At 45.1% G+C, this 144,179-nt stretch overlaps 1 protein-coding gene across 2 annotated transcripts; it reads right to left on the reverse strand.

The window, feature by feature from the left end:
- Positions 1 to 31,461: 31,461 nt before the first annotated feature.
- On the reverse strand, positions 31,462 to 96,604 carry ZFAND6 (zinc finger AN1-type containing 6). 2 transcript variants are annotated; one of them, XM_082256043.1, is made up of 7 exons: positions 96,307 to 96,604; positions 61,427 to 61,601; positions 51,042 to 51,138; positions 50,797 to 50,879; positions 41,987 to 42,124; positions 41,770 to 41,883; positions 31,462 to 32,224 (listed from the first exon to the last, which is right to left on the reverse strand). In XM_082256043.1, exons 2-7 carry the CDS (start codon positions 61,578 to 61,580, stop codon positions 32,076 to 32,078), a joined length of 735 nt encoding a protein of 244 aa, XP_082112169.1. In that variant the 5' UTR covers positions 61,581 to 61,601; positions 96,307 to 96,604; the 3' UTR covers positions 31,462 to 32,075. The 2 variants fall into 2 exon arrangements, with proteins under 2 accessions (XP_082112169.1, XP_082112170.1); XM_082256044.1 differs by lacking the exon at positions 41,987 to 42,124 and having other exon boundaries at positions 96,307 to 96,594.
- Between the last annotated feature and the right edge of the window lie 47,575 nt (positions 96,605 to 144,179).

Consider the following 144,179-nt stretch of genomic DNA (forward strand, 5'->3'; position numbering starts at 1 on the left):
TTTTCACGTAAGGCCATTACAGCTTTGTACCATCACATGGAAGGCAATGTGGCATCGTTGGGCAAGGCAGTCAGCCACAAAGTCCACTTCACTGCTGACACGTGGTCCAGCAAGCATGGTCAGGGACACTATATTTAGTTCACAGCACAATGGGTAACTCTGCTTGCAATTCAGAAGGATGCAGGGCAGGGCTCAGTGCTGCAGCTTGTTGTGTCTCCACAGGGCTGGCGCCAGTATAAGGCAGCTGCCTAAAGTGCCAGGAGGGGGGGGGGCACCAAAGCCAGGGGTTCCCCAACAGTTACTTATGCTGGCACTGGTGGCCTGCCCTGCTCGCACGGCTCCTTTACCCAGCCCAGCTCAGTAAACTGACAGGAGGCAGCGCAGAAACTGATCATGAAAAAAAACAATCCCTCCCACCTTGGTGGCAGCTGAGAGGGTCACGAACGCCTCTATTTCAGGAGCACGCAGAGCGTGTGAGAAGAGGGGGAGCCTAGTGAGAAAGCCAGGAGCCAAGTGAGACCAGGTGGAGGAGCATAAGCAGTGGTGGTAAAGCACAGTCAGAGATGAAGATTTCTCTTTCCCATCTTTGTGGAAGGTGAGGCCAGCAGCAGGCTGTATATATTATTGTACTAGTCCTGCCCTTGTGCCGTGTAGGCAGTCTCGGACCACGCGGTGTGCCATATATGCAGTCTCGGACCACCCCGCCCCATGTGCCATGTATGCAGTCTCAGACCACACCATGTGCATGTATGCAGTCTCAGACCACACCGTGTGCCATGTATGCAGCCTTTGACCACACCGTGTGCCATGTATGCAGCCCTCTGACCACACCGTGTGCCATGTATGCAATCTCTGATTGTCCCGTGTGCCATGTATGCAATCTCTGACCGTCCTGTGTGCCATGTATGCAATCTCTGACCATCCCGTGTGTCATGTATGCAGTCTCTGACCATCCCGTGTGCCATGTATGTAGTCTCTGAATGTCCTGTGTGCCATGCATGCAATCTCTGATCACCCCGTGTGCCATGTATGCAATCTCTGACCACCCCGTGTGCCATGTATGGAATCTCTGATAGTCCCTTGTGCCATGTATGCAATCTCTGATCGTCCCTTGTGCCATGTATGCAATCTCTGACCGTCCCTTGTGCCATGTATGCAATCTCTGACCGTCCCTTGTGCCATGTATGCAATCTCTGACCGTCCTGTGTGCCATGTATGCAATCTCTCACCGTTTTGGTGTTTATCTTTTTTTTTCTGTAAGTTAAACACACAATCTAAGCACTAGAACCACTATAGCTTAATGGAGCACAAATAAAGTGTATGCAATATGGGGGGATGTGGAGCGGGTAGAAGGATGGGGGTGGTGCACCAAAATGCACCTTCGCCTATGTAGTCCAAAATCCTTGCACTGGCCCTGTGTCTCCATACAGCTAGTGGTGATGATGTGAGATTTGTCAGCTTTACCTCCTCTTGCTCCTCCTCAATGCCCTCCTCTGCTGAATTGTCCTATGAACAACTAGTACCCCCTAAGCGTTCAAGGGGCTATTCAATGAGTCAGGCTAAAAGGTGCCATGCAGTGCTTGAGTTGGTGTGTCTAAGGGACAAGAACCACACCAGAGCTGAGATTTTTGCAGCTCTGCAGGGGCAAGGCCAGAGGTGGTTCACGCCACACCAGCTGGAGCCAAGAATGGTGGTGTGCGATAATGGCACAAATCTCCTGTCCGCCCATAGACAGGGAAAGTTGACACGTGCCATGACTGGCACATGTCCTCAATTTGGTGGTGCAGCATTTCCTAAATAGGTACCCAGGGTTGGAAGATCTGCTAAAGCAGGCCAGAAGAGTTTGTGGCCATTTCAGGCGGTCATACACAGCCAGTGCTCAGTTGGCTAAAATTCAGTGGGAATTGTACCTGCCCATAAAATGCCTGATTTGTGACATGCCTATGAGGTGGAACTCTACTTTGGCAAAGCTGCAGCGGCTGCACATGCAACAGAGGGCCGTCATTGAGTACCGCTGTGTGTATGGCACAACAGCCTCAGGCCTTCTTGGCTTTTTTTTTCCCATCCCCAATGTCTACAAGGATGGTGAGCCGGGACAATGCATGCATCAGTGAGACAATCCCTGTTGTGTTCCTGCTGGATCAGACTCTGCGTGGCATTATGGACAGGGAATTGTGGCAGAGCAGCGGGAGGAAGAGGAGGACTTTCTTTCCTCTCAAGGCCCACTTTATACAGACACCATTCATCCTATGCCACAGAACGCAGAAGAAGAGAGGGAGGAGGATTCTGGCAGTTTTGGAGGCATTGAAGCAGAGGAAGACATATGTCAAACCTCAACAGATGTTTTTCCATCCCCAGAACCCTTGGGAGTAGTACATGGCTGGGAGGAGGCAGTTCCAGATACTATAATCCTCAGTGACCCCGAGTAGTCTGCTTCTCATGCCTCCACAAACTTGCGGTGCATGGGCTCCCTCATGCTTCAAAGCCTGAGAAAGGACCCAAGAGTCCAGCCCAGCCTAAGGCACACCTGTGCAATAATCATGCTGTCTAATCAGCTTCTTGATATGCCACACCTGTGAGGTGGATGGATTATCTCAGCAAAGGAGAAGTGCTCACTAACACAGATTAAGTCCCGGTTCACATTAGTGCGAGGCGGGAACACTGCGAATCTACTGCGTGTTCCCGCATCTCATCCGCAGCACAGGCAGTTCACACTGCCATATGCGATATGCTGGGGGTGTCAATTCAAAGTTAATGACACCCCCAGATCAGATCGCATATCGCAGTGCGATCTGACAGTTCGCACAGCAATCGGATCGCACTGGTGTGAACCACCATGAGATCGGATTCTGCTGCGGACCAAAAAAAGGGTCCTGTGCGCGTTCACTACGATTGCTGTGCGAATTCAGCCATACAAACTGTATGGCTGAACTCGCACCGCACAGACATCGCATGTGATTTTAGGAGCAGTACGCTCCGAATCATATGCGATGTCTGTGAACGAATCAGTGTGAACCGGCACTTAGGCAGATTTGGGAACAATAATTGAGAGAAATCTGCCTTTTGTGTACATAAAAAAAAGTTTTAGATCTTTGGGTTCAGCTCATGAAAAATGGGGGCAAAAACAAAAGTGTTGCGTTTATAATTTTGTTCAATGTATGAAAAAATAGAATTTTTGTAAGATCTTACCGTAAAATTCTTTTCTCTGCGTCCTCTGACAGTCGCCGCCCCCCACCCCACTTTTTTTGGGGTTCTTGGACTATCTACTGCTTGCTACCAAACTGAAGTGGGAATGCTGCTAGCAGGGGGGTATTGGACCAGAGGGACAGCCCCCTATAGGTGTGTCTATGCAAAACCTTTTGTGAATGTTTATAACTAAATCTTATGCCTAGCCTGCTCCTGCGGATAGGACCAATACCCATAAGTGAAGACTGTATGAGTGGGCAGCGACTGTCAGAGGACGTAAGAGAAAAATAAAAAACCCCAGTGGTGAATAAATACCACCAAAAGGAAGCTCTATTTGTGTGAAAAAAATGTCATACTGGTAGTGTTGCATGATCGCGCATTCAAAAGTGTGACATCGCTGAAAGCTAAAAATTGGCCAGGGCAGGAAGGGGGTGACAGTGCCCAATGGGCAAGTGGTTAAAGGGAGAAGAGAGAGTGGGACTCAGACTTCAGAGTCAGAAATTATTTACAAAATGTTGGTTTGCTTGCAGTCTTTCCAGAGCGGAGCAAAGTTCTTCTTGTATCATCATACTGCTTTAGTTAAATTGCAGTGCTGAAACTGCTTCAACACTTGTTCAAAGGGGGGGGGGGGGACCAGCCAAAGACACAGACCAAAGTTATGAAAGATAATTCATTCTTTGATCACTAAAAGGCAAAAGGAGGCGATAATCACCAAAAATATAGACAAACTTTAAAGGATTTTAGAGATCAATAGCAGGGTCAATTATCAATCATACATGACATGGGGGGTTGTATACATGGATATTCCAAGCAGCATTCAATTACCTGTGAAGGAGCAGAGAAGACAAGATGAGAAAGTGATATAAATGGTGTTGAAAATGCTTCAACACTTAGAAATAAAAACATTCTGTCTGCGGTAGAGATGGCACCAGGGTGCATTACGTGAAGTTCTTGTAAGGTTTGGGGAACACGGGAGTGAGGTTAGGAGAGGGCATCCCATGCCAGTAGTACATTTCTGGATTGGCAAATATAACAGTTCACATTTACACATTACAGTAATTGAAGTACAACGTTCTCCAAGGTGGAGTGATCCATCTAGGTTTGATACTTCAAAGAAAATATTGGAGTTAAAAACTCAAAATACATTAATAAGATCTTCACGGTTTTATTTTACCTTATTTGGTTCCTTTTCTTTCTTGAGGCTTCTCACTGTTGCATCTACCTTTGGGATTTTTAAAATTACTGCATACACACCTAACAGCCATAACATTACCACAACCCACCTAATAATGAGTAGGTCCCACTTTGGCCACCAAAACAGCCCTGACCCATTGAGGCATGGACTTCAATAGACAAAGCATCACACTGTCCCTGCCCGCTTGTCTTCTTCCCATAATGCATTCTGGTGCCATCTCTTCCCCAGGTAAGCAACACACATGCACCAGGCCATCCACATGAAAAAAAAACAAGTAATTCATCAGACCAGGCCACCTTCTTCCATTGCCCTTTGGTCCAGTTCTGGTGCTCACATGTCCAATGTAGGAACTTTTGGCTGTGGACACGGGTCAGCATGGGCACCCTGACCGTTTTACAGCTATGTAACCCTAAATGCAACCTACTGAGATGCAATGTGTGTTCTGACACCTTTCTATCAGAACCAGGATTAACTCTGTCAGCAATCTAAACTCCTGTAGTTATACTATTGGATTAGACTACCCAGGCCAGCCTTCCCTCCCCACCTCCATCAATGAGCTTTCCCTCCCCACCTCCATCAATGAGCCTTCCCTCCCCACCTCCATCAATGAGCCTTCCCTCCCCACCCCCATCAATGAGCCTTCCCTCCCCACCCCATCAATGAGCCTTTCCTCCTCACCCCCATCAATGAGCCTTCCCTCCCCACCTCCATCAATGAGTCTTCCCTCCCCATCAATGAGCTTTCCCTCCTCACCCCCATCAATGAGCCTTCCCTCCCCACCTCCATCAATGAGCCTTCCCTCCCCACCTCCACCAATGAGCCTTCCCTCCTCACCCCCACCAATGATCCTTCCCTCCTCACCCCCACCAATGAGCCTTCCCTCCTCACCCCCACCAATGAGCCTTCCCTCCTCACCCCCACCAATGAGCCTTCCCTCCTCACCCCCATCAATGAGCCTTCTCTCCTCACCCCCACCAATGAGCCTTCCCTCCTCACCCCCACCAATGAGCCTTCCCTCCTCACCCCCACCAATGAGCCTTCCCTCCTCACCCCCATCAATGAGCCTTCCCTCCCCACCCCCATCATTTCTTCCCTCCTCACCTCCATCAATGAGCCTTCCCTCCCCACCTCCATCAATGAGCCTTCCCTCCCCACCCCCATCATTTCTTCCCTCCTCACCTCCATCAATGAGCCTTCCCTCCCCACCTCCATCAATGAGCCTTCCCTCCTCACCCCCACCAATGAGCCTTCCCTCCTCACCCCCACCAATGAGCCTTCCCTCCTCACCCCCACCAATGAGCCTTCCCTCCTCACCCCCATCAATGAGCCTTCCCTCCCCACCCCCATCATTTCTTCCCTCCTCACCTCCATCAATGAGCCTTCCCTCCCCACCTCCATGGTTTTCCTTCCTTGAACAACTTTTGATCGGTCCTGACCATTGAAGACCGGGAACATCCCACAAGAGCTGCAGTTTAGGAGTTGCTCTGACCAAGTCTTTGGCCCTTGCCAAAGTCGCTCAAATCCTTACGCTTGCCCCTTTTTTTCTGCTTTCAACAAATCAACTTGAGGAACAACATGTTCACTTGCTATCTTTCAGATCCCATTGTAACCAGATAATCAATATTATTCACTTTACCTGTCTGTGGTCAGGATGTCGCAAATGATTGGTATATATTTGCTGTATACCTTTGTAAATACAGTATTTCTCTTTTCTGTACATGGTTTTGCCTAGCACATACTTGCTTTTGTTCCATAAGCTTGCATTTCAATTGTATTTGTTTCATTTGCGTTGTCGATTTCTGAACAGAGAATTATGCAAGACATCCTGTTCAAATTGCTCCCTCATCATCTGCCTCAAATGTAGCAGCTCAGCATTTTAAAAGAGTTATCTGGTCACAGCATACACTTTCATTGTATAACAGCCTTGTAATATCATTACAAACAACATTTATTACTGACAATCCAATATACGCTTACTTGAAAAAAAAAATCCCTTTCATGTTGTGAGTTCTGCCTTTCTGCTGTCCACCTCTATCATTTTCTGGTTTCCTGCATGCTTTCCAGCTTCTCCAGATGTAAAAACTACATATCCCATGGTACCTTGTTGTCTGCAAGCAGTAATTTCGTTACTGACTCCGCCTCTTGAAAATCCTTCTCTCAGCACCTCTGTAGTTTAAAAGGCGGGTTCTGTGAAATGTGTGACCCAGCAGCGCCTACTCACAGGGCATAATGGCTACAGGTCACAGAATTCAAGGAAGTAAATGTGTGGGTTCTTCACAAAGTAAGTTTACAAATGTCAAGATTCTTCCGATAAGGCTAGAAATAATTGGAATACAATGAGGAAATAATCAAATTTTTGAAAGAACTTACCGTAAAATTATTTTCTCTGAGTCCTCTGGCAACCGCCGCCCATCCATATTAGCCTTCACTAGTGGGTAATGGCACCCTCTTCAGGAGCAAGCTAGGCAGATTAACAGGTTAATAAAAAACTTTTATACCTAGGCACACCTCTAGGGGGCCATCCCTCAGCCATTATCCTGAACCAGATCTCACTGTTCCTCAGTTTGTAGCAAGCAGTACTGGAAGGCAAAAATCCCCAGATACAAATAATGCAGAGGGGCGGGGGCAGCGACTGTCAGAGGACTCAGAAAAAATAATTTTACGGTAAGTTCTTACAAAAATTCTATTTTCTCTTACGTCCTCTGACAGTCGCCGCCCATCCATATTAGCCTTCACTAGTGGGATGTCCCAAAGCACTGCAGGTGTGAGGGGTGGGAAGACGCAACCAAAACAGAAGGTAACAACAGGGCTACAAACAACCTGAGCCCACAGGGCAACAAGCCCAAAACGGAAACAAACCCAGAACAAAAACACCCCAATGAAGAGACAGAAAAAAAACCTGTCTCCTCAAACAACCGCCGCACTCCAAAGATGCCAAGACATAAATTCTGTAGAACTTTGTGAAAGTGTGCACAGAAGACCAGGTCGCCGCCTTGCACACCTGAGCCAAAGAAGCCTGATGGCGAAAAGCCCAAGAAAAAACATAAAAAAAACCGAGACGCTAGGTCCGGCCAGGAAGAGCTAGCCTACTCCTGACGCTAGGCAGCATAAAACTGAGGAACAGTGAGATCTGGTTCAGGATAATGGCTGAGGGATGGCCCCATAGAGGTGTGCCTAGGTATAAAAGTTTTTTATTAACCTGTTAATCTGCCTAGCTTGCTCCTGAAGAGGGTGCCATAACCCTCTCGTGAAGGCTAATATGGATGGGCGGCGACTGTCAGAGGATGTAAGAGAAATATTATTTTACATTTTGACAATCGATAAACTTTAAACCCCTAACTCCAGATTTCCTTTAACGAGTTCATTTGGACCAAGCTAGTCCAAACAAACTATTTCCTTTACGAATACATGCGGCCGTTGTCCGCCTATATAACCACCTCCAGACCTGGCCTTTTCTGGCACTTTTTTTTTAACCACTTGCCGACTGTTCACAGTATATTTACTGCGGCAGTCAGCCCCTCACAGGCAGAGCGACGTAGGTCTACGTCGCTAGCCTGTGAGGCTCTGGGGAGCGAGCGCACGCCGCCGGAGGCGAGGACCCGCGCGGTCACGGACCCCCCCGCGCGTGTGACCGGCGGACCCGATGTCCACCGGTCACTCGGCGATCGTCGGGGGAGAGGGAGAAAGTCAGGCGGCTTATATAAACAAGCCGCCTGTCATTCTCCCCGGTGTAGAAACACTGATCACACGGTTCTACTATGTAGGACCGTTGATCAGTGTTCCTACACTTCAAGCCACAGCCAATCACAGTAAGAATAACGCCCCTAGGGACACACACAGCCCCTCCCTCTCAAATAAAGTTAACCCCTTCACTACCAGTGTATTTTTACAGTAACAGTGCATATGTATAGCACTGATTACTGTAGAAATGTCACTGGTAACCCCAAAAGTGTCAAAAATGTCAGTCAAGGGTCCGATCTGTCTGCCACAATGTCGCAGTACCGCAAAAAAAAAAAACGCAGATCGCCGCCATTACGCGTTAAAAAAAAAAAACAAAAAAAATGACAAAAATCTTTCCCTTTGTTAGTAAACGCGATAACTTTTGCGCAAACCAATCAAAATACGCTTTTTGGGATTTTTTTTACCAAACATATGTAGCATAAAACAAATTGGCCGAAAATGTAAAAAAATTTTGATTTTTACATTTTTTTTTGGGGAATTTCATATAAAAAAAAATGTGAAAAATATTGTTATTTTTGCAAAATTGACGCTCTTTTTTTGTTTATAGCGCATGATCAAAAAAATCGCACAGGTGATCAAATACCACCAAAAGACAGCTCTGTTTGTGGGAAAAAAAGGACGTCAAATTTGTTAAGGTACAGCGTCGCACGACCGCGCAATTGTCCGTTAAAGTCACGCAGTGCCGAATCGCAAAATACCCCCTGGTCTTTTAGCAGCAAAATCCTCCGGTGGTAAAGTGGTTAACATTATTATTATACAGGATTTATATAGCGGCAACAGTTTGCGCAGCCCTTTACAGCATGAGAGTAGACAGTACAGAACAATTCAATACAGGAGGGATCAGCGGGCCCTGCTCGTTAGAGCTTACAATCTAAAAAAAAAAGGTAACAATTAGTATTTTTTGCTAGAAAATTACTTAGAACCATTAAACATTATATTTTTTTTCAAAGCTCTAGAGAATAAATTGGTGGGTTTTGAAATTCTTCACACGATATTTTCGCAGCCGTTTTTCAAACACAATTTTTTGGGGGAAAAAATACACTTTTTTTGAATTTTAATGCAAAAATGTACAATACATATCATTTTTTATATTGTACAAAAATTTGGGTTGTTACGCTGTCTGTATAGATACCAAACATGTCATGCTTTAAAATTGCGCACGCCTGTGCAATGGCGACAGACGACGTACATTTTACTATCCATAGAGGACACTTTAAAAGCCTCTACAGGTTATCACTTTAGATTTATAGAGGAGGTCTGGTGCTAGAAATACTGCCCATGATCGAACGTTTGTAGCCATACCTCACATGTGTAAGATAACTGCTGTTTGCGCATGTGCAGGTCCGACACACCCGAGCACGGGGGGGCCAGGGGTACAGGGGCACTTTACTTTTTTTTTCCCCCGTAAATTCCCGTAATCAAATAGGCCATCATCCATAATTGTATATTGAAAAGATTGGACTTTAAGGGCCATTAAAGGAAGGGTGCTGACTGGTACTCTGGTGGAGGAATCTGGGGGTCTAAAAGACCCCAAACCCCTCCTCTGCACTTAAAAGCATTCAAAACGCCAAGTCTGGCTGTTTTGAATGCTCGCATTTTTTTGAATTTGCCGCCGAGTACCCCGAGGTGATGTCATGACATCACTTCTGGGTTTTTTTACATGGAGACCCGATCAGAGCCGAATGCGGCTTTGATCGGCTCTTCTCTTTGGCGGCCGTGCATGTAGGATGCCCAGGTCTCCTGGTGGGACGGGAGACCAGGGCGAGCCGCGTAAGGCGGCAGGAGGAGGGAGACATCCCCTCCTACTCCTTGTAATGAAAGCCGAGTGGCTTCTCAGCCGCATCGGTTGTCATTACAAGACAGCCGACCATCGGCTATGGACGCCGGTACCGGGGTGATGCCTCTAGCTGCAGGCATCACTCCGCTATAGCACTTTCTGAAATATCGGTAATATCAGTAACCGCAGGGGCCGATTCCGATATTTTGGGGAAAGTGCATATTGGCCCTCGATATATCGGCTTTGCCGATAATCGGTCGATCACTAATTAAAAATATAAATTTATTGAAACCACAAAGGTAAAATCCAGATATCCAAGATAAGACAATACATAGTGAAACATATATTTGTAGTGCGAATTAAAATAAATAAAAAGGTCCAAAATATGCAAATGAGGTCTTGAAAGCCAACACGTTTCGCCACGAGCTTCTTCAGGGCTAAATGGACCCTACATTGCGTATCTGATCGGCTGCACAAGCAAGGGAAATTCCTCTCTGGGGGAAGACGCTGAGACAATATATTGGAGCGATTCTCTATATAGATATATACACAAAACCTTCCTCGTATTGGCTATAGGTATAGGTTTATATCAGAGCCAAAGATTCCCTGAAAAACAAACGCCAGTAGTATACAGTGTATATATATATATATATATATATATATAGGTCTACCCATCAAATGGTAAATTCTTCCGTTTCCAGAGCCCAAAGGAAACACAGCCAGGCAAGCATCCTGTATCTGCTGTGATGGGGGAAGCCCAGCCCCCGATATCCCATAAAGAAACGCGTTGGCTTTCAAGACTCCATTTGCACATTTTGGACCTTTTATTTCTTTTAATTCGCACTACATATATATGTTTCACTGTGTATTGTCTTATCTTTGATATCTGGATTTTACCTTTGTGACTTCAATACATTTATATTTTTTATTCATACGATTGTCAGCACCCCTCCTTTAATGGCCCTTAAAGTCCAATCTTACACTTTTCTCTTTTCAATTTAATTTTTTTTTTTTTTTTTTATTTACAGTTACTTTAAAAAAAAAAAAAAAAAGTATCACTTTTATTGCTGTTACAAGGAATGTAAATATCTCCGGTTTCCTCCCACACTCAAAAGACATGCTGGTAGGTTGCTTGGCTCCTGTCTAAAATTGGCCCTAGTATATGTACGAATGTGAGTTAGGGACATTCAATTGTAAGTTCATTGAGGGCAGGGACTGATGTGAATGTACAATATATAAACTGCTCAAAAAAAAAAAAATTAAAACACTTTTTAATCAGAGTATAGCATCAAGTCAATTAAACTCCTGGGATATTGATCTGGTCAGTTAAGTAGCAGAGGGGGTTTTTAATCAGTTTCAGCCACTTTGGTGTTAATAAACCTAACAACAGGGACACTAGCTGGGCAACAATGAGATAACCTCCAAAATAGAATAGTTTTACAGGTGGAGCCACTGTTATTTTTTCCCCTTCTCATCTTTTGACTGTTTTTCACTTGGCTAGGGTCAGTGTCGCTACTGGTAGCATTAGGCGATAACTGGACCCTATAGAGGTTGCACAGGCAGTCCAACTCCTCCAGGATGGCATCAATATGTCCCATTGCCAGAAGGTTTGCTGTGTCTCACAGCACAGTCTCAAGAGCATGGAGGAGATTCCAGGAGACAGGCAGTTAACTCTAGGAGAGCTGGACAAGGACGTAGAAGGCCCTTAACCCATCAGCAGGACCGGTATCTGCTCTTTTGTGCAAGGAGGAACAGGATGAGCACGGCCAGAGCGCTAGAGAATGACCTCCAGCAGGACACTGGTGTGAATGTCTCTGACCAAACAATCAGAAACTGACTTCATAAGGGTGGCCTGAGGGCCCGACGTCCTCTAGTGGGACCTGTGCTCACTGCCCGGCACCGTGGAGCTCGATTATTTGCTATTGAACACCAGAATTGGCAAGTCCACCACTGGTACCCTGTGCTTTGTCACATGTGCTCAGGGTGAACCTGCTCTCATCTGTGAAGACGTGAAAGGGTCTGGAGAAGCCGTGGAGAACGTTATGCTGCCTATAACATTGTTCAGCATGACCGGTTTGGTGGTGGGTCAGTGATGGTCTGGGGAGGCATATCCATGGAGGGATGCACAGACCTCTACAGGCTAGATAATGGGACCCTGACTGACATTAGGTGTTTAGATGAAATCTTTGGGCCCAATGTCAGACCCTACACGCTGGTGCAGTGGGTCGTGGGTTCCTCATGATGAACGACAATGCCCAGCCTCATGCGGTGAGAGTATGCAGTCAGTTCCTGGAGGATGAAAGAAGTGATACCAATGAATGGCCCCATTGCTCGCCTAACCTAAATCCAATAGAACACCTCTGGGACATTAGGTTTCAGTCCATCTGACCCCACCAGGTTGCACCTCAGTCTGTTCAGGAGCTCAGTGATGCCCTGGTCCAGATCTGGGAGGAAATACCCCAGGACACCATCCGTCGTCTCATTAGGAGTATGCCCCGACGTTGTCAGGCATGCATACAAGCACGTGGGGGCCATACAAACTACTGAAGGCAATTTTGAGTTGCTGCAAAGAAATTTCAGCAAAATGGACTCGCCTGCTGCATCATTTTTTCACTTTACCAGTATAGATCCTAACACATTAATTACCCAGTCCATGCCAGTATAGATCCTAACACATTACCCAGTCCATGCCAGTATAGATCCTAACACATTACCCAATCCATGCCAGTATAGATCCTAACACATTACCCAGTCCATACCAGTATAGATCCTAACACATTACCCAGTCCATACCAGTATAGATCCTAACACATTACCCAGTCCTTACCAGTATAGATATCCAGCATGAGATTTTTTTTCCCCATTGAGATCTGATGTGTTTTCAAAGTTTTCCTTTCGTATTTTTGAGCAGTGTATATAATATGTAAAGCGCTGTGTAAACTGTCAGTGCTATACAAGTATCTGTAATAATAGCAAATTTATAATAACACACATTACAGCTGTTAATTTGATACAAAAAAAACTGCACACCAAGATCCTAGATTTTATCTGCAGAAGGGTTTGTGCAAAAATGGGGCGCGGCTGATGTGGGTACGTTTCACAGAGAACTCCAGCATGCTTCTTCGACCTTGACATACCTCAATCAGCCATAACATTATGACCATCCGCCTAATATTAAGTAGGTCCTCCTTTTGCTGCCAGAACAGCCCTGATCCCCCCCCCCCAACCGCCTTAAAGCATGAACCCCACTAGACCTCTGAAGGTAAGCTGTGGTATCTGACACCAAGCCATTTGTAGCAGATCCTTAAAGTCCTGTAAATTGCAGTTTTGCTCAGAGCAGCCCGGATCCTCCTCTTCTCGGTTCCCTCTTTGCTGTTCCTAGCCCCTCCCTCCAGTTGAGTGCCCCCACAGCAAGCAGCTTGCTATGGGGGCACCCGAGCCGTAGCTCAGTGTGTCCATTCAGACACGGAGCTGCCATTCGGCCCCGCCCCCTCTCCTGATTAGCTGACAGCCGCAGGAGCCAATGGCGCCATGGCTGAGCCCCTGGCGGCCCATGGACAGAGGACCTCTGGTAAGTTATTAAGGGGTGCTGGGGAGGCTGCAACACCCAGAAGGTTTTTTTATCCGAATGCAAAGAATGCATTAAAAAAAAAAAAAACTTCTGACTTTAAAACTCCTTTAAGCTTGCCCATTTTGTCTGCTTTCAACACATCAACCCCAGGGACAACATGTTCACTTGCTGCCTCATATATACCACCCACTTTGCAGATGCCATCGTAATCAGATAATTAATGTTGTTCACTTTACCTGCCAGTGGTCGTAATGTTATGGCAGATCTGTGCTTGTACAGTAAATTGCACTGTACACACCCCCCCCCCCCGCCCCCAATCTGTGAAGTTTTTAGTTCATCCAGGGCATAGTGAGGCTTTATAACATCTTTAGCATTACAGGACAACCCAAGTTGAATAGGACTGGCTCCTGCCCCTTATGCTGACCAATGCATTTCTCCTGATAGGACATCAGATGACACTGCATGGGGCCAAGGTAAGCACAACATCCAGGCAGAAAGCAAGCTTTTAATTTTTATTTAAATCAAATGGACATCAACATAAAACCTTCCAGTGAGAGACCAGTATGTGGTCAGTGCTCAGACGTTTGATTATTTCTACTATAAAAATGGAACAAAAACTATTGTTTAAATTTTGAATATTTTCGGCCAAAAGACAGCGAACACCCTAATATAATTTTCTTAGGATCCACTGAGGCACACATCATTCAGAGACAGATGGGTTATACTGCCACCTGCGGGGGAATTAGGGCACTGGCAAACAAATAGTGACCAACCTGAGATAACCCCTCCCACTCCCAGCATGCCTCCAGTTTTGCATTTCCAAGAGTGAGACCATAAACAGGGAAGGATGGGGACATATGTGTTCCTCAATGAACTCAAGAAAAGGGATTTTAGGGTGAGTACAAAAAAATTCAATTTTCTTTCTTGTTCATTGAGGGACAAAAGGATTCAGAGACAAATAGGACATACAGAAAGCAGTTCAAATGGGGGTGGGCAGAACAAGAAACACTGGGAACTGTCTGCACTTCTAATGGCACTTTTCCACTGCAAGTACCGGCTCGGCTCCACTCGGCCCTGCTTGGCTCGGTTTGGTTTTCCACTGCATGGTACGGTGTTGAATGGTTCGGTACGGTTTGCTTTTCCACTAAAGTAGTAAGTGGGTGGGAGAACAACGATTCTCTGACCAATCAGTGGCTAGTAGTGACAAACATTCTAGGCTGCATGCAAAGGATTGTGGAATATAGTATAGGTACGGCCCTCTTGGAACCACAACCGAGGTGGTACTGTTTAATCGAGCTGTACCGTTTGGTTCCATGTAGTGGAAAAGTGCGGCCGTACCGTATCGTAAAGTACCGTACCAACACCGTACCATGCAGTGGAAAAGCGCAAAAGCGAGCCGAACCGTTTGGTTCCATGCAGTGGAAAAGCGCCTTAAAAGTTTGGCATCAGATGAGGCCTGAACAATGTGAATGGCCAATGGATGGTAATGTCCACCTGGAGTCCAGGGTCACAGGGCACGTTTCGAGGTACCTACCTCAATCCATCGGCCATTGACATCGGTAACGAGGAAGCCGCAGCACTACACATGCTTACTGGGCTGTCTGAGCCATTTCTCCATCAACAGCCAATGGCACAGAGATCTGGACTTTGTACCTATAGCAGCTCATCATCCATCCAGCTTCACCCTTTTAGGACTGTGCCTCCACCACAGGCTTACATTCTCCCATGGACTCCCATACATACATGTGTGGTTAATATACTTTGTGAGTATTGATTTTTAACTTTTCTTTGTAAATAAACCTTCTTAGAACTTACTACACAAGAGTGGTCACGCTGGCTGTCTCCCTTCCCCTCTCTTTGTTTTACAGATGGAGTCCCATCTGCATTTTGGCAGCAGCATATCATGTACCTGGGTGTTCTTGAATCGGGAGGTTCCCTGTTTCATAGCTTGCAGCCTTATCTGTTGTGCCACAAAGAAGCTCTGGAGTTTTTGAAGTGATTTTCCAGCCTGATGCTTTACTTTTGGACTCACTAGCTCCACCTGCTGCGATCAATGTACAATTTAACCAGCTGTGAATAATGTACAATTTGTCCAGCATTTAAATAGCAGCACTTCCTGTTCCTTAATGCCCGTTTGTTTGGAATATCTTCCTGGGTGTGCTGGTTGCTCTTTTACTGACTATCGTGTATGAACTTTTGCCTGTATTCTTGACCCCTCTTCAGCCTGCCGAATCTGTACTTCACCGCCAGCTTGTGTATGATTTCTGCCTGCCTGACCATTCTTTGGATTACGTTTGGATACTGCTTTGCCCGATCTGTTGCTGGCCTGATCTCGGACTACGTTTTCGCCTGAATCCTCAGCACTCAAGCTCCAATTCGGACTTTACCTAACAGGTACCTAACACAGCAACCTTAAGGTCATCATTTCCTTTTGTCTAGCTACAAGGGCTACCCGCTCATAAAGCCCCCCCAGTTTTGGTTTGTATTAGTAAGTGGTTGTAAACCCACTCATAACTTATCCATAGGTAATCCTTACCTATAGGTACTGTAAAGATCTCCTAAGCTTGCACCTGTAGCACCCTCTTAGATAGGTGCTAGGTAGGTGGTGTATATTTGTTCTGCCTGCTTCAGCAGAGTGACAGGTAAAACCTAGTAGCTCTTTCAGCTTATCAGGGAGCAGGATTTCTAGTCGGGCCTGTTACATGTGTCCAGGGTGTGATTCATCTGGGCTGAGGGAGTGTCACCACTATATCCAATAGGGAGGCCTGTTGGACAGTGGAGGAAACCCAGCCAGTGACACACAGGCTTTTGTGGCTGTCCCAGTGGGTTGGCACAGACAGTGGTGCATCCTGGGATAGGCTATAAAAACCAAGGGCACATGTGGCAGGGGGTCTTTAAGCTGAAAGCCAAGTTCCAGAAGGAGAGTACGGCTGTTTCTCCTTCTGCAGCTGGGAAAGGTGGTCACAGGCAGTCGGCCTGGTGACCCTGAAGGCGTTGTTGAACGCAGAGATCCAGTGGATGCTGACAAGTGGAGTTTGGAGGCAACGGGGACTAGTGTCCGTGAGTACAGAGGAACTTGCCCAGGGGTCTGCCAGGAAGGGGACCACTCCAGAAGCTAGAGTCAGCGGACAGGCGTTAGCACACCGGTGTTGAGAGGAAAGGGGGTGCTAGTTACAGAACCCTGAAGAGAATAACTAAAACAGGAACCTTTAAAACTATCTTCACTTCAGTCGCAAGGTGAAGTAGCGGCCTTGCCGCACACTACAGCTAGTTGTCCTCAAGATTGTGCATAGTTCATAGTTGGAGGATCCTACTCATCCCTTTTCCCATCCCAGTTCTCAAAAAAAAACACAATAACCAACATTCCCTGGATTGATTATTGACTGAGCCAAGGACTTTCAATGCTGTTTGTCTGCTATCAGTTGCTAAGGGTTTTTTTTTTTTTTATTGTATATTTCTTTATTAATTTTTCAGGTAAAAAGAGAAAAAAAATTACAACACTCCAATCACTGGAGAATTTATCTGTACATGTTATCCACATATTACCCTTTTTCCCCTTTGTCCCTCCTCCCTCCCTTATCCCCCCCCCCTTTCTCTTCTTGTCAATTAACTCCCATGAGATCTTTATATTCCCTTGTATCCTTAAAGTCTTGCCAATCCTCCCAAATTTTCTCTCCATCTCCCTGTTCATCCTCTTCCCAGCTTCTTAGTTGTTCTAGCTTTCTAATTTTCTCTACTTTAAGCAACCACTCTTTACTGGTTGGGGGTTCTTCTTTTTGCCATTTTAGGGGGATTAGGCTTTTAGCTGAGTTTAATAAATGGGGGAGAAGTGTTTTCTTATATTGTTTCACTGACATATGGGTTCCATGAAATAAGCATTTCCAAGGATCCAAAGTAATATCCATTTTGGTAATTTTTATTATCAAATCTGTAACATCTCTCCAAAATAATTTAATTTTAGGACACTCCCACCAAATATGGGCTATAGTCCCTATCATCTGACATCCCCTCCAACAAAGCCTTGAACTCTCTTCCTGGATTCTACCTACTTTATCGGGAGTATTGTACCACCTTGCGAGCAATTTGTAGTTCATCTCCTCAGTGTTGGTATCTATCGCTGATCTATGTACTAGTTGAAGGCTCTTCTCCCACTGAGTGTTATTACTGCAAGGGCCAAAGTCTCTTTCCCATTTTTCTTTTAGTGAGGGTCCTCTCTCTTTTGTTATTGTTGATAATATTTTATACACATTTGAGATATTGTTAGGTATCCTATCTAAAAGACACATTTGCTCAAAGGGTCGTAGGTCATTCATATCTCTCAATGGCTGTGGTAATGTCAGTGTAAAATGCTTCAACTGAAAGTATCTCCACTCATTAATCTTCCAATCTCCCTTCCTTTGTTTTAAATCTGCTAAGGTTATAATTTTTCCCTGCTCTATTATGTCCCCTAATCGTGCTTCTCCCTCTAGAATCCAATTTCCTAATTCCTTCCCTTCCCCTGGTGCAAAAAATTTTGTGCCCTGTAAAGGTATCATTGGTGAATTGTGCTTCCATTTTTCTTTTTTATGTATATTATCCCAAACTTTGATAGCGTGTCGTGTGATTTTGTGCGTATTGATATCTAAATTTCTGACCCTCGAGGGTATCCTTATAACTTTTGCTAGATGTGTGCCACTCATTGTATTTTCTATTGTTACCCAATTTCTGTCACTTTTTTTTTTTGTCCATTCTATCACCCTTGTAAGTATTGATGCATAATAATAATTTTTAACATTTGGTAGTGCTAAGCCCCCTTGTCCCTTTCCTTTACTTAGTGTATCAAACCTTACCCTTGGCTTTTTGTGTTTCCATATAAAACGGGAAATTAGAGTTTTGAGTGTTTTAAAGAATCCCTGGGGTATTGGTATTGGGATCATCTGGAATTTGTATAGGATTTTAGGCATTATTATCATTTTTATCGCGTTAATTCTTCCTATCCAGGAGAAGATTCTTGGAGATAGTCTATTTAACTCTGTTCTTATTTCATTTAGAAGTTGAATGAAATTCACTTTATAGAGTTTTTCTGGGGTTGGGGTTAGTTTAATCCCTAGATATTTGATCTCATCTTTTCTCCAGTTAAACTGAAATTCATTTTTCAATCTCCCCTCTTCTTGTTTGGGGATATTAATATTTAGTATTTCTGATTTTTTTTGGTTGATTTTTAAATTAGATAGCTCTCCATATTGTTTCATTGTTTTTATTAGATTAGGCAGGGATATCCTAGGATTACTTATATAGAGCAGGATATCATCTGCGAAGGCTGATACTTTATACTCCTCTTGTCCCATCCTTATTCCTTGCCCAGGGGTCTGCCAGGAAGGGGACCACTCCAGAAGCTAGAGTCAGCGGACAGGCGTTAGCACACCAGTGTTGAGAGGAAAGGGGGTGCTAGTTACAGAACCCTGAAGAGAATAACTAAAACAGGAACCTTTAAAACTATCTTCACTTCAGTGGCAAGGTGAAGTAGCGGCCTTGCCGCACACTACAGCTAGTTGTCCTCAAGATTGTGCATAGTTCATAGTTGGAGGATCCTACTCATCCCTTTTCCCATCCCAGTTCTCAAAAAAAACACAATAACCAACACTCCCTGGATTGATTATTGACTGAGCCAAGGACTTTCAATGCTGTTTGTCTGCTATCAGTTGCTAAGGGTAATGCAGAAAAGATAATTCTCAGCAGTCCTCTAGGGAGCAGTGCTACACACCGTTTAGGAGATATTTCCTTTTCCTGCAGCCGATGACATCACCAGCACATGCGCTCTGAAGAAACGGCTGCGTGCATGCGTGGGAGTGACGTCATGCGGCTCCGAGCCAGTAGTATAGCTGGAATCCCCAGACCAGGAAGGAAGACAGGTGAAGATGGATGTGGCCTCCAGCGGGGACGACAAGGGCTTCGTTTGGAGGGAAGTGTCACATAATGTGCTAATATACAATGCATACTAGCACATTATGCGTTTACTTTGCAGGGAAGAAAAAAACTAAAAAAAAAAAAAAAAAAGGAAGCGTTTACTTCCTCTTTGTCTTTATTCATAGATTATTTTTTAACTGCATCATTCACATTTCCCATGAGTGGTTGAGTGCCGATAGCTTAGCGCCATTACTGGCATTGGGGAATAATAATTTTTCCTTTTTAGGTTGATGTCGAACAGCTCAAGATGCCCTCAGATATAGTAGAGTGCACTTTTACAGGGTGAAACCCAATCCCTAAAGTGGAACTTTAGTCAAAAAATAAAGTCCTGCTAGAGCACGTCAGGCTGGCCCCTGTTGCAAGTATAGCAATGCAAAACATCAGAAATAAATGGGCTAAAAAAAGGAATTGTAGAACATGGTTGCGGTTGTATTGATCCACTGAACCACCAAAGCATCTGCTGCATCAGCCAGCGATCTTGTCTCTGGAAACAAATCAATGTGGTTTGTTCACAGACGGGGCAAAACACATCAGTGGGGCGTAACCAGGAGGAGCTGGGATGAAGCTATTATCTATCCTCCTCTGTATGGAAGCTGTGTCCTGGTGTGCGGCGCTTCTATCCCTTGTCTTCTGACCCATTCTGTTAGCTTGGATGAACTCATCTGAACTCCGCCACCCAGTTAGTGTTTTGGACTACAGGGGAAGGTTTTACAGTGCTTTGAGCGGTGCTCCAAGTTCCTTATGGATAGGTCCAAGTGCAGTTTGTGGTTATACCTTGATGCCAGGTGGTCCACATCTGGGCTCATATGTGACACAGGTCCCAAGACACCTTCAGTTGTGGAGCCCAGTTCCTGGTTGGAGAAGTCTGCCTGCCAGTTATTCTAGCCCATGGAGTAAACAGCAGACAAGGCAGGAAAGTAAAAAGTTATGCCAAAAAAATAATACTTTTTATACCTCTCTGGCAATAGCAAGACTTCTGGTTCCTTCCCGAGGGTTCATGTAAAGCACTGCTGTGGAACTGCCCAACTGAACTCTGATCAGATGACCCTGCTGCCAAACCAGCTGCTACGGCCAGTGCTTACATTCCCAAAAATGACAACGGTCCAGTTCACTTACAGATCATTCACATTGCTGTGAATGAAGCCCCGGACAAAGGGGGCACTCGTGGACCCCCAAAATTTGTTGGCTTTATTTTTGATTGTCTCCCTGCCTTTTATTGAAATAAAGTTATATCTGGACCTCTTAGCAGAGTTGCGGTCCTTCATTTTCCATTTTTGTTATATTAAATTACAAGTTAAGCAGACCATGGAAATCATCTGGGGTGTAGAAGCTGCCTGCCTAGGAACCTAATCAATTACATTAACATCAATACTTTAAGAGAATACCATTAAGGATAATCCTATGGGTCCAGCACTATTCTTCCACTTTCCTCAACAGATGACCCTGCAGTCAGGATGTCCGGTACAACCAAATCGCCCAGCACTATAGAATATAGATTGGTAGACGAGATTACTCTGGTGATCTGCATTGGCAAGGTGTCCAGGATTGCACCCCAGCCTGGCAGGCTCACATCCGTTGGGGAGCTCCTGGCAAGAGATTAGAAAGGAAGGATTTCCCCAACTTCACAGCTGATTGCTAAAGCCAAGTACACACGCAACGAATTTCCACCGACCGGTCGTCCATCTGGTGTTTTGTTGGTTGGAATGTGCCAAGACTGCACACGAATTTTCCAGCACGACAAAATTCTACTTCAGAAGTGATGTCATGTGTTGGTTTGCTTTATTTGTGTTCTTTCTTCTCTGAGCATGCCCAGTCTTGCTCATAAGATTTTTCCCTGTCGAAATCTGTACTGACTGCACGAAAATCGGACGTGTTTTGACTGAGGACAAAAATTTTATAGCCTGCACACCAGATTTTTTTCGGCCGAAAAGTCGGAGTCGGTTGTCAGAAGCATCATACTAACAAGCCGAAAATCGGCAGATTGGTCGTTGGACGAAAAAAAAAAAAAAAGGAGTTGGTCAACTCCTGGACTGAAGAGTCCAAATCTGGGAGAGGAGAGTTTGAAGCTTATCTTAGAGAAAATAAGAAGATAGGTCTAGGATCAGACCCATATACGCCAAAAGATGACTGAAGGTTCAGGATCCAGCATAACCATTTCAAGGTCTGAACTGTTCACTCTGGCATTGTCTATTAGGACTTTTCCAACTGTTCCCTCAACAGGAGGCTGCCCAGATACCTCACAATGAGGATACCATGGGTGCATAACAAGGCAAGCACAGAGGCTAGAACCTTGTTAAACACAGTATCCATAAGACAGGTCAGATGGCAGGGCCACAAACTCAAAGTGGCAGGGACCCATAGGAAAGCAAAAATATTGCTAATGTGCTTAATATATAAGGACATGCAAGTACACATCCTAGATTTCTACAGGAGGCCAAAAAGGCTCCCTGTTGGATGGAGGCTAGGACAGACCTTGTGTATATCATGCAGCATTTTGCTTCCGGAGGATATTTATGGCTTTGAAATCCAAGATGAGGCAAATGCTGCTTTTTGGTTTGGAAACTGTGAAAAAGTCTAAATTAATCTCTTAATCCAGAAAACATACAAGAACTCAAAGAAGGTCTGCAAATATGTGCAGAGACACGGGAAGGTTGGAAGACATGAAGCAGAGAAGTGAACTCTAATTTGCAGCCCCTAGAAACACCTTCTGTGCACAGGCATCAGAGATGCTGTCTGTCCAGATAGTTGCAAAGACTAAAGCCCCGTACACATGATCAGATTATCGAACGATCTGTCGTCCGTTTTTTTGTGGCATGCTAGTCTGATGTGGAAAGTGAAGAGGTTATTTTCATACGAATTTTCCCGTATGTCAGAATTCTACTTCAGAAGTGATGTCATGTGTGGATTGATTTGTATGTGTTCTTTCGTCTCCGACATGCCTAGTCTTGCTAAGATTTTTTTCCGTCGAAAACTATACTAATGAGTCGAAAATCAGACGTTGTGTTGACGGACGACAAAAATTTTATAGCCTGCACATCAGGATTTTGTCGGCCGAAAAGTCGGAGTCGGCTGTCGAAAGCATCATACTAACAATCCGAAAATCGGCAGATCGTTCGTCGGACGAAATTTCCCTTCAGATTTTCTTATCGTGTGTACGGGCCTTAACAGACGCTCCCACTTCATGCCAGAGAAGGACTTGTCTCAAGGTTTGGATATTTAAAGGCCTAAGGTTTAGACGTTGAACTGGGATCCAGCTTGGTTCTGGCTTTAGAGGTTGAAGCTTGAGTGTAAAAAAATAAACTTTTTGTGCCATTAGAGAAGGGACAAGTCATCCCAGTTTGAGACCTAGGCTTCTTCTGCTGGAGTAGATGAATATTCCTGCCCCAATGACCTCCATAATGAGTGTGTCCAAGGCAGCTGTGTCAGATATTGTCCCTCAAAGGGCATGTGCAGCAAGCATTTTAAACAAAGAGGTCTCCACCGGATCACTGATAGGAAAAGAGGGGGAAAAAAAAGACAGTACAGGATACATCTACTAACCCATCTAGACAGTAGTTCGGGGTTCCTGGCATGAGGTCTAGGCTCTCCACAAACAGGGAATCTGTGTAGAGGGAAGCTTGATCCCTCCTCATGAGTGTAGTCAATTCCCCAAATGTTTGATAGACTAACATCATGGCCATGACAGATTGCAATGCAGTGCCTATAAGAGAAAACAGGGTTTTGGAAAAAAAATTCATAACAATGAACACCATCCCAAATCTCCAAATCCATAAAGATGGTCACATCCTCCACAGCAGTGGTTCTCAAGCTTAATGAGACAAAGGCCCAATAAAGTCTTCAAACACCTTTTATGCCCCAACATGGCCATTATCGATGGGTAGATTGCAATTGACCTGTTGCCAACCGCTGTTCTAAACCTTCTTTACTCCATTCATAACAAATAGAAATTTAGTCTTAACTATAGGTACACCTAAATCCATCACTTAATATAAGAAGCTATAGGGCTGATCCCATAAAACTGAAAAGAAAACAGCAAACGATCACAGTGGTAACAAATTCTTGTTTCTCAAAAATAAAAAATAAAAATCGGGAAATCTGATTGGTTACTGTTCACTGCAGCCCCAGTTCTCTAAATTAAAAAGGAGAAATTAAAGTATGTCATGTCCCTAGAGCAGATATTATTGCACAGCATTTCTTCATATGAATGCACAAACCAATCAGAAGAGATACAAACTTGCAACATGCAATTTCAAAATGGCGGTCAATGAACTAAGAGCCAGGACTGGGAGCATCATTGAAGTAATCGATCATAAGTGACCAAGAGGAGGATGTGACCGTAAGTGCAAATTCCAAAACTGGCCACTCCCCCAGAGACACACACACACACACCAGTAGATCTCACACTTCCCTACCTACCTACCAAGTTCGTTGCAGTTTACCTAAACCTTATTGGCTGCAGGAGGCTCCTGTATAGTTTTTGCTCAGTTCTGCGCTGATCAACAAGCTCCCTTACACCTCGAGCTCAAAGCAGGACTCCTACCTGCAAATGGGACTCCACTGCAGTGTCTCAGGCTTAAACAAACATCAGCAACATTTACGTAGGTCAAGATTCTTCATGACATTCACACGTTGTCCTGCACTCCTGTTGGGCCTCGGAACTAGGGCAAATCCACAAGGCTCCCTCCATCCAGTTCTGCTTGCTGCGCTGTACAAGTAGGGAAGATGCAACCTGGTATCACTTTTCTAGTATGGTCAGGCTCCCAGAGCTGGCCAAAAGGACCCCCGCAACTCCATTCCCACTCCAGGAGCCGATAGAGTGCAGGACAACACACTTCTGTCAAACCACATCCCTCATCAGCTCCAGTGGTTAAAGCCTTCCTCAATCTTTTTAACAGAGGAACCCTTGAGATAACATTCTGGTCTCAGGGAACCCCTGCTAATTATTACTATATCTACAACTCATGAGACATTTGTGTGATGGTCAGTGGGAAGAATGCCCCTTTCATTGGTGGTCAGTGGGAAGAATGTTCCTTACATTGGTGATCAGTGGGAAGAATGCCCCTTACATTGGAAGAACGCTCCTTACATTGGTGATCAGTGGGAAGAACGCCCCTTACATTGGTGGTCAGTGGGAAGAATGCCCCTTACATTGGTGGTCAGTGGGAAGAATTACCCCGACAGATAGCTAAAAAGATCAATGGTGTCAGTGGCAACTTATCTGAGAGGCAGAAATTGCTCATTGATCAAGAAACCCCTAACAATTTCTGGAGGAACCCTGCCTGAGAAACCCTGAGCTAAAGTCTAGCAGTCAGAGCAGACAGGAAACCAGGGCCTAGGAGGAAGGCTCCAGTTGGTGTTTGAGAACCACCGCTCTACAGGAGACATCAGTTTTTTTAAATAGGACATTGCCAGATCAACAATGGGGATGGGCCACCTTAAACAGATACTGGACTGAAAAATATTTGGGAGAGATGAACAGTTTCAGGAGTTGCCCAGTCTCTGTACAGGACACTAGTACACCAGAGAAGTTTTAGGAGTCTTAGAGCCTCTAAGGCCCTGGTGCCCAACCTGCGACCCTTTAGTACAGGGGTCTTTAAACTATGGCCCTCCAGTTGTTCAGGAACTACAATTCCCATCATGCCTAGTCATGTCTGTGAATGTCAGAGTTTTACAATGCTTCATGGGATGTGTAGTTCCGCAACAGCTGGAGGGCCGTAGTTTGAGGATTCCTGCTTTAGTATATGATGTTCGGCCCTTGGACCTCAGCAGTTGGTAGTGGGAACATTGATTATGGTGAAAGCATTGATCTCTACCGCCTCATGTAACACCTTCCCAGTTTAGTATTGTCTTCTGCGGCATCTCCCCTAGCCAACTATGGGGTTCCTTTACTAAAACCGGTGCAGCTCTGCCTAGAAACCAATCAGCTTCCAAGTTTTATTGCCAAAGCTTAAACAAGCTAAAGTTAGAAGGCGATTGGCTACCATGTACAGCTGCACCAGATTTTGCACTCTTAAGTTTAGTAAATTAACCTCAATGTATCCTGTCTACACTCTGTCCCTCGCTGAAAGGCTGAGCCGACTTCTGTGACCCGTTTTCAGCAGAGAGCTATAATTTCACCTACAAAATTCTCCTGGGGGAAGGAAGGAGCCAAACCCTGCAAAACTAACTGCAGTCCTGTGATCTATAGGAGAAGTATAGCCAAACAAGCTTTCTCCCTACTTCTTCTTTAAGAGTCATGGCAGCTGCCAAAGACTACTCAAGAGACATCATCTGGTAACAGACTCTTCAGAGTCTCTGCTGCAGAAGGCTCAGAGGCTGCCAGCAGGTCAGAGAATGACTATTGATAAAGAATATGCAGGGAAAGGTGTTGGAGGTATACTTATGACCTCCATGACAATAATGAAAAAAGGAGGGCCCAAAAGCCTTGTGCATGACCTCAAAATTGATATAAAAAACATACAAAAAGGCATACTCAAAATCCACGTGGCTATATACCCAGAACCCAGTAGCTGCATCAATCACAGGTACAGGCAGTCCCGGGGGTTACAAATAAGATAGGGTCTTGTAGGTTTGTTAAGTTGAATTTGTAAGTCGGAACAGGTACATTTTTTAAGCATAGCACCAGCCAAACAAATAATTTTTTAAGTTTTTTGAATAGCATAGGGAAGGGCTAACACTTGTTTTGCTGTCTGTGCCCCTTTTCAGAAGATTTCACCTCACTTTTCATCCCTGTGACAACTGAATGTTGACAATTTTGGCTTGTTGTCGAAACAAGGATTGGTGACAAAGCTCCAGTGGAGACACCTTTTTCCCCATGAGAACTCTTCCAGGAGTGAATTTCCCTTCCTAGGGGGAGTTTTCCCTTTCCTTTCCTGTTGTCTCCCTCCCTTTGTAAGTCGGATGTTTGTAACCCGGGGACCGCCGGTACTGGAGTTCTAGTTACTCGTTAAGGCTCATAGCCACATGGCTTTTGCATTTTTTGCATGTTTATATGAAATTATTTTTGAGGTGATGCTTTTGCACCCTCTTTTTTTCATAATATTTACACTGGAAGACTTCCTCAATAGGAAAGGAGCTGCACAGCCTGGGACATCACTAGATAGTGGAGTGAAGGGATCGCCAAACTTTCTAAAGAAAGGGACAGTTTATTGTCGTTCAGATTTTAGGGGGGCCGGACTGGGCCCAGTGGAAGTGAAAAATGCTAGATTTTTGGCATTAAGAGTTAAAATAATTGGCGTCAGGGGCAGTGGTGTATTTTTGTTTTGTGCCACCCTAGGCAAGACTAATGCTGGCCATACACACACAGAATTTCGGCCGTTTGCAGACTGAATGATTACTCGTCGGTCGAAAGCGAATTGGCCACTAACTGACAGAATAAACTCTTTTACATAATTGTTTTCATGATCATAATGATCGTTTGATAACATGCGCAATACGAGTCAGAATATTATTTTTGTTTCAATTTTACCATACGCATAAAAACATTCATAGAAACGATAAAGGTTTTTGCTATGGATCCATCAACATTAGCCGGGCACACGCTCGAAATCGTCAGTAAACTTATGTTCACGAATGGCCCGATTTTCGAACGATCTTTCCTAAAACGACCATTTTCGGCCGAAGTGCTGTGCGTGTATGGCTAGCATAAAATTGTTCCACCCCAGCCACTTTAAAAATTTAGCACGCGCGTGCAATGGCGACAACCGACATACATTTTACATTCCATAGGAGACATTTTAAAGGCCTTTACAGGTTACTACTTCAGATTTACACAGGAGGTCTGGTGTTAGAATTACTACCCATGATCTGAAGGTAACGGTAAAAGGCACGTGTTGGATGATCACCATTTACGTGCGTGCTGGAGCAACATGCAAGCTCGCCTTTGCACGTAAGCCCATTTTTTATTTTAAATTATTCATTTAATTTTATTTTTTTATATTTTTACAGTTGCTTTAGTTTTTTTGATCACTTTTATTGCCGACAGAAGGAATGTAACGATTCTTGTGACAGGTACTCTTTATGGAGAGATCTGGGGTCTATAAGATCCCAGACTCCTCCTCTGCACTTGAAAGCATCCAAAAACACCAACATCTGTGTTTTTGAATGCTTTAGATTTTTAAAAACTGGCACTGGCTCATTGCTTCCTGTTTACTGTTGCAAACAGCCGATCATAGCTGATCCCAGCCCCTAACCTGATCACTCTGTGTCTCCCAGTGGGACAGAGGAGCCTGAGAGAGCCGCGGAAACCCCTCTCACTGCTTGTAATAGCAATCGAGTGGCTTGTGAGCGACTATTTGACGACTATTACAAGACAGTTGGCCACCAGCTCTAAAAAAAATTATACCGGGGTGATGCCCACAGCTAGGCTACAGGCACCACCCCCCCCAAGGCAATCACCTTGTTTACCTCAGGGTAGATATGCCCCTGGTCAGGGGGAGAAAGAGTTGGTGCCAGCGGGAAGAATAATACTCCATTTTTGTTGTCAGTGGAAGGAATTATGCTCCATTGCTGGTGTCCGGGGAAGGAATAGTGCTTCATTGCTGGTGTCCGGGGAAGGAGTTATGCCTAAAGGGCCAGATAAAGGGAAGCAAAGGGCCACAGTTTGGAGACCACTGCTCTATACCCACGCTCTTCCCCCCTGAAAGCAGCTTTTCCTTACATCACTCAAGCACTGATGTGTGTTCTGCATATACTTCTTTATGGCCTAGGCCAGTGATGGGGAACCTTGGCTCCCCAGATGTTTTGGAACTACATTTCCCATGATGCTCAACTACACTGCAGAGTACAGGAGCATCATGGGAAATATAGTCCCAAAACAGCTGGGGTGCCAAGGTTCCCCATCACTGGCCTATGTGGATAGGATTCAGCAATTAGAGTTATAATTTCACCTACAAAATCCTCCTGGGGGGGGGAAGGAAGGAGCCAAACCCAGCAGAGCTATGGAAGACTCAAAGAAATTTAGGAACGCAGGCAGGAGATAGCATTTGAGCCTGTATGTCTGTCTGTGTGACGTCCCTGAGAAGGAGCACTGCAGGCCACCCCATAGATCATGAGCAGGAAGAACCTGGTACAGTGGGACAGCCCTGCCATGTGTTTGCGTTCCAAGGTGTTGCACTGTAAGCAGGGACAACTTGGCTCAAAATACAAGGTAAAACCTCACAAACCAAGCTGCTGGAAGCAGGAGAGGTGTTAATGGCCAGAGGGGAACCAGGTCACAGCAAGAACTACCCAAAATGGAACCACCAACAGGAGCAGCGGCAGATACACTATTGTCAAAATATTGGGACGCCTGCCTTTACACACACATAAACTAACAGCATCCCAGTCTTAGTTCGTAGGGTTCAATATTGAGTTGGCCCACCCTTTGCAGCTATAACAGCTTCAACTCTTCTGGGAAGGCTGTCCACAAGGTTTAGGAGTGTGTCTATGGGAATGTTTCACCATTCTTCCAGAAGCGCATTTGTGAGGTCAGGCACTGATGGTGGATGGGAAGGCCTGGCTCACAATCTAAGCTCTAATTAATCCCAAAGATGTTTTATCGGTTTGAGGTCAGGACTCTGCAGGCCAGTCAAGTTTCCCCACCCCAAATTCGCTCATCCATGTCTTTATGGACCTTGCTTTGTGCACTGCTCCAAATCATTTGGTGGAGGGGGGATTATGGTGTGGGGGTTGTTTTTCAGGGGTTGGGCTTGGCCCCTTAGTTCCAGTGAAGGGAACTCTTTAAAGGTGTCAGCATACCAAGACATTTTGGACAATTTCATGCTCAAAACTTTGTGGGAACAGTTTGGGGATGGCTCCTTCCTGTTCCAACATGACTGAGCACCAGTGCACAAAGCAAGTTCCATAAAGACATGGATGAGTGAGTTTGGGGTGGAGGAACCTGACTGGTCTGCACAGAGTCCTGACCTCAACCCGATAAAACACCTTTGAGATGAATTAAGAGCGGAGACTTGTCCAACACCAGTGCCTGACCTCATAAATGCTCTTCAGGAAGAATTGTCAAACATTCCCATAGACACACTCCTAAACCTTGTGGACGGCCTTCCCAGAAGAGTTGAAGCTGTTATAGCTGCAAAGGGTGGGCTAACTCAATATTGAACCCTACAGACTAAGACGCCATTAAAGTTCATGTGCGTGTAAAGGCAGACGTCCCAATACTTTTGGCAATATAGTGTCGGTGCCACCTCCAATAAAAACAAAAAAGAGCATCCAAGAAGCGCTGGGACTTTGATATGCATTTAAAAAAAAAGAGAAAGTGGGAAGGTAAAAAAAAAAAAAAAACACACTTGAAGAGCACACTGGCTCAGGTTAGGCTGCTTACAAGACAAGGCTACCCCCCCCCCCCCCCCCCCCCCGGGTACTCCAGCAGAATACCAGTCTTATTTTGACTGCTGACCAGGAATCCTAATCGAGCTTCTCTGCACATTTTTCAAACAGCCTTACTTTAAGTCCTCTCCAGCTTCTCATTTTTAACTGAAGCCTTGATGAAGGAGGAAGTTTCCTGGACCCCTGAAAGGTGTTGGCTGTCTTAACAGACTATAAAGCCTCATACAGACGCACCGATTGTTGGCCGACCGCTCGGCTGTCTTTTGTCCAGTGTTGTGTTGGTTAAAATGTGCTCTAGACTGCACACAAATTTTGTCGGCCAACAACAACCAACTGCAGAAGTGATGTCATGTGATGGTTTACTTTCCATGTGTTTTTTTCTTCTCTGAGCATGCCCAGTCTTGCTCATCAGATTTTTGTCGGCCGACATCTGTACTGACTGAGGAACAATCGGCCGTTCTGGTGTTGGCCAACAAAAATTTTATAGCATGCACACCAGATTTTATTCGGCCGAAAAGTCGCAGTTGGTTGTCGGAAGCATCATACTAACAAGCCTACAAGCGGCCGATCGGACGTTGGCCGAAAATTCACAGCCAACAATCGGTGCGTGTGTACGAGGCTTATATATATATTAATCTTGACTCTTATTTTTTGGTCTAACGCTCCATCCATATATGCACCTCATGGTGAATGGCAGGAACAACAAGATTGAGGAGTAGGCATGCATGACACTCCACTTATGGACGCAGCACCCAGTCCCAAAACATTTGAACCCTTGTTGTAGAAAAACCAGTAGGGAAAAACAAGAAAGATAATAGAACCCAACAGTTCTAATAAAATTCTGGTTCTTGGCCCAAACAGCCTTACCTACAAGGGGAGTCTTCAGAGACAGGGTCGCATCTGAGGGCTTTGCCACAGCTAGGGGACCTGGAAAACGCTTTGTGGCAAAACAAACCGTACTCAAAATTCTGGAAAACACTTAAAATGCAGAGACCAGCGCCTGAAAGTTACATCCCAGGTAGGCCCTGCAATTGTCCAGCCAGGTTCGGGGTATGACCTCCAAGACTATTGAGTATATGCTGTCCCGGATAGCTGGATTAAAAGACCAGCTAAAGCAGCATGTAGAGGGGTCGTTATTGAAGAAAAAAAAATGATTTTCTGGGGGTGAAAATGGGGTTTGGCTAGCAAAAAAAAAACTATTATATATATATATATTTTTTTTTTTTAATATATTTTCTTCATTCATTTATATATTTTCTTCTTCAAAATGCATTCCTCCTCTCAAGGAGACTTGCCTAAAAAATAAATAAAAGAAAAAAAATTAAGAGGGAGGGTTCTGGAAATGGGAGGGGTTAAACCAGTCTGTCACCGTTTTTGTTTAGCCCTATCCAAATATTTCTGTAGGCAGCAGTATAACCCAATTTTCTGAATCCTGTGTGCCTCAATGAACGAGAAATATACAAGGGTTCTTCAAAAAGGTTTCCATACTTTTTTCCTTAACTCACTTAAATAAAAAAAAAAAAAAGAAGTGCAGAAAGTTTTTGAAGACCCCCTTGCCTATAAATGGAGCCTCCACCCAGCCTAGAACAAGGCGTAACTCGTTTATTCACTCTCTCCACCCCACGCCAACCCCCTTCCAGAGGCAAATCATAACTAACTCAACCCACAAGGCTGGGCTCTCAGCATACAACATGCAGGACCGGCTGGGGAAAGACCAGGCCCAACACTAAAATTCAGTTTATTTTCATTCTATAATTAAAGATATTTGTAATCATCCACACAATCACACAAAAGATGCAAGAAAAAAAAAAATAATAAAATATGATAAAAATAAAAAGCTTCTTAGAGCACGCTCCTCTGATGAAAAAGGACAACTTCTCCAGAGCTCAGACATACATCATTAAATTGGTCCAATAAAATGCTGATCCGTTTTGCATCAGGATAAATACAATGGGATTATGGAGTCAGGATGCTTGAAATCTAAAAAGGTGTAAAACCCCCCGAGCCATTCCAGAGAGGAGAACGTACTCCGTCGCATCATCTGTCCCTTTAAAAGAAGAAAACTAGCAGGACTGCTAAAAGGATGGAAACACCTGGAGAGGATTTTAAAGACTTTACTCAGTTTGTTTCCTGGTTTGTATCCTGGTTTCAACTGTCAAGAAAAATCGGGAAAAGCTGCAGTAAGAAAGGAGAAAAAAAAAAAAAAAGTAAAAAGAAAAAATTGAAGCTAGAGTAGCTGTGTCCCTGGATCCAACAACCAAGGTGGACTGAAAGGTGTCCCAGAGATGTCCACTGAGATGGCGTCTTATTTGGGACACAGATCTTCTCCATCTTCAGATTTTCTGGATCTTTTCTCCCACCACCACGGGGTTTTCTTTCCTGATTTTTGCAGCTGCTTCTGCTTTGTAGTCAAAGGAACAACTGTGGACGTCGGAATAGCGGTGGGTCCCACAGAATACATTGCCGCACCGGCATTCAAATCCTGGCAAAATAGAAGAACAGATTAGTAGAAGCATTTGCCGTTTTTAGGCTGCATTCACACCTGAGCATAGCATCTGAGCGTTTTTCCAGCTTTTTTTTTTCCCCACGATTTTGGTGGGGTTTTTTTTTTTTTGTTTTTTTAACAGTGTTTTTGAGCTTGAGCTAAAATACACAAATAAAAAAAAAAAAAAAACGTAAATAGTAAAAAACACAATAAATGAATACTGTGCAATAACAAATAAAAAAACCCCTAAAAAAATAAAAATATTACCTTAAACACCCTAATCCAAAATAGATTTAGTGCATTTTTTTGTTCAGCTATTATTAAAGCGGAATTCCGGGCACAAAAACAAAATTTCAGTGAACATACCCCCGGGACAGTCAGGGCTAGTACATTCCACAATGGCTAGCCTCTGATCTGTCCCGGTTCGCACTTACCTGCAAGAAGAAATACTCACTTATAAAATTTCTTCCACAGCGTTGCCATCTCTGTTGTGGGCAGCTGAAGCCAGCGCGATCCTCTGCTGCGTCCTCTTCCGTGTCTTCTTCTCCCAGAATGCGCCTTCACCGGCTCCTCTCGTCACTTCCGGTGCGGCGCCGCATTACTCCACAGCTTCTGGGCATGCCCAGAAGCTGTTTAGCAGGGAATGCAGCGTCGCTCCGGAGCCGTCGCATTGATTCCTGAGAGCGATGACGTTCAGCTCCCAGGAATCATTGCAAGCCGGAGACGGCGCGGGCCGAGGCCACAGAGGGAGGAAGTGAGGAAAGGTGAGTATTTCTTTCTACAATTACAAGGTAAGTAAGAAAAAAAAAAACCTAACTATCCAATTCCTTTTCAGGTGAAGGAGACCAAGCGGATGGGCACAAAAAAAAAAAAAATAAAAAAAAAAAAAAAAAAAAAAAAGGTCGATTTTGTGCCCGGAACTCCGCTTTAATGTATTTAACCAGTTGCCGACCGCCCGACCTGCACGAACAGCCGTACCAGGTCGTGTAAGTGCTCCAGGGGGCGAGCGAGTGCCGCCCCCACTAGGCAGCGAGTATGCCGATCCACGGGGCCGACAGCCGCGATTGCTGCCGGGCACCCACGATCACTACCCGCTGAGAGAGGACGACATTCTGCTCCTGTAAATACAGCTGACCTTTCTCTGGAATGATCAGAGTGCCTGTGCTCCGATCTAGAAACACAGACGCGTTAACTTTTACACTTATTGGGATTTCTTTCCCAAAAATAGCTATTTGAGGGGGAAAAAAAATGCATCAATTTTATTTGGGTGCAGCGTCTCATGACCGCACAATTGTCCGTTAAAAAAATAGAAAATAATTTTATGGTAAGTTCTTACAAAGTCGCCGCCCGATGGTATTAGCCTTCACTAATGGGGTAATGGTGCACTCTGCAGGAGCAGGCTAGGCAGATAATTGATCAGGTTAATACAAAAAAACTTATACCTCGGTACGCCACTAGGGGGCCATCCCTTAGCCATTATCCTGAACCCAATCTGATATTACCTCCGTTTGTAGCAAGCAGTACCGGAAGGCAACAACCCCCAGATCCAAAAAAAGAGGGTGGGGGCAGCAACTGTCAAGAGGACTCAGGGAAAAGAATTTTAAGGTAAGTTCTTACTAAAAATTCTATTTTCTCTTACGTCCTCTGACAGTCGCCGCCCGATGGTATTAGCCTTCACTAATGGGACGTCCCAAAGCAGTGCAGGTATGAGGGGTGGGAAAAACAACGCAACCAAATGAGACGGTAACAGTCGGGCCGGTAACACCCTGAGCCCACAGGAAAAAACTGGAACAAACCAAGAAACCCCAAAAAAAGGGGGGACAGTAAAGACAATGTCCCCTTAAAACAACTACCGTACACAAAACTTTGCGGCCAAAGGAAGCATCTGAAGATGCCAAAACATCAAGTTTGTAAAACTTTTGAAAATGTGCACGGACGACCAGGTCGCCACCTTGCACACCTAAACCACAGATGCCTGAAGGCGAAAAACCCAAGAGGCACTAATGGCTCGAGTAGAATGGGCCTTAATCGGGAAAGGAGGAACCTGACCCATGATGGAATAGGCCTGAACAACGTCTGTCTGATCCACTTAGAAATGGTCGCCGGAGGCGGCCGATCCCTTCCGAGGTCCCTCAGGAAGTACAAATAGAAAATCAGACTGCCGAATCGACTCTGTGGCGGACAAGTAGACCTTCACCGCCCGGACCACATCCAGAGAATGCAAGGCAAACTCCCTAGGATGCTTGGGTCGTGCACACAGCGAAGGCAACACGATATCCTCATTGAGGTGGAACGGAGAAACCACCTTGGGAAGAAAAGATTGATTCGGTCGCAGAACTACCTTATCTCTGACATACCAGATAAGGAGAACGGCAGGACAAGGCCACCAAATCCAACTCTGCGAGCCGACGTGATAGCCACCAGAAAAAGCAACTTTCTGTGACAACACAGACAGAGCAATCTCTCTGATGTTCTCGAAGGGAGGTTTTTGTAACACTGACAAAACCAAATTCAGATCCCAGGGAAGCAAGAGAGCTCTCCTCGGGGGAGCCAAATGCCGCACCCCTTGAATGAAGGTGCGGACCAAAGAATGCAACGCCAAAAGTCATTGAAAAAAGACGGCCAAGGCCGACAACCGACCCTTGACCGTAGTCAGCGACAGACGCTGATCCACGCCCCTCTGCAGGAAGGCCAAGACGTTCACCACCGAGAAGGAACGAGGGTGAAAATCATGCATTTGCACCAAGCGATATACGCTTTCCAGGTGCGGTGAGAAATCTTCCATGAAGTGGCTGTTGGAGCCCTTAACAAGGTAGGAAAGACCGCCTGAGGAAGACCTCTATCCCTCCGAACCTGGCGTTCAACAGCCATGCCGTTAAAGCCAGAGACCGTAAAGCAGGACGGACGATCGGTCATTGAGACAGAATAACGTCTCGCAGCGGAAGCCGCCAGAGAGGTTCGACGACCATCTGAACGATGTCCGCGTACCCAGACCGTCGAGGCCAGTCCGTGGCCACCAGAATGACTGACATCCGTTCCAACTCCAACCTGCGGAGGAACTTGGACAACAGTTGAATCAGAGGAAAGGCATACAGTGCCAAGGCACCACCAACGCGTCCGCGTCGTCTGCCAGAGGATCGCGACTCCTGGCCACGAATTTTTCCACCTCTTTGTGGAGACGGGACGTGAACATATCCACGCCCGGGTTCCCCCACCGGGCGCACAGGAGGTGAAACACCTCCGGAGGTAGGGACCATTCCCCTTGGTCCAAAGTCTGGCGACTCAGACAGACCGCCTGCCAGTGTTCCACACCCGGAATGTGAACTGCCGAGAACACTGGTACATGCGATTCGGCCCAGGACAGAATCTCGGCCACTTCCTTGGCTGCCCGGGCACTCCTGGTGCCCCCTTGGTGATTGAGACAAGCTACAGCCTTGGCATTGTCTGTACCTGGACCGGACACCCCTGAAGCTGATGACCACCGGAACAGACAAAGCTTGTTCACTCGGAGCTCCAAGACGTTTATCGGTAGGGAAGTCTCCCCCGTCGACCACGTCCCCTGGGCACAAAGCATGCCCAGAACTCCTCCCCAGCCCGACAGGCTGGCATCCGTGGTGAGAATCGTCCACAACAGAGGCCGGAAAGGCTGACCCTGCGCCAAGGACTGCGACCTGAACCATCACAAGAGATCCGACCGCACCAGACGACTCAATGAAATCCACCTTTCCAAGGACTGAGGCGTCCTGTCCCACCTGTCTAGGATCTCTGCTTAATTTCACAACAGGTCTCGGCAAGCAAACGGAACTGCTTCGAAGGCGGAGACCATCAGGCCCCGAACCTGCATGCAGGTCCGCAAAGAGGAGAGATCGTTGTGCCTGAGAGCACTGATCTCCTCCCGCAGAGTCCCGAGGTTGTCCTCCGGAAGGAAGACCCGAGTTTGAGCAGAGTCCAGGACCATCCCTAGGTACTGAAGACGAGTTGAGGGAGTCCGTGCTGACTGCTAAAAATTGATGGTCCACCCGAACTCCTGTAGTGTCCAAACCGTCACGGCCAGATTGTTCGCCAAGGTCACACGAGTTTGACCTTAACAAGAGGTCGTCCAGGTAACCGAGGACCGCAATACCCCGTAAGCGTAGTAAAGCTAGAACCGGAGCCAACACCTTGGTGAAAACCCTGGGAGCCGAAGCGAGACCAAAAGGCAACGCCATGAACTGGTAGTGCTCCCCAGCCATCGCAAACCGGAGATATCTCTGATGACCCTCGAGAATAGGGATGTGGATATCCTTCAAGTCGATGGACGCCAGGAAGTCTCCAGGCCTCAATGAGGCCACCAACGACTGGATGGACTCCATCCTGAACTACTGTACCCGCACAAAGCGGTTCAGAGACTTCAAATCCAGAATCGGACGCACCTAGCCGTCTTTCCTGGGCACCGTGAACAGTTTGGAGTAAAACCCACAAAACCTCTCTCGGGAGGGAATGGGTACAACAACTCCTTGGGCAGGCAGATCGTGCACTGCCCCCATAAGATCCCTGAAACGATCGGGGGACATCTGGAGAATGGACGGGAAGAACCAGTCTGCGGGCGAGATCGAAACTCGATCATGTACCCTGAACGAATCAGTTTGTGAACCCACCTGTCCTGAATGCCGGACATCCAGGGTTCCTGAAAGTAAAGCAGAAGTCCCCCCACCCCGACAACGGGTGAGGGCTCCCCTTCAGGAAGAGGTGGACTGGGCCGCTGAACCAGACTGACCGGCTCTTGCCTTACCCGACCACGGCAATTTGTAGCCACCAGGAAGTCTGAAGGGTTACCCTTCTCCTGCGTCCCAAAGGCACGAAAGCAATTATGTTGAGTCTTGAAGGAGGGCCCCCTCCGCGTGCGGGGGGACTTACCCTTGGTGACCTGGGGCAGCAGAATACTCATACCTCCCGTGAGCCCCTTAATCAACTCATCTAGAGTTTTCTCAAAAAGACAATCCCCCTCATAGGGGACCTCAGACACCGTCTGTTTGGGCGCAAGGTCAGCCGACCAGCTCTTTAACCAGGTAATGCAGTGAATCGCAAACCCCCCCCCACCCCCGCCGACAACCGGGCGACCAACAGAATGTCCAAGGAACATCGCAGTGTGGATGAGCTGATCCTGCTGTGAAGCCCCTTGCCCATGTTGTGAGCGCCTGAAAGGTCATCACTGAGGCAAACCCAGGTTTCAACAGGGAACCCGCCACCAGATAAATGTGGCGGGCAAGCGCTTCCACGCGCCTATCTGCCGGATCCCTGAATACCGGGGAATCCTCTACTGGCAGCAAGGTGGACTTATTCAGCCTAGACAGTGTGATCTCCTGCTTGGAAACACCGTCCAACGGTTGTCTACCACCTCCAAAAAACAGATGGGAAAAAAAGCTTAGGCACCACCAACATGTGCTAAATGCGCTGCCACTGGTCATTCACAATCTCGTGAAATTCCTCAGGGCAGGAAAAAAGCCTGTCCCAACTTCTGGGGTCTGCGGAACCCGAAAATGGACCGCTTACACTACTGAGCTGGCTCATCGTCAAGATTGAGAGTTACTGTTATGATGCCAATGAGAGCATCCATCGTAGCGCGTTCCCGCGCTACCGAGGAAGATTCCCCCTCCTCCTCCCTCTCAGAAGCAGAGGACCGGGACCCCTCAGGGGGACCATCGTCCGTGGCAACCAATTCAGGCTCAGAGTCAGAGGACTGGGAGGGCACAGGCCATTTGTTGGAGGAGCGTGCCGACATCAGCAGATTCACCTGGGATGCCAAAGTCGCAAGAGCAGCAGATTTGGAAGCCATTGAATAGGATTCAGGTGTACCCGAAGTCCCCACCAGGTTCACCACCGAGAAGGAACGAGGGTGAAAATCATGCATTTGCACCAAGAGATATACACTTTCCAAGTGCGGTGAGAAATCTTCCATGAAGTGGCTGTTGGAGCCTTTAACAAGGTAGGGATGACCGCCTGAGGAAGACCTCTATCCCTCCGAACCTGGCGTTCAACAGCCATGCCGTTAAAGCCAGAGACCGTAAAGCAGGACGGAAGATCGGTCATTGAGACAGAATAACGCCCCCCCGTAATCTGCACTAACATAAAGAGCCCCCTGTGAAAACACACTAGCCACAAGTAAAAAACGTTTTGGTTGCAAAATGACAGATTAAACAAAAATCCCCAGCCTGTCAGCACATTTTTACACAGGAGAAAGTGTGAAGGAGGAAGTGACCTCCCATCGCTAGAGGCCCAGTCCTCAAGCCCAGACAAAAGGTGCCTATAGAAACTCAATAAATGTTGCAGGGAAAATGGGCGCTTGCCCTTACTAGGCATTTGCCCACATCCAAGATGGCGCCTGATCGGGAGCATGTGCAGAATCCTAACATGGCTGCTGTTTTACACAGAGCTTAGAATCTGCACACCATAAAACATGGCGGCCGCGCCAAACAAAGCGTAAAAACACATTCTGGCCATCAGGGACCCCAATACAGCGCCCCCAGCGGGAGCAGGGAGCGAGGGAGAAAACCACCAACCCAGCCAGAAGGGGGATCCTACAGAGACCACCAGCCCTGCTATCCCCTAAGAGTGGGCCCACAACCCCCAAAACGTCCCCAGGGACAAGGGGGTAACATTACTCACCAGTCCAGAAAGCAGGCAATGCTCAGATACGGGAGACATCCCACCCTCAGTGGGGGTGCCGTCAGCCAAGGAGGGATGCTGGCAACACGCGAGCGATCCGGGTTGAGACACCCTCAGCGAAGACGCAGCTCCGCAGGCTCATCCCCATTCGGAGGGGCACTGTCGTTGCGAGGCCTGGGCGTACCAGTAACCTGCGACGCTCGTTGGCAGGCTGGGACTCCATAAGGATCTACAATACCCAGTCCGAGGCCCAGCTCTGCAGTCACTTGTAGTCCTCCAGGAAAGGAATCCCTGACTAACTAGTGATAGTGAGAGAAATAAAAATCTATAGTGCAAAGAAAAACACATGAATTCCGAAAAAAAAAAACAAAGAAAGCTGAGACACTAGGTCCCAGCAGAAAAACCTAGACCAGCTCCTTAGCTAGGCAGCGTAAAACTGAGGTAATATCAGATTGGGTTCAGGATAATGGCTGAAAGATGGCCCCCTAGTGGCGTGCCGAGGTATAAAAGTTTTTTTGTATTAACCTGATAATTATCTGCCTAGCCTTGCTCCTGCAAAGGGCGCCATTACCCCATTAGTGAAGGCTAATACCATCGGGCGGCGACTGTCAGAGGATGTAAGAGAAAAGGCAGTACATACATTGTTTGTGGTGCTCAGATGCAGTGTAATTCCGCTTTAATAGTGATTCTAGCATAGGGAGTAATCTATTCAGTTTCAGCGAGTATATAGAAGACACGCGGCCACTCAGCAGTTAAACCTTCAAAGAGAGGTTTGGGGTTTTTTTTCCTCTCTTAATCATACTTACCTTGGTGAATGCAGCATCTGTCCTGCGCTGTCTCGAAGACTGAGAACCAAGAGATCAAACACCGCCGATCGCTCCGTTCTCAGAGTTCGTGAGCAGAGAGCTGGCGACTGTCAGTCACCGCTGTCTGTTCAACAGGTTGAACTGGATGAACTTGTCTCTCTATTCAACCTTACCTACTATGTACCTATAACTATGAACATACTAAACAATGAGGACTAATCAGATTTATTTTTAGGGGTAAGGAGGTGGGGCTGTACATAACCTATTAACCTGGTTTTAATGCAGTGTGCTATATGTGTAATATCTTCTCTGATCACTAAGGCTGGCCATAGATGGTTTGAATCTCAGCCAGTTTAGCAGGAACTGGCCGAGATTTGAACCGTGTGTGGACAGGCTGAACGTACCAAGCTGTATGATCGATCTACTTGGGTACAACCAGCCTTCTGGGATTCACTTGCGATTATCGCTAGCGACTGCTATAGCCACTAGCAATAACTATGGTCTTCCCCGCCCGCCCCCATTCCACTGCCAGGACAGACAATGACTCCGCCAGTGGCGGCCTGACCATTTGGGGCGCCACCCCCCGCCACCCCCCCCCAATCCATGAATCCGGCCCCCTAATCTACATGCAGGGCACTGGCCGCATGGATTCCAATAGGGGATTTTTTTTTTTTTTGAAGCACGCGATTAGAGCCAGAGGCTCTAATAGGCTTAAAAAAAAAAAAAAAAAAGGTGAGGTCAGAGCGCCCACCCAGTTGTATGGCAATAGCAAATAAATATTGTCACACTGACTCGCCTCCCAACCAATCAGGAAGAGGGTTGTGGGACCCCTTTCCAGATTGGCCAAAAGGAGAAGTGATCTTACTGGCCAGTGGCCAGGAAGAGGCAGAAGACACATGGCTGGAGGAGAAGCACAGCGGCCCAGCCTTCCAGCACTCCCCAGCCCAGACAAGAGGAAGGAGGAGGTTAGGAAGGAGGAGGTTAGGAAGGAGGAGGTTAGGAAGGAGGAGGTTAGGAAGGAGGAGGTTAGGAAGGAGGAGGTTAGGAAGGAGGAGGTTAGGAAGGAGGAGGTTAGGAAGGAGGAGGTTAGGAAGGAGGAGGTTAGGAAGGAGGAGGTTAGGAAGGAGGAGGTTAGGAAGGAGGAGGTTAGGAAGGAGGAGGTTAGGAAGGAGGAGGTTAGGAGGCAGGCCGTGCGGGGCAGGCCGTTCGTTTTCGGAGGGGTAGGGAGGGAATGTGTTGCCGACCGACTGTCGGGGTGGGTTGGCTTGCCGCTCCCCCAGAATTACCAAGCAGCAGCCGCCGCCGCTGGACTCCGCAGGAGGGATTCCCGTCAGCACTTCGTGTTGATGGGGGAATTGTGCAGGAAAGAAATTTGCACCGTCTATCGCCTGCCTAACATGCGATTTGTTCCTTGCAACAACTGAGGCATTCACAGAACATACTGTAGACCAGTGGTTCTCAACTCCGGTCCTCAGGACCCACTAACAGGCCAGGTTTGCAAGATAACTGAAATACATCCCAGGTGATACAATTTGCTGCTCAGTGATTGCAGTACTCTAGTCTACATATCCCCAAGGTAATACTTAAAGAGGAGTTCAACCCAAAAGTGGATGGGAATGGGGGGTACCTGTTTTTGACAGGTAACCTTCCCCCACTTCTGGGATATGGCGCCGTCACTCGGAAGTTTGGCCCCTCCTCTTTCCCCTGCCACTGAGCCAATAGGGATGTGCAGCAGGGACCCGCTTGTGAAGCCGCAAGGCTTCACTGCCGATTTCCCTTACCGGCAACGGTGGCGGCAGCACCAGACAAACCTTGGCTGCGGTGCCGACATCGCTGGACTCCAGGACAGGTAAGTGTCCTAATATTAAAAGTCAGCAGCTACAGTATGAGTACAGTGTGTGTAGCTGCTCATTTTTAATTTTTGGAGGGGGGAGCGGAACTCCGCTTTAAAATCTGGCCTGTTAGTGGGTCCTGAGGACAGGGGTTGAGAACCACTGTTGTAGACAATCCAGGCAGATGCTAAATCAAATGTAATCTCTCCAACAAATGTTTTTTTCCTAAAAGGGACAAAGCCAAGTACAAGAGACGTACCTGTAAGTCCAACCTTTTTGCGGCACATGTTGCAGCGGTTCTTTTTTAGCTTGGCCTTTACAGGAGAACTTGCTTGCTCTTCAGAAGAATTTTGTGCGCTGTCTGATGGAGAAGCTACAAGAAAATAAACTGACATGATGTAAAAATGCCTTCCACCGTGATACGCCTTCCCTATAACAAGGGATTGAACCCCATCGAAGCAAAAACAATCACTTACCATCAGCACTGTCTAACGTCTGTCCTGTTTCATTATGCTTTCTCTTGCCCCTTCTTGAGCCTTCTTGCAACACACTGCGCTGATTTCCCCCCTTTTCTACGCTTGAAAAACTGAAACCTGAGAGTCTGCCAGAGCAATCTGGAACATCCAACAGCAACACCTTCCATAGCTAGTTTATGAGTAAAGCCCCCCATTTTCTAGCAGTCACTACATTCCAATTACACAATGCTATGTATGTACACCCCCCCTTTCCAAGCACCATTATCAATAAATATATTGTTACATGCGAACAATCACTCAATGGGGCTTGAATTACAAAAACTGGAGAGGGCAAAATCTGGTGCAGCTCTGCATGGTAGCCAATCAGCTTCTAACCTCAGCTTGTCCAATGAAGGCTGGGCTCACACAAGTGCAAATTGGATGCGAGTTTCCCCCCATCCAATTCACATGACAGGAGAGAGCGCCGGTTAACACATCTTCATGGCGGCTGCGGAGCGGATTGCACACCGGTCCTCTGCGTCTTAATCTCCATTCACACCTGAGCGCATCGTTTTCAGGCGATTTTTGGGGCTTTTTTCAGGCATATTTTGCAGGTGTTTGGAGGCAGGCATTGACATCTAACGAAAACGCTTGTAATCTGCCAAAAAAAGAAGCTGATGTACTTAAAGAGGAAGTAAACCCTCCTCAGGAAGTTGTACCTATAGGTAAGCCTATGATAAGGCTTACCTATAGGTACTGTAAATATCTCCTAAACTTGCACCGTTTAGGAGATATTTACCTTTAATGCAGCCAGTGACGTCACTGGCGCATGCGCTCTGAAGGAACAGCAGATCGTGCCGCTCCTTCAGAGCCCCGTGCCGTGACCGTCGGCTCCCGCGCGCGTGCGCGGGAGTGACGTCACCGCGGCTCCAGCCAATCAGATGGCCGGATGCCGCGATCCCGGAAGACGGACGAATATACATGTCGCCCATCATACAGGTAAGCGGGCAGCACGGCGGGGGCTCGTTCTAAGGTAAGTATTTCATAATGAGCTAGTATGCGATGCATACTAGCTCATTATGGGTTTCTCTTTCAGGATGTAAAGAAGAGAAAAAACATTTTTCTCGGTGTACAACCTCTTTAAAGCGGAGTTCCAGCCATTTCACTCACCTGTCCAACGGTCCAGCGATGTGGCCGCCCGAAGCCTCGATCCTCTCCCCTCTGCATCACTGCTGTGGGCACCCAGCTGTGACAGTTTGCGGCTTCACAGCCGGGTACCCACTGCGCATGCGCGAGTCGCGCTGCGCGTCTTGATTGGCCTGGCAATCTTCTGGGACCTCTGACATGTCCCAGAAGATTGCAGGGAGGGAGGGGGGAGAGGAGAACTTCCGCTCAGGGCTCCGCGAAGAGGAGGAGCCAAGAGCCCCGGTGGGGGACCCCAGGAGGGGAGATTTGAGGGCACACTGTGCAATACCATTGCACAGAGTAGGGAAGTAGAATTTTTTTTTTTATTATTATTATTAAAAGAGTGTTTACAACCGATTTAAGGAGCTTCACATTGGCAGCTTTTATAACTGCAACTCTACACAACTGAATTGTTACTGGGTCCAGGTAATCCTGAAACGATACAGCGCTTCTATATTTTCAGGATTAGCCTGAACACATTAATATTTGTTATAAGGGATTTGTAATACAGAAGCTTATAGGATTTGGCAGGTTCTTATTATTCACGTATTTATTGTATCTGGTTTCTGCATTAATATTAGAGAACTAGACATTAAGCCCTTTAAATTAATGGGCGCTAGAACATATGTAGCATCCCTGTTGCCCTAGCAACATCGGGGACACGTGCAGAGCTGACCGAGCGGCTCCCGCGTGCCCGCGCACACCCGCCGCTTCAACATTTTCGCCCGGCCACCCGAAGTCTCTGCGCTCCAAGTCCCAACGGCTGTCCGTGGGGCACATGCGCAGTAGCGCAATCCCACGGACACAGGGACTGGACGCAGAGACACTTTATATAGTAAGATGATACGAACGTGATCATTTATTGGCAGACATTGAGAAGTTGTACACCAGGAGTGCAGAGTGGGCGGTAACATTTATTACTAACCAACTGTTGTTGCCATTACTGTCCCAGGGTCCCCACGTTAGTTGCAGAGATGCGGGAAAGTTCAGGAATGACCATTAAAACTGAACGTATTGTGGAAGATTTTTTGTGACAAATGCAACAGCGCTTTATCCAGGTTTTGTTTTTTAACCCTTTCGTTACTCAGATTTTTTGGAAATGACCGATGCAGTTTGCTGCATATTGAGAGGTAACCACTGGAAGAAAAAAGACAGAGAGAGGGATGAGAGAATCCCACAGCTAGCTGGGGTCTCTTCAGTCTCTCACATAGAAATGAGGCTAGGAGTGGATATTGATCCTGATGAAAATGAATACACCGATGATATATAAAAAAAATATAGCATTTATTTGTATAGGCATAAAAATCTTATATAAATATCAAAAAAAGTATAAATTCATATAGCAAATAATGCATGTACATCAGGGCTTTACAAATTTGCCTGAAATCTAGGAGCCAGCTAAAAAAGTTAGGAGCCAGTTTTTTTTTTTGTTTTTTTTTTTAAACTAACAACCAAGCTTTATTTAATAAAACGGATACTAAATTTACACATAAATAGGACTAGAACCCCACTCTCCTCTATAGCGCAATTGGATGGAAACAGACTGTCGGTCTCTTTCCATCCGATGCCATCTGATCCGATCCACGGGATGGATAGAAAATAGAACCACCATCCGTCTGTTTTTGGCGGGCAGGGTCAGATGGCGGCAGATTACTGCTCCATAGAGGAGACTGAACGGTCTGATCAGGTCTGCCTGAAAAACTGACAGGCGGACCTGATCAGACAGCCCGTGTGAAAGGGGCCTTCGGCTGTGGCACGGCGATGAGGAAAAAAAAGAATTGAAAAAAAAAGAAAAAAAAAAAAAAAAAAAAAGAACAAACATTTTTTTATTTTTTTTTTAATAATTAAAAAAAAAAAAGAAAAAATTATTATTTATTTTTTTTACATTTAAAAAATAAATTAATAATAATAACCACACTCCCTGTCCACTTACCTTTAAGCAAAAGGTAACTGGACAGAGAGATGAAGCCTTAAAAAAAATCCCTCTCTTCTCCTCTTTGGCATTGAGAACATGCATTACTCCCGGCCACCACAAGAGGGCGTCAGTTCCCATAGCTTCTCATCTCACAGAAGAAGGCCGAAAAGCCGGGGACTAAATTTTTGGACGCCGCGGAAGTCCGTGAACTCGAAGAGGAGGTGGGGGGTGCAAAAGGGACAGGACACATCCTGCAGGGCACCCCAGGCGCCAGGTCGCTAATTCTAGTCGCAAATGCGACCTGGCGCCCGGGATTTGTCGAGGCCTGATGTACATAACACAATACAGGTAAACCACTGGATCCCAGCCAGCCTCTGAGAACAAAGGCAATTGTTGAGAGATAGCTAATAGGTCATGATAAAATCATGATACTAATACAAAAATTATATGGGATGCATCAGTGGAAAATCTGGAATCGCGACGCGTTTCGCTCATGTCGCTTCCTCAGACGATTCCTTTTACCCCTGAAAGAACAACAATGTATCAACTTCACTGTAATAAATTCAAAATGGTTTGTATTCTTAGTTGTAATAAATCAACAACAGTGCTAAAAACAGAAAACGTCTTAACAATCAAATTAACTCAATATCAGAATTCCAAAGTATAAAGCAGAGATTGAGGTGTATATTTCATTAACCCTTATTCATATCTCAAGAGGGAAAAAAAAAAATAGACAAATACACAAATGTCTATTTGTGTTTTTTTTTTTCCCTCTCTTGAGATATGAATAAGGGTTAATGAAATATACACCTCAATCTCTGCTTTATACTTTGGAATTCTGATATTGAGTCAATTTGATTGTTAAGACGTTTTCTGTTTTTAGCACTGTTGTTGATTTATTACAACTAAGAATACAAACCCTTTTGAATTTATTACAGTGAAGTTGATATACATTGTTGTTCTTTCAGGGGTAAAAGGAATCGTCTGAGGAAGCGACATGAGCGAAACGCGTCGCGATTCCAGATTTTCCACTGATGCATCCCATATAATTTTGTATTTGTATCATGATTTTATCATGACCTATTAGCTATCTCTCAACAATTGCCTTTGTTCTCAGAGGCTGGCTGGGATCCAGTGGTTTACCTGTATTGTGTTATGTACATGCATTATTTGCTATATGAATTTATACTTTTTTTTATATTTATATAAGATTTTTATGCCTATACAAATAAATGCTATATTTTTTTTTTATATATCATCGGTGTATTCATTTTCATCAGGATCAATATCCACTCCTAGCCTCATTTCTATGTGAGAGACTGAAGAGACCCCAGCTAGCTGTGGGATTCTCTCATCCCTCTCTCGTTGTAGGGATGTGGCAGGAGTGGTACCCTCAGTATATCTCACTCCTTTTCTCTATATTGAACCACTGGAAGAAAAGAGGGCACAAAGGGGATGATTTAAAACTGGAGAGAGCACAAAATATGTGAGGGTTTACAACTACTTTAACCACTTAAGCCCTGGAGGATTTTCCTGCTCAAAGACCAGGGCCTATTTTGTGATTCGGCACTGCGTGACTTTAAACGGACAATTGCGCGGTCGTACGACGCTGTACCCAAATGAAATCGATGTCCTTTTTTTCCCCACAAACAGAGCTTTCTTTTGGTGGTATTTGATCACCTGTGCAAATTTTACTTTTTGCGCTATAAACAAAAAAAGAGCGACAATTTTGAAAAAATAACAATATTTTTCAAAATTTTTTTTATATGAAATTCCCAAAAAAATAAAAAAAAAATAAAAATTTAACATTTTAGGCCAATTTGTTTTCTGATACATATTTTTGGTAAAAAAAAAAAATTGCAATGCACGTATTTTGATTGGTTTGTGCAAAAGTTATTGCATTTACTAAGGGAAAGATTTATGTAATTTTTACGTTTTTTTTTTTTTTTAACTAGTAATGGCGGCGATATGCGATTTATTTTTGCGGGACTGCAACATTGCAGCGGACAGATCGGACCCCTTTTGGGGGGGGACCAGTGACATTACTACAGTAATCAGGGCTATAAATATGCACTGTTACTGTACTAATGACACTGGCAGGGAAGGGGTTAGCTTTATTAGAGATCAAGGGGTTAAGTGTGTCCCTAGGGGCGTGATTCTAACTGTAGAGGGGTGTGGCTTTTGATGTAACCACAGAGACATACGATCCTACATGGCAGCATCGTATGATCTCTGCAGTTACACCAGGGAGAATGACAGATGGCTTTGTTTACATCAGCCGCCTGCCTTTCTCCCTCTCCAGCGGGAGATCGCGAGAGACCGGCGGACATCAGAGCTGTCGGCCACTCGCGCGGGGACCTCAGTGAATGAGCGGGGGGGGGGGGGGGGGGGCGGGAGCACGCCCCCTACAGGCTCCTGGGCGAGCGACGTAGTACTACGTCACTTTGCCCAGGAGGGGCTGACCGCCGCAGTAAATGTACTTGCGGCGGTCGGCAAGTGGTTAAGTTTTGGCCCAAAAAAAAACTGCAAGCTGATTGGCTCCCATGCACAGCTGCACCAGATTTTGTACTCTCTGGTCTTAGTATATAAAGCCCAAGGTGTCCAAATGGAAACTTAGAGCGCCGTACGTAAGCAAGCCAATTTGTCTTATATAGCCAACCTTCACCCACAATACAAAGTTCACAGGGAATTAGTAAAGCCTCGTTCACACGGGGCGTAATACATCATATGGCCATGTGAGGGCCTGTGTTCAACCACAGGTGCTCTGTGCATTCCTGTGCAGTCGGTTCCATTCAGGTCAATTGGGATGCAGACAGAGCTGCTGCTCCCTATCAGACATCAGTGTGGGTGCCCCCAACACATGGCCGCTGCTGCATCCCCACTGATATGAATGAGACAGGCGGCACAGGGATGCACAACACCTGTGTGGTTAAACAGAACCCTTGCATGGGCATGGACGGTACTACAACCATGTAAATGAGGCCTAATAGCGTTCTATTATTTGATGAAGCACTGTGCAAACAAATGATCATCTAAGACAGGGATCTCCAAACTAAGGCCCTCCAGCTGTTGCTGAACTACACGTCCCATGAGGCATTGTAAAATTCTGACGTTTACAGACATGACTAGGCATGATGGGACTTGTAGTTCCTGAACAACTGGAGGGCCATAGTTTGAAGACCTCTGATCTAGGCGAAAGCTGAAAAACCCGACTGTACACAATTCAATGTAAGGACACATATATCCCGATCATACATGTCACCATAATGTAAGGACACATATATCCCGATCATACATGTCACCACAATGTAAGGACACATATATCCCGATCATACATGTCACCACAATGTAAGGACACACATATCCCAATCATACATGTCACCACAATGTAAGGACACATATACCCCGATCATACATGTCACCACAATGTAAGGACACATATCCCCATCATACATGTCACCACAATGTAAGGACACATATATCCCTATCATACATGTCACCACAATGTAAGGACACATATATCCCTATCATACATGTCACCACAATGTAAGGACACACATACCCCGATCATACATGTCACCACAATGTAAGGACACATATATCCCCATCATACATGTCACCACAATGTAAGGACACATATATCCCCATCATACATGTCACCACAATGTAAGGACACACATATCCCCATCATACATGTCACCACAATGTAAGGACACACATATCCCTATCATACATGTCACCACAATGTAAGGACACACATATCCCAATCATACATGTCACCACAATGTAAGGACACATATATCCCGATCATACATGTCACCACAATGTAAGGACACACATATCCCAATCATACATGTCACCACAATGTAAGGACACATATACCCCGATCATACATGTCACCACAATGTAAGGACACATATCCCCATCATACATGTCACCACAATGTAAGGACACATATATCCCTATCATACATGTCACCACAATGTAAGGACACATATATCCCTATCATACATGTCACCACAATGTAAGGACACACATACCCCGATCATACATGTCACCACAATGTAAGGACACATATATCCCCATCATACATGTCACCACAATGTAAGGACACATATATCCCCATCATACATGTCACCACAATGTAAGGACACACATATCCCCATCATACATGTCACCACAATGTAAGGACACACATATCCCTATCATACATGTCACCACAATGTAAGGACACATATATCCCGATCATACATGTCACCACAATGTAAGGACACACATACCCCGATCATACATGTCACCACAATGTAAGGACACACATACCCCGATCATACATGTCACCACAATGTAAGGACACACATATCCCCATCATACATGTCACCACAATGTAAGGACACACATATCCCTATCATACATGTCACCACAATGTAAGGACACACATACCCCGATCATACATGTCACCACAATGTAAGGACACACATACCCCGATCATACATGTCACCACAATGTAAGGACACACATATCCCCATCATACATGTCACCACAATGTAAGGACACATATATCCCCATCATACATGTCACCACAATGTAAGGACACATATATCCCCATCATACATGTCACCACAATGTAAGGACACACATATCCCTATCATACATGTCACCACAATGTAAGGACACCCATACCCGATCATACATGTCACCAAAAAGTAAGGACACAGCTATCCCTATCATACATGTCACCACAATGTAAGGACACATATATCCCCATCATACATGTCACCACAATGTAAGGACAAATATCCCCATCATACATGTCACCACAATGTAAGGACACATATATCCCGATCATACATGTCACCACAATGTAAGGACACATATATCCCCATCATACATGTCACCACAATGTAAGGACACACATATCCCTATCATACATGTCACCACAATGTAAGGACACCCATACCCGATCATACATGTCACCAAAAAGTAAGGACACAGCTATCCCTATCATACATGTCACCACAATGTAAGGACACATATCCCCATCATACATGTCACCACAATGTAAGGACACATATCCCCATCATACATGTCACCACAATGTAAGGACACATATATCCCGATCATACATGTCACCACAATGTAAGGACACAGATATCCCTATCATACATGTCACCACAATGTAAAGACACATATCCCGATCATACATGTCACCACAATGTAAGGACACACATATCCCCATCATACATGTCACCACAATGTAAGGACACACATATCCCTATCATACATGTCACCACAATGTAAGGACACCCATACCCGATCATACATGTCACCAAAAAGTAAGGACACAGCTATCCCTATCATACATGTCACCACAATGTAAGGACACATATATCCCCATCATACATGTCACCACAATGTAAGGACACATATCCCCATCATACATGTCACCACAATGTAAGGACACATATATCCCCATCATACATGTCACCACAATGTAAGGACACAGATATCCCTATCATACATGTCACCACAATGTAAGGACACACATATCCCAATCATATATGTCACCACAGTGTAAGGACACACATATCCCGATCATACATGTCACCACAATGTAAGGACACACATATCCCCATTATACATGTCACCACAATGTAAGGACACACATATCCCCATTATACATGTCACCACAATGGACAACACTGACACACAACATCAAAGCGTCAGCTCTCACCTGGCATCTCGTTTGTTTCGGAAGTTCTGTTCTCTGTGGGTTCAGCTTGTGAGGAGGACACAGATTCTGGAAGTGGCAAGGAACTGACCAACACAAAAAAGAAAAATCACAGAACTGCCATTGGCCATGAAAACCAGAAGCTCATATATGTGATATGCTAATGAGGCTGCTGATCAAAAACTGGAAGAAGTTGGGAGGACCGGTACTTCAGGAGACGTTATCTACTCGGGACGAAGGAAACTTACCTTGCTTGTGGCAACACGGACTCTTCTGGTTCAGATACCGGAGGTGTGACAGTCAGCTGCGAGGAGGGAACCTCCACCCCACTCCCCATAGACACCACTACAAGCAAAACAAAGAACATGGGAATCAACGGGGGTACAAACTTATTCAAGAAAAGCAAAACCTCCACAATGGCAAATTTCTTCAGGATTCCCAGGATATCATAAATGCTTTACAATCCACAACCAACATGAAAGGTTCTCCTCCCTCCACCTGTCTTACTATTTTCTAGCGGCACATTCCTGACTGAAACATTCCTTCCATCGAGGATTCATCAACAGCTATGGAAGTAGCAGTGTTATGCTGGCCATACACGGTGCAAATCTCCTGCAACCACGGGTTCCCCCAACAACAGTCACAGCTGACAGGGAAATCCCTCCAACCAAAACATCAGAATTCTCACAGCTAATCGCAAGTAAATCCGGCAGGCTGGTTGTACCCAAGTTGATCGATTAACTTGCTACATTCAGCCTGCCCATTAACCACTTTCCGACCGGAAGGATTTGCCCCCTTCGTGACCAGGCCCCATTTTGCGTTACTTTAATGGACAATTGTGCGGTCGTGCAACGCTGTACCCAAATACAATTGACGTCCTTTTATTTCCCACAAACAGAGCTTTCTTTTGGTGGTATTTGATCACCTGTGCGATTTTTACTTTTGCGATATAAATAAAAAAAAAAAAAAAATAATATTTTTCACATTCTGCTATATGACATTCTCAAAAAAAAAAAAAGAAAAATTGAGGAGAGGGAGGAGCCATCTCTCTAAGGTGCTGTCCTGAAAGACGTTTAAGGGAAAATCAAAATGTAACATTTAAGGCCAATTTGTATTCTGCTACATTTTTTATTTTTTTAACCAAAAAAATATCGCAATAAGCGTATTTTGATTGGTTTGCGCAAAAGTTATCACGTCTACAAACTAGGGGAAAGATTTGTCGTTTTTTAATGTTTTAGTTTTTTTTTTACTAGTAATGGCGGTGATGTGCAATTTAGCAGGACTGCGACATTGCGGCGGACAGATCTGACCCCTAACTGAGATTTTTGACACTTTTGGGGGTACCAGTGACATTACTACAGCAATCAGTGCTATACATATGCACCATTCCTGTAATAATGACACTGGCAGGGAAGGGGTTAACAGTATAGGTGATCAGCCTAGTGGTGGGCGGCACAGTGGTGTAGTGGTTAGCGCTTTCACCTAGCAGCAAGAGGGTCGCTGGTTCGAATCCCAACCACGACACTACCTGCCTGGAGTTTGCATGTTCTCCCTGTGAGCCTAGGGGAGTGATTCTAACTGTATGAGGGTTGGACTTGTGAAATGACCATAGAGACCTGTGCTCATATATAGAAGGATCACAGGGGCTCTGATCATTTCAGGGAGAAGGACGGTCGGCTGTCACATGCATCAGATTCCCCGCTCGTCGTGCGCTCGAGCCGCCTGCCGGTCGCTATAGCCAGCAGCAATGATCCTTCTATACTGCCAGTGGGGAAGGCTCCTCCAACCGCGGGCAGAACATAATAGTGCTGTGTTGATAGGGAAATCCCTTTTCCCTATCAACACAGACAGACAATGTATGACCGTTTACAGGACAAATTTTTTTTTTTTTTATAAAAGTTACTACATTAGTTAGGAAATTGCTATTATCCATTTCTTACTTTAAAGCGATACTTTGTGCTGGTTCACACTAGTGCGGCTGCGGAGATCGCATGTAATTCAGAGCGCTCTGCTCCTTCATTACATGCGATCTCATGTGCGGATGCGAGTTCAGCCATACACTTTGTATGGCTGAATTCGCACTGCAGCACCAAAGACGCACAGGTGGCATTGTTTGAGCGGCATCAAAATCGGATTGCATAGTGGTTCACACTTGTGCGATCCGATTCTGTGCGTACTTGCAGATCGCACTACGATATGCAATCAAACTGGGGGTGTCGTTAACTTTTAATTGACACCCCCTGCGTATCGCATATGGCAGTGTGAACTGCCAGATGTGCGGATGCGATGCGGGAACAGGCTGCGTATTCGCAGCCTTCCCGCATCGCACAAGTGTGAACCGAGCCTAAAGTCTCTTTATTTGGGGGTTAAAAACAACAAACATGTTATTCTTACCAGTTCTGTGCAGTTGGTTTTGCACAGAGCAGCCCCGATCCTCCTCTTAGGTTTCTCTTCAGTGAAACTTTTTGTAGCTGCTGACTATTTGTTTAAAAAAAAAAGACTGGAACTCCGCTTAAAAAAAAAAAAAAAAAAAAAAAAAAGACCCCCACACACCCCACTTCCTCTCCTACCCCATTCTGTCCCCAAATACTTACAAGAATCTTGTCACCTCCTCAGCGCTCTCTTGGTTTCAGGTTTCTCCCTTTCACAGGAGAAATGGAGGGCAGCTGAATCCACTGGCATCCGGTGAGGACGGAGCGGGGTGTGTGGCTTACTGGTTCTGTATTATGGATACACACAGCCTGGCTCAGGAGTGTGCCAGCCACCCCTCCCCCCCCCCCCCCCACAACTTGGTGTTCCGATGAGCGCTGGATGGGCAGAGCACAGAGCGGTGACTGACAGTCACCGCTCTGTGCTCAGATCAGACTGAGAACTGAGTGATCAGATTGTTAAAAAGAGAAGTATGGGCTTGATCGCTCAGTCCTTAGTGTAGGAGCGGCGGGGGACAAATGCTGCATCCACCTAGGTGAGTATGTAGGTTTGTTATTCTGAAATCCCACACTTCTCTTAACTACTTTAACACAAGCCACTGTGCTGCTACTGCGGCACAGTGGCTCGTTATCGTCTAGCGACGTAGACCTCCTCCCCTGTAGGCGGCACTCGCGCGCCGCTGGAGGCGCGCTCCCGCTGTTTTCATTCACAGCGGGAGTCGGGCCAGGGGAGGAGCAGCGGCAATCGCCGCTGCTCTGCCCCGATCGTCGGGGAATCTAGTTTGGAGATCCGCCCGCTTGTGTAAACAGAGCGGGGGGATCTCCCAAGTGACAGGGAGTGACAGATCGGAGTGTTCAGCATAGCTGGACATGCGATCTGTCCCTGTGTCACTCAGTCACCTCCCCCCCCACATGTCAGTAAGCACCAGGCATACATTAACCCCTCCCTCTCCAATAAAATTAACCCCTTCCCTGCCAGTGTAATTTTACAGTAACAGTGCATATTTATAGCACTGATTACTGCAGTAATGTCACTGGTACCCCCAAAAGTGTCAAAAATGTCAGTCCAGGGACCGATCTGTCCGCCGCAATGTGGCAGTCCAGCAAAAAAAAAAAAAAAAAAAAAAAAAAGTCGCAGATCGCCGCCATTACTCGTTAAAAAAAAAAAAAAAAAAAAAACACCAAAAATGACAGAAATCTTTCCCTTAGTTAGTAAACGCAATAACTTTTGCGCAAACCAATCAAAATACGCTTATTGTGATTTTTTTTTACCAAACATATGTAGCAGAAAACAAATTGGCCAAAACTTTAAAAAAAAAAATTGGTTTTTACATCTTTTTTGGGGGGAATTTCATATAAAAAAAATGTGAAAAATATTGTTATTTTTTCAAAATAAACGCTCTTTTTTTGTTTATAGCACAAAAAGTAAAAATCGCACAGGTGATCAAATACCACCAAAAGAAATCTCCGTTTGTGGAAAAAAAAAAAAGGACGTAAATTTTATTTGGGTACGGCGTCGCATGACCACGCAATTGTCAGTTAAAGTCGCACAGCGCCAAATCGCAAAAAGTGGCCCAGACGTAAGACAGCAAAATGCTCTAGTGGTAAAGTGGTTAAGCTGGACCCAAGTGATAACTAGGGGTGAACCGATCCGACTTTTCTTGTCCCGATATCTGGCATTGTGTATCTTCCGATACCGATCCGGAACTACACACATACACAATATGCATGCGGCTGCAGTACAGAGCAAAGCCGCTGCTTCATGTGTACGGCTCCTCCATTCACAGGCGGAGTGCATCTGATATCACTCTGCCTGTGAGCCGGACCTATACAGGAAGTTGCGGCTCCCTTACTACTACAACACCAAGTAAGGGACAGCTGAGCCGGGACTCAGCAAAACCGGACCGGCCCGTGGATCAGCGGCTCTGCGCAAGTAAGGGACAGCTGAGCTGGGACTCAAAACCGGACCGGCCCGTGGATCGGCAGCTCCACAAAAGTAAGGGATGGCTGAGCCGGGACTCAGCAAAACCGGACCGGCGGCTCCGTGCAAGTAAGGGACGGCTGAGCCGGGACTCAGCAAAACTGGACCGGCGGCTCCGTGCAAGTAAGGGACGGCTGAGCCGGGACTCAGCAAAACTGGACCGGCCCGTGGATCTGCGGCTCTGTGCAAGTAAGGGAAGGCGGAGCCGGGACTCCGCAAAACCAGACCGGCCCGTGGATCGGTTAATTTTTCAGATCCCCGATCCAGCTATTGTGGTGGTATCGGCGCTGATATCCGATCCCATTATCGGATCGGTGCATCTCTAGTGATAACTGGCGAAAAACTCCCGATAATCCATCTTCAATTAACCTTTCGCACCTTAACAATAATTCTGAGCCTATTCTTGACAATAAAAATAATAAAAAAAGTTTAATTCTATGCTGGCATTTTTGGTTGGGATGTCCTCCCCTTTCATGCATATTTCTGGCATCTCATACAGGGAATGTTACTCATTGATTTCTGTTCTGATGACTCACTTCCCTTTTGTATAGGTCTACTAGATACTATTGTTATTTGTACTATGTTTTATTTTTTGTTATACTTGTACTGTTAAAATTAAGGGCTATTTGTCCCTTGTTTGTACATTATTCTTTCTCAAAAACAATTAAGAAAAAAAAAAGTTAATAAAAAACTACTTCTCCTTTGCAACGGATTTTCCTTGATCGAAATCCCTAATTCACGAAAAGGACCCTGACCAATGCCCAGGTCTGTGCCAAGCCCCATCATCTCTACAGCCAACCACTGAGCAGAACCCCGCCAGAGCCACATAGGCAATGAATGGTCTTTTGTATGCTGCGCTGAGTATATAAAGTGATCAATCATAAATCATTAATAGATTGTGATCAAGCGGACATAAAATCAAAACTGCCAATACAAAATGATCAAATAATCAATGTGTGATCAAAAATGAATGCATAAAAAAAAAAAATTAGATAAGTGCAAAAATGACAGTCTCTGAAAATGATCCAATGATCAAAAATTGAATTATGATCCAATAATTAAATAAGTGGTTCAAGAAAAATGGGGGGAGGGGGAAGGGGAAAAAATATAATGTGTGAAATGAAATATAAGAGGGGAATAAATTGGGTATGGAAATAAAAAAAGGAAAAAACATTAATGCAACCTCAAAAAGGTGTCCTTTTCATAAGCACCTCATTTAAAGTACCAATATTTTTCTACTATATAATTAAAAAAGTGATCAAAAATCAGTGCACAATAAATAATTTGATGAATAAGTGCAAAGATAAAAGTCTCTAAGTCCAAAAGACCCAAGAACTGTGATTGGAAGGGAAATCCCAATCTGTGTTCACCGCAGGTACTAAATCCTCCAGCGATTATAAATACTGCAGCTTACCAGATGTTGGTAAATTTGTGCCTGTCAGTCCCGACAGGGAACACTCAGTAACTTCACAGGGACAAAAAAAGGGGGTGGCCAGATATCCTATTGGAGTCGCCCAGGGACTAACTCTATTGTGCTGAACAGTCACCGTTATAGCGCCACCGTCATATAGGTACCTTTGCTAACATCAGATCACAGCGTGCTGACTTGGTTTTTATTGCGTGTATATTCTGCATTGGATGCGAGTAACCTTTATTTTATAATAATACACCTTATGGTTTTACGCTATGGAGCTTTCATTTTTTGGTATATTACGGTGGCGCTATAACGGTGACTTGTTCAGCACAATAGAGTTGGTCATATACCAAAAAATTAAAGCTCCATAGCGTAAAATCATAAGGTGTATTATTATAAAATAAAGGTTACAATCACATCCAATGCAGAGTATACACGCAATGAAAACAAGTAATCACGCCATGACCCGACGCGTTACGTCAGAGCGGACCTTAGCAAACGTACCTATATGACAGTGGCGCTATAATGGTGGCTGTTCCGCGGAATAGAGTTAGTCCCTGGGCGACTCCAATAGGATATCTTGACCACCCCCTTTTTTTGTCCCTGTGAAGTTACTGAGTGTTCCCTGTCAGGACTGACAGGCACAAATTTACCAACATCTGGTAAGCTGCAGTATTTATAATCGCTGGAGCATTTAGCAGGTGTTAAAGGTTACACTCGCATCCAATGCAGAGTATACACGCAATAAAAACAAGTCAGCACACCGTGGCTTGACGCGTTTCGTCAGAGCGGACATTATCAAAAAGGTACCTATATGACGGTGGCGCTATAACGGTGACTGTTCAGTGGAATAGAGTTGGTCCCTGGGCGACTCAAATAGGATATCTGGCCACCCCCTTTTTTGTCCGTGTGAAGTTACTGAGTCGGGACTGACAGGCACAAATTTAACAACATCTGGTAAGCTGCAGTATTTATAAATCGGTGGAGGATTCAGCACCTGCGGTGAACACAGATTGGATTTCCCTTTCTATCACAGTTCTTGGGTCTTTTGGACTTAGAGACTTTTATCTTTGCACTTATTCATCAAATTATTTATTGTGCACCGATTTTTGATCACTTAATTATTGGATCATAATTTAATTTTTGATCATTGAATCATTTTCAGAGACTATCATTTTTGCACTTTTTTTTTTTTTTTTTTTATGCATTTATTTTTGATCACACATTGATTTGATCATTTGCATTGGCAGTTGTGATTTATGTCAGCTTGATCACAAATATTAATGATTTATGATTGATCACTTATATACTCACTTAGCGCAGCTTGTTTATTTACATTGGTGATATCACACTGGAAGCTGCAGCTTTTTAATTCTTCACATTAGCGCGGTTATAGTTTTGGTTATTTATGGTCTTTTGTAACCTCCCTTATTAAAGCTGTAGCCGTATTTTTAGGTCAGATGCATTTTAGGACCCAACAGGTCATTGTAAACCAGGTTAATAAAAAAAAAAAAAAGGTGCCGTACACCGGCACATCTGGAATGTATAAATAGCTGGGGCTCCAAGGCAGATAGTCAGATGATCGGGTTTATGGTTGGGAAGAAAATTGACTAGATCAGGGTTTATTTTTTAGTCATGGCACCCTTTAACAATTATGGAAAGTCTCTAGGCGCCCCATTGTAAAATGTAAAAGCTTCTCATATAGTTTTACATAATACATCAACATCCACAAGTCCAAGTAGGACACCCAACGTTAGAGGTGATTTATTCTTCCAAAGCAAATCTACTTTTGCAAAGTGGTACTGACTAGTATTCCCAGGTTTCTCTTCACCCTCCATTTTTCTCCATCACTCAGCCAATGGTAACCCCAACACTGATGGAGAGGGGCAGGGGAGGGTAAAACAAGGATGCTATGCAGGCAACTGAAATCCTCCTTATTAAATGATTGGTCATTAGGATGCCAACAACTAGAAGGTTGGACTGGTGCACAATGAAAGCCTGCGACTTTGTGTAACTAAAAAGGCAGTCTTTTTCCCCCCCCGCTGTCTTGTATACAATTTTTGGCCAATTTTTTTTAGGAATTTTGCCAAGGCACCCCTGAAGAAACCTCAAGGCACCTTAGTTGAAAAAGGCTAGACAAGATTAAGGGCTCTTTCACACGGACGGACCGATCAGGTCCACATGTCAGTTTTTCGGGCGGACCCTCAAGTCTCCTCAATGGAGCAGCAGGTGACAGACCTGTATCCGACAGCCGCCGACACCCGATAAACAGATGGATGGGAAAGCGTTCCCCATCCTAGTGGCAGATCAGATGGCAGTCAGGTGTAATACGGACAGGTGTGGTCTGTTTACATCCGACCGCCCATAGAGGAGAGTGGGCTGTGTGTGTCCGCTCTGCATCAGGGGAGCAGACACAGACCAGTCACCCACCTGCTCAGCTCAAACAGAGGCCGCCCCGCGTGTAAGGGCCCTCAAATGTAAGTCCAGGCGAAACCCAACGCTAAAACTGCTCTCTGCCACATCCTAACCCTAATCTAACCCTGTAAAGCCAAAAAAAAAAAAAAAAAAAAAAAAAATCACTGTACTTACCTACTCTGCAGCCGACCTGGTGTGGTCTTCAGCGGTGGAAGGTCTGAGCAGGTGAGGGCTGACAACTGCTGTGAAACTAATGGGAAGTGAGTTACTATGGGGCTTCCGATGTCGGCTGCCTCGCCTGCACCCGCCACTGAAAGCTCAGTTACATAGTTATAGTTACATAGTAGATGAGGTTGAATAAAGACAATAGTCCATCCAGTTCAACCTGTGTAGGTGTGTGTGGCTGTAATCATCTCACATAGCCCTGAATGTTCTGATCCTTGAGATGTACGTCTAATAGTCTTTTGAAAGCCACCATACTTCCCGCAGAAACCACCTCTTGTGGTAGAGAATTCCACAATCTTGTAGCCCTAACAGTAAAGAACCCCCCACGTTGCCTGAGGTTAAAACGCTTCTCCTCTAATCGCATTGTATGCCCTCGAGTCCTCATGCAATCCCTTCGACTAAACAGCTTTTTTTCTATGCTGAGATCCCCATTGAGATATTTATAAATTGCTATCATGTCCCCCTCAGGCGTCTCTTCTCCAGGGAGAATAAATCAAGCGATTGCAGACGCTCTTCATAGTCAAGGTCCTCCAATCCCCTAATTAGTTTAGTTGCCCTTCTCTGGACTCTCTCCGGCTCCAACACATCCCTCCTGAGGACTGGCGACCAGAACTGGACAGAATACTCCAGATGCGGTCGGACCAGATTTTTATAAAGTGGAAGGATTATAGTCTTATCTCTGGAATACATCCCTTTCTTTATGCATGCTAATATTCTGCTGGCTTTGGCGGCTGCCGCAGTGAGGTTGTAAAAAAAAAAAAAAAAAAACAACCAGTCTATCCAGTTCAAACTATGGTCTGTGTTGGGAGGTGGTATGTGCCGCTAACCATACATTGTATACCCCCGCATGTTGTACATTGTATACCCCTGTATCTTGTGGTCTTTAAGGTGCCCATCTAATAGTTTTTTTTTTTAAACTGTCTATGATCCCTGCTGATACGACTGTTTGTGGAAGAGAATTCCACATCCTTACTGCTCTTACAGTGAAGAACCCCTTACGTATTTTAAGGTTAAACCGCCTTTCCTCTAGTTTTAGTGAGTGGCCACGTGTCTTATTGTATTCCCTTACTCTGAATAGTTTGTTCCTTATGCTAGGGTCACCAGTACAGTATTTGTACATTGATATCATATCCCCCCTCAATCATCTCTTCTCCAGAGAGAATAGGTTCAGTGCTTGTAGTCTTTCCTCATAGCTGATGTCCTCCATTCCCCTAATTATTTTTGTTGCCCTTCCCTGGACTCTCTCCAGTTCCAGCACATCCTTCCTGAGGACCGGTGCCCAGAACTGGACAGCATACTCCAGATGTGGCGGACCAGAGTCTTGTAGAGCGGGAGAATAATCTCTTTATTTCTGGAGTGAATCCCCTTTTTTATACATCCCAGTATTCTGTTGGCTTTGCTTGCGGTGGCTTGGCATTGCATGCCACTGCCAAGCTTGTTGTCTACCAGTACCCCCAGGTCCCTTTCCATCCTAGACTCACCCAGAGGTTCCCCCCCTAGTGAGTAGCTTGCTTTCTGGTTTCTGGCTCCCAAGTGCATTACTTTACATTTCTCAACATTAAACCTCATCTGCCATGTAGTTGCCCACCCCATTATTTTGTTCAGGTCCTCTTGTAAGGTTTCCACATCCTGCATAGAAGATATTGGCATGCTTAGTTTAGTATCATCCGCAAATACTGAGATTGTACTAGATATCCCCTCCTCTAGATCATTTATGAATAAATTAAACAGGATTGGTCCCAGGACAGAACCCTGGGGGACCCCACTTGTTGGACCGGCTGAAGAATAGGAAAATATAGCGATATTTGCATTACAGGGTTAGATAGATTGGGGTTAGAATGGGTCAGAGAGCAGATTTAGTATAAGTTAGGTTTTGCCAGGACTTCTACTTTAAAGCAGAACTAAATCCATCAAATTAACAGTTTCCCAAAACAGTTAAATTCAAAGTTAAAAAAAAAAAAAACGGCCACATTTGCTTTTGGCCTCAACTGAACTGATAAGCCATTGAAAATGGGTGGTGTCAAAAATAATCACATGTGCAGCACCATGCAGTTTCAGAGCAAACAGAGGCAAAGATGGCCGCCTCCGTGGCTGTAAAGATTAGAAGGGTTTAGTTCCGCTTTATGCTGGAATTGTAAAGGACCTCTGAGCACAGTGACATGGATCTACCTGGTGGACTGCTCCTTCCACCGCTGCTGTTCTGCCTCTGTAGATGTTCTTTGTAGCACACAGAACAGAGTCCGTTGGTACGGGGGTTACCATAAAATCCGCACCCATTGGAACAAAGTAGCGGTGCCTGGTTGTGATTCGTCTCCTGCGCCATTTTTGTTCATCCACCATGCACCTAAAAAGATATAAAGGCTTCTGTAAGTTTACATACACAATTTTGAGACAGATCAGACAGTATTAGTTGCAGAAATCACCGCGTATACATTTTAGAAATCCGAATAAGATTTGTACATCTCAAAAAAAAAAAAAAAAAGCAATCACTACACTACAAGTTTAACAATCTTAAGTGGTTCTAAAGCCAGAAAGGTTCAATACCGGGAGGCACTTTTACCCCACCTTCCTGCTCAGGTCAATTTTCAGCTTTCAGTGTTGCATTTTGGATGACAATTGCGCAGTCATGCAACGCTGTACCCAAAAATGAAACCTTTACGATTTTTCCCCCCCCACAAATAGAGCTTTCTTTTAGTGGTATTTGATCACCTCTGGGTTTTTTTGCTCCAATGACCGAAAATTTTGAAAAAAAAAAAAAAAAAAAAGGTTTCGGTTATAAAAATTTGTAAATAAGTAGGTTTTCTCCTTCACTGATTGGCACTGATGAGGCTGCACTGCCAAGGCACCAATATGCAGAGTTAATGGGCACAGGTTGGCATCCTTGATGGGTCTGCACAGATAAAATCGATGCGCTGATTATCAGTGCCGACACACACACCACTTACCACCCCCCCCCCCCCCGTCAGGAGAGCCACTGATCGGCTCTCCTTTAACAGCTCCTTGTCAGCACAAATGGAGGTAAAGCTGAGAAAAGGGAATCTTCCTGGCTACAATGTGACCAGCTGTTATTGGACACAGCTGATTACATGGTAAAGAACCTACATCATAGGCTCTTTACCGGGATAGTAGATGCAATGTGTCGCTCTGACACACTGTACCACTGATCGCTGCACTGCGGTGGGCGGCTTATCCTGCTGGAGGTCATATGATGCCCTGTTAGGATAACGGTTTCACCTTCTGGATGTCAATCCGCTATAGTCCGGGCAGGAAGTGGTTAATGCATGTCTATGTATTAACCACTTAAGGACCGGAAGATTTTACCCCCCCCTTAACCACTTGCCGACCAGTCACGTTGACTGTACTGCGGCAAAGTGGCTCGTTGCCGTCCAGCGACGTAGACCTACATTGCTGGACTCTTCCCCTTGTGGGCGGCGAGCGCGTGCCACCAGAGGCTCGCTCCCGCTGTATTCAGTCACAGCGGAAGTCGGGCCAGGGGAGGAGCGGCGGTGATCACCACTGCTCTTCCCCGATCGTGGGGGAATCAAGTGTGGAGATCCACCCGCTTGTGTAAACAAAGCGGGCGGATCTCCTAAGTGACAGACAGGGTCAGATTGCAGGGTTCAGCGTAGCTCAACCTGCGATCTGTGCCTGTGTCACAGTGTCCCCTCCCCCCACACACGTCAGTAAGCACCAGGCATACATTGACCCCTCCCTCTCCAATAAAATTAACCCCTTCCCTGCCAGTGTCATTTTTACAGTAACAGTGCATATATATAGCACTGATTACTGTAGTAATGTCACTGGTCCCCCAAAAGTGTCAAAAATGTCAGTCAAGGGTCTGATCTGTCCGACACAATGTCGCAGTCCCGCAAAAAAAAAAAAAAAAAAAAAAAAAAAAAAAAAAAAAAAAAGGGACAGTGTAAAATTAAAATGTAAAGCGCCCCATCCCTCCGTACTTGCGTGCAGAAGCGAACGCAAGTCACTCCCGTAAATGAAAGCAGTGTTCAAACCACACATGTGAGGTATTGCCACGATTGTTAGAGTGAGCGCAATATTTCTTTCACCAGAAATCCTCTGTAACTCTAAACAGGTAACCATTAAAAGGTTTTAAAGCATCGCCTATGGAGAGTGTGCAATTTTAAAGCATGACATGTTAGGTTTCTATTTACTCGACACAACATCTTTCACATTATACAAAAAAAGTTGGGCTAACTTTTTTTTTTTTTTTTTAATTCATGAAAGTGTATATTTCCCCCCCAAAAAAAAAAAAAAAAAAATGCATTTGAAGGAGCACTGCTCAAATACAGTGTGACATATTGCAACAATCACCATTGTGATCTATAGGGTCTATGCTAATATATATATTTATTAACATTTGGGTGTTCTAAGTAATTTTCTAGCAAAAAAAAAAAAAAAATGGATTTTACTTTGTAAGCAACAAGTGTCAGAAAAAGGCTTAGGCTCCAAAGGGTTAATTCTTTAAAAATACTTTGCCTGCTGCATGGGAGTTGCTCAGCAAGCGCCTTCCTACAGTGTTTGTCTGCACATAGCTGGGACCTAAATAAAGCATCGCACGGTCAGCAATCATAGGACAGAAGATCGCCAGAAAACAACAAAAACGTCTAAAGATCTCACAGCAACGTCCAGGACACGCTGCATATGTAAAGTTTATTCCGGGACATGTCACTCCATACATAAACAAGGAGTGATGTCACCATCTACATGGAAATCCCCAGCCCTCCATTCTACAGGAAGGACAGTCTATGAATGCCGGACCAACAAAGATCTGACTGTAAAAGAGACATTCCGGGAAATGGGGAGGAAAGTTTGTGTCCCAATACACCAACCTCTGATCATCATCTACAACATGAAGCATCGTACTGTGACATCATCCCATCTTCATTTCATGCATTTTCCTTAATTAACATCCAGTAACAACTAGTGGTGCACTGAAATTAAAATTCAGGATCCAACTGGTCGAAAACCGTAATACAGTAAAAAAACAAAAAAAAAAACAAAACACACACACACATAATATATATATATATATATATATATATATATATATATATATATATATATATATATATATATATACAGTGGGTACGGAAAGTATTCAGACCCCCTTAAATTTTTCACTCTTTGTTATATTGCAGCCATTTGCTAAAATCATTTAAGTTCATTCTTCTTCCTCATGAATGTACACATAGCACCCCATACTGACAGAAAAACACAGAATTGTTGACATTGTTGCAGATTTATTAAAAAAGAAAAACTGAAATATCACATGGTCCTAAGTATTCAGACCCTTTGCTGTGACACTCATATATTTAACTCAGGTGCTTTCCATTTCTTCTGATCATCCTTGAGATGGTTCTACACCTTAATTTGAGTCCAGCTGTGTTTGATTATACTGATTGGACTTGATTAGGAAAGCAACACACCTGTCTATATAAGACCTTCCAGATCACAATGCATGTCAGAGCAAATGAGAATCATGAGGTCAAAGGAACTGCCTGAAGAGCTCAGAGACAGAATTGTGGCAAGGCACAGATCTGGCCAAGGTTACAAAAAGATTTCTGCTGCACTTAAGGGTCCTAAGAGCACAGTGGCCTCCATAATCCTCAAATGGAAGACGTTTGGGACGACCAGAACCCTTCCTAGAGCTGGCCGTCCGGCCAAACTGAGCTATCGGGGGAGAAGAGCCTTGGTGAGAGAGGTAAAGAAGAACCCAAAGATCACTGTGGCTGAGCTCCAGAGATGCAGTCAGGAGATGGGAGAAAGTTGTAGAAAGTCAACCATCACTGCAGCCCTCCACCAGTCGGGGCTTTATGGCAGAGTGGCCCGACGGAAGCCTCTCCTCAGTGTAAGACACATGAAAGCCCGCATGGAGTTTGCTAAAAAACACCTGAAGGACTCCAAGATGGTGAGAAATAAGATTCTCTGGTCTGATGAGACCAAAATAGAACTTTTTGACCTTAATTCTAAGCGGTATGTGTGGAGAAAACCAGGCACTGCTCATCACCTGTCCAATACAGTCCCAACAGTTAAGCATGGTGGTGGCAGCATCATGCTGTGGGGGTGTTTTCAGCTGCAGGGACAGGACGACTGGTTGCAATCGAGGGAAAGATGAATGCGGCCAAGTACAGGGATATCCTGGACAAAAACCTTCTCCAGAGTGCTCTGGACCTCCGGACTGGGCCGAAGGTTTACCTTCCAACAAGACAATGACCCTAAGCACACAGCTAAAATAAAGAAGGAGTGGCTTCACAACAACTCCGTGACTGTTCTTGAATGGCCCAGCCAGAGCCCTGACTTAAACCCAATTGAGCATCTCTGGAGAGACCTAAAAATGGCTGTCCACCAACGTTTACCATCCAACCTGACAGAACTGGAGAGGATCTGCAAGGAGGAATGGCAGAGGATCCCCAAATCCAGGTGTGAAAGACTTGTTGCATCTTTCCCAAAAAGACTCCTGGCTGTATTAGATCAAAAGGGGGCTTCTACTAAATACTGAGCAAAGGGTCTGAATACTTAGGACCATGTGATATTTCAGTTTTTCTTTTTTAATAAATCTGCAACAATGTCAACAATTCTGTGTTTTTCTGTCAGTATGGGGTGCTATGTGTACATTCATGAGGAAGAAGAATGAACTTAAATGATTTTAGCAAATGGCTGCAATATAACAAAGAGTGAAAAATTTAAGGGGGTCTGAATACTTTCCGTACCCACTGTATATATATATATATATATATATATATATATATATATATATATATATATATATATATATATATATATATATATATATATACACACACACACACAGCACCACCTTAGAGAGACCTTGGCTCCTCCCTTCTCAGGAAACACCATCCCATCCAAACAGATTTAAGCCCCGTTAGCCAGTGCCCTTCTGTTCTCCAAAGGCGCTTTTCCACTGCATGGAACCGAACGGTTCGGCTCGCTTTTGTGCTTTTCCACTGCTGGTACCGCATGGTATGGTGTAGGAATGGTTCGGTACGGTAGCGCTTTTCCACTGCATGGAACCGAACGGTACGGCTCTCAAAAACAGTACCACCTCGATTGTGGTTCCAAGCGTACCATACCCGGTACCATATCCCACAATCCTTTGCATGCAGTCACTACTAGCCACTGAATGGTCAGAGAATCGTTGTTATCCCACCCACTTAACTTTAGTACTACTTTAGTGGAAAAGCAAACCATACCGTACCGTACCGTACCAACACCGTACCATGCGGTACCAGCATTGGAAAAGCAAACCGGGCCAAGCAGGGCCGAGTAGAGCCGAGTCGGTACTTGCAGTGGAAAAGTGCCACAAGAGTATCCCCGGACAGCTGGGGAGACACAGACATACTAACCTCATTTTCCAGACCGTCTTCTGTCCAGACCTTCTTCGGGTGGGTAACGGTGCTGTCCTGAAAGACTACTGGAAGCGTAACTATTTTTTTCCCCCCAATCGTCTTTCAGGACAGCCACCTTAGAGAGGATAAGCAAGTACTTACCCCTTAGGGTGGGACCACCGCTTGAAGGACTTTGCGCCCAAAAGGCTGATCTTTAGCAGACAACAGGTCCAACCTGTAGTGCTTGGTAAAGGTTTAAAAACTGGTCCAGGTTGCTGCACGACAGATCTGCTCCGGGGTAGCTCCAGCTCTTTCCACCTGAGAAGTTGCTATAGCCCTAGTGGAATGTGCCCTGATACCTACTGGGGCCTCCTTCCCCCTAGAAACCCAAGATGGCTGATGCTGGCTTCCCCTGGAGCAGTACCTGAGACCTGTGCCTCCAACATCTCCAAGAATTGGTCAGCCTGTGCGCCTGCTGCTGTTCGTGTCCCCTCCGAAAATCCAGCTTTCAGGTGCACCAGTCCATTATCCGGCCCACTCTTCATTATCGCGGCCCGGAACCAGAAGCTGCGGCTGTTGGCGGTAGTGCCCGCCTCCACCAGAAAGGACGTCAGTCATCCGGTCAAGCCAGAGCTCCATGCTGACCGCAGGAGGACTGGAAGCACCTATGCAGCGCTCTCCCTGAAAGTGAAGAGCAGACCCCCACAGCTTCAAAACCCCACTGAGAAGAGGCTGGGGGGGGGGGGGGGGGGGGTGACATTTTTTGGCAGCCCAAAAGGTAAACGACAGGTCCCTACCAGTGTTGGTCATGTACTTTAATTACTTTTTGTGAGAAGTAACTATAAAAAAAAGTAACTGAGTTAGTGACTGAGTTACATCATTAAAAAAGTAACTTATTACCAGGGAAAGTACCGTATTTAATCGGCGTATAACACACTTTTTCCTCCTAAAAATGGAGGAAAAAGCAGCAGTGCGTGTTATACGCCGATATTAAAAAAAAAGTGCCAGGAAACATCGCCGAGAGCAGAGAAGGGGCGGGCCGGGCAGAGAAGGAATGACGAGCTGTCATCAGAGCAGAAGGGGGCGGGCCTGGCCGAGGAGAAGGAAGAACTAGCTGTCATTAGAGCAGAAGGGGGCGGGCCTGGCCGAGGAGAAGAGAGAACGAGCGAGAGCAGTCATCGGAAGTCCCGCCTATGACAGACGTCACACGTCTCGGCTGAGGAGGCGGGACTTCCGATGCCTGCGCTCGCTCGTTCGTTCTCTCTTCTCCTCGGCCAGGCCCGACCCGCCCCCTTCTGCTCTTATGACAGCTCGTCCTTCCTTCTCCTCGGCCCGGACCGCCCCTTCTGCTCTCGGCGCTGTTTCCCGCCCATTTTTAAAACCTATTCGGACTGTTCCAACGGCGCTTGCGAGGCTGCATATATTAAGGCTGCATGTATGGACCCTGCATGTATGGACCCTGCATGTATGGACCCTGCATGTATGGACCCTGCATGTATGGACACTGCATGTATGGACACTGCATGTATGGACACTGCATGTATGGACACTGCATGTATGGACACTGCTGATAGGCTGCATGTATGGACACTGCATGTATGGACACTGCTGATGAAGATGCATTGCTGGACACTGCTGATGAGGATGCATTCATGGGCACTGGTGAGATGTCATTTGATTTAAAAAAAAAAAAAATGTTCTGAGTTCAAAGCTGTTTATTTTAAATTTAAGCTTTTTTCCCTGAAATTTCTCTCCAAATATTGAGGTGCGTGTTATATGCCGGCGCGTGTTATACGCCGATAAATACGGTAACTATTGCGTTATTTTAAAAAGAAATAATCAAATATGTCAACTTGTATGCCCCCAATAATAAATGTTAAATGAATGAAATGGACACTAAATAGAATCAATTCTTATTTGAAAACATTGTACACTAATCTACACTATTTTAATGTTGTACTACTCTGCGTCTGGTTGGCTGGCAAACGATGGAAATGATGTGTCCTGTCCCACCCCACCCACCACCGAAGCAACAGTGCAAAGTGAGAGTTGTTTCCCGGTGTGATGCTTCATGTGTGTAGTTATGACAAGTCTATAGCGCTGGCACACTGATCCACGTCCTCCCTAGGATGGAAGCAAAGATACTAACATTTCCAACAGTCCCTCTGATGCTGGCATAAGCTCCTTTGTGGCAGGTTTCAGGCCTCTTTAGCGGTCAGTTTGCAGTCATATCACTACTGCACATGCGTGGGAGCTAGTCATTCCAGCACACAAGATCAGGCCCGTTGCTGTAGGCTTGCGCAGCTCAGCTTACATTTCAGGGATTGATGTGATCAGGTAGGTGTCATTTATTGCAGAAGACACTTTTCATGTCTTTTCTGCAATGAATGCCTCCCTACTCACACCGACTTACAATGGAACTTCATTTCTGCTTTAACCACTTAAGCCCCAGCCCTATTTGACACTTTTTGTTTACAAGTTAAAACCAGTATTTTTTCCTAGAAAACTACTTAGAACCCCCAAACATTATATATATATATATATATATATATATATTTTTTTTTTTTTGCAAAGACTCTGGAGAATAAAATGTCGGTCATTGTAATATTTTTTATCACGCGGTATTTGCGCAGTGGTCTTTAAAGCGCCATTTTTTTGGAAAATTTTTGAAAAATCACATTTCACCAATTTTAAAAATACTAAACAGTAAAGTTAGCCCATTTTTTTTTTTGTATATTGTGAAAGATGATGTCACGCCAAGTAAATAGATACCAAACATGTTACGGTTTAAAATTGCGCCCCCCCCGTGGGATCGCGACAAACTACGGTCAATAGAGATCTCAATCTGCGACGCTTTAAATTTATTTAACGGTTACCAGTTTAGAGTTAGAGTGTAGCTCTTTTTTTTTTTAATTATTGCTCACGCTCTGGCGATCGCGGCGATACCTCACATGTGTGGTTTGAACAGCGATTTCATTTGCGGCTCGACTTCCGTATACGTTTTTTTTGTGCGCGAGCTAACGGTGACGGGGGCGGCTACATTTTTTTTTTTTCCCCCCCATTTATTTTATTTATTTTTTTAAACTTTATTAAAGTTTTAAAAAAAAAAATAAATCTGATCACTTTTATTGCTGTCACAAGCAATGTAAACATCCCTTGTGACAACAATATGTAGTGACAGGTACTCTTTATGGAAGGATCGAGGGTCTAAAAGACACCAAACCCCTCCACTACACTTCCCTGTATGCAAAACGCCGAAAACTGCGTTTTTGCATACAGCCGTTTTTCAAATTTGCCGCCTTTTGCAGCACAATAACCCGGAAGTGACGTCATGGACGCCGCCTCCGGGTTACGTCATCGGAGACCCGATCGATGCCGTTCCCGGCATTCATCGGGACTCCATCCAGCCGGCGGACGCGCCTGCTGGGTGCTCGGGGCTCCCGGTGGGACGGGAGCCCCGGGCAAAGCCACGGAATGCGGCGGGAGGGGGGGCGTCCCCTCCCGCCCCCCCGGGTACCGATCGAGCGGCTCCCGAGCCGCATCGGTCGGTACCGACGGAAAGCCAACCGTCGGCTCTAAACCACGGTACCGGGATGGTGCCTCTAGCTAGAGGCATCATCCCGGTACACTACCGCAAAGTTTACCGACGTAGACCTACGTTAGTATGTGGTAAGTGGTTAAGAATTAGTAAACTGATTTTTTGTTTTGGGGTTTAGTACCACATTAGGGAAACCACTGCACATCTTATACACAAACCAAATAAAACAAGAAAGAAACAGACACAGGGATACTCATTTAATACTAATCAGAATAATATAGGCAGCTCTAAAATAAAGAAATGCTCCGATGAAGAATTTCAGTAAAAACTTCTGGTGGGACCCCACCACTTCAATAAGCATAAGGCCCCTTTCACACGAACGATCCGATCAGATCCACCTGTCAGTTTTTTTAGGTGGACCTGATCGGATGGGGCAGCAGATGTCAGTGGAGACATGTCCGCTGACACCCGCATCCGATCCTGTCCGTGAAATCCGGACGGATGGAAACCCTATTTTCCATCCGTCCAGCGGATCGGATGAGAGCAGACAGGCGGTCCGCTCTCATCCGATCCCCCATAGAGGGCAGTGGGGAATCTGACAGCTCCCTCTCTGCACACAGAGCAGAGACGGAGCTCTCATCTGCCTGCTCAGTGGGGATCGGCGGATCCATCCCCACTGAGCAGAGAACGGTCCGCACCGAACAGCGGACCGTGTGAAAGGAGCCTAAAGAAAAAAAAAAAAAGATCCCACAGTGCTTATCCACTTCCCCCTAGAACGAAGTCATATGACGTCGTAAACTTTGCGGGGGTATACCGGGATGATGCCTCTAGCTAGAGGCATCATCCCGGTACCGTTGTTTGAAGCCGACGGTCGGCACCGATCAATGCGGCTCGGGAGCCGCTCGATCGTTACCCTGGGGGGCGGGAGGGGACGTCCCCCCCCCTCCCGCCGCCTTCCGCGGCTTTTACCGGGGCTCCCGTCCCACCGGGAGCCCCGAGCACCCAGCCGGCGCGTCCGCCGGCTGGATGGAGTCCCGATGAATGCCGGAAACGGCATCGATCGGGTCTCCGATGACGTAACCCGGAGGCGGCGTCCATGACGTCACTTCTGGGTTAGTGTGCTGCAAAACGGCGCCAAATTTGAAAAACGGCTGTATGCAAAAACGCCGTTTTCGGCGTTTTGCATACAGGGAAGTGTAGTGGAGTGGTTTGGTGTCTTTTAGACCCTCGATCCCTCCATAAAGAGAACCTGTCACTGCATATTGCTGTCACAAGGGATGTTTACATTGCTTGTGACGGCAATAAAAGTGATCTTTTTTTTTTTTTTTTTAAACTGTAATAAAGTTAAAAAAATAAATAAAAAAATGGGAAAAAAAAAAAAAAAAAAATTTAGCCGCCCCGATCACCGTTAGCTCGCGCACAAAAAAAAACGTATACGGAAGTCGAGCCGCGAATGAAATCGCTGTTCAAACCACACATGTGAGGTATCGCCGCGATCGCCAGAGCGTGAGCAATAATTTAAAAAAAAGAGCTACACTCTAACTCTAAACTGGTAACGGTTAAATAAATTTAAAGCGTCGCCTATTGAGATCTCTATTGACCGTAGTTTGTCGCCATCCCACAGGGGGGGCGCAATTTTAAACCGTAACATGTTGGGTATCTATTTACTCGGCGTGACATCATCTTTCACAATATACAAAAAAAATGGGCTAACTTTACTGTTTAGTATTTTTTAAATGCAGTGAAATGTAAATTTTCCCCAAAAAATGGCGTTTTAAAGACCGCTGCGCAAATACCGCGTGACAAAAAATATTGCAATGACCGCCATTTTATTCTCAAGAGTCTTTGCTAAAAAAAATATATATAATGTTTGGGGGTTCTAAGTAGTTTTCTAGGAAAAAATACTGATTTTAACTTGTAAACAAAAAGTGTCCGAAATAGGGCTGGTATGGAAGTGCTTATACATGAGTGATATAGGGGTATGCACTACCTACTGGAAACCTGGCTGACCCTGGTAGTGGTGCACTATACACATATCAGTGATGCCCAGGGATGGAAAGTCAGGCTCAGGTCACCATCTTATCTGACTCACCTGTCTAGAGGAAAGAATATTCAGACCCCCCCCCTGAAATTACACAGCATTCATTACTTCCATCTGCCAGGTAACAAGTGCCAGCAACACCAGCATTTCCTGCATATGATGTATATTGGTGCACTCTCCAAAACGATCCCCAGTGTACTTTGTCACTGAACATAAAGTTCCTGCTTTTCCCTTCATATGATGTATTAGTACGGTGCTGACATTTTCTAGAAGACATGCTGGCTGGGGAGGAAGGTGGCAGGGGGGAAGGACCGATTGTAACTATTGTATATGCACCCACAGCAGTGTATAATTCAGGTTTATTATACACCACTATGTGTGTAGATAGAGGAGTTACAATTGTCCCGCCCCCTGCCATCTATTCTCCCCAGCAGCTGCTGTTAGTCTGGGTATGGAACAAGGGGGCGGAGCCCCGTATACCGGCCCCGCCCACCCCAACATCAATGCTTGGTTTTGACAGCTCCACTCACTGTGATTGTGGCCGCCCCCTGCTTGCCCACCAATCATCACTGGATGCGGATGGATGTTACACTGCTGGCCACTATAGTAAAGCCAGCATTTTATGGTCAGTAACGGTAACGGCGTTACTATGGGGGAAACAGCAATTAGATTACTAGTTACTGTAAAAAAGTGACTCTGTTAGTAACGGCGTTTACTTATAACGCCGTTATTACCATCACTGGTCCCTACCCACACTTATAGCTGCCATTAGAGAACTTAGCCTCTCACTGATCAGGAAACAGCCTCAGCCCCATGGCTGTTCGGCCCCAAGTTCCTAGCGATGTCCCCCTACCGGAGGAAACCCCAGAACTGAAGGGTACCAGCTAACAGGGGGCTTAAATCTTTGGATGGGGCGGTGTTTCCTGAGAAGGGAGGAGCCAAGGTCTCTCTAAAAGGTGGTTGTCCTGAAAGACGATTGGGCCAAAAAGGAAGCATCCGCAGATGCCAACACATCCCCTTTTTACACATTTGTGAAAGTGTGCATCAACAACCAGGTGGCCGCCTTGCAAACCTGCGTCACTGATGCCTGATAACGGAAGACCCAGGGGGCACTGAGAGCCCAAGTAGAATTGACAGGGAAAAGGAGGAACGCAGAGGTGACAGCCACCAAGAAGGCTACCTTCTGGGACAGCGTAAGCAGGGGAACCTCCCAAAGATTCTCAAAAAGGAGACTTCTGGAGGACTGAGCACTAAATTGAGGTCCCAAGGCGACAACGGTGACCACACTGGATGGGCCAAGTGCCCAACTCCCTGAAGGAAGGTACGCACCAGGGATTATGTGGCCAAAGCCCATTGAAAGTAGACCGCTAAGGCCGACACCCGACCCTTGATAGTACTCGAGGCCAGTTTCTGCTTACTACCCCATTGAAGGAAGGTCCCCCGAGCAGAATTTTTGCCAGGGACGCCTCCCCAGCAAGCCAGGCTGGCATCTATGGTGACCACTGTGCAATACAAGGGGAGGAAGGATTTGCCCAGCCAAAGTGTCAGAGAATGAAGCCATCCTATCAGGGACGACTCCGTTCCACGGCTCAGCCGGATCTGATTGTCCAGAGACTGCGGAGTCTTGTCCCATTTGGCCAGAATCTCCCTGCAGGGACCTTGTATTAAACTCTCTTAAAACGGAACTGCCTCAAAAAAAAAAAGGTAGACACCATAAGGCCCAGCACCCGCATGCAAGTCCAAAGGGATGACCATCTGCTGGACAGCAGGAGCCTGCAATTTCTGGAGTTTGTCCAGAGGAAGGAGCACTCTGGCTAAGGCCGAATGCAGAGTAAGACCCAGATAGTCCCGCGTTGAGGACAGAACCAGAGCAGACTTCTGAAAATTCAGACAGAATCCAGCCAAACTCCCTCGGAGTTCTATGGTGATTGCCAGGTTTTCAACCAGAGCAGTAGGAGACCCCGCTCGCAGAAGGAGGTCATCCAAGTAGCCCAGTATAGCGATGCCCCATTGGCATAACAATACCAGCAGCGGGGCTAACACTTTAGTGAAGAACCTAGGAGCAGAGGTGAGATCAAAGTGTAGCGCCACAAACCGATAATGCGTCTCTGCCACCGCAAAGCAGAGGAAGTGCTGGTGACTAGACATATGCCGGTTTTCGGTATTTCGATATATCGCGGTATTGCATACCCACGGTATTGTTATTGTGGCATTTTTAAAATACCGAGTTTCTCTGCTCCTCAGTCTGACTTGTGAATTGATACATTTGGATGACTCATTCCTCACTCAGCAGTTCACTCACTCAATAGAAAACAGCTCTGGTAATATGATCCTAGAGTGAGAGACTTAGCTCCTCCCTGTAACCAATCAGACGGCTCCCACTCAGCACACACCCACATGCTTCCTTCCCAGGCTCAGAGAGACAGTGAGAGACACAGTGCCTTCTACAAGCAAGTACTTTTACCATACACTGTCACTAAATAGATAGATGGAGAGATATATATACAGATAGATAGAGAGATAGATAGAGATATAGATAGAAATACATACACGGGCATAGCAGCATATTATATATATATATATATATATATATATATATATATATATATATATATATATATATATATATATATATATATATATATGCACAGGCATAGCAGCCCACATTACATTAGTATATAGCCCCATCAAGCAGTGTCTGGCCTACCCAGTGATGACTGGTCCTGGTGCTCCGATCCGATGGCCTGGTCATTAAAGGGGCAAATCCTTGCGGCCCAGAAGTGGTTAAACCTGCAGGAGGACCGGTGTTTTTATCTATAAATTACTTTACTATTGCTTTAGGCCTGGTTCACATGTATGCGGGTTAGCAGTTCACATGTATGCGGGTTAGCAGTTCACATGTATGCGGGTTAGCAGTTCACATGTATGCGGGTTAGCAGTTCACATGTATGCGGGTTAGCAGTTCACATGTATGCGGGTTAGCGGCCTATATTTGCACAGGGATAGGGATAGCAGCCCATTGATTTGAATGGGGTTGGGCTGCTATGCCTGCGTTTTCAGCTGAAAAAAGCCGCATGCAGAATTTTAAAAAAATGCAGTGGCCGTGAACCCCATCCTGCTTTTGCACCATGTGACTTACTTGCAGTTCCTGCACACGCAAACTGTTTTTAAATGCTGGGCCCATGTATTTAAAAACGCAGAAAGCTTGCCAGAGCAGGAACTGCAGGTAAGTCGCATGGTGCAGAAGCAGGATGGATTTAAAGGCCACTGCATTTTTTTAAAATGCTGCATGCACCTTTTTTCTGCGTAAAATGAGGGCATAGCAGCCCATTCAAATCAATGGGCTGCTATGCCTGTGCAAATGTGGGCCGCCAACCCGCATACATGTGAACCGCCAACCCGCATACATGTGAACCGCCAACCCGCATACATGTGAACCGCCAACCCGCATACATGTGAACCGCCAACCCGCATACATGTGAACCAGGCCTTAAGCATGTGAAAAGTATTTTACAAATAAAAACACCAGTCCTCCTGCAGGTTTAACCACTTCTTGGCCGCAAGGATTTAGCCCCTAATGACCAGGCCATCGGATCAGAGCACCAGGACCAGTCATCACCAGGTAGGCCAGACACTGCTTGATGACCTATTTTAGGCCTGGTTCACAGAGTCTGTACTGACTGACTATATAATAATGTACAAAAGTGAACCAAAGTCCCTAAATTCAGCAATGAAATTCAAGTGAGGTAGAAATTTAATAATTTAAATTTAATAATTGAATCCCGTGATAATACCGTATACCGTGGCAAAACCCTAATCAATTAATCGCAGCATGGAAATCTGATACCGTCACATGCCTACTGGTGACCGGGACATATTGGAATGTGAAGGTAAGCATCCTTGATGTCGATAGAGGCAAGAAAATCCCCTGATTCAGGGAGGCCACCACCATGCAAATGGACTCCATTCTGAACTTCTGCACCCGCACAAAGCAGTTCACCGCCGTGAGGTCCAGGACTGGATTCACCTTGCCTTCCTTCCTGGGGACTGTAAACAGGTTTGAGTAAAAACCCAGAAAACGCTCCAAAGTCGGAACTGGGACAATCACTTCTTGAACAGGCCTTGTACCGCCCCAAACAGACCCTGTAAGAGGTCCGAGGACAGGCGCAATTTGGAAGGAAAAAAAAACCTTGCCGGGGAACAAGAGCGAAACTTGATGTTGTCGCCAGACCGGATACGAAAGAAAAAAAAATGTCCCATGTCCAAAAAGGTGGTAGAGGGTGGTGAAGTTCCGCTTTAAATATTCTGGCCAATACAACGCATTAATGCTTAAGCGTGTGACACACCTAAATGCACGTTCCATGTGCGGCATTGGGGGGGGGGGGGGTGAGTTTCAGCAACATTTTTCCTGCCAGGAGTTCAGGCATTCAGGAGGGGCTGAACGCGCCCCACCCCCCCCCCCCCCTCTGTGTTCAGGAGGCAGAATTGTGATTTCACATAGCAGGTGGCCATTTCCATGCAGCGTAATAATTGTGAGTTACGGATTGTCTTGGAGCGATTTTCCCCACTTTCAAAAAGAAAGGGGTGGTTTTTTTTTTAAAGTGACTGTAAACCCTTCCATAAACCCAGTGAAGTGTCTGGCCTCAGGTGATACAGAGATGAAACAAATCCTCCTACATAAGTTTTACCTGTTTACCTGCAGTCTTCTCTTCTCTACATCTGTTCTCAGACAAGCTGTATAAATTCTGGGACTTTGCATTTAGAAAAAAGGGTGGAGAGCTGACCTTACACTCTGCAGAGCTCAGTGAGGAGCTGGATGAAGGGAAGGGACACACCGCACACAGGAACAGAGTTGAGTCGGTCAACCACAGGCTGTGTGCTGGAGGCCCCTCTTATCACCTTTTTATCTGTTGGTGTCGGAAAAACAGGTCAGAAGTGACTCATGCAGATAGCAGAGGAAGGAGGCAGCAGACAGAAATGACATTTACTGCTCTGGATTGAGACAAGTACACACTGGTGCGCAGTCATGTTGGAACAGGAAGGTGTCATCCTTAAACTTCCCATGAAATTGGGAGCTTAAAAAAAAAAAAAAAAAAAAAAAAAAAAGGTCCAAAATGTCTTGGTATGCCAATCCTTAAGAGTTCCCTTCACTGGAACGAACGGGCCAAAACCAACCCCTGAAAAACAACCCCACACCATAACCCCCTCCCCCCTCCACCAAATGATTTGGACCAGTGCACAAAGCAAGGTCCATAAGTACATGGATGAGCGAGATTGGGGTGGAGGAACTTAACTGGCCTGCAAAGAGTCCTGACCTCAACCCGATAGAACACCTTAGGGATGGATTAGAGTAGAGGTTGCAAACCAGGCCTTCTCTCCAAGATCAGTGTCTGACCTCACAAATGTGCTTCTGGAAGAATGGTCAAACATTGCCATAGACACATTCCTAAACCTTGTGGACAGCCTTCCCAGAAGAGTTGAAGCTGTTATAGCTGCAAAGGGTGGGCCAACTCAATATTGAACCCTACAGACTAAGACTGGGATGCCATTACCACTTAAGCCCCGGAAGATTTTACCCCCATTCCGACCAGGGGGTATTTTGCGATTCGGCACTGCGTGACTTTAACGGACAATTGCGCGGTCGTGCGACGCTGTACCTAAACGAATTTGACGCTCTTTTTTTCCCACAAACAGAGCTTTCTTTTGGTGGTATTTGATCACCTGTGCGATTTTTTGATCATGCGCTATAAACAAAAAAAGAGCGTCAATTTTGCAAAAATAGCAATATTTTTCACATTTTTTTATATGAAATTCCCCCCAAAAAAAATGTAAAAATCTAAATTTTTTAACATTTTAGGCCAATTTGTTTTCTGCTACATATGTTTGGTAAAAAAAAAAAAAAAAAAAAAACGCAAAAAGCGTATTTTTATTGGTTTGCGCAAAAGTTATCGCGTTTACTAACAAAGTGAAAGATTTTTGTCATTTTTGTTGTTTTTTTTTTAATGCGTAATGGCGGCGATCTGCGATTTTTTTGCGGTACTGCGACATTGCGGCGGACAGATCGGACCCTTGACTGACATTTTTGACACTTTTGGGGTTACCAGTGACATTTCTACAGTAATCAGTGCTATATATATGCACTGTTACTGTAAAAATACACTGGTAGTAAAGGGGTTTACTTTATTTGGGAGGGAGGGGCTGTGTGTATCCCTAGGGGCGTGCTTTCTACTGTGATTGGCTGTGGCTTGAGCTGTAAGGACACTGATCAACGGATCTACATAGTAGTAGATCCATGTGATCAGTGTCTTTGCAGCGAGGAGAATGACAGGCAGCTTGTTTACACAAGCTGCCTGACATTCTCCCTCTCCCCCGCTGATCGCCGAGTGACCGGCGGACATCGGGTCCGCTGGTCACGCGCGCGGGGGGGGTCTGTGACCACGCGGGAGCGCGCCTCCGGGGGCGCACGCTCGCTCCCTAGACCCTCACAAGCAAGCAACGTAGCCCTACGTTAGTTTGCCTGTGAGGGGCTGACCGCCGACGTAGATAGTCGTGCGGCGGTCGGCAAGTGGTTAAGAACCAGCCGCCATGTATATACTGTAGCAAAGTGCCTTTTTTGAGAGAAACGATATAGCTTCAAGTCGTTTCGTTCAATAGCCACTAGATAGCGTGATCACGCCATGATTGGCCAGCGGGGATGTCAATCAATGGGTCATCCCACAATCATCCCCAGGAGAGGCAGAATGGGCGGTCTGCAAGCGGACAAGATCGAACTCGGATCTCGGTATTCCCCCATATTTGCGTCACTGGTCCCTAAAAAGTGTCAGTTAAATGTCCGCCACAATGTCGCAGTCCTGTAAAATAAAAAAAAGTCAAATCACTGGTCGCCACCATTACTAGTAAAATAAAGAATGCATAAAAATATTGCATAGTTTGTAGATGTGATAACTTTTGTACAAACCAATCAATATACACTTATTGGGATTTTTCTTTTACCAAAAATTCGTAGCAGAATACAAGGGGGCCGAAAAAAATTTATTGGGATGTATTTTATAGCAGAAAGAACGAAATATATTCCCCCCCCCCCTTCATAATTGGTCTTTTTTATATATAGCGCAAAAAATAAAAACCGCAGGAGTGATCTAATACCACCAAAAGAAAGCTCTGTTTGTGGGAAAAAAAAAGGACATCAATTTTATTTGGGTACAGCGTCGTATGACCACGCAATTGTCCGTTAACCACTCTGGACCGGAAGGATTTCCCCCCTTAATGACCAGGCCATTTTTTTGCGATTCGGCACTGCGTTATTTTAACAGAAAATTGTGCCGTCTTGAAACACTGTACCCAAATAAAACCAATGTCCTTTTTTTCTTTTGGTGGTATTTGATCACCTGTGCAATTATTTTTTGCGCTATAAACAAAAAAAAAAAAAGTGACAATTCTGGAAAAATAAAAAAAATTCCCCCCCAAAAAAAATAAATAAATAATAAATTAAAAATCCTTTTTTTTTCAGCATTTTAGGCCAATTTGTATTCTGCTACAGATGTTTGGTAAAAAATCCCAATAAGTGTATATGGATTGGTTTGCCCAAATTTACAAACGAAGGGAAAGATTTCTCTCATTTTTATTGTTTTTTTTTTTTTTTACTAGTAATGGCGGCGATCTGTGATTTTTAGCAGGACTGCAACATTGCGGCAGACAGATCGGACCCCTAACTGAGATTTGACACTTTTGGGGGGTCAATCGACATTACTGCAGTAATCAGTGCTAAAAATATGCACTGTTACTGTAATAATGACACTGGCAGGGAAGGGGTTACCCTGGTGGGTAAACAAGGGGTTAGATGTAAGCCTAGGGGAGTGTTTATTAACTGTGGAGGGGAGGGGCTTGAGAAATTACCATAGAGACCTGTGTTCCTATATAGAAGGATCACAGGGGCTCTATGATCATTCCAGAGAGGAAAAAAAAAAAACAGTCAGCTGTGTTTACAAAAGCTGACCATACTTCTCTTAGCGGGGAGTGATCGCGGGAGCGCGGCGGCAATAGCATCCCTGCTGCCTAGTGGCACTCGTCCCCTAGCACCAGGTGCACGACAGACGTAGTCCTACGTTGGTTCGCACAGGAGGGGCTGCCTGCTATAGTAAAACTGGGCCGAGTGGTCCGGAACTGGTTAAAGTAAAGCAGTACCGCATCGCAAAAAATGGCCTGGTCATTAAGGGGTAAAACCTTCCGATCCAGAAGTGGTTAAAGTTCATAGAAACATAGAATGTGTCGGCAGATAAGAACCATTTGGCCCATCTAGTCTGCCCAACATATCTGAATCCTATGAATAGTCCCTGGCCCTATCTTATATGATAGGGGTTCATGTGCGTGTAAAGCAGGGATCCACAAACTACGGCCCTCCAGCTGTTGTGGAACTACACATCCCATGAGGCATTGTAAAACTCTTGACATGCCCGGATATGACTAGGCATGATGGGAATTGTAGTTCCTGAACAACTGGAGGGCCGTAGTTTGAAGACCCCTGGGTGTAAAGGCAGGCGTCCCAATACTTTTGGCAATAGTGTATATGTGACCCGGCGCAGCGCGGCCGCTCTGTAGCAGTAAAATTGCAATTGGGCAGTCAGCAAGTGGTTAAGGCAGCATACAAAGTGACAAACACTTGCACAATACAAATGACGATGATTCAATTACATGACGAAAATTGACGGGTGTGTAAAGAATTGGATGCAAAAGAAATCAGAATATTAAACATCCGAGAGAGCAAAAATTAAATACAATAATCCCCCGCTCCATCGCGGTTCAGTTTTTGCGTTCCCGGTATATTGCGTTTTTTTTGTAATGTTATTTTACTATATGAATCATTAAAAATGAAATATTTTTGTGTTTTCCATAGCTCTTGCTATGTCTCTCAGTATTTTTTATGTGTTTAAAGGAGTTTCTATTGTTTTAAAAGTGTGTTTAAAGACCTTAAAATGCTTTTACACGTACAGTGACAGTAAAAAAAACCCCGCCTACAATGCATTTTAACCACTTTACGTCCGCTCACAGTAATATTACTGCGGCAGAGTGGCTCGTTATCGTCTGACGACGTAGTATTAACGTCGTCAGACACTCCCCCTTCTGGGCTGCGCTTGCGCGCCGCCGGAGGCTCGCCATAGTGGACGGATCTCCATAGTGACAGGGAGTGACAGATCGGACTGTTCAGCATAGCTGGACATCTGATCTGTCCATGACTCACTCAGTCCCCTCCCCCCACACACGTCAGTAAGCACCAGGCATACATTAACCCCTCCCTCTCCAATAAAATTAACCCCTTCCCTGCCAGTGTCATTTTTACAGTAACAGTGCATATATATAGCACTGATTACTGCAGTAATGTCACTGGTACCCCCAAAAGTGTCAAAAATGTCAGTCAAGGGTCCGATCTGTCCGCCGCAATGTCGCAGTCCCACAAAAAAAAAAAAAAAAAAAAAAAAAAAAAAAAAAAAAAAAAAAAAATCGCAGATCGCCGCCATTACGCGTTAAAAAAAAAAACACCAAAAATGACAGAAGTCTTTCCCTTTGTTAGTAAACGCAATAACTTTTGCGCAAACCAATCAAAATACGCTTATTGCGATTTTTTTTTTACCAAACATAGGTAGCAGAAAACAAATTGGCCAAAAAATTTTTAAAAAATTGGTTTTTACATTTTTTTTGGGGGGAATTTCATATAAAAAATGTTAAAAATATTGTTATTTTTTCAAAATAAACGCTCTTTTTTTGTTTATAGCGCAAAAAGTAAAAAAAAAAAAAAAAAAAAAAAAAAATCGCACAGGTGATCAAATACCACCAAAAGAAATATGTAGCAGAAAACAAATTGGCCAAAAATGTTTTAAAAAAATTTGATTTTCACATTTTTTTTTTGGGGGGGGGGGGGGGGGAATTCGTAAAAAAAAAAAAAAAAAAGTGAAAAAATATTTTTTCAAAATTTTCGCTCATTTTTTTGTTTATAGCGCAAAAAGTAAAAATCGCACAGGTGATCAAATACCACCAAAAGAAAGCTCTGTTTGTGGGAAAAAAAAAAATTTCGTTTGGGTACGGCGTCGCACGACCGCGCAATTGTCAGTTGAAGTCGCACAGCGCCGAATCGCCTGGACGGAAGACAGCAAAATCCTCCGATGGTAAAGTGGTTAATAGGGTTTTTCTATTTCGCGGATTTTCACTTTTCGTGGCTGGGTCCGGAACGCAACCTTCCGCAATGGAGGGGGGTTTACTGTATGCTGGAGCTAGACGCGGCGAGAGATCAGCCAATACATAGTAACTAACAAACCTGATAGACAATAAAGCGGCCTTCACACTTGAGCAGAGCGACTAAGCGCAAAAAAAAAAAAAACACATCAATTTTATTTTAGGTACAGCATTGCACAACCGTGCAATTGTCAGTTAAAAACGCTGTGCCGAATTGCAAAAAAATGGCCGGGGGGGGGGGGGGGATAAAACCTTCCGGAGGTGAAGTGGTTAGGACACAAAGTGTGATCAGAGTATAAAATGCACTCTGTGATTCTTCATGCCTTCCTATAGAACTTCTATGGGCCTCACAGAGCATGGAAAATAAATTGGAAACTGGACCGTCCTCATTTCTCACAATGCAGCCCATAGACATGAAAGGGTTGATTGGGTAACACAGTCTGATGACACATCTGTTGTTCTGCATTCCGACGTATGTACTAAAAAACAAAAAAGGAGTGAACAAGCCCCTCCCATAAGAAGATTAGGAAGGAGTTCTGTTGTGTTTACATTTTGGATTTATGCTGAGAGTCTCCGGAGAATTCAATAAATCCTCAGCAAACACTTCCCAGCCAGTATGGACTTTCAACCACTTTATTTTTTATTTAACCACTTAAGCCCCGGAAGATTTTACCCCCATTCCGACCAGGGGGTATTTTGTGATTCGGCATTGCGTGACTTTAACGGACAATTGTGCGGTCGTGCGACGCTGTACCTAAACGAATTTGGCGTCCTTTTTTTCCCACAAACAGAGCTTTCTTTTGGCGGTATTTGATCACCTGTGCGATTTTTTGATCACGCGCTATAAACAAAAAAAGAGCGTCAATTTTGCAAAAATAACAATATTTTTCACATTTTTTTATATGAAATTCCCCCCAAAAAAAAAAATGTAAAAATCAAAATTTAACATTTTCGGCCAATTTGTTTTAGGCTACCTATGTTTGGTAAAAAATCGCAAAAAGCGTATTTTGATTGGTTTGCGCAAAAGTTATCGCGTTTACTAACAAAGGGAAAGATTTTTGTCATTTTTGTTGTTTTTTTTTTTTAACGCGTAATGGCGGCGATCTGCGATTTTTTTTGCGGTACTGCGACATTGCGGCGGACAGATCGGACCCTTGACTGACATTTTTGACACTTTTGGGGGTACCAGTGACATTACTACAGTAATCAGTGCTATACATATGCACTGTTACTGTAAAAATGACACTGGCAGGGAAGGGGTTAATTTTATTGGAGAGGGAGGGGTTAATGTATGCCTGGTGCTTACTGACGTGTGTGGGGGGGAGGGGACTGAGTGACACAGGGACAGATCGGATGTTCAGCTATGCTGAACCCTGCAATCTGACCCTGTCTGACACTTAGGAGATCCGCCCGCTTTGTTTACACAAGTGGGCGGATTTCCTCACTCGATCCCCGCCTCTCCTCCCCTGGCCCGACTCCCGCTGTGACTGAATACAGCGGGAGTGAGCCGCCCACAAGGGGAGGAGTCAGGCGACGTAGGACTACATCGCTGGACGGGAACGAGCCACAGTGAGCGGGGCTAAAGTGGTTTAACTCCTGGGATATTGATCTGGTCAGTTAAGTAGCAGAGGCGGTTGTTCATTTTTTTAACACCAAAGCAGATGAAACTGATTAATGGGTGCACTAGATGGGCAACCACGAGAGGACCTCCAAAACAGGAATGGTTTACAGATAGAGGCCGCTGACTTTTATTCCCCTAATCATCTTTTCTGTTTATCACTAGTTTTGCATTTGGCCGGGGTCAGTGTCACTACTGGTAGCCTGAAGAGATATCTGGACCCCATAGAGCAGGCATCACTAAATGGCGGACCGCGGGCCAAATGCGGACCGTGTCACTCTCCCCATTCGAACCGACACGGTCCAGACATTTAGAAGCCTTTTCTCCCCCCTGCCGTCACTTTGTAATCCTCACACAGCCGACAGCGGGAGGCGGGACAGTTCTGGATGAAGGGCGGTCCTAGCAGCCGCAACACCCGCCTCCATCCAGACAGCGCAGCATGTCTCCCTCCGATCTGTCTGTGTAAGGTCGGACAGTGAGGGAGAGGAGAAAAATATGGGGGGGGGGGGTAGCTAAAGACTGGAATGAGGGGGGGGGGGGCTGAAGACTGGATTGTGGAGGTAATGGTGTAATTAGGGGCAGAGGACATTACTGTTAATGGGGTTTGATGTCAGGGAAGTGTGAGAACACCACTGTGAAAGGGATGGAGGGGGGATGATGTAAAGAGGGAGCTGAGGGCACTCATTAAGGGGGGATCTTGATGTGAAGGGGAGGGGACTGTGGTGTGCAGTGGGGACTGAGGACGCTGATGTAAGAATGGGTTAGGATCTGTGCGTGTGCATTGGGTGCACACGTTTACATAGTTAGTGAGGCTGAAAAAAGACATCAGTCCATCCAGTTCATCCTATGTTGTGTGTGTGTGTGTTTGCTGTTAACCGTACATTGTATACCCCTGTATGTTGTACATTGTATACCCCTGTATGTTGTACATTGTATACCCCTGTATGTTGTACATTGTATACCCCTGTATGTTGTACATTGTATACCCCTGTATGTTGTACATTGTATACCCCTGTATGTTGTACATTGTATACCCATGTATGTTGTACATTGTATACCCCTGTATGTTGTACATTGTATACCCCCTGTATGTTGTACATTGTATACCCCCTGTATGTTGAACATTGTATACCCCTGTATGTTGTACATTGTATACCCCCTGTATGTTGAACATTGTATACCCCCTGTATGTTGAACATTGTATACCCCCTGTATGCTGTACATTGTATACCCCCTGTATGCTGTACATTGTATACCCCCTGTATGCTGTACATTGTATACCCCCTGTATGCTGTACATTGTATACCCCCTGTATGCTGTACATTGTATACCCCCTGTATGCTGTACATTGTATACCCCCTGTATGTTGTGGTCTTTAAGGTGCCCATCTAATAGTTTTTTGAAACTATCAATGCTCCCTGCTGATACCACTGCTTGTGGAAGAGAATTCCACATCCTTACTGCTCTTACAGTGAAGAACCCCTTACATATTTTAAGGTTAAACCGCCTTTCCTCTAGTTTTAGTGAGTGGCCATTTGTCTTATTGGATTCCCTTTCTCTGAATAGTTTGTTCCTTATGCTAGGGTCACCAGTACAGTATTTGTACATTGATATCATATCCCCCCTCAATCGTCTCTTCTCCAGAGAGAATAAGTTCAGTGCTTGTAGTCTTTCCTCATTGCCGATGTCCTCCATTCCCCTAATTATTTTTCTTGCCCTTCTCTGGACTCTCTCCAGTTCCAGCACTGTACTACCTGCAAGAAACACAGAAAGAGGTCCTTTACCCTTTTTAAAAAAAAATTGTGCCGCAACAAATCATATGGTGCTGCAGCAACATACTGTTTGGCGCAAGTGAAAACGGTACCGACATGATATTCGGACCTCTGCTATAAGAAAATTTTACTGACCAGACCTCGGTGAATTGTAATTTAATACCCCTGCTATAGAGGTTGCACAGGCAGTCCAACACCTCCAGCATGACACATCAATACGTGTCATTGGCAGAAGGTTTGTTGTGTCTCCCAGCACAGTCTCAGAAGCATGGAGGAGATTCCAGGAGACAGACAGTTACTCTAGGAGAGCTGGACAGGACCGTAGAAGGTCCTTAACCCATCAGCAGGACCGGTATCTGCTCCTTTGTGCAAGGAGGACCAGGATGAACACTGCCAGAGCCCTACAAAATGACCTCCAGCAGCCACTGGTGTGAATGTCTCTGACCAAACAATCAGAAACAGACTTCATGAGGGTGGCCTGAGGGCCCGACGTCCTCTAATGGGCCCTGTGCTCACTGCCCGGCACCATGGAGCTCGACTGGCATTTGCCATTGAACACCAGAATTGGCAGGTACTCCACTGGCACCCTGTGCTTTTCACAGATGAGAGAAGGTTCACCCTGAGCACATGGGACAGACGTGAAAGGGTCTGGAGAAACTGTGGAGAACGTTATGCTGCCTGTAACATTGTTCAGCATGACCGGTTTTGGTGGTGGGTCAGTGATGGTCTGGGGAGGCAAATCCATGGAGGGACGCACAGACCTCTGCAGGCTAAACAATGGCACACTGATTGACAATGGGTCCAAAGATTTATTCCCAAGACCTATTGGCAAATCCTACGCTGGTGCAGTGGATTCTGGGTTCCTCCTGGTGCACAACAATGCCCGGCCTCATGTGGTTTGAGTATGCAGCCAGTTCCTGGAGGATGGAGGTATTGATACCATTGAATGGCCCCCACACTCGCCTGACTTAAAAGGGTAACTCCACTTTCGTCTGAAAAAAGAATTAGCAAAGTTAGCAACACAAATCATATTGTAATTGAATGTTATTAAAAATGACCGTTCCTGTTCAATCTGCAGCTGTTGTAATTTTCTAAAAATGCAACATCGCTACCTGGAAGTGTTCTGTACACGGAATGTATACTGACCACACCCCCAGAAACAATTTCCTGCTTGTGTGATTGGCTCACCAATTTTCCCAGAAGACTGCACAAAGATACAAGTCAGATTTCTGGCATCCCCTGCAACACAAATCTCATTATTGGTGAGATCCTCCCAATAGGAACACGTCTAAAGGGATGCAGGCCGAGCAGCTTTTCTCAGAGCCCTGCAGCTGCCACAGCTGATAGACAAATATGAAACCACTCCCATTAGACCCACAAGGTACAGAGGAACAAACAATGATTTCTTCAAAAAAGGAAGGAATCTGCAACAAAGTTTGTTAAAAATTCCTGCAATGTACAGCGATCACCCAGAGGGGAATGATGTTCTCAAAAAAAGTGTTACGCTTTAAATCCAATAGAACACCTCTGGGACATTATGTTTCATTCCATCCGACACCACCAGGTTACACCTCAGTCTGTTCAGGAGCTCAGCGATGCCCTGGTCCAGATCTGGGAGGAAATACCCCAGGACACCATCCATCGTCTCATTAGGAGCATTCCCTGACGTTGTCAGGCATGCATAGAAGCACATGGGGGGGGCCATACACACTACTGAGGACCATTCTAAGTGGCTGCAATGAAATTTTAGTAAAATGGACGAGCCTGCTGCATCATTTTTTCACTTTGATTTTCGGGGCGTCTGAATTCAGCCCTCCGTAGGGTGAGAATTTTCATTTCTATCAAACGATGTGACATCCTTTCCCTCATAACTCATACCCAGTCCATACCAGTATAGATCCTAACACATTACCCAGTCCATACCAGTATAGATCCTAACACATTACCCAGTCCATACCAGTATAGATCCTAACACATTACACAGTCCATACCAGTATAGATCCTAACACATTACCCAGTCCATACCAGTATAGATCCTAACACATTACCCAGTCCATACCAGTATAGATCCTAACACATTACCCAGTCCATACCAGTATAGATCCTAACACATTACACAGTCCATACCAGTATAGATATCCAGCCTGATATATGAAGGGACCAATCCCTTGGACCAACGCCTGCCAACTGAGGTAACCCGCCTACCAGTTTTCCCCCCCGGGAATGTGCACAGCGGAGAGGGCTGGAACGAACCGTTCTGCCCACCTTAGAATGCCAACTACCTCCAGAGCCACCAGGACACTTCTTGTGCCCACCTGGAGACTGACATAACCCATGGCCGTGGCATTGTCTGATTGAATGCGCACTGGACATCCTTGTAGACGATCCATCCAATGGTCCAGGCACAGTCTGAGCGCTCAGAGTTCCAAGACTTTGACCGGTAGTCTGGACTCTTCCAGTGTCTAGAGCCCCTGAGCAGAATATTTGCCGAGGACGCCTCCCCAACCAGACAGGCTGGCATCTGTGGTGACCTCTGTCCAATACAATGGGAGGAAGGATTTGCCCAGCCGAATGGCCAAAAGAATTAAACCACCACATCAGGGACTCTTTCGTTCCCCAGCTCAGCCGGGTCTGATTGTCCAGAGACTTTAGATTCTTGTCCCATTTGGCTAGAATCTCCCTGCAGGTACCTCGTATGGAACTGTGCAAACGGAACTGCCTCAACGTTAGACACCATCAGGCCCGACACCCGCATGCAAGTCCGGAGGGATGACCATCTGCTGGACAGCAGGAGACGAATTACAGCCTATAGTTCCTGGAGCGGGTCCAGAGGAAGGAGCACTCTGGCTAAGGTTGAGTCCAGAGTCAGACCCAGATAGTCCAACTTTGTGGATGGAACCAGAGCAGACTTCTGAAATTTCAGAATTCAGTCAAACTCCCTCAAGCTCGTGTGGGGATTTCCAGGTTTTCCATCAGAGCAGTAAGACTCCACTTGCAGAAGGACGACATCCAAGTAGCCCAGTATAGCGATCCCCCATTGGCATAACAATGCTGGCACAGAGGCCAAAACTTTCGTGAAGACCCGAGGAGCATTGCAGAGACTAAAAAGGTAACACTAAAATCTGATAATGCTCCACGCTGATGCAAAGAAGCCACCACCATGCGAACTGCCTCAATTCTGAACTTCTGCGCCTTGAGGTCCAGAATTGGACGCACCTTGCCTTCCTTCCTGGAGACTGCAAACAGGCTTGAGACCCCCTGAAAACGTTTCGTAGTTGAAACTGGGACCATCACCCGTAAAGTAAAAGGTCTTGCAATGCCCAAAAAAAAAAAACTTGCAAAAATGGACTGGGGACAGTCACTCGTCAGAAGGAAGAACCTTACCGGAGGGTAAGAAAGAAACTCAATCTTGTAGCCGGACCAAATTACCTTGTGGACTCACCTGACTTGTACAAGGGAAGTTAACGAGTCTGGGAACCAGCGAAGACGCTCCCCCACCCCAGATACTGATGAGGGCGCACCTTTCTGCTGATGGGGCCATGTCTGTGGGTGTGGAGAGGCGCGCACCTTACTTGCCAGACCAAGTTTGCTTGGATCCTCCAGGACCAGAAGAGGCCCCGAAGGGCTCCGATCCCTTGTCAAGTCGACCCTGAGGAATGAAACAACTTCTTATGAGCCAAAGAGGGCCCACGACTATGAGGGTCCTTGCCCTTAGTAGCCTGTGGAAGAAAATAACTCTTCCCCATTATGAGACCTTTAATGAGGTCATCCAGGGTAGCACGAAACAGTTCTCCTTGAAAGGAAAGATCAGTCAAGGCCTTATTTAGAATTTGGAAGTCTGGTCCGCTCAGCAAAGGTAGGTGGGTGGGTGGGGGGGGGGGGGATCACGGCGCCAAAGCCTAGCCCATTCGGTCAGATTCTGCGACATCAGGGCAATGGTGAATATCGGCCTCGGAGCCAAACCAGCCAGGGTGTACCTATTGCAGGCCACAGCTTCCACCTTCCTGTCAGTTGGGTCCTTAAAAGGTCGGGACTATTCAACTGGAATCATGGTTACCTTGTTTAATCTGGAAACCAGAGAGTCCACCACCAGTGGAACAGTCCACTTCTTAATAAGTGACTCCTCATAGGGGGGGTATCGCCTAGCAACTTGCTTAGGGACCCCAAGGGGACGCTTTGGTCGTCCCCACTCTTTTGCGACAATTCTTTTAAAATAGGCAGGGAAAGGAAACACCTTTGCCGCTCTGGATGGCTTGTAAATGCCAAAGGGAACCTGTGCCTCTGTCGCAGCTGCATCCTCCATCTTCAGGGTCCCATGCACAGATACAATCAGTGTGTCCACCAGCACCTTTTTCTGCGCGGTTGCAGAAGCGGAGGAATCGTCCTCACTATCTGAGGATTCAGGGCGCGTGGTCGCAGACCCAGCAGGGTGACCCACGCCCGTGGTGGCCAAATCAGATTCAGGATCTGAGGAGACACGATGAGGCAAGGTAAAGCAGAGGGCGCTTTATGCCAGCCCGTTGCCCAAAAACCACTTCCCACCTGGGACACAAGGGACTCCAGGACTGCCGTCAGTGCATTGATGGATGGATAGGACCTGGAGGGCCCTGCAGCCACAGAGGGGATCAGCTGGGGAGATGTGCTCCAAAGACTCCATGAGTCACCAGGGGGACCCCACAAAAAGGTGTAAAACACTGCTAAGGGACAACCCCCAGCGCTCTGGCAGCCCACCCGGTTGCCAGTCACAGAGCACCAATCGATCCGCAGCAGAGAGGGAGAGGACCCCACCAGACTCACCACCCAGCAGAAACCAGGACCTGCAGCTACCAGGAGAATCTGGACTGCACGAGCAGTGATCAGGAAATGCAGGATCATGTGTCAGCACCAGGGGATGAAGAGGGGCTCCCACCGCCGAATTTGCCGCCCACAGGGCTCCACTGCCATGGCAGCCGCCATTTTCATTGGCATACCACCGCAAAATGGCCAGACTACAAAAACATGGCCGCCGTGCGTGGACACAAGAAATACAGGCTACAAGAAAATGGCGGTCCCACTTGGCTCCCAGGAGGGATCCCTAGGTCTCTAGGACAGGCCCAGGCAGGAGCCCCCCTCCCCTGCACAACCGATCGTCCAGGCACCGGCGGCACCCCCCACATAGTTACATAGTTACATATAGTTACATAGTAGGTGAGGTTGAATAAAGACAATAGTCCATCCAGTTCAACCTGTGTAGGCATGTGTGGCTGTAATCATCTCCCATACCCCTGAATGTTCTGATCCTTGAGATGTAAGTCTAAGAGTCTTTTGAAAGCCACCATACTACCCGCAGAAACCACCTCTTGTGGTAGAGAATTCCACAATCTTGTTGCCCTAACAGTAAAGAACCCCCCGCGTTGCCTGAGGTTAAAACGCTTCTCCTCTAATCGCATTGTATGCCCTCGAGTCCTCATGCAATCCCTTCGAATGAACAGCTTTTTTTCTAAGCTGGGATCCCCATTAAGATATTTATAAATTGCTATCATGTCCCCCCTCAGACGTCTCTTCTCCAGGGAGAATAAATCGAGCGATTGTAGACGCTCTTCATAGTCAAGGTCCTCCAATCCCCTAATTAGTTTAGTTGCCCTTCTCTGGACTCTCTCCAGCTCCAACACATCCCTCCTGAGGACTGGCGACCAGAACTGGACGGAATACTCCAGATGCGGTCGGACCAGAGTTTTATAAAGTGGAAGGATTATAGTCTTATCTCTGGAATGCATCCCTTTCTTTATGCATGCTAATATTCTGTTGGCTTTGGAAGCTGCCGCTTGACATTGCATGCTGTTTCCTAATCTATCATCAACCAATACTCCCAGATCCTTCTCCATTTTTGATTCCCCCAAGGGCTCCCCTCCTAACGTGTATTGTGATTTTATGTTTTTAGTCCCCAAGTGCAAAACCTTACACTTCTCCACGTTAAACCTCATTTGCCATGTCGTTGCCCACTCTGTTATTTTGTCCAGGTCATTCTGCAGGATATCTGCTTCATGTTGTGAAGTTATTGCCCTGCCCAATTTTGTGTCATCTGCAAAAACTGATATCGAACTACTGATCCCGACCTCAATGTTGTTTATGAATAAATTGAACAAGGTTGGTCCCAGGACTGAGCCTTGGGGGACCCCGCTTACCACCTCAGACCAGTCTGAGTATGTGCTGTTTATTACTACCCTTTGGACCCGCCTTTTTAGCCAGTTCCGTATCCAAGAGCAAACCCTGCTATCGTATCATACCCACATCATAGCACCCTGCCCCAGACCACCCACACAGCCCCAGCATAAGTGGAGGGGGGGGGGGTAGGATGAGAGACTTGGCAGGGGGGTGCCTGACGGGAAGAAGGGGAAACCCGGGGGTCCAATCTTCCCAAGGAGGGGCCCACCTCCACCCCAAAACCTTCCAGGGGCAGAGTAGGGGGGGGGGGGGGGGACAGCTACTCACCATACCAGGAACCAGACGGCCCCGTTCCAGACAGAACCTCCTCGCCATTGAAATGGGTGGGCCGTCGGCCAGGAGGAACACTGAAAATCGGGTGGAGACCCAGTCATATGCGACCTTGTAAGGTGTTTAACTCGCAGGCCAGCCCCCGTCCAGTGGGGCTATGTTGTGGCCGACCTAGCGCGGAGCTGAAGTTTGCCAGACTGGGGTGACCACTGGATCTACATTATCCAGCTCGCCGCCCCGTCTGGCAGTTGCAGATCTCACAGGAAAAAAAAACAGGAGAAAAATTCTATCCAAAAAGAAAATATTTGCCAGGAGCAGAGATCCCAGCAAGAAACGAGGTCCTTACTTCTGACTAGGCAGAAAAAAAAAAAAAAGTACTTATAGCAGAGAGAGGGAGTATACACCCGAGACTGCCCACAGGCATAGCCAGACTTTTCTGCCTAGTGTCTTACACCTGTAGGGGGCAGTATAACCCAATGGTTAAGACGATCAGGAGCTGAGTGCATCAATGAACAAAAGAGAAACATGCACTGTCACTGTACTAATGACACTGACAGGGAAAGAATTAACAGGGGCGATCAAAGGGTTAAATGTGTGCCTAGCCAGTGTTCCTCCAAACTGTGGGAGGTGCTTTAAACTAGTGGAAGGCATGGATCAGCGTCTCTATGCAGGAACACAGGATCTATGCATTCTGTACTTGTTTACATAGGCAGACCGATGTTCTGCTGAATCAGCGGACATCGAGTCCACAGTGCCCACCGCTGGGCTCCTGCTGTGTGTGATCACATTGGAAGTCAGCTGCCAGCGGCGTTCCCTAACCGGAAGAGACACATTATATTATATATGTATAAATCTCTATCTAATATTATATATATATATATATATATACACATATAGATAGAGCTATAGAGATATACATCTCTATCTATATATATCTGGTGCACAGATGCCGCTTTGTAACACTGTTACCAAAAGTATTGGGACGCCGGCCTTTACACACACATGAACTTTAATGGCATCCCAGTCTTAGTCCGTAGGGTTCAATATTGAGTTGGCTCCACCCTTTACACACACATATATATATATATATATATATATATATATATATATATATATCCACCCCCCCCCTCCCCCATGTCTACATGAAGATAATTCTGGAATTAGATCAACGTTTTAGATGTCCATTGAGATCCTGGATTTACAAGGAGATCCACTGAGGTGCAAAATCCATGGCAACCAGATGGTAAAGATCTCCCGCTCTGCATTACACAGCTGGCAAAAAAAGTTAAAGATTTTGGAATTATATTTATATTCTGGAGAGATAGAGATATATATATATATATAGATAGAGATCCTTTGTGTACAATGAGAGGATTCTAGGTTTACCTGTGTGTGATGATGACAGTCCCCCTCTCTGCATTAAGCTGTCAGCAAGAAGTCAAGATGATAGATAGATCCTGTGTTTACATACAGAGAATTCTGGATTTACATTTACTTTCTGGATATACATTGGGATCCTGCATTTACACGTATGTGACAAAGAAACGGTAGAGCCCGCCCACTTTTGCATTACGCAGTGACGGTTGGTATCTGGAGAGAGATCTCTATGTGTATGTATGAGGCTGCGTTTACTTTGATATTCTGGATATACATGGGGATCCTGTGTTTACGCACCGATGTATATATTCTGGATACACACACACACCGATCTATCTATATTCTGGATACACACCGATCTATATATATTCTGGATACACACCGATCTATATATATTCTGGATACACACCGATCTATATATATTCTGGATACACACCGATCTATCTATATTCTGGATACACACCGATCTATATATATTCTGGATACACACCGATCTATCTATATTCTGGATACACACACACACACCGATCTATCTATATTCTGGATACACACACACACACCGTTCTATCTATATTCTGGATACACACACACACACCGATCTATCTATATTCTGGATACACACACCGATCTATCTATATTCTGGATACACACCGATCTATATATATTCTGGATACACACACACTGATCTATATATATTCTGGATACACACACACTGATCTATATACATTCTGGATACACACACCGATCTATCTATATTCTGGATACACACACACACCGATCTATCTATATTCTGGATACACACCGATCTATATATATTCTGGATACACACCGATCTATATATATTCTGGATACACACCGATCTATATATATTCTGGATACACACCGATCTATCTATATTCTGGATACACACACACACACCGATCTATCTATATTCTGGATACACACACACACACCGTTCTATCTATATTCTGGATACACACACACACACCGATCTATCTATATTCTGGATACACACACCGATCTATCTATATTCTGGATACACACCGATCTATATATATTCTGGATACACACACACTGATCTATATATATTCTGGATACACACACCGATCTATATACATTCTGGATACACACACCGATCTATCTATATTCTGGATACACACCGATCTATATATATTCTGGATACACACACACTGATCTATATACATTCTGGATACACACACCGATCTATCTATATTCTGGATACACACCGATCTATCTATATTCTGGATACACACCGATCTATCTATATTCTGGATACACACACACACACACCGATCTATCTATATTCTGGATACACACACACACACCGATCTATCTATATTCTGGATACACACCGATCTATATATATATTCTGGATACACACACACTGATCTATATATATTCTGGATACACACACACTGATCTATATACATTCTGGATACACACACCGATCTATCTATATTCTGGATACACACCGATCTATCTATATTCTGGATACACACCGATCTATCTATATTCTGGATACACACACACACACCGTTCTATCTATATTCTGGATACACACACACAAACCGATCTATCTATATTCTGGATACACACACACACACCGATCTATCTATATTCTGGATACACACACACACACCGATCTATCTATATTCTGGATACACACACACCGTTCTATCTATATTCTGGATACACACACACACACCGATCTATCTATATTCTGGATACACACCGATCTATCTATATTCTGGATACACACCGATCTATCTATATTCTGGATACACACCGATCTATCTATATTCTGGATACACACACACACACCGTTCTATCTATATTCTGGATACACACACCGATCTATCTATATTCTGGATACACACACACACACACCGATCTATCTATATTCTGGATACACACACACCGTTCTATCTATATTCTGGATACACACACACCGTTCTATCTATATTCTGGATACACACACACACACCGATCTATCTATATTCTGGATACACACACACACACACCGATCTATCTATATTCTGGATACACACACACACACACCGTTCTATCTATATTCTGGATACACACACACCGATCTATCTATATTCTGGATACACACCGATCTATCTATATTCTGGATACACACCGATCTATATTCTGGATACACACACCGTTCTATCTATATTCTGGATACACACCGATCTATCTATATTCTGGATACACACCGATCTATCTATATTCTGGATACACACACCGTTCTATCTATATTCTGGATACACACACACACCGATCTATCTATATTCTGGATACACACCGATCTATATATATTCTGGATACACACACCGATCTATCTATATTCTGGATACACACACACCGATCTATATATATTCTGGATACACACCGATATATATATATTCTGGATACACACACCGATATATATATATTCTGGATACACACACACCGATCTATCTATATTCTGGATACACACACCGATATATATATATATATTCTGGATACACAGTGACACTCGGGTTATATATAGAGATATCCTGTGTTTACATTGAGCTGATTCTGGATACACACTGTGAGGGAGAGGAGGGGAGATGTCAGTCGGACTCACCTCACACACCGGCGGGGACGGGTATTCCGGGTATTCTCGGTCTCCGGTGACGTCTCTCGCGGTGACCGGACAAGGCCTGTGTACGGCAGTGACTCTCCCTCGGTGTCTCCGCACCCCTCCTCTCGGTGTCCCCGCTCCGCCTCTCTCGGTGTCGCTCCCCGTCCTCGGAAGACTCTCCCGGTGACACACAGGACACAGCCGGTCTCAGACACTTCCTCCTTTCACGCTTCCGGTTTTTTTTTTTTTCCTCTCTCCCACTTCCGGCGAGGGCCGCTTTTTCCCGGACCACTTCCGGCTCCTCCCCGCCGGTGCTCGCTTCTCATTGGCCGAGCGAGAGATCTGTGTGTTACGTGACTTGTACGTCATGCGTGACGTCACCACCGAGCTTAGTCATGGCTGTTGGCCAGTTCTGCCAGTTAGGATAATCCCAGTGAATCAGCGGTGAGAGATGCCTGACACCCGGAATAATAACAACATGGAGGATTGCTGACATTATTACTCCTTGTCTGCCTGGAAGAAAGCAAACATGGCTTTTGTTCCCCTGTATGATAGAAATAAAGTTTATTTAAAAAGAAAGGTTTAAAAAAATCACCCAACATCTCATGTTGGTCTCCCACACACACACAGGCCCCACCCCTATGTACACAGGCCACGCCCCTATGTACATAGGCTCCACCCCTATGTACCCACACACAGGCCCCGCTCCTATGTATGTACAGGCCCCACCCCTATGTGCACACAGGCCCCACCCCTATGTATGTACATGCCCCACCCCTATGTATGTACAGGACCCACCCCTATGTGCACACAGGCCCCACCCCTATGTATGTACATGCCCCACCCCTATGTATGTACAGGACCCACCCTTATGTATGTACAGGCCCCACCCCTATGTATGCACAGGCCCCATCCCTATATACACACTGGCCCCACCCCTATGTACCCACACACAGGCCCCGCCCCTATGTACACACAGGCCCCACCCCTATGTATGTACAGGCCCCACCCCTATGTATGTACAAGCCCCACCCCTATGTATGTACAGGACCCACCCCTATGCATGCACAGGCCCCATTCCTATATACACACTGGCCCCACCCCTATGTACCCACAAACAGGCCCCGCCCCTATGTCTGTACAGGCCCTACCCCTATGTACACACAGGTTCCACCCCTATGTACCCAGGCCACACCCCTATGTAAACAGACCACACCCCTATGTACCCAGGCCATACCCCTATGTACACAGGCCACACCCCTATGTACCCAGGCCACACCCCTATGTACACAGGCCGCACCCCTATGTATGGTGCACTGGTCCCTGTGGATACATAGGGGTGGGGCCTGTGTGTACATAGGGATAGGGCCTGTGTGTGCAAAGGGGTGGGGCCTGTACATACATAGGGTGTAATCCTTCTATATTTGATTACAGGTCTATATGGTCATTTCAAAAGCCCCTCCCCCACACAGTTAGAAACACTCCACAAGGCTTACATTTAACCATTTGATCACCTGCTGTGTTAACCCCTTCCCCTGCCAGTGTCATTAGTACAGTGACAGTGCATATGTATAGCACTGATTACTGTAGTAATGTCACTGGTCCCTCCAAAAGTGTAAAAAATGTCAGTTAGGGGTCCGATCTGTCCGCCGCAATGTCGCAGTCCCGCTAAAAATCACAGATCACCACCATTACTATTAAAAAAAAACAATAAAGATGACATAAATCTTTCCCCTAGTTTGTAGACGCGATAACTTTTGCGCAAACCAATCAAAATACGCTTATTGCGGTTTTTTTTTTTAACCAAAAATATGTAGCAGAAAATAAATTGGCCTAAAATGTTAAAAAATTTTGATTTTTACTTTTTTTTTGGGAATATTATATAGCAGAATGTGAAAAATAACAGAAAATTGATATCAAATACTTACCGTAATTTTCCTTTCCTGATGGACTCCATGGTAGCATACGTATCGGGTTTGGCCCCGCCCCCAAACCTACCCATAGGACACCACTCCCATAAATCTTTGCACCTGTTCAGCACACGTGTTCTGTAATGCCTCGTACACACGTACCGATCGTCGGCCGAACGATCGGCCGTCTTTTGTCCGCGGGCTGTCTTGTCTGTTGAAAAGTGCAAAAGACTGCACACGAATTTTGTCGGCCAACAACAGCCGACTGCAGAAGTGATGTCATGTGATGGTTAACTTTCCTTGTCTTTTTTCTTTTCTGAGCATGCCCAGTCTTGCAAATCTGCTGTCTGTCGGCCGAATTCTGTACTGACTGGCGAACAATCGGCCGTTCTGGTGTTGGCCAACAAAAATTTTAATGCTTGCACGACAGATTCTGTTCGGCCGAAAGAAGCATCATACTAACAAGCCGAAAATCGGCCGATCGGTCGCCGGCCGAATCTTTTCGGCTGACAATCTGCACGTGTGTACGGGCCTTAACTATCCTCCATGGGAGGGAACTCCTGCTGCCATGGAGTCCATCAGAAAAGGAAAAGTATTTGATATAAATTTTCCGTTTTCCTGACAGACTCCATGGCAGCCTACGTATCGGGAAATAACTCACCGTACACAACAGGGTGGGCAGTTGCTGAACAGAAAAAAGTTTAATTCACTTTGTCAACAGACAAGATTTGCAAACCAAAATTCACAGAAGAGAGAGCCGCCGGCTCAACACAGTAGTGGGACAGGAATGTATTAATAGAGAACCATGCCGCTGCTTTACAGATTACGTCAGAAGCTACGTGTCTGGAGACTGCACAGGAAGTCGCCACGCTACGCGTCGAATGAGCCGTAACTGCCGTTGGAGGGGTCAAGCCCTTAGCCCTATAAGCCCACTGGATGGTTTGAATAACCCATGAGGAGATAGATCTCGTAAAGGCCCTGGAGCATTTGCTTTTCCCATAGAACGCAACAAAGAGATACAGTAAAACCTTGGATTGCGAGCATAATTGGTTCCGGAAGCATGCTTGTAATCCAAAGCACTCTTATATCAAAGCAAATTTCCCCATAAGAAATAATGGAAACTCAGATGATTCGTTCCACAACCATTTATTCATAAGTCCTTCAGTTTATAGTCCATATAAAAAGATTATAGCATTGCGATAGGTTGTGTAACCATAAAATGTCCATCCACAAATAGCCACTTCCACAAGGGGATTAGGAGTAAAATCCAGCAGGAGCTACAGAGTATCAAAGAGAAGAGAGGCGCCTCTAAGTGTAGCAATATGGTTCCATTTAATGAAGGTACAACATTTAGCAACTCACATGGTTGATGAATAAAACAAGCACATCTAAGTATGCAGGCATCCGGGGTAAAGCTGTCCACATAGACTAGTCTGTAATCCTGACCGGGAAGACCACCCTGGAGTAAAGCGATCTGATAGCGAGGGTCAGCATGGAAGGGATGACGTAGATGGGCGGTGTGGAGGATGGTCTATGTAGACAGCTTTATCCCTGATGCCTGCATCCTTAGATGTGCCTGTTCCAATCATCAACCATGTGAGTTGCTAAATGTTGTACCTTCATTAAATGTAACCATATTGCTACACTTAGAGGCGCCTCTCTTCTCTTTTATACTCAGCTGTGACTTGAGGCTACTTGTATATCAAGACATCGCTTGTATATCAAGTCAAAATTTATTGGAAAATTTTGCTTGTCTTGCAAAGCGCTCTTAAACCAAGTTACTCTCAAACCAAGGTTTTACTGTATTCTGATTCCCTGAAAGAAGATGTAGCTTCCAGATATTTTCTGATGCAATTACCGACATCCAGAGAATGAACCAGAGAGTCTTCCTCTTGTCTGAAAGTTGGTAACACAATTTCGACGTTTTAGTGGAAAACAGAGGTCACTTTCGGTCTTGCATCCAATATGGGAATAAGAACCACTCTATCAGGAAAGAATGTCAGGAAGGGCTCTTGTGCCCCGAGGGCCCCAATTTCTGATACCCTCTTAGCCGAAGTTACAGCTACTAGAAAGACTGTAATCAGAGTACATAGTTACATAGTTAGTGAGGTTGAAAAAAGACATGAGTCCATCCAGTTCAACCTATGATGTGTGTGTGTGTTTGCTTTTAACCGTACATTGTATACCCCTGTATGTTGTACATTGTATACCCCTGTATATTGTACATTGTATACCCCTGTATGTTGTACATTGTATACCCCTGTATGTTGTACATTGTATACCCCTGTATGTTGTACATTGTATACCCCTGTATGTTGTACATTGTATACCCCTGTATGTTGTACATTGTATACCCCTGTATGTTGTACATTGTATACCCCTGTATGTTGTACATTGTATACCCCTGTATGTTGTACATTGTATACCCCTGTATGTTGTACATTGTATACCCCTGTATATTGTACATTGTATACCCCTGTATGTTGTACATTGTATACCCCTGTATGTTGTACATTGTATACCCCTGTATGTTGTACATTGTATACCCCTGTATGTTGTACATTGTATATCCCTGTATGTTGTACATTGTATACCCCTGTATGTTGTACATTGTATACCCCTGTATGTTGTACATTGTATACCCCCTGTATGTTGTGGTCTTTAAGGTGCCCATCTAATAGTTTTTTGAAACTATCAATGCTCCCTGCTGATACGACTGCTTGTGGAAGAGAATTCCACATCCTTACCGCTCTTACAGTGAAGAACCCCTTACGCACTTTAAGGTTAAACCGCCTTTCCTCAAGTTTTAGTGAGTGGCCACGTGTCTTATTGTATCTCCTTTCTCTGAATAGTTTGTTCCTTATGCTAGGGTCGCCAGTACAGTATTTGTACATTGATATCATATCCCCCCTCAATCGTCTCTTCTCCAGAGAGAATAGGTTCAGTGCTTGTAGTCTTTCCTCATAGCTGATGTCCTCCATTCCCCTAATTATTTTTGTTGCCCTTCTCTGGACTCTCTCCAGTTCCAGCACATCCTTCCTGAGGACCGGTGCCCTGAACTGGACAGCATACTCCAGATGTGGCCGGACCAGAGTCTTGAAGAGTGGAAGAATAATCTCTTTATTTCTGGAGTGAATCCCCTTTTTTATACAACCCAGTATTCTGTTGGCTTTGCTTGCGGCGGCTTGGCATTGCATGCCACTGCCAAGCCTGTTGTCTACCAGTACCCCCAGGTCCCTTTCCATCCTAGACTCACCCAGAGGTCCCCCCCCCCTAGTGAGTAGCTTGCTTTCTGGTTTCTGGCCCCCAAGTGCATTATTTTTCAACATTAAATCTCATCTGCCATGTAGTTGCCCACCCCGTTATTTTGTTCAGGTCTGCTTGCAAGATTTCCACATCCTGCATAGAAGATATTGGCAAGCCTAATTTAGTATCATCTGCAAATACTGAGATTGTACTAGATATCCCCTCCTCTAGATCATTTATGAATAAATTAAACAGGATTGGTCCCAGGACAGAACCCTGGGTAAGCTCCTTGATGGTGAGGGGCTCAGACGTGCCCTGAATACGATTTGAAAGAAAGTCCAGCACCAAGGGAGGGTCCCACTTGGGAAACCTAGGCTTTCTTTGAGGCCTAATTCTCACTGCTCCCTTAAAGAACTGTCGTATCAGGGCATGACTAGCCCAGGAGATACCCATGAAGGCCGAGATAGCCGATACTTGGACCCTGAGGGAACTCACAGAAAGGTGAATGCGTACACCCTGTGAAACCTCCACTGGTCCGAGAGGGCATCCACCCTGAATGCCTGGGGATCCCTGAACCTTGAGTAATACTTTTGTAGCTTGTGGTTGCAGGGGGAGGCGAAGAGGTCGACTCCTGGGGAGAACCCCAACGACAGAATCCAAATGAATACTTCCCTGTGTAGGGACCACTCGTTGTTGTCCAGGTCTACTCTGGACAGAAAGTCCGCTTGGGCATTCTGGATTCCTGGAACATAGACTGCCGACAGATCTGAGAGATTTCTTTGTGCCCATGACATGATCGGCTCTATTTCCCTTAAAAGGGACCAGCTTGCGCGTTCCTCCCTGTCTCCTCACATACGCTACTGCTGAGGTGTTGTCCAGTCGTAGCATGACAGGTAGACCCTTTGTCAGATGAGAGAACGCCCGAAGGGCTTGATATGCTGCCCGAAGTTCCAGGACGTTGGACACTATCCCTTGGGTAGGAAAACTCCACCTGCCCTGAGCCACTTCCGACAGACAGTGGGCGCCCCAGCCTATATTGCTGGCGTCCGAAGTGATCACTACCCACAGGGCTGGTCTCAGTGAGTGGCAGTTCAACAGGTGATCTTTGCACAACCACCAAGGAAGACTCGCTCTCATGGCTGGAGTCAGAAAGATAAGTTGATCCAGGTGCCGTGCATCCCACTGTTGTAGAAATCCCTTCTGAAAGGGCCTCATCTTCCACAGGGCCCATTTTACCATGGGAACTATTGCGACCATAGTCCCGATCACCTTCAGGCATTGGCGTGCCTGAAGATGAGAAGACGAGAGGGCAAAACGAACTCTGTCCCAGACTGTACCTATCTTCTCTACTGGCAGAGATATTGTCACCTTTGCCGTATCGAACAGAGCGCCAAGATAGACAAGGGACTGTGTTGGAGTCAAGTGGCTCTTTTCTACGTTCAGTAGCCAGCCGAAACTCTGGAGAGTGGACACGACCTGCCCTAGATGATCTACCAGTTGTTCTTTGCTTTGAGACAACAGGAGGAGTTCGTCCAAATAATGATGGAGCCGGATACCTCTCATTTTCAGCAGGGCTACCACGGCCAATAAGATTTTTGAAAAGGTCCGTGGAGATGTGGAGAGCCCGAAGGGAAGACAGATAAACTGTAGATGTGAACCTCCCACTGCGAACCGGAGATACTTTTGAAAACCTTCTGCCACAGGGACATGAAAGTAAGCGTCCTTCAGGTCGATGGACACCATCCAATCAGCCGGCTGAACTGCTTGTTGTATGGATAGCAGGGTCTCCATCTTGAATCTCTCTCTCTTTATAAACTGGTTTAAGAAAGTGAGGTCTATGACTGGTCTCCACGAACCGTTTTTGTTTTGGACCAGAAACAGCGGAGAGTATATTCCTTGGCCTTGCTCGGACTGTGGAACGGAGATGACAGCTCCTTGAGCAATGAGAGACTTGACGTAAGAAAGTAAAATTTGACGTCTCTCTACTGAGGATGGTAGGACAGTAGGCAGGAATCTTGAACCTGGCATCTCCTTGAAGACCCACTTGTGACCTGAAGACACCGTCCTGATGGTCCAGGGGTCTCGAATCAAAGCCGCCCAGACATGACGGAAAGAGAGTAAACGTGCTCCCACTCGGCATGCCTGAGCGGGCCCAACCTCAAAAGGACTTAGTGGGCTCGCTGTCCCCAGAGGAGACGTTCTTCAAAGTCTTCCTGGAGGATTGTTTGGACCTCCAATTTCTATTAAATTCTCGTCCAGGCCTGTATGTGCGAGCCTCCCTGGCTCGATCTGGAACGAACTTCCTATTAGGCTGCCCCTTCTTTACATTAAACTGGCGCCGATCCTGAGGAAGAAACCCAGACTTCCCGCCCGTGGCCCGGGTTATGGCCTCATCAAGCTTGTTCCCGAAAAGGGAGGACCCCTCAAACTGAATACGGCACCAGACTTGTTTTGATGCCGGATCAGCGACCCACGGACGAAGCCATAGGGCCCTCTTAGCTGTGACTGAGGACAGCATAACTCTGGCCAACAGCCGGATCAGATCTATGGAAGCCTCCCCAAGAAACGACAAAGCCAGTCTAAGTTCCTGAATTGGGGAACTTCTGGCAACCTCTTCCGAGACTGTCCTGACGGATTCATCCACCACGTCAGCCCATGACTCCATAGCCTTAGATAGAGCGGCCAAGGCTAGGGCCGGTTTGCAGGCCATACCTGCCGTCAGATAAATTCTTTTTAAGTCTGAATCCATTCTTCGATCCGGCGGATCTTTGAACGAGACCGTATCCTCCAGGGGAAGAGTCACGTGCTTTACCAGCCTCATTACTGCTGCGTCCACTAGAGGAGGGGATTCAAGATTTTTGACATCTTCCTCTTTGAATGGATATAATTTGGACATCTTGGAGACTAAGGAATTCTTCCGTTCAACCTTACTCCACTCCTCTGAGATAATTTCTCCCAGCTCTCCCAGGAAGGGAAAATTAACACGCTCCTTATTGAGCTGTTTAAAATATTTCTTTTGCTTGGGAGGGGGAACAGCTGACTCCTCCCAATTCAAGGTCTCCCTAACTGCCCTTACCAAGGAAGGAACTAAGGCGTACTCAAACCCCGGACAGGGGTCCTCAGATTTAGAGTCGCTTCCCGACAGGAGTGCCGACTGATGGCTTGTATGAGCAGACCCCAGGTCTTCCTGTGGATGAAGCATTGCAGGGGAAGGGCTTGGAGGAGCCGTTGCAGAGCCTTGGGATTGATTAACACCCATTTTGGCTAAAGAGTCCTTTACTACTCTTTTGACCAGGGCTTCAATACGCTAGTCAGAAGTATCCCTTTCTCCCGCAGCCTGGGAAAAACACCTGTCACACGGGGACTTCTTTTCAGGGATATGAGCGCCACAGCCCCAACAACCTGCTTTATCAGGTCTTCTTGAGTGACTGGCTGATGTGGACGCTCTCTTAAGGTGATGGGAGCCCGATGGGGACCTCCGAGAAGAGTGCCGGTGGTGAGAACTTGAGCGTCTTTCACTCCTTTGGGAGGAGTGCCGAGTCTCTGAATGAGAAGGGCTGAAACAATAAGAAAAAACAAAAGGAGAGACAAACAGGAAGCTAGGAACATCTGAGTTCCAGTCCCCCCGTAACCCACACCCCCATCCTAAAAAGCCCCTAATACCTGTTAAGGGCGGGCTGACCACCGGAGGGCAGAGAGGCTTCCATTCTGGCGCTGACCTACAGGGCTGAGCAGGACAACGTTATCAGAAAGGAAGCAAACAAAAATGGGGGGGGGGGTTGCTCCCAAACTGGGGACCAGGAAACCAGGTGGGCGAGGAGCAGAGCGGTAGCGATGCAGCAGTAAGGACAGTAAGAACCAGCTGGCAGCACACAGCGTCTCCTTATCAGCAGTGTATACACACAACACTGCTGACAGCTCAGGAGATTTAAATATGGCGCCGCATGACATCATCAGTGATCGTCGCCTGGAAATGCCACTGCGCATGCGCCGCTTCGCTACCGCGCATGCGCGAGAACCAAGCCTCGTTCTCGAGGCGCCCGCGCATGCGCACTACGCATCTAACTGGCGGCCGATCAGGAAGTGATCACGGATCGGCCCTGGGCCGCTAGCCACCAGGGAACAAGACAAATTACACAAAGGTAAAGACAAAGCATTAAATTCCATAAATATACACAAGTATAGTTGCCATGGAGATAATCACACAAAGCGATACTCAGGAACCGCTGCCCCCAGGGATGGATGATCACACACCGGACTTATGACACTCTTAGGGTACCGGCCACCCGCAGCAGCAGGGCTTTTTGGCCAAAGGCTGCATGCATCTTCGCCCCTACTCCATACCCCGCAGCAGCTGGGGCTATAGAACTCTATACCCGATTGGTAGAGACATCCATCTCCTGGGATCCATCTTCAGGTAGGATACAGGTAATCCTTTGGAGGACAAAAAAGGAACACGTGTGCTGAACAGGTGCAAAGATTTATGGGAGTGATGTCCTATGGGTAGGTTTGGGGGCGGGGCCAAACCCGATACGTATGCTGCCATGGAGTCTGTCAGGAAATTGGGTTTTTGTTTTGTTTTTTCAGAATTGTTGCTCTTTTTTCTGTTTATAGCGCAAAAAAAAAAAAAAATCTCACAGGTGATCAAATTTCACCAAAATAAAGCTCTATTTGTGAGAAAAAAAGGTCAGTTTCGTTTGGGTTCAGCGTCGCACGACCGCGCAGTTGTCAGTTAAAGTCATGCAGTGCCGAATCGGAAAAAAAAGTGGCCTGGTCATAAAGGTGGGGGGGGGGGGGTAAATCTTTCGGAGGTAAAGTGGTTAAAGCGGAATTCCGGGCACAAAAACAGTTTTTCAATAAACATACCCCCGGGACAGTCAGGGCTAGTACATTCCACAATGGCTAGCCTCTGTTCTGTCCCGGTTCGCACTTACCTGCAAGAAGAAATACTCACTTATAACATTTCTTCTACAGCGTTGCCATCTCTGTTGAGGGCAGCTGAAGCCAGCGCGATCCTCTTCTGCGTCCTCTTTCGCGTCTTCTTCTCCCAGAATGCGCCTTCACCGCCCCCTCTCGTCACTTCCGGCGCGGCGCCGCATTCCTACACAGCTTCTGGGCATGCCCAGAAGCTGTTTAGCAGGGAATGCGGCGTTGCACCAAAAGTGACGAGCGGGGCCGGTGCCGTCGCATTGATTCCTGGGAGCGATGACGTTCAGCTCCCAGGAATCATTGCAAACCGGAAGAGACGGCGCAGGCCGAGGCCACAGAGGGAGGAAGTGACGAAAGGTGAGTATTTCTTTCTATAATTACAAGGTAAGTAAAAAAAAATAAATAATCCTAACTATCCAATTCCTTTTCAGGTGAAGCAAAGCAAGCGGATGGCCACAAAATCGATTAGGTCGATTTTGTGCCCGGAACTCCGCTTTAAGGATCAGGCCTTTGCAATTTTGGAACTTTTTATGTCACAAGGTTTTCGAGCAGCATTTTTTCAAACGTGTTTAATAAACAACACCGTCTAAGGCGTTTCCACCGGTGGCACTAGAAGGAGCAGCAAGACCACGAGTGGAATTTAAAAAGGACACCCTTTTATTCACAGGACTTCACATTTTTATGAACTATTTATTTATTTATTTTTCACTAACAATGTATATTTTTTTATATTCATGTATTCACTAAGCGAGTTTGGAATATTAGCACCTGCACCTTTTTTTGGTGTATTTTGCACCATTACCCACTTTAAGACCGGAAGGATTTTCCCCCTTAATGACCAGGCCCTATTTTGCGATTAGACACCGCGTTACTTTAACTGACAATTGCGCGGTGGTGCGACGCTGTACCACAAATAGAGATTTCTTTTGGTGGTATTTGATCACCTGTGCGATTTTTATTTTTTGCGCTATAAACAAAAAAAGAGCGACAATTTTGAAAAAAAAAACAATATTTTTCACTTTCTGCTATATGACATTCTTAACCACTTACCGCATACTAACGTAGGTCTACGTCGGTAAACTTTGCGGTAGTGTACCGGGATGATTCCTCTAGCTAGAGACACCATCCCGGTACCGTGGTTTGAAGCCGACGGTTGGCTTTCCGTCGGTACCGACCGATGCGGCTCGGGAGCCGCTCGATCGGTACACGGGGGGGGCGGGAGGGGACGTCCCCCCCTCTCCCGCCACCTTCCGTGGCTTTGCCCGGGGCTCCCGTCCCACCGGGAGCCCCGAGCACCCAGCCGGCGCGTCCGCCGGCTGGATGGAGTCCCGATGAATGCCGGAAACGGCATCGATCGGGTCTCCGTTGACGTAACCCGGAGGCGGCGTCCATGACGTCACTTCCGGGTTACTGTGCTGCAAAAGGCGGCAAATTTGAAAATCGGCTGTATGCAAAAACGCCGTTTTTGGCGTTTTGCATACAGGGAAGTGTAGTGGAGGGGTCTAGGGTCTTTTAGACCCTCGATCCCTCCATAAAGTGTACCTGTCACTACATATTTTTTTCTTTTTTGCTAAACAAATAAAAAAAAGACCGAAAAGTTTGAAAAAAAAAAAGTTTTTTGTTTATGTTATACAATTTTGTAAATAGATACGTTTTCTCCTGCACTGATGAGCACTGATGAGGCTGCACTGACAGGCACTGATGAGGAGGCACTAATATGCGGCACTGATAGGCGGCACTGATGGGCACTGATAGGTAGCACTGATATGCAGCATTGGTGGGCACTGATGGGCAGCAATGATGGGCACTAATGGGCACTGATAGGTGGCACTGGTGGGCAATAATGGGCATTGGTGGGCGGCACTGATAGATGGCAAAAATGGGCAATGGGGGGCAGCACTGATGGGGAGGGCACTGGCCTGCTCCCTGAGCCCTCATTGCCATCCCTGGTGGCCATAGTGGGCATCCCTGGGGTCATGGGTGGGCATCCCTGGGGTCATGGGTGGGCATCCCTGGTGGTTCTAATATGCGGCACTGATAGGCGGCACTGATGGGCACTGATATGTGGCACTGATAGGTAGCACTGATATGCAGCATTGGTGGGCACTGATGGGCACTAATGGGCACTGATAGGCGGCACTGGTGGGAAATAATGGGCACTGGTGGGCGGCACTGATAGATGGCAAAGATGGGCACTGGGGGGCAGCACTGATGGGGAGGGCACTGGCCTGCTCCCTGAGCCCTGATTGCCATCCCTGGTGGCCATAGTGGGCATCCCTGGGGTCATGGGGGGGCATCCCTGGGGTCATGGGTGAGAATCCCTGGTGGTTCTAGTGGCAGCCCCCCCCCGAGGGTCTGCACTGGTAATCAGTGATCTGATTACCAGTGCAGAACCCCCCCCCCCCCTGCCCTGTCAGGAGAGCCACAGATCGGCTCTCCTTTACCCATGCCTGTCAGGCACGTACTGAGGAAAGCCAATCAACGGGTCTTCCCATTTACTATGTGACCAGCTGTGTTTGGACACAGTTGGTCACATGGTAAAGAGCCTACTTCAGTAGGCTCTTTACCGAGATCGGAGATGCAGTGTGTCAGTCATATGACGTCCGGTTAGGATAATGCAACCACCTTCCCGCCGTCAATCGCCTATAGGGCGGGCGGGAAGTGGTTAAAGTTATTACTTTTTTTTTTTTTTTTCAGTTTTTTTGTCCCTTTACTCCACAAAGCAGTCCCTAAAGAAAATTGCATAAAGACAAGGGGCTGTTGCATGTAAATCTGACTTTTACATCAATTTAATTTTAGTTTTAATTATAATGATATAAAATAATGGATGTGGGGGCCTTTTGATGGGCGTGTTTTTTTTTGTTTTTGTTTTTTTTTGGGGGGGGGGGTGGGGGCAGCATTTTTTATTCTTGGAGCACAATGTCTTGGGCCAGCCCTGTCCTCAACACCTGTTGAATGTTTTCCAAAGAGAAATGCAAATGCAGATTGCTCTTCAGAGGCCAACACTAGTGTGAACAAGCACTTTATGACAGATGGCCTCTAAGAGCCCTTTTACACTAGCAGTGCCCTCTAAGGATTTCTACTCTCGTTGGGGCACCCAAAAGTGTCCCGGGTCTTTTACAATCCTATATTGTATACTAAAAAAAAAAAAAACATTGCCATGTGCCACAAGTGTTTGGGTTTGGCTTGTAGAAAAGGTACCAACCCTAAGTGGATACCTGCCATTTGCCACCCCTTCCCGCCTACAGCTTCTTGAGACACATCACAGCTCCCAGAAGGCTGCGGGACCATTCACAGAGTGCTGCACGGCCCACCCATGTGCACTGGGGAGCCGTGTGGGAAGACACAAGGAGTCTCAGCCAGCTTTCCAAACTAAACACGTCGGCACCAGGCAGAACCATCTTTATTATTGATTGGACCCTGGGCAAACATTTTCTTTGGCTCTCCGAAATTCACTCATCAACTATTTGCGGGCATTGCAGGCTCAAGGGGCAGCAGCCTTGGGCCCCACAACAATGACTGGGTGCAGGGCAGTTGCCTCTTTTGCCCTGTGTTACAGATGGCCCTGGCACCCGGGGACCTGAAGACCATAAAAGAATAAGCCCAAGTGAGGACAGCGCTGGATCCCTGGACAGGTAAGCATCTTTTTAATAACCACTTCTTGACCGGAAGGATTTACCCCCTTTATGACCAGGACATTTTTTGCGATACAGCACTGCGTTACTTTAACAGACAATTAAAGGGGGCTGATCTGATAATCTGTAGGGATTGCCTATGGTCAATTTCGGGTAATGTAGTTTTTACCATTTTAAAGGTGCACAAAATTTTAAAGCTAGACATGTTTGGTATCCACTTAGTTGGCCAACCTATTTTTTTTTTAATTCTACCAATATATATATATATATATATATATATATATATATATATATATATATATATATATATTGTATATATTTATATATATTTTTTCTATTTTTCAATAAATTTGAGTGCAGCAATCCCAGACTTTTTTTTCTTATATGTGGCCTGTGGGAGGGCTTGATTGCTTACAGGAGAGCTGAGTGCTGTTCGCCTCACCTGTACATTGCTATATATATATATATATATATATATATATATATATGTGTGTTGTGACAGGAAGTCAGGTAAATCTATGGGTGTTGTCACCGACGGGAGATATATTTCTGCTTGGTTTAGACAATTCACCAATTACTATCAGGTATCGGCTGCAGAGGTAGGCAGGAAGGTGTACGGAAGTTGAGAAAACTTTCAGCTGTTCAGAATGAGGCAATTAAGACCGCTATAATTTGTCCAAAGGGAGTCTATTGATTGCTGTCTCCTGAGGCTGTGTAGGCTGGGGAGAGCAGTCAGATGAGAGACTTCCAAAGGTGAGGTGTTGAACTTTTTCTGTGTAAAGAAAACACAAACGGACATTTGAGTGGTGTTTGCTGTAGGATCAGCAGTGTCTGCCCAACAGTAGGTTGGGAAGACTCCTTAGGTAGGTTCCTGTGTGTGAGAAGGTAGACGCCCACAGCGGCCAGGATTTATTTTGTGTTTTATTTTATTTTGATGTTTTTGCTGCATGCACTTGTTTGAAGAAATTGGAAGAATAAACCATAAACTGTTGTTTTAAACCACTCCTCGGCTATCTCCCTGCGTGACGAACCCCCCCAAAGGGGTTATCCACACCTGCTACCGAGCTAATCCCTCACATATGGTGGAGTGCCGCGGGCAGTTAAAGTAGACCCAAAATGGAGGAGATACTGAAACAACTGATTATATCGAATGCAGCCCAACAGCAGGCAAATGCAGCTCAACAGCAGGCAAATGCGGATTTTCAGCGGAGCTTTGCAGCTCAACAACAGGCTCACCAAGAGAGCATTGCAGCTAAACAACAAGCTCACTGAGAGGCCATTGAAGGCTTGGAACAGAGACACCAGCAGCAAATGGAGGCCATTGTGAAACAGCTTTAGAGACAGCAGACCGAGGCTGGGAGTCAGGCCAGTAACATACCGACTTTTCGGGTAAACCACTTATTGCCAAAGATGACTACAGATGAGGACCCTGAGATGTTTCTGACCACGTTTGAAAGAACAGCGGAGAAAGAGAGTTGGCCTAAAGAACAGTTGGCTGGGCTAGTGGCCCCCCTATTAGCTGGAGAAGCTCAAAAGGCATATTTTTACTTGGAACTTGCAGATGCAAAAAACTATGATCGACTAAAAGTGGAAATATTGGCACGTTTTGGGGTAACCTTGGATGTCCGTGCTCAGCGGGTCCACAATTGGAGTTATCAGCTGAAGAAACCACCCCGGTCGCAGATGTATGACCTCATCCATTTGGCTAAGAAATGGCTGCAGCCAGAAATTCTGTCCGGACCAAAAATTTTGGAGCGAGTAGTCATGGACAAATTTCTTAGGTCTCTTCCTAACACCCTGCAGAAATGGGTGAGCCATGGTGGTCCGGAAACCACAGACAAATTAGTAGACCTGGTCGAAAGGTACCTGACAACAGAGAATTTGACCTCTTTTTCCAGAGACGCACAGACTTTTCACCCCAAGACCAGACCCTCCCCACCTATAAGTAAGACTGCGTCAGGGGATGGGGGTGGAGAGAGGATCCAAAGAGCAACTAGAGGTATTAGCAGGACTACTACTAATGTTTGGCGAGAGCGGCCTGGAAGACCCATCCCACAGGAGAGGACCGGAAGGTTGATTTGTCACAGTTGCCGGGAAGAGGGACATGTAGCAGCGGTTTGCCCAGCGGTTTGCCCAGCGGATGATGAACCCATGCATTGTGACTTTCTGACAGAGAGACGACAGTCCTTTTTTGCAACCACATACACTGCAGTAAAGGGGAATGAAAAACCTTTATATAGAATGTGTTTAGATGGTAAAGATGTGGTGGTATTGTTGGATTCAGGTAGCCTGGTCACCTTAGTGAGAAGTGATCTAGTGGTGAAAAAAAACTTACATCCTAGGAAAATGGCTGTAGTTTGTGTACATGGGGACACTCGAGAATATCCGGTGACTACAGTTACTTTTGAAACATCCCTCGGTATCCTGTGTCACCAAGTGGGTTTAGTTCCCAAACTGCCACATGACGCCATTGTGGGAAGGGATTTCCCAAAGTTCTGGGAACTCTGGGATTGCCCAGATTCCCCAGTAGGTGGTTCTTCTGAGCCTGAACCATCTACTCCAGAATCCTCTAACTGTGAGGATTATCCTGAGTTTCCGTGCTCAGTCTTAGCCGGGGAAACACCAGTCCCTAGGGAGGAGCCTGCTACCTCAGAAGAGGAACAGCGGCCGTTAGGGTTGGATGATCTTAAGGTGCACCGAGAAAATTTTTATCACTGAGCAATTGAGGGACCCCACATTGCTAAGAGCCCGGGAGAATGTAGTGAAGATAGATGGGGAGCTAGTTAACCCTGACGAGAGGATTGCCCTCCCTTACTTCATTATTGAAAGGGACCTCTTATATCGAGTGTCACAGAGGATAGAGGACACCATTGAGCAACTGGTAGTGCCTAAACCGTACCGCAAGATGGTTTTGGAACTGGCCCATGGGCACATTCTTGGGGGACGTTTGGGAGCAGAAAAAACCCGGGAGAGAATCACCCAGAGGTTTTATTGGCCTGGGATCACTAAGGAAGTGGAATTGTACTGCTCTTCCTGTCCAGTGTGTCAGATTAATGCACCCATGCCCCATTTCCGCAGTCCGTTGGTACCCCTGCCCATTATCGAGGTTCCTTTTGAGAGGATCGCCATGGATTTGGTTGGGCCCTTGCTGAAGTCCACTAGAGGACACCAGCACATCTTGGTAATAATGGATTATGCCACCCGTTACCCAGAAGAAATACCTCTGCTAAAACCATAGCCATAGAGTTATTTCAAGTTGTCACCCGGGTGGGTCTGCCTAAGGAAGTCCTAACTGACCAGGGCACCCCGTCTAGGGTGACAAGAGAACTTTGTAAACTCCTGAAAGTAACCCAGTTACGTACCTCAGTATATCACCCTCAAAAAGATGGGTTAGTGGAGAGGTTTAATAACACCTTAAAACAAATGTTGAGGAAGGTGGTGGATAAAGACGGAAAGAATTGTGATTATCTGCTCCCTTATCTGATGTTTGCCATAAGAGAGGTTCCCCAATCATCCACAGGGTTCTCTCAGTTTGAGTTGCTGTATGGGAGGCACCTCCGGGGCCTACTGGACATTGCCAGGGAAACATGGGAGAGTGAGAGTTCCCCTCATCGAAGTGTGATTGAGCATGTTGCACAAATGCAAGATAGAATTGCCCAAGTGATGCCGATTGTGAAGGCACATTTAGCCCAAGCCCAGTTGGCTCAACAAAGGATTTACAATAGTGGGGCCCAGGTCCGTTCTTTTACACCTGGTGATAGGGTGTTGGTATTGGTCCCCACGGTCGAAAGTAAATTCCTAGCCAAATGGCAGGGGCCCTATGAAGGGTTGGAGAAAATAGGGATGGTGAATTATAAAATTAGCCAACCGGGAAGACGAAAACCTGAGCAGATCTATCACGTGAACTTGTTAAAACTATGGAAGGATAGAGAGTCCTTGGTCGCTGAGACTACCCGAGTTTCTGCTCCAGTTAACCTGGCTGTCCCTGAAGTGGGGATAGCAGAGACTCTGTCCAAAATTCAGAAAATACCAGCCTCCATCCTCCCCTCATAGCTGGTCCAACACAAGCCTGAAAAAAATACCGCCCTTCAACCCCCCTCATAGCCGTTTCAATGAACAAATGACAAAATATACCTACCTACAACCTCACCTCATTGCCGGTCCAACATACAACTGAAAAAAATATGGGCCTCCAACCTTCCCTCATAGCTCGTCCAGCGCACACCTGAAAATAAAATGGCCTCCAACCTCCCTTCATTGCTGGTTCAACACACACCTGAAAAAAATACTGACCTCCCATCCTAGTTGGTCTGACACACAACTGAGAAAAATATCGCCCACCAACCTCCACTCATAGCCGGTCCAACACACCTGAAAAAAATACCGGCCTCCAACCTCCCCTCATAGCCCGTCCAACACACACCTGAAGAAAATACAGACCTCCAACCTTCTCTCATACCTGGTCCAACGCACACCTGAAAAAATACCAACCTCATCGTCCTCTCATAGCTGGTCAAATGCACACCGAAATAAAAAACTTTTAGCCTTCAACCTCCCCTCATAGCAAGTCAAAAGCAGACCTGTAAAAAGTTTCAGCCTCCAACCTCCCCTAATAGTCGGTCCAACACACACCTGAAAAAAATACCAGCCTCCATCCTCCCCTCATAGCCAGTCCAACACACACCCAAAAAAATTGGGGCCTCCAACTTCCCCTCATAGGCAGTCAAATGCACACTTGAAAAAAATACCAGCCTCCAACCTCCCCTCATAGTCGGTCAAAAGCACACCTTAGAAAGATACAGACCATCTACCTAACCTCATACCCGGTCCAACGCACACCTGAATAAGTTCCAGACTCCAACCTCCTCTCAGAGCCAGTCCAACGCACATCTAAAAAAACGGCTGGCGTCCAACCACCCCTCATAGCCAGCAAACGCACACCTGAAAAAAAAAAACATTCCTGCCTCCATCCTCCCCTCATAGCCGGTCCAACACACACCTGAAAAAAATACCGGCCTCTGACCTCCCCTCATAGCCGGTCCAACACACACCTGAAAAAAATACAGACCTCCAACCTTCTCTCATCTCAAAAAAATGGCCGGCCTCCAACCTCCACTCATAGCTGGTCCAATGCACTTATGAAAAAAGTACCGGCCTCCAACCTCCCCTCATAGCCAGCAAACGCACACCTGAAAAAAAAAAACATACCGGCCTCCAACCTCCCCTAATAGCCGGTCCAACACACACCTGAAAAAAATACCAGCCTCCGACCTCCCCTCATAGCCGGTCCAACATACACCTGAAAAAAATACAGACCTCCAACCTTCTCTCATCTCAAAAAAATGGCTGGCCTCCAACCTCCACTCATAGCTGGTCCAATGCACTTATGAAAAAAGTACCGGCCTCCAACCTCCCCTCATAGCCAGCAAACGCACACCTGAAAAAAAAAACATTCCGGCCTCCATCCTCCCCTCATAGCCGGTCCAACACACACCTGAAAAAAAATACCGACCTCCAACCTCCCCTCATAGCCGGTCCAACACACACCTGAAAAAAATACCGGCCTCCGACCTCCCCTCATAGCCGGTCCAACACACACCTGAAAAAAATACAGACCTCCAACCTTCTCTCATCTCAAAAAAATGGCCGGTCTCCAACCTCCACTCATAGCTGGTCCAATGCACTTATGAAAAAAGTACTGGCCTCCAACCTCCCCTCATAGCCAGCAAACGCACACCTGAAAAAAAAAACATTCCGGCCTCCATCCTCCCCTCATAGCCGGTCCAACACACACCTGAAAAAAAAATACCGGCCTCCAACCTCCCCTCATAGCCGGTCCAACACACACCTGAAAAAAATACCGGCCTCCGACCTCCCCTCATAGCCGGTCCAACACACACCTGAAAAAAATACAGACCTCCAACCTTCTCTCATCTCAAAAAAATGGCCGGTCTCCAACCTCCACTCATAGCTGGTCCAATGCACTTATGAAAAAGTACCGGCCTCCAACCTCCCCTCATAGCCAGCAAACGCACACCTGAAAAAAAAAAAACATTCCGGCCTCCATCCTCCCCTCATAGCCGGTCCAACACAAGCCTTAAAAAAATACCGGCCTCCAACCCACCCTCATAGCCGTTCCAACGCACAACTGAGAAAAATAACTACCTACAACCTCCCCTCATTGCCGGTCCAACACATCCCTGAAAAAAATATGGGACTCAAACCTTCCCTCATAGCTCGTCCAGCGCACACCTGAAAAAAAAACAGCCTCCAACCTCCCCTTATTGCCGGTCCAACACACACCTGAAAAAAAATATGGGCCTCCAACCTACCTTCATAGCAGGTCCAACACACACCTAAAAAAAATACCGACCTCCAGTCATAGTTGGTCTGACACACAACTGAGAAAAATACCGGCCACCAACCTCCCCTCATAGCCGGTCCAACACACACCTAAAAAAATACCGGCCTCCTACCTCCCCTCATAACCGGTCCAACACACACCTGAAGAAAATACAGACCTCCAACCTTTTCTCATAGCTGGTCCAACGCACACCTGAAAAAAATACCAACCTCATCGTCCTCTCATAGCTGGTCAAATGCACACCGACATAAAAAAACTTTTAGCCTTCAACCTCCCCTCATAGCAAGTCAAAAGCAGACCTGTAAAAAGTTTCGGCCTCCAACCTCCCCTAATAGTCAGTCCAACACACACCTGAAAAAAATACCGGCCTCCATCCTCCCCTCATAGCCAGTAAAACACACGCCCAAAAAAATTGGGGCCTCCAACTTCCCCTCATAGGCAGTCAAATGCACACTTGAAAAAAATACCAGCCTCCAACCTCCCCTCATAGTCTGTCAAAAGCACACCTTAGAAAGATACAGACCATCAAGCTAACCTCATAGCCGGTACAAAGCACACCTGAATAAGTTCCAGACTCCAACCTCCTCTCAGAGCTGGTCCAACGCACATCTAAAAAAAAAAACGGCCGGCCTCCAACCTCCCCTCATAGCCAGCAAACGCACACCTGAAAAAAAAAACATTCCGGCCTCCATCCTCCCCTCATAGCCGGTCCAACACACACCTGAAAAAAAATACCAGCCTCCAACCTCGCCTCATAGCCGGTCCAACACACACCTGAAAAAAATACAGACCTCCAACCTTCTCTCATCTCAAAAAAATGGCCGGCCTCCAACCTCCCCTCATAGCCGGTCCAATGCACTTATGAAAAAAGTACCGGCCTCCAACCTCCCCTCATAGCCAGCAAACGCATCACCTGAAAAAAAAAACATTCTGGCCTCCATCCTCCCCTCATAGCCGGTCCAATGCAGACCTGAATAAAATACCAGCCTCCAACCTGCCATTAATGCCGGTGCAATGCAGACTTGAAAAAAATACTGACCTCCGAGCTCCCCTCATAGCCAGTCCATCGCACACCTGAAAAATACCGGCCTCCAACCTCCCCTCATTGCCAGTCCAACGCACACCTGGAGAAAATACAGACCATCAACCTAACCTCATAGCCGGTCCAACGCACACCTGAATAAGTTCCAGACTCCAACTTCCTCTCAGAGCCAGTCCAACGCACATCTAAAAAAACGGCCGGCGTCCAACCACCCCTCATAGCCAGCAAATGCACACCTGAAAAAAGAAAACATTCCGGCCTCCATCCTCCCCTCATAGCCGGTCCAACACACACCTGAAAAAAATACCGCCCTCTGACCTCCCCTCATAGCCGGTCCAACACACACCTGAAAAAAATACAGACCTCCAACCTTCTCTCATCTCAAAAAAATGGCCGGCCTCCAACCTCCACTCATAGCTGGTCCAATGCACTTATGAAAAAAATACCGGCCTCCAACCTCCCCTCATAGCCAGCAAACGCACACCTGAAAAAAAAAACATTCCGGCCTCCAACCTCCCTTCATTGCTGGTTCAACACACACCTGAAAAAAATACTGACCTCCCATCATAGTTGGTCTGACACACAACTGAGAAAAATATCGCCCACCAACCTCCACTCATAGCCGGTCCAACACACACATGAAAAAAATACCGGCCTCCAACCTCCCCTCATAGCCCGTCCAACACACACCTGAAGAAAATACAGACCTCCAACCTTCTCTCATAGCTGGTCCAACGCACACCTGAAAAAATACCAACCTCATCGTCCTCTCATAGCTGGTCAAATGCACACCGAAATAAAAAACTTTTAGCCTTCAACCTCCCCTCATAGCAAGTCAAAAGCAGACCTGTAAAAAGTTTCGGCTTCCAACCTCCGCTAATAGTCGATTCAACACACACCTGAAAAAAATACCAGCCTCCATCCTCCCCTCATAGCCAGTCCAACACACACCCAAAAAAATTGGGGCCTCCAACTTCCCCTCATAGGCAGTCAAATGCACACTTGAAAAAAATACCAGCCTCCAACCTCCCCTCATAGTCAGTCAAAAGCACACCTTAGAAAGATACAGACCATCAACCTAACCTCATAGCCGGTCCAACGCACACCTGAATAAGTTCCAGACTCCAACCTCCTCTCAGAGCCAGTCCAACGCACATCTAAAAAAACGGCCGGCGTCCAACCACCCCTCATAGCCAGCAAACGCACACCTGAAAAAAAAACATTCCGGCCTCCATCCTCCCCTCATAGCCGGTCCAACACACACCTGAAAAAAATACCGGCCTCCGACCTCCCCTCATAGCCGGTCCAACACACAACTGAAAAAAATACAGACCTCCAACCTTCTCTCAACTCAAAAAAATGGCCGGCCTCCAACCTCCACTCATAGCTGGTCCAATGCACTTATGAAAAAAGTACCGGCCTCCAACCTCCCCTCATAGCCAGCAAAAGCACACCTGAAAAAAAAACATCCCGGCCTCCATCCTCCCCTCATAGCCGGTCCAACACAAGCCTGAAAAAATACCGGCCTCCAACCCACCCTCATAGCCGTTCCAACGCACAACTGAGAAAAATAACTACCTACAACCTCCCCTCATTGCCGGTCTAACACATCCCTGAAAAAAATATGGGCCTCAAACCTTCCCTCATAGCTTGTCCAGCGCACACCTGAAAAAAAAACAGCCTCCAACCTCCCCTTATTGCTGGTCCAACACACACCTGAAAAAAAATATGGGCCTCCAACCTACCTTCATAGCAGGTCCAACACACACCTAAAAAAAATACCGACCTCCAGTCATAGTTGGTCTGACACACAACTGAGAAAAATACCGGCCACCAACCTCCCTTCATAGCCGGTCCAACACACACCTAAAAAAATACCGGCCTCCTACCTCCCCTCATAGCCGGTCCAACACACACCTGAAGAAAATACAGACCTCCAACCTTCTCTCATAGCTGGTCCAACGCACACCTGAAAAAAATACCAACCTCATCGTCCTCTCATCGCTGGTCAAATGCACACCGAAATAAAAAAACTTTTAGCCTTCAACCTCCCCTCATAGCAAGTCAAAAGCAGACCTGTAAAAAGTTTCGGCCTCCAACCTCCCCTAATAGTCAGTCCAACACACACCTGAAAAAAATACCGGCCTCCAACTTCCCCTCATAGGCAGTCAAATGCACACTTGAAAAAAATACCAGCCTCCAACCTCCCCTCATAGTCTGTCAAAAGCACACCTTAGAAAGATACAGACTATCAAGTTAACCTCATAGCCGGTATAAAGCACACCTGAATAAGTTCCAGACTCCAACCTCCTCTCAGAGCCGGTCCAACGCACATCTAAAAAAAAACGGCCGGCCTCCAACCTCCCCTCATAGCCAGCAAACGCACACCTGAAAAAAAAACATTCCGGCCTCCATCCTCCCCTCATAGCCGGCCCAACACACACCTGAAAAAAAATACAGACCTCCAACCTCCCCTCATAGCCGGTCCAACACACACCTAAAAAAATACCGGCCTCCTACCTCCCCTCATAGCCGGTCCAACACACACCTGAAGAAAATACAGACCTCCAAACTTCTCTCATAGCTGGTCCAACGCACACCTGAAAAAAATACCAACCTCATCGTCCTCTCATAGCTGGTCAAATGCACACCGAAATAAAAAAACTTTTAGCCTTCAACCTCCCCTCATAGCAAGTCAAAAGCAGACCTGTAAAAAGTTTCGGCCTCCAACCTCCCCTAATAGTCAGTCCAACACACACCTGAAAAAAATACCGGCCTCCATCCTCCCCTCATAGCCAGTCCAACACACGCCCAAAAAAATTGGGGCCTCCAACTTCCCCTCATAGGCAGTCAAATGCACACTTGAAAAAAATACCAGCCTCCAACCTCCCCTCATAGTCTGTCAAAAGCACACCTTAGAAAGATACAGACCATCAAGCTAACCTCATAGCCGGTACAAAGCACACCTGAATAAGTTCCATACTCCAACCTCCTCTCAGAGCCGGTCCAACGCACATCTAAAAAAAACGTCTGGCCTCCAACCTCCCCCCATAGCCAGCAAACGCACACCTGAAAAAAAAACATTCCGGCCTCCATCCTCCCCTCATAGCCGGTCCAACACACACCTGAAAAAAAATACCGGCCTCCAACCTCGCCTCATAGCCGGTCCAACACACACCTGAAAAAAATACAGACCTCCAACCTTCTCTCATCTCAAAAAAATGGCCGGCCTCCAACCTCCCCTCATAGCCGGTCCAATGCACTTATGAAAAAGTACCGGCCTCCAACCTCCCCTCATAGCCAGCAAACGCATCACCTGAAAAAAAAACATTCTGGCCTCCATCCTCCCCTCATAGCCGGTCCAATAAAGACCTGAATAAAATACCAGCCTCCAACCTCCCATTAATGCCGGTGCAATGCAGACTTGAAAAAAATACTGACCTCCGAGCTCCCCTCATAGCCAGTCCATCGCACACCTGAAAAAATACCGGCCTCCAACCTCCCCTCATTGCCAGTCCAACGCACACCTGGAGAAAATACCGACCTCCCAGCTCCCCTCTCAGCCGGTGCAATGCACTGCTGAAAAAAATTCTGGCCCCCCAACTCCTCTTATAGCCGCTCCAACACAGGCCTAAAAATAATATGAGCCTCCAACCTCCCCTCATAGCCGGTCCAATGTACACCTGAGAAAAAATACCAGCCTCCAACCTCCCTTTATAGTCAGTCCAATGCAGAACTGAAAAAGATACCGGCCTCCAACCTCCCCTCATAGCCGGTCCAACTCACACCTGAAAAAAATACCGGCCTCCAACCTCCCTTCATAGCCGGTCCAATGCAGAACTGAAAAGAATACCGGTTTCCAACCTCCCCCAATAGCCGGTCCAATTCACACCTGAAAAAAAAATACCGGCCCCCAACCTCCCCTATTAGCCGTTCCTACGCACGCTTTAAAAAATACCGGCATCCAACCTCCTCTTATTTCCGGTCCAATGCAGAACTATAAAATATACCGGCCTCCAACTTTCTCTCATAGCCGGTCCAACGCACACCTGAAATAATACCGGAATCCAACCTCCCCTTATATCCAGTCCAATGCAGACCTTAAAAAAATACCGGCCTCCAACTTCCTCTTATAGTCGCTCCAACGCACACCTGAAAAAATTCTGGCCTCCAACTTAGCTGGTGCAATGCAGACCTGAAAAATATTGGTCTCCAACCTCCCCTCATAGTGGGTTCAATGCAAACCTGAGAAAAATACCAGCCTTCAACCTCCCCTCATAGCCAGTCCAACACACGCCTAAAAATAATATCAGCTTCCAAACTTCCCTCATAGCCGGTCCAATGTACACCTGAGAAAAATATGCCGGTGCTCCAGGTGGCCTTTGGTGGATTTCGTGGTCCTTCTTTTGGACCACATACTCCGCTCCAACATCTTTGTGTATAATGGCACAACCTACCTCCAGGTACAGGGGGTTGTGGTGGGGACTTTGTGTGCTGCATCGTATGCCAACCTGTACCTGGGGGGATGGGAATCCACTTTGTTTGCAGACAATGGCACTTCGATGTACCTGCGCCATATTCTCATCCAGTTGGCACCCCTCACTTCCTTTCCCCCTCTCCTCTTCCCTTCCTTTCCCCCCTCCCCCTTCCCTTCCTTTCCCCCCTCCCCCTTCCTTTTCCCCCTCCCCCTTCCCTCCCTTTTCCCCCTTTCCCCCCCCGGCTTGGATATATAATTTCCCTTTTTTTGCTGTGTTTCATGTATCATGTATATCCCATGCATGAATATATTGCTTATGCATGTACTGTATAGGCTCTCTTCATTCTATTCTGTATAAATTATATTTATGTTATGTACATTTATGTCTTTTTGTTCTATTGCAGAGGATGTCGGTGTTCCCATGATCTCAATATTATGGGGGGCATGGCTTATAGTGGCTACTCATCTGGTGGACATTCGGGCGCAAACGGGGAATGGGGAGGGAGGTATTTGTTTTCCTCTGCCATCCCGACCTGCCTGGTGTATATCCGGGTTGTGGACGGCGCGTACCGTTGGCCGACCGTTGGCTGACAGGGGCCAGCTTTGGTCCTGTCACTTCTGGTGGGACCATACATTAAGGGCTCCGAGGGCAGAGGAAGCTGGACGTGGCTTCCTCACAGCACAGGATGACAGGTGTGGGATGGGATGGCTTTCAGCAACTTCTTCCCCTCCACCAATGGGGTTCAGCCTTATACTGTTATCCATCCATATAAAGGTATGACCATGTACCTTTGGACTTTATAGAATGACCTCTAGGGAACTATGGTTTAAGCTAGGGGACTATATGCTATTGTATGGGTAGGTATCACAATATGGGGGATCCTAGGGGGTTGTGCATTTATATGCATTTTTGTTTATATTCATTGTATCCCATGAGGAATTTAGAGATAGGATTATTCCACTCACACTGGTTCTAGGACAATTGTGCCATTGAACATAGTATTTAGGATTTTGGACTTGCTTCCTCTCTCCCTGATTTTCCCCCCTCCCCCTCCCCTTCCCCTTCCCCCTGTTTTTTCCCCTCTTTCCCCCCTTTCTTTTCTTCCTTTTTTCCTTCCCCCCTCCTCCTTTCCCCTCTTTCCTTTCCCTGTTCTTTTTTCCCCTTTTCCCCTTTTTTTCCCTCTTCACCCCTCCCCCTCTTCCCCAGTTTCCTTCCCCCTGTCCTCTATTTTCCCCTTCCCCTTCCTTTTCCCCTTCCTTTTCCTCCCCCCACTTCCCCTTCCTTTTCCCCCCTTTCCCTCCCCCCTCTTTCTTCCTCCCCTTTCCCTAGCTACTTCAGTATGACATTCCCCTGTGCATTATAGTGGAATTCCAAGAGAACAATACACTATACATACATATAATTTTCATTCACTATATGTATGTGGCTATATGCATGGTCCCTATATAGCCAGCACAATTACCTGCCAGCGAGGCACCAGTACAGTCCGATGTCCGTCAAGGATCTATCCCCATTGGCGTTTTTTTGTCACCTATTTGGATATTTAGCTTCGCTCTGCCTTTTGCTCTGCCATGCATTGTTTGTGATTGGGACGTCGATCATCCCTTGCGGTTGAACGGATGGGGAAGCCTAAGAGCATTATATTACTGATTAATGAAATGAAAATGAAATTATCGTACAAGTGTATATTTTGTATTTTTGGTTGTTTCTCTTATTATTGTATGTTTCTTTTTTCTTTTTGTATGTGGCAAAAGTTTGCATATATCGTATGCGGTCCCTGATGAAGCATCTCTAAGAGCGAAGGCTCTGCGAAACACATTGGACCTTATACCACATACTTTTGTGGCCATTACTGTATCCACTTTAATTGTTTACAGACATCCTGTTATGTATGTATATTTTTATGCTGGATCTATGTTTTAATTGCTTGTTTTTGCTATCAATAAAATGTATTTTATACTAATGTGACTTATTTATGACAACCCCATAGCCTCTAAAATCCTTGTTCACAGGACATGAGTAGGGGTTCACCCAGATTGGTGTTAATCCCAATGGGCTAATCTCATCTTTCTCTCGCCCCGTTTTTTCTTTTGCCACTCTATATATTTGGATGTGGCTGGGGTAGGTTGTCTTTGGAACCGATATCATACAACTTTTACGGCCTCCATTCTCTCCTCATAGCTGGTCCAATGCACACCTAAAAAAATAACAGCCTCTAACCTCCCCTCATAGCTGGTCCAACGCACATTTAAAGATATTCCAGCCTCCAACCTCCCCTCATAGTTGGTCCAATGCACACCTGAAATAAAAATACCGGCCTCCAACCTCCCCTCATAGCCTGTCCACCACACACCTGAAAAAATACCGGCCTCCAACCTCCCCTCATAGCCGGTCCAACACACACCTTAGAAAAATACCGGCCTCCAACCTCCCCTTATAGCCAGTCTAATGCAGACTTGAAAAATAAACTGGCCTCCATCCTCCACTCTTAGCCGCTCCAGGGCAGATCCAAATAATATGCCGGCCTCTTACCTTCCCTCATAGCTGGTCCAAAGCACATCTGAAAAAAAAATACCGGCCTCCAGCCTTCCCTCATAACCGGTCCGACGAACACCTGAGAAAAATACCAGCCTCCAACGTCCCCTCGTAGCCGGTCCAACGCACACCTGCAATAAAAACAGAGTACCTACCTCCAACCTCCTCTAATAGCAGGTCTTACGAATGCATGCAGAAAAAATATAATTGCACTCCTGTTGGTAAAGAGAGCTGGTGGTATTGCTCTCTTGGAGACAGCTGCTGATGAAAATCTTTGTGATGATGTAGAGGAAGCTCCAGTGATGATCGCTTGACACAGAGATGCACTTCCTTATGTTCACTAGCAAATCATCCTCTGATCCCTCCTCCTCACCACTGAGTTTAACATTTCTTCCAATGTTTTGCCCATTTTTTCTCCTAAAAAAGCTGCACCCCTTACATTTAAGTGCAGACTGTCGCTGCTGTAGAGAACATAACCAACCGATAAGTCAGCCCAGTTCTCCATGAAGCCAAACCCCTTCTCTCTGCACCAGTTCCTCAGCCACTTGTTAAGCTCCCTAATCTCCTGCTGCCTCTTTAGTGTGGCTCGAGGTATAGGCAGTATTTCTAAAAATACTGCCTTGGATATCCTTTTCTTCAATATAGCCCTTAAGTCCCTGAAATCACTTTGTAGGGCACTCCATCTTCCTTTAACTTTGTCATTAGTACCAATATATACCATGACAGCTGGGACCTCCCCAGCCCCACCCAACAATCTATCTATTCAATCTTCCATGTCCTGAATCCGAGCACCTGGTAAATAACATACTGTTTGGCAATAACTGTCTTTTTGATAGATTGTCCTCTCTGTCCCTCTAATAACTGAATCCCCTACACCCAGAATCTGCCTATTCTTTCCTGTAACCCTGCCCTTATCATCACTGGGGGAGATGTTCCCACAGTTCCTCTGACATTTTGTAGTCTCAACTTGAACATCACATTCTGTGGAACTCCTACTGTAATGTGAATGTCGCATTCTGTTAAAGTCTCAATGTGAACGTCACATTCTGGTGCTGTCTCAATGTGATTACCACATTCTGATGAGGCCTCAATGTGAACGTCACATTCTGGTGATGTCTCAATGTGATCTTCGTCACATTCTAGTAAATTCTCATTGTGAATGTTACATTCTGTTGGAGTCTCAGTGTGAGAGTCACATTCTGGAGCATTCAAATGTGAACACATTCTGATAGAGCATCAACCTGAATTTTTTCCCAGCTTTTTGCTCATATTCTACCCAAATAGAGCGGCGCTCTGCCCATTTAAGTGCAGTCTGTCCCTGCTATAGAGTATAGTAACTGACCAAAAAGTCAGCCCAGTTGTCCATGAACCCAAATGCCTCCTAACTGCACCAGTTCTTCAGTCACTTGTTAAATACCCTACACTCCTGCTGCCCCTATGCTGTGGCTCAAGTTAAAGGCCGTATTTCTGAAAATACAACCTTTGAGGTCCTTTTTTTCAATATAGCCCTTAAGTCACTTAAATCATTTTGTATGGTGCATCTTCATCTAACTTGTCATTGGTACCGATATGTACCACGATGACTGTGTTCTTCCCAGCCCCATCCAACAATCTGTCCAAGCATTCTGCAATGTCCCGTGCCTGAGCTCCCTATAAGTAACATACTGTTTGGCGAGAATGTTTTTTGTGACAGATTACCCTCTCTGTCCCTCTAATAATTGAATCCCCTACCACCAGTATCTGCCTGTCATTTTTTGTAAGCTTGCCCCATTCTTACTAGAAGTGATGGGTCCATGACTCCCCTAGTATGTTGCTGAAGTCTCAATGTGAACATCACTTTGTGGTGGAGTGTCAGCGGAACGTCATGATCTTCTGGAGTCTCAGCGGGAACATCACATTCTACCGGAATCTAAGCGGGAACTTCATGTTCTGCCAAGGTCTCAGTGGGAATACCACATTCTGCCGTAGTCTAAGTGGAAGCATCCAATTCTGGCAGAGTCCCAACGGGAAAGTCACATTCTGTCGGGGTGTCAATGGGAATGTCACATTCTGGCGGGGTGTCAATGGGAATGTCACATTCTGGCGTGGTTTCAATGGGAATGTGACATGCTGGCGGGGTGTCATTGGGAATGTCACATTCTGGCGGGGTGTCAATGGGAATGTTACATTCTGGCGTGGTTTCAATGGGAATGTCACATTCTGGCGGGGTGTCAATGGGAATGTCACATTCTGGCGAGGTGTCAATGGGAATGTCACATTCTGGCGTGGTTTCAATGGGAATGTGACATGCTGGCGGGGTGTCAATGGGAATGTCACATTCTTGCGGGGTCTTAATGGGAACATCACATTCTGGCGGGGTCTGAATGCGGATATCACATTCTGGCGGGGTCTGAATGCGGATATCACATTATGGCGGGGTCTGAATGCGGATATCACATTATGGCGGGGTCTGAATGCGGATATCACATTCTGGCTGGGTGTCAACAGGAACTTCACATTCTGGTGGAGTTCCAATTGGAACAACCAACTTAGGCGAGCTCTCAATGAGAAGAAACTTTCTGGCGAGGTTCCAACAGGATCATGACATTGTGGTAGAGTCTCAGCCTGAAGGTTACGTTGTGGCGGAGTCTCAGCCTGAAAGTCACATTGTGGCGGAGTCTCAGCCTGAAGGTCACATTGTGGCGGAGTCTCAGCCTGAAGATCACATTGTGCTAGAGATTCAATGGGAACGTCACATTGTGCTGGAGTCTCAATGGGAACTTCGCATTTTTGTGATGTCTCCAGGTGGATGTCACATTTTGGTTGGCTCTCAGTGCGGATGTCACCTTTGGTCTCACTCACTGGGTCAGGCATGCCGGGTGAGCTGTGTCTGCAATAAACATCGCCTTCATCTGCAATAAAAAAGAAGAATCAGATTTAGCACCATCGTCTACATTTCATATATATATTTTCTTTATACAACATCAAATTATAGAGAGAAAAATTCAAAACTCCAGTGGACAATATTAAACCCCGACATGACAGGGACACAGGGATGACTATTGTAGGCCTTTGTATAAAAATGCTGGTTGCCTCCTGGCAGTTATGTCGACCCACTAAATTTCAGTGAGTCAGTGGACTGGACACAAGTATTTTCAGCGGTATGATGATCCACTTTCATAGTTAAATGAGTGGGCGGGTCACAAAAGAAGTTGCAACAGGAAGTATTGGTGTCACCTGCCTGGCTGTGCATTGTGGCAGGGGATTGTGAGTCATCAGACCAGCTAAGCAGAGGCTTTTTATTACCTGGCAGTTTGGCACAGAAAGCATGTCATTTATCAGCCCTGAGATCAGACAGCAGACGGGTTACCCGCTACGGGGGTCATACACCCGCCTGACACCAGCTGATATGTTTGCATTGGCAGGGAAAGAAAACAAGTGACTAATGTAGCAGAAATATTAATGTATGATTTTCCTATATTCTTATAATTTTTTTATGGTTATTCATACTGTTTCTTTAATGTCTATATATTAGTTATGATTAACCTCCGCCCGCCCTTTCACAGGGTCCTTACACCGGGGAGGGGGGAGGGCTGGAGGGGTCGGCCAATAACAGGACTGATTGCCAATGATTGGTAAAGACGGAGAGCTGGTCACTGTGCTGGGAGTGTGCTATCTGCAAGGAGGAAATCTCTGGTGCCCATGGATGGATAGTTGTGAAGTGCGGGTGGTAAAGCCCGCCCTCTATGGGCTGCACATAAGAATCGCGGATTCACCGGGACAGTCACACTTTTTTGTATGCTGTCCTTCCTTGGCTCAGTCCCAGCCTGTGTCCAGAGATCAGGGAGGGGATCTTGTGGGGGTATAAAAGCAGCAAATGGGACTCCTCCTAAAAGAATCTAGAGCAATTAAAAAAGTCTTCTCTGCCCCCCCTATTAGTTCAGCAGGGTGGGGGGGGGGGGTGCTGAAGAAAGGGAGCTATTCCTTCACATTCAGGTGCAGCGCAGTAATCTGCAGCTCTAGCAGCATGTTTGGTTGTAGCTATGATAACCACACCTTCTCTTATTTTGCTTCCATTAAAGTATACCATTGCTTTCAGGATATGCCTGTTATAGAACCACTCCCATTTTAAATAAATGCCCCGCCGCTAATTAAAATACATTCTCCACCTACAATGGCTTGCTGGATGATAAGCAATACAAAGCTGTCCCTGGAAATTTTCCTTTGAAATATGGCAATTATTCCTATGTGTTATGTGGGCAGCAAGGGGTTAAACATGTATGTGGGGGTTCTCTTTTATTTCCATGTGGGACATTTCTAGCAGCTGTTTGGTGCTGCCATATTGTTGGCTGGCACAAAAGTCATCAGCCCAGCCTGTAATAAGGGGGATGGAAAGCTTGTTTAAAAAAAGTTGGTTGGCAGCTGACAGATAGTTGGGAGATGTGGGGGGGGGGGGGGGGCTTGGCTCGCTGTAAAAAAGCGCCAATAATTACTGTTTGCTTCTCTTGATTTAGAAAAATTGCAGAGTGCTGTTTACAATCCCTATACATATGAGAAGTGTGACCTCTCATCAATCCCTATACATATGTACATATGGGGGTGACCCCCTCATCAATCCCTATACATGTGTGCATATGGGAGGTGACCCCCTCATCAATCCCTATACATATGTACATATGGGGGTGACCCCTCATCATTCCCTATACATGTGTACATATGGGGGTGACCCCTCATCATTCCCTATACATGTGTACATATAGGGGTGTGAACCCTTATCAATCACTATACATGTGTACATATGGGGGGTGTGACCCCTCATCAATCCATATACATGTGTACATATGGGGGGTGACCCCTCATCATTCCCTATACATGTGTACATATGGGAGGTGTGAACCCTCAGCAATCCCTATACATGTGTACATATGGCGGGTGTGACCCCTCAGCAATCCTTATACATGTGTACATTTGGGGGGGTGACCCCTCATCCATCCCTGTACATGTGTACAGATAGGGGTGTTACCACTCATCAATCCCTATACATGTGTACATATGGGGGTGTGACCACTCATCAATCCCTGTACATGTGTACATAGAGGGAGTGTGACCCCCCCCCTCATCAATCCCTATACATGTGTACATATGGGGGTGTGACCACTCATCAATCCCTGTACATGTGTACATATAGGGGTGTGACCACTCGTCAATCCCTATACATGTGTACATATGGGGGGGTGACCTCTCATCAATCCCTATACATGTGTACATATAGGGGTGTGACCTCTCATCAATCCCTATACATGTGTACAGGGCTTTTTTTCAGGGGGAACGTGGGGGAACGCAGCCACCAACACTGAATGTAAGTGGTAATTGCAAGGGGTGCCGGGGAGTGATGGAGGGCCTATTGATGATGGTCACTGGGGGATCGATTTTCACTGGTGGGGATCTTTTTTTGCATGGGGGTCTATTGTTGCTCAGGAATCCCTATACATGTGTACCTATGGGGGGGTAGACACCTCATCAATTCCTTTACATGTGTATATATGGAGGGTGTGACCTCTCATCGTTCTCTATACATCTGTATATAGAAATATGTGTGGGGGGGGCGACCACTCATCAATCCCTATACATGTGTGTGTGTATATATATATATATATATATATATATATATATATCGGGGTGACCCCTCATCAATCCCTATACATGTGTGTGTATATATATATATCGGGGGGTGAGCCCTCATCAATCCCTATACATGTGTATATATGGGGGAGGGGTGTGACCTCTCATCAATGGGAAAAAAGTATCCAATGAAAGGGTTTGTTATTTTGTATCTATTAATATCCACAATACTTACCAATCGCGGTGGGTGGATCCTCGGGCGTGTCATCGGCTTCACAGCCGAAACCAAAATATTCAACAACGGCTCTGAGGCCGCTGCCCACAAAAGCCAGCGCCCTCTTCATATTGGTTGGGGTATCTGTAGGCGGGTCCCTGACTCCTCCTCCTTCCGTCGCAGCTCCTCCTCTGCTGCAATTCTCTATGGTGGTTTTCTGATAAATCACCATTTTCCTTTTATATTGATTAATTATTAAGAATAAAGAAATACGCTTTAAACGTACGACAATGAAATCGCAATCAAATAGAATCGAATAAAATCAGATCCAATCAAATCGCAAGAATTTCAAAGACAGGTGAGTCAACACGTCTGCACTGCTCAGTGGTCACTCAGCTTCTGCTGCCGGTCCTCCTGTGCTCCTCCTTATATAGGGTTCAGCTGATTACTTCCTTGAACGGGATTGGCTGATGTCAGTTTTTTTTAAATCTCCTGCTAAAAATAACTGACGTTTTTTCTTAAAGGGGCCTCGTCCCTGTTTGTGAATCCAGCCTGTAGGGGTCAGTGTAGGGATCTAATAGGGATACGGCTCCTGTAATAACAGGTAATATATATTGATATTTAACCCTTACAGTCCCATGGCTGAAATAATGATGTGTATTCCTATGATAACCCTGTGAATGGAGTCTTCATATATAAATCCTTCCTGCAGAGGAAATATTTTCATTTCTTTCTTTCCCGATTTATCTTTTATTTTATCATTATTTCAAAACCAATTATTTTTCAATATTTAACCCTTTCAATGCCAACAAATTTTTTTTATTTAATTTTTTTAACCCTTTAACTGCCAAACCATGTTCCCTTTCCCCATGTTATAACCCTTTCACTGCCAAATCAAAATGTTTTGCAGTCATTTTTTTTAACCTTTTCACTGCCAAATCAAAATGTCTTTCCTGTCATTTTTTTCACCCTTGCACTGCCAAATAAAATATGTTTTGAGCAGTTTTTTTAACCTTTCACTGCCTATTTATTTTTTTTATTTATTTTTTTAACCCTTTAACTGCCAAACCAAGTTCCCCTTCCCCATTTTATATCCCTTTCACTGCCAAATCAAAATGTTTTTCGGTCTTTTTTTTTTTTTTTTTTAACCTTTTCACTGCCAAATCAAAATGTTTTGCTGTCATTTTTTTAACCCTTTCACTGCCAAAAAAAAATTTTTTTCTGTATTTGTTTAACCTTTCACTGCCAAATTATTTTTTTATTTCATTTTTTAACCCTTTAACTGCCAAACCAAGTTCCCTTTTCCCCATTTTATAACCCTTTCAATGCCAAATCAAAATGTTTTTCGTTTTTTTTTTTTTAACCTTTTCACTGCCAAATCAAAATATTTTGCTGTCATTTTTTTTAACATTTTCACTGCCAAATTAAAATGTTGTTCCTGTCTTTTTTTAACCCTTGCACTGCCAAATAAAAATGTTTTTCTGTATTTTTTTAACCTTTCACTGCCAAATTTTTTTTATTTCATTTTTTTAACCCTTTAACTGCCAAACCAAGTTCCCTTTCCCCATTTTGTAACCTCTTCACTACCAAATCAAAATATTTTCTTGTCATTTTTGTAACCCTTTCACTGGCAAATCAAAAATGTTTTCATGTCATTTTTTAACCCTTTCACTGCCAAATCAAAATGTTTTTCCTGTCATTTTTTTAACCCTTGCACTGCCAAATAAAAATGTTTTTCTGTATTTTTTTAACCTGTCACTGCCAGTTTTTTTTATTTTTTATTTCATTTTTTAACCCTTTAACTGCCAAACCAAGTTCCCTTTCCCCATTTTGTAACTCTTTCACTGTCAAATCAAAATGTTTTTCTGTCATTTTTAACCCTTTCACTGTTAATCAAACACTTATATTTTTTTAAACCCCCCCCATTTTAAACCCTTTCATTGCCAAACTATGTTTCCTTTTCCCATTTTGTTACCTTTGCCAAATCAAAATATTTTTTCTGTCATTTTTATAACCCTTTCACTGAAAAATAAAAATGTTTTTCTGTCATTTTTTTTTTAACCCTTTCACTGAAAATAAAAATATTTTTCTGTCATTTTTTTAACCCTTTCACTGAAAAATAAAAATGTTTTTCTGTCATTTTTTTAACCATTTTACTGCCATTCAAAAACTTTTCTTTTTTTTATTATTATAACTAAAGGGGAACTTTTTTATTTTTTAGTTTTGGATGGAATGGAGAGGGATTAGAACAACTGTCATTCCTTCTAATAAGAATAAAAGTGCTAAAAATGATAGGGAGAGTGTAATAAAAGTAAAATAAATAAGAAAATATAAATTTAAAGAGCCCTATGTCTCTTTGCAATAATTCATAATTCTAACGCTAAACCTCCTCTGTAACTCTAAACTGGTAACCTGTAAAGGCGCATAAAGCATCGCCTATGGAGATTTTTAAGTCGCCATTCCACAAAGTTTGCTCAATTTTAAAGCGTGACATATCTATTTACTCTGTGTAACATCATTCTTCACATTTTACAAAAAGAAAAAATGGGGTATATATTTTCTTTTTTTTAAATTAATTAAAGTGTATTTAAAAAAAATAGTATTTGCAAAACTGCTGCGCAAATACAGTTTGATGTAAAAAAATTGCAGGTCTCCCCCCCTAATTTCAATGAAAGGGGTACCTATTTGGTACTGTGGTCACTGGTCCCTGTACACTCACCAGTGCCCAGCCTGGGAAATGTTGGTGTCTGCTTCCTGCATTAGGTGTCAAATCCAGGAGATAGAACACTGAGGTGACCCAAAGAATTCATGTACCACCAAGTCCAGGAGATGTAGCCAAAGGATATATGGAAGGCCCCAAAACCTAATTTATCAGGCTAGGAGATAAGATCAAAGGGCAATGAATTGGTGACCCCCCACAATCCCAGGTACCTAGCATAAGATCTAAGGGCACTGGATGGGTGACCCCCAAAGTCTCAGGTATCAAGACCAGGTGCTAGAATCTAAGGGCACTGAATAAATGATCTCTGCAGTCCATAGCTCCAAGACTAGGATATAATAGCTAAGGGCAATGAATGAGTAACCCCCAGTCTCAGGTACCAGAACCATTCAGAAGATAACATCTAAGGGCACTGAATGGATAACACCCCATAATAACCTGAAGTACCCAGGCCAGCAGATGAGATCTTGGGGAACTGATTGGTACTCTGTAAGTGGCATAATAACAAGACATATCTGCCTTATTTCCCCATCCTAAATGTAAATCATGAACTCCAAGGGGGCTGGTTGGTTGGCTGCTACCATGGCCCCTTTACCATCAGCAGATGCACAATGATTTGTATTCTGCCACATGCAGGTAGACAATGAAAGATTCAAATCTATAAATTGCTGTTTTTTTTCTAAGCGCCCTCTACAAATGGCAGTGATGTGGCCCTCAGAAATACCCAGCACAGCAAATAAAATCACAATGCCACATTCAATATACTGATTGCAGTTCTGTCACTTTCTAAAATTTGCAATGCTCAATTTTGCTTTTCCAAATAATCCAGGTGCAAAGTGCAAAGGCAGACAAAGCTGTTTGAGTTAGCTGGTGCTTCTGTGCCTGCTTTATCCCTCCCAAATACCGAGCACAGCAAATGGTATTAGTGCCCCAGCACCCCTTGTGCTATCGGAGCAGAAGCAACCTGCAGAGTTAGACAGGTAGCAGGCACTAGGGGGCACTCTGCAACATTACAAACCCCCCAGCACAACGGGTAGCTGGCACTTGGGGGTCCCCTGTAACCCTGCAAATACTCCAGTACAGCAGGTAGCTGGCATTTTGGGGCCCACTGAAATCCTGCAAACCCACCAGCACAGCAGGTAGCTGGCACTTGGGGGTCCCCTGTAATTGTACAAATAATTAATACTTAATACAAATACTTAATTGTGTACATTTTGGAAAATAAATCTATATACATTTTGTGGAAAATAACTTATTTTTAGTGTAATTGAACACTTTGTATATTGACCCCCCAAAATAATACCTTGCCACCCCTGTTTTAAAAGTCTAGCTCCGCCACTGTATAGAAATATGTGTGGGGGGGTGACCCTTCATCAATCCCTATACATGTGTGTATATATATATATATATTGGGGGTGACCCCTCATCAATCCCTATACATGTGTATATATGGGGGAGGGGTGTAAATGGGGGGGGGGGGGTCAAATCAGCAATTCCTATACATGTGTACATATAGGGGTGTGACCCCTCATCAATCCCTATACATGTGTACATATGGGGGGTGCGATCCCTCATCAATCCCTTTACATGTGTACATATAGGGGGGGGTGATCCCTCAGGAATCCCTATACATGTGTACATATAGGGGGGGGGTGATCCCTCAGGAATCCCTATACATGTGTACCTATGGGGGGGGGGTGACACCTCATCAATTCCTTTACATGTGTGTATATATATATATATATATATATATTTATATATCGGGGGGTGAGCCCTCATCAATCCCTATACATGTGTATATATGGGGGAGGGGTGTGACCTCTCATCAATGGGAAAAAAGTATCCAATGAAAGGGTTTGTTATTTTGTATCGATTAATATCCACAATACTTACCAATCGCGGTGGGTGGATCCTCGGGCGTGTCATCGGCTTCACAGACGAAACCAAAATATTCAACAACGGCTCTGAGGCCGCTGCCCACAAAAGCCAACGCCTTCTTCATATTGGTTGGGGTATCTGTAGGCGGGTCCCTGACTCCTCCTCCTTCCGTCGCAGCTGCTCCTCTGCTGCAATTCTCTATGGTGGTTTTCTGATAAATCACCATTTTCCTTTTATATTGATTAATTATTAAGAATAAAGAAATACGCTTTAAACGTACGACAATGAAATCGCAATCAAATAGAATCGAATAAAATCAGATCCAATCAAATCGCAAGAATTTCAAAGACAGGTGAGTCAACACGTCTGCACTGCTCAGTGGTCACTCAGCTTCTGCTGCCGGTCCTCCTGTGCTCCTCCTTATATAGGGTTCAGCTGATGACATCACAGATTACTTCCTTGTACGGGATTGGCTGATGTCAGCAGTTTTTTTTTTTTTTTTAAATCTCCTGCTAAAAATAACTGACGTTTTTTCTTAAAGGGGCCTCGTCCCTGTTTGTGAATCCAGCCTGTAGGGGTCAATATGGGGATCTAATAGGGATACGGCTCCTGTAATAACAGGTAATATATATTGATATTTAACCCTTACAGTCCCATGGCTGAAATAATGATGTGTATTCCTATGATAACCCTGTGAATGGAGTCTTCATATATAAATCCTTCCTGCAGAGGAAATATTTTCATTTATTTCCCAATTTATCTTTTATTTTATCATTATTTCAAAACCAATTATTTCTCCATATTTAACCCTTTCAATGCCAACAAATTTTTTTTATTTAATTTTTTTAACCCTTTAACTGCCAAACCATGTTCCCTTTCCCCATTTTATAACCCTTTCACTGCCAAATCAAAATGTTTTTTTGTCTTTTTTTTTTGTTAACCTTTTCACTGCCAAATCAAAATGTTTTGCTGTCATTTTTATAACCCTTTCACTGCCAAATCAAAATGTTTTTCGGTCTTTTTTTTTTTTTTTTTAACCTTTTCACTGCCAAATCAAAATGTTTTGCTGTCATTTTTTTAACCCTTTCACTGCCAAAAAAAATGTTTTTCTGTATTTTTTTAACCTTTCACTGCCAAATTATTTTTTTATTTCATTTTTTAACCCTTTAACTGCCAAACCAAGTTCCCTTTCCCAATTTTATAACCCTTTCAATGCCAAATCAAAATGTTTTTCGGTCTTTTTTTTAACCTTTTCACTGCCAAATCAAAATGTTTTGCTGTCATTTTTTTTTAACATTTTCACTGCCAATTCAAAATGTTGTTCCAGTTTTTTTTAACCCTTGCACTGCCAAATAAAAATGTTTTTCGGTCTTTTTTTAAACATTTTCACTGCCAAATTAAAATGTTGTTCCTGTCTTTTTTTAACCCTTGCACTGCCAAATAAAAATGTTTTTTTGTATTTTTTTAACCTTTCACTGCCAATTTTTTTATTTCATTTTTTTAACCCTTTAACTGCCAATACAAGTTCCCTTTCCCCATTTTATAACCCTTTCACTGCCAAATCAAAATGTTTTGCTGTCATTTTTTTTAACCTTTTCACTGCTAAAATGGGTTCCTGTCATTTCTTTAACCCTTTCACTGCCAAATCAAAATGTTTTTCCTGTCATTTTTTTAACCCTTGCACTGCTAAATCAAAATGTATTTTCTGTCATTTTTTCCCCTTGCATTGCCAAATAAAAATGTTTTTCTGTGTTTTTTTTTAACCTGTCACTGCCATTTTTTTTATTTTTTATTTCATTTTTTAACCCTTTAACTGCCAAACCAAGTTCCCTTTCCCCATTTTGTTACTCTTTCACTGTCAAATCAAAATGTTTTTCTGTCATTTTTAACCCTTTCACTGTTAATCAAACACTTTTATTTTTTTAACCCCCCCCCCCCATTTTAAACCCTTTCATTGCCAAACTATGTTTCATTTTCCCATTTTGTAACCTTTTCAATGCCAAATCAAAATGTTTTACTGTCATTTTTTTAACCCTTTCACTGCCAAATCAAAATGTTTTTCTGTCATTTTTTTATCCCTTTCACTGCCAAATCAAAATATTTTTCTGTCATTTTTATAACCCTTTCACTGAAAATAAAAAATATTTTTCTGTCATTTTTTTAAACCTTTCACTGAAAAATAAAAATGTTTTTTTAACCCTTTTACTGCCATTCAAAAACTTTTCTTTTTTTTATTATTATAACTAAAGGGGAACCTTTTTATTTGTAGTTTTGGATGGAATGGAGAGGGATTAGAACAACTGTCATTCCTTCTAATAGGAATAAAAGTGCTAAAAATGATAGGGACAGTGTAAAAAAATAAATAAAAGTAAAATAAATAAGAAAATATAAATTTAAAGAGCCCTATGTCTCTGTGCAATTATTCATAATTCTAGCGCTAAACCTCCTCTGTAACTCTAAACTGGTAACCTGTAAAGGTGCATAAAGCGTCGCCTATGGAGATTTTTAAGTCGCCATTCCACAAAGTTTGCTCAATTTTAAAGCGTGACATATCTATTTACTCTGCGTAACATCATTCTTCACATTTTACAAAAAGAAAAAATGGGGTATATATTTTCTTTTCTTTAAATTATTTAAAGTGTATTTTAAAAAAATAGTATTTGCAAAACTGCTGCGCAAATACAGTGTGATGTAAAAAAATTGCAGGTCTCCCCCCCTAATTTCAATGAAAGGGGTACCTGTTTGGTACTGTGGTCACTGGTCCCTGTACACTCACCAGTGCCCAGCCTGGGAAATGTTGGTGTCTGCTTCCTGCATTAGGTGTCAAATCCAGGAGATAGAACACTGAGGTGACCCAAAGAATTCATGTACCACCAAGTCCAGGAGATGTAGCCAAAGGATATATGGAAGGCCCCAAAACCTAATTTATCAGGCTAAGGAGATAAGATCAAAGGGCAATGAATTGGTGACCCCCCACAATCCCAGGTACCTAGCATAAGATCTAAGGGCACTGGATGGGTGACCCCCAAAGTCTCAGGTATCAAGACCAGGTGCTAGAATCTAAGGGCACTGAATAAATGATCTCTGCAGTCCATAGCTCCAAGACTAGGATATAATAGCTAAGGGCAATGAATGAGTAACCCCCAGTCTCAGGTACCAGAACCAGGCAGAAGATAACATCTAAGGGCACTGAATGGATAACACCCCATAATAACCTGAAGTACCCAGGCCAGCAGATGAGATCTTGGGGAACTGATTGGTACTCTGTAAGTGGCATAATAACAAGACATATCTGCCTTATTTCCCCATCCTAAATGTAAATCATGAACTCCAAGGGGGCTGGTTGGTTGGCTGCTACCATGGCCCCTTTACCATCAGCAGATGCACAGCGATTTGTATTCTGCCACATGCAGGTAGACAATGAAAGATTCAAATCTATAAATTGCTGTTTTTTTTCTAAGCGCCCTCTACAAATGGCAGTGATGTGGCCCTCAGAAATACCCAGCACAGCAAATAAAATCACAATGCCACATTCAATATACTGATTGCAGTTCTGTCACTTTCTAAAATTTGCAATGCTCAATTTTGCTTTTCCAAATAATCCAGGTGCAAAGTGCAAAGGCAGACAAAGCTGTTTGAGTTAGCTGGTGCTTCTGTGCCTGCTTTATCCCTCCCAAATACCGAGCACAGCAAATGGTATTAGTGCCCCAGCACCCCTTGTGCTATCGGAGCAGAAGCAACCTGCAGAGTTAGACAGGTAGCAGGCACTAGGGGGCACTCTGCAACATTACAAACCCCCCAGCACAACGGGTAGCTGGCACTTGGGGGTCCCCTGTAACCCTGCAAATACTCCAGTACAGCAGGTAGCTGGCATTTTGGGGCCCACTGAAATCCTGCAAACCCACCAGCACAGCAGGTAGCTGGCACTTGGGGGTCCCCTGTAATTGTACAAATAATTAATACTTAATACAAATACTTAATTGTGTACATTTTGGAAAATAAATCTATATACATTTTGTGGAAAATAACTTATTTTTAGTGTAATTGAACACTTTGTATATTGACCCCCCAAAATAATACCTTGTAACCCCTTTGCCACCCCTGTTTTAAAAGTCTAGCTCCGCCACTGTATAGAAATATGTGTGGGGGGGGGGTGACCCTTCATCAATCCCTATACATGTGTGTATATATATATATATATCGGGGGTGACCCCTCATCAATCCCTATACATGTGTATATATGGGGGAGGGGTGTAAATGGGGGGGGGGTCAAATCAGCAATTCCTATACATGTGTACATATAGGGGTGTGACCCCTCATCAATCCCTTTACATGTGTACATATAGGGGGGGGGTGATCCCTCAGGAATCCCTATACATGTGTACCTATGGGGGGGGGGTGACACCTCATCAATTTCCTTTACATGTGTGTATATATATATATTTATATATCGGGGGGTGAGCCCTCATCAATCCCTATACATGTGTATATATGGGGGAGGGGTGTGACCTCTCATCAATGGGAAAAAAGTATCCAATGAAAGGGTTTGTTATTTTGTATCGATTAATATCCACAATACTTACCAATCGCGGTGGGTGGATCCTCGGGCGTGTCATCGGCTTCACAGCCGAAACCAAAATATTCAACAACGGCTCTGAGGCCGCTGCCCACAAAAGCCAACGCCTTCTTCATATTGGTTGGGGTATCTGTAGGCGGGTCCCTGACTCCTCCTCCTTCCGTCGCAGCTCCTCCTCTGCTGCAATTCTCTATGGTGGTTTTCTGATAAATCACCATTTTCCTTTTATATTGATTAATTATTAAGAATAAAGAAATACGCTTTAAACGTACGACAATGAAATCGCAATCAAATAGAATCGAATAAAATCAGATCCAATCAAATCGCAAGAATTTCAAAGACAGGTGAGTCAACACGTCTGCACTGCTCAGTGGTCACTCAGCTTCTGCTGCCGGTCCTCCTGTGCACCTCCTTATATAGGGTTCAGCTGATTACTTCCTTGAACAGGATTGGCTGATGTCAGTTTTTTTTTTTTTTTTTTTTAAATCTCCTGCTAAAAATAACTGACGTTTTTTCTTAAAGGGGCCACGTCCCTGTTTGTGAATCCAGCCTGTAGGGGTCAGTGTAGGGATCTAATAGGGATACGGCTCCTGTAATAACAGGTAATATATATTGATATTTAACCCTTACAGTCCCATGGCTGAAATAATGATGTGTATTCCTATGATAACCCTGTGAATGGAGTCTTCATATATAAATCCTTCCTGCAGAGGAAATATTTTCATTTATTTCCCAATTTATCTTTTATTTTATCATTATTTCAAAACCAATTATTTTTCAATATTTAACCCTTTCACTGCCAACAAATTTTTTTATTTAATTTTTTTTTATTTAATTTTTTTTTTTTTACCCTTTAACTGCCAAACCAAGTTCCCTTTCCCCATTTTATATCCCTTTCACTGCCAAATCAAAATGTTTTTTTTTGTCTTTTTTTTGTTAACCTTTTCACCGCCAAATCAAAATGTTGTTCCAGTCTTTTTTTTTTAACCCTTGCACTGCCAAATGAAAATGTTTTTCAGTCTTTTTTTAACATTTTCACTGCCAAATTAAAATGTTGTTCCTGTCTTTTTTTTTAACCCTTGCGCTGCCAAATAAAAATGTTTTTTTGTATTTCTTTTAACCTTTCACTGCCAATTTTTTTTATTTCATTTTTTTAACCCTTTAACTGCCAAACCAAGTTCCCTTTCCCCATTTTATAACCCTTTCACTGCCAAATCAAAATGTTTTGCTGTCATTTTTTTAACCTTTTCACTGCCAAATCAAAATGTTGTTCCAGTCTTTTTTTTAACCCTTGTACTGCCAAATAAAAATGTTTTTCGGTCTTTTTTTTTTTAACATTTTCACTGCCAAATTAAAATGTTGTTCCTGTCTTTTTTTTAACCCTTGCACTGCCAAATAAAAATGTTTTTCTGTATTTTTTTTAACCTTTCACTGCCAAATTTTTTTTATTTCATTTTTTTAACCCTTTAACTGCCAAACCAAGTTCCCTTTCCCCATTTTGTAACCTCTTCACTGGGAAATCAAAATGTTTTTCTGTCTTTTTTTTTAATCTTTTCACTACCAAATCAAAATATTTTCCTGTAATTTTTGTAACCCTTTCACTGCCAAATCAAAATGTTTTGCTGTCATTTGTAAGCGTTTCACTGCCGAATAAAATGGGTTCCTGTCATTTTTTTAACCCTTGCACTGCCAAATCAAAATGTTTTTCCTGTCATTTTTTTAACCCTTGCACTGCCAAATCAAAATTTATTTTCTGTCATTTTTTCCTCTTGCATTGCCAAATAAAAATGTTTTAACCTGTCACTGCCAATTTTTTTTATTTTTTATTTCATTTTTTAACCCTTTAACTGCCAAACCAAGTTCCCTTTTCCCCATTTTGTAACCCTTTCACTGTCAAACCAAAATGTTTTTCTGTCCTTTTTAACCCTTTCACTGTTAATCAAACACTTTTATTTTTTTAACCCCCCCCCCCCATTTTAAACACTTTCACTGCCAAACTATGTTTCCTTTTCCCATTTTGTAACCTTTTTAATGCCAAATCAAAATGTTTTACTGTCGTTTTTTAACCCTTTCACTGCCAAAGCAAAATGTTTGTCTGTCATTTTTTTTAACCCTTTCACTGCCAAATCAAAATATTTTTCTGTCATTTTTATAACCCTTTCACTGAAAAATAAAAATGTTTTTCTGTCGTTTTTTTAACCCTTTCACTGAAAGTAAAAATATTTTTCTGTCATTTTTTGAACCCTTTCACTGAAAAATAAAAATGTTTTTCTGTAATTTTTTTAACCCTTTTACTGCCATTCAAAAACTTTTCTTTTTTTTATTATTATAACTAAAGGGGAACCTTTTTATTTGTAGTTTTGGATGGAATGGAGAGGGATTAGAACAACTGTCATTCCTTCTAATAGGAATAAAAGTGCTAAAAATGATAGGGACAGTGTAAAAAAACAAATAAAAGTAAAAATAAATAAGAAAATATAAATTTAAAGAGCCCTATGTCTCTGTGCAATAATTCATAATTCTAGCACTAAACCTCCTCTGTAACTCTATACTGGTAACTAGGGATGATCGAACGGTTCGGGTCGACCATCGGTTCGGCCCAAACATTGGGTGTTCGAAGTTCGGCCGAATTTAGAACTTTTTGCCCAAAAAGTTCGGAATTCGGCAACCAGAACCGCCCAAAATGCAATGCTTCAGGAAATGGGCTTTAAAAGCCCGTGATTGGACCAGAACCATTAGCAAAAGCCAATTGAGGGGCAGGAGAATGCTAGGAATGTGATTGGAGTGACTAGGGGGTCCCTAGACCAATCATTAGTGAATACGCCCCCCAGTATATAAGATCGCCCCCGCCATATTCCTAGCATTGTTATACTGGACATGGAAGAGAGTGGAAGCAGTTCTGTTAATTTTACTTTAAAAGTGTCATTTAGCTATTTATTAGTGTGAGGAAAGGGATATCTAGTGTAGTTAGAGTGCTCCTTTACACTTAAGTTAGCTTCAAAAATTTAGTTTCTGTAGGGAAAGTATGAAGTGTCAGGGGACCGTAGTGTAGTGTAGGGTTAACTGGCAGTGACTGCTATGGCAGGGGGACAAAACCCTTCCATAGCAGGATGACCGCTATAGAGAAATGATCATTTCTCTGAATTTCTTCGGCACACCCATATGGCTTCTCACCAGCCAAGCATTTTTTATGCTGCAGGGGCTGCCACTGCCAGTGCTTTTTTGAGGACATGTTTGATGTCAGACATGACATCTGAACATGTGTATAGGGGGTATATATACACATATATGTCTGTATATATACCCCTAGACATATATAGGTGTGATAGTAGCAGAAATAAATGCTTGCGCTAATGAAATCATTTACAGTAATATATTTCTGCTACTATCACACCTATATATGGCTAGGTGTCTATATACATATAATTATGTGTGTATATATACCACTATACACAAGTTCAGATGTTTTGCCTGCCTCAAAAGAACCCAAAAAAATGCCAAAAAACGCTAGCGTCAAAAAAAAAAATGCCCAGGTGTGTTTTTGCTGGCATTTTATGGGGGGTTTTGGAGGCAGGCAAAACATCTGAACTTGTGCACAGTACCACTATACACAAGTTCAGATGTTTTTCCTGACTGCAAAGAACCCCAAAAAATGCCTGCTATTAAACCGGCAAGGTGTTACAGCAGCGAAGCCAACCCCCTAAGCAGAAAGTTTTCTAATACAAACAATCCTTTTTTTTCTGGTTCTGGACATGCTACAGAGCTGAAACTTCACAGGTACACCTTTTAGACCCCCCAGACACAAAATCACACAAAAAAAGTTCTTAAAAATTGTCATTTTTGATAAAAAAAGCCAATTATTGAAAAAATTAAAAAAAAAAGAGATTTTTTGATTTTTACTTTGGATTTCGTATCTGAGGGGTCTAAAAAGTGTGCATGTGAAGTTTCAGCTCTGTAGCATGTCCAGAACCATAAAAAAAAGATTGTTTGTATTAGAACACTTTCAGCTCAGGGGGTTGGCTTCGCTGCTGTAACACCTTGCCGGTTTAAAAGCAGGCATTTTTTTGGGTTCTTTGCAGTCAGGAAAAACATCTGAACTTGTGTATAGTGGTACTGTGCACAAGTTCTGATGTTTTGCCTGCCTCCAAAAACCCCCAAAAAATGCCAGCAAAAACACACCTGGGCATTTTTTTTTTGACGCTAGCGTTTTTTTGGCATTTTTTTGTGTTCTTTTGAGGCAGGCAAAACATCTGAACTTGTGTATAGTAGTGTATATACACACATACATATATTTATATACACACCTAGACATATATAGGTGTGATAGTAGCAGAAATATATGCTTGCGCTAATGAAATCATTTACACTGTGTGATTTTGTGTCTGGGGGGTCTAAAAGGTGTACCTGTGAAGTTTCAACTCTGTAGCATGTCCAGAACCAGAAAAAAAAGATCATATAGGTGTAAAAGGAGGGTCCCACATCCCTGTTCTACTAAAAAATTATCTTTTTTTTTTCATAGTTCTGGACATGCTACAGAGCTGAAACTTCACATGCACACCTTTTAGACCCCCCCAGATACTAAATCCAAAGTCAAAATCAAAAAATCTTTTTTTTTTTTTTCAATAATTGGCTTTTTTATCAAAAATGAAAAATTTTAAGAACTTTTTTTTGTGTGATTAATAGTTAATGGGGCATGACTTTTTAGCACTTTTTAGGGGCGTTTATTGGGTTTTTGGGCTTAAAAATTGT

Source organism: Pelophylax lessonae (genome assembly GCF_965119305.1).
Source record: "Pelophylax lessonae genome assembly, chromosome: 4".
Classification (NCBI taxonomy): domain Eukaryota; kingdom Metazoa; phylum Chordata; class Amphibia; order Anura; family Ranidae; genus Pelophylax; species Pelophylax lessonae.

Coding starts and splice junctions, on each gene's coding strand:
- ZFAND6 (XM_082256043.1), bottom strand. CDS start 61,580: ATGGCGCAGGAGACGAATCACAACCAGGCACCGCTACTTTGTTCCAAT. Junction 50,880..51,041: donor TCCGTGTTGCCACAAGCAAG/GTAAGTTTCCTT, acceptor TGTGTTGGTCAG/TTCCTTGCCACTTCCAGAAT. Junction 32,225..41,769: donor CAAAAAGGTTGGACTTACAG/GTACGTCTCTTG, acceptor CTATTTTGCCAG/GATTTGAATGCCGGTGCGGC.